We start from the raw sequence: 116,872 nt of genomic DNA, 5'->3' as shown, positions 1-116,872 counted from the left end.
TATATCACTGTTTTAACAAAAATGTTAAACAGCACAACTGTTTTCAACATTGATGATAATCATAATAATAATCAGCCTATTAGAATAATTTATGAAGGATCATGAGACACTGAAGACGAGTAATAATGCTGAAAATTCAGCTTTGCATCACAGGAATAAATTAAATTTTAAAATTGAAAAGAGTTCTTTTAAATTGCTGTATTATTTCACAATATTACAGTTTTTGCTGTATTTTTCATCAAATAAATCCAGCCTTGGTGCGCATTCTTTCAAAAACATTAAAGAAATCTTACTGAGCCCCAACTTTAAAATGGTATGTGTATACAATGCATATAACTTCTATAATATTTTACTTATAAATTATTCTTATAAATTAAACTTAAACATAAATTTCCGTCTGTGTGTGTATGTCCGCATCATTAACCCTTGATATCATGATAATTGCAGTACCACACACATTGTGGAGATTTGTTTAGCTTTTATGAAAATAGGCGATGAAAACAAACTCCGTCTACACACAAAACTGAGTCCAATTTAGATGTTTCTTCGTTCACACTTTAAATCCAGGCCAACAAATCAGCATTATGAAAACAGATGCTTAGTTCACACCCATTATTCAGCAGTAATGGAGGCAAATCAGTGTGAGTTTTCATACTGAGATTTTTTAGTGGGCCCAACCGCTCTGTTTTTCTCTGTCATCCTCACATATAAAACACTTTGACGTCTTTGAACTCTCTCTTTGTATTTCCCCTCACAGTTCATGAAGCGGATCACAGCTATGGGACGCCATTGCCGTTTGACCTTCCTGTACAGTCATTTATCTCTGAGGAAAACAAGATCATGCATAACTGCTTCTGCGTCTTCTGTAGGTTCTATTTTCCATAGGTGATGACATGACTGAGGAACTCTGGGACAGGCTGTCTGTAAACACTCTGAGGGCCTTGTAAAACTGGAACACGAGGTAAAATAAAAGTGGTACGAATACCGATCCCTGTGGAATACCAGTGAGTAGTTGGTGCCTGTCACCTTGACCTTCTGTTTCCAGTGTGACAAATGAATCGGAGGCAATATCTGCCACTTCTAAGACATTTTTATACTAGATTAAATGATATTATATTTAATTACACTTTTTAAAATTAATTAAATATAACAACATACATTAGGTACATAATAGATACATTAGTACCACTCAAAAGTTTGGGTCACATAAAAAGTCTCATGCTCACCAATGTTGCATTTATTTGATCAAAAATAACTTAAAAATTGTATTGTGAAATATTACAATATAAAATAACTGTTATTAATAATTCTGTTTTAATATGTTTTAAAATGCAATTTATCACTGTAATGGCAAATCTGAATTTTCAGCATCGTTACTCTAGTCTTAAGTGTCACACAATACTTTTCTTCAGAAATCATTTTAAATCATTTGATTTGCTGCTCAAAAAAACATGTATTATTATTATCGGTTTTAAAAACAATGCTATTAAGCCTTCCATCACACTGGAAATGAAAGGTCAAGTCTGGCGCATTGCATTGTGGGATACAGTATTCAATGCAGTGTGATCTGAAATATCATCCAACCAAAATGTACAGCATGCAACAAAGATAACCTGTCTCTTAAATGAAAAATCTGTTTCTTAGTTTAGGTAACAGTACTAATTCAGTTGTCAATTCTGCCAGTTGAAGCTTGCAAATCGGTTCCAAACATGCTTGACTGACCTCTTACCCACATTCCCACAGTCGGGCAACCGTCTGATTCTAACACTTTTTTTCCTCTCTACATTTCATGGTTAAATTATACTGATCCCTGTGAGAGCTTCTCAGTAATGGCCCGTGAAGGGAAGCTGTCTGAAGGACCAAGCCAACAACTGCGGCCAGTTCACCCTGTAGGCCAGTTATACAAACTTCATCAAAACATTGTTTCCAATAAGAAAAGAACAACTTAGGCTGTGAGTACTATGTAAAGGAATAAGACAATATTTTGATTTGACCAAGTTAAAAGATTAATATGAAAGTTTGGAGATGGCCAGTTTAAGTTTACATTACATTTTATTAAGGAATGAGGTATCACAAGAATTAGATGTGTGTTTTTTATGGTACTTGATCTCTTTTGCAAATTGTGAATGAAAAATAGATCCACATTACACAGTTTAATTGCAAAACCCCAAGGGTTAAATTAACACTGCCAATGTTTATTTAATCCAAACCAGATTATATACACTCTGGCAAACACTGGTAGTGTACATTTAACACTGAGAGTTGTATGCCATTTTATCTTACCATATATCTACAGTTTTCATAATTTATGATGCATGTATGTAACAAGGGCCTTTTATTTCCTTTGTGACATTTTTCACACATTTATTTGACATATTTTCAACATGTGTGTGTGTGTCTATATATATATATATATATATATATATATATATATAACATTTTAATAATAATCAATTATACATCATATGAGGAAGAATAATAATATAATACAAAAGGTTCGAAGCGAAAGGACAGCCAAGAATATTGCTGAAATAGTCTTTAGAAAGTGAAAATTCAGACTGGATTTAACCTAAACAGAAGAAGAAAAATAAATTTAAACTGCACTCTGACTTTATTTCTGTATGTTTTGCCATTTGAATCCTAAATTTATTCTTAAAGCTAGATAACCACTCTCATATAGCCTAATCATCACCATTATTCTCAGCCTGGAAGTATTTTATCTTATTTCATTTTATTTTATTTTCACTAGATGGCAGCAGGGGTGAATTTCAATGCTCTATCGCTGAATGCTGTGAGGTGGCTGTTCTCCACAAGATGGCAGCGAAAACTCATCTTCTGAATTTGTCCCGTCGTGTTAGGGTTCAGCAAATGATTATGACAAACCTTAAAATGAAAATCGGTGAAAAATTGTCTTTCTAATTTGTTGTGACACCGAGTAAAATGATCACTTCATTGTAAGACTGAACAGGTCACTGAATACCATTGTTCCTTGTCTTCATTTCCCGCGTCCTAATGAGATAATCATGTGGAGCGCGTGGTTAATCACAAAATGCCTTGCAAGTAGGCTACTTCACTCAATCAATTTAAACTAATAATAAATGTCCTGAAATGTATGTATTGTAAATAGACAATAGCTTAAATTAGTGTTTACTGCCTTTCGTGCCACTTTTCCAAACACGTTCAGTCTGGCTGAACTGTTTGTTTCCCTTAATTTGCTTGTAGGCTTAGATCTAAAAAAAAAAAAAAATGTAAAAAAAGCCACAGAGACAAGAAGCAATTGCTTAATAACTTTTGTTTTTTAAACTGCTCTTATTTCGATCTTTAGAGCTGGTGGTTACTTTGGATGGAGATAGGCTAGCTGACGTCGTAAACTCCCCCTTTCCATCTCAACCTGTTTGCGATTGTTTTTGGCACAACGAAGCTTATTAAGGACTGCGTTGGCTTGTAGGCCTATTCCGGGTCGCACAATCTCCAAAAGCAATCCATGTTCATATCTGGTCCCAATTATCTAATCTCAAAGTCCTAACACCCTTTCCATGTCTCTCTCTTGAAAGGTTTTACGCCCCAGTTCCCCAGGCTGTAATTAAAGTCCATCCCTGTTTATGTTTCCACTAATAATTATCCCATGTAGGTTTGACCTGCTTAAAATGCTGAACCAGACTAAGGTGGTTTGCTGGTCCTAGCTGGTTTAAATTGCTCCAACTGTGTTTAGCTCACTTAGCAGAGTTGTAGGCTACTATAAATACACTGTTCAAAAGTTTGGATTCAGTAATTTAATTTATTTAAGGAAATTAATCATTTTTTTCAGCAAGGATGTATTAAATTGATCAATGTGACATTTATCAATTGATCAATTTACATTGATAGAAATTATTTCTATTTCAAATAAATTAAGTTCTTTTAAACTTTCTATTTCTCAAAGAGTCCTGGGGGGGAGGGGGTCACAATTTCCACAAAAATGTTAAGCAGCACAACTGTTTTCAACATTAAAGGGATAGTTCACCCAAAAAAGAAAATTCTGTCAGTATTTACTCACCCTCATGTTGTTCCAACCCCGTAAGACCTTCGTTCATCTTCGGAACACGAATTAAGATATTTTTGATGAAATCTGAGAGCTGGATCACTCCTCCATAGGCTTCTTCAGGGACTGAAACTTGCCAGCCCCGAAAAGTTATGAGGCGTTGGAAAAATAGTTCCACAGTTTTACAACGAATGGTAAAACACCTGTTGGAAAGCATCTTTTGCAGCGATTTTGTGTGAGCATATCAGTGAACATCCCAGACGGTGAGTTTCACGTCTTTGTAAACTAAAGTTTAATGCGTTTTATGAATGATTCTTCCAGTGCCCCTATGAAACCATTGTTGAAGTGGGGGGGTGCTACCACAGAAACCGAAAATTCTCGGGACAGCAGCATTTGAAATGTAATTTGTGGTTGGACTGTCCCTTTAAGAATCGGAAATGTTGTGTTAAAGGACAAGTTCGGTATTTTACACATAAAGCCCTGTTTTAAGATCATTTCTAATGAAATAGAACGGTTAAGATTGAAATTTGGACAAATGCTGCTGTCCCGAGAATTTTCGGTTTCTGTGGTAGCACCCCCCCACTTCAACAATGGTTTCATAGGGGCACTGGAAGAATCATTCATAAAACGCATTAAACTTTAGTTTACAAAGACGTGAAACTCACCGTCTGGGATGTTCACTGATATGCTCACACAAAATCGCTGCAAAAGATGCTTTCCAACAGGTGTTTTACCATTTGTTGTAAAACTGTGGAACTATTTTTCCAACGCCTCACAACCGGACATTCTTCCGTTGAGAGCTTGAATAATAGACACTCCAGCCCAGTTGGTGGCGATAATGCACCTTTGCCAATGTTTGGATAGCGTAGCCTACAATACCGCGACTGCATAACTACAGAAAGAATACAAACAAACCCCTTTCCGTCTCCGGCGACAGAGTAATACCGTTACATCACAGAACATCCAATACAAGTCAATGGAGTTGGACAAAAACTACGATGAAACCTGTTGGAAAGCATCTTTTGCAGCGATTTTTGTGTGAGCATATCAGTGAAAAACCCCAGACCACTCGGTGAGTTTCACGTCTTTGTTAACTAAAGTTTAATGCGTTTTATGAATGATTCTTCCAGTGCCCCTATGAAACCATTATTGAAGTGGGGGGGGTGCTACCTCAGAAACCGAAAATTCTCGGGACAGGGGCATTTGTCCAAATTTCAATCTTAACCGTTCTATTTAATCAGAAATAATCTTAAAACAGGGCTTTAAGTGTAAAATACCGAACTTGTCCTTTAATAAAGTTATTAATGAATTTGTTCCTCTTGCCCAAAAAGTTAATTGTGGGCCAGTCACATTTAACACACCGGCATTGTTAACTAAAAAAAAGAAAAGCTGCGTGTAACAAACAATGTCTTAAAATTATAGAAAGAGTGGCTGGGCAGGGAGGAGGTGAACAGGACATTATTCTGCCAGAAATATTCCCTGAAATCCCATCTGGAAGTAATTAATGGACAGTGTACAAGAGCCAGTCTTAAAAGATTGCAAATATTTGCTGAAGTGCCCCCTTGTTCCTAATTATATCTCACTGGCGGCCTTCCTCATTATTTAGAACTGCCCACTATGAATGAAAAAACACAAGTGAAAGTGAATGCGGCCCCTCCCCGGGGCCCCCAGCCCGGGCCCGTTCAAACAGCATCAAGCTAATGCTTAATGGCAGATCCTGAATGAGTCGCTGAGCTAGAATAAAAGTCATTAATGAGGTAATTTTATTAACGGCGCTTGCTTGCCTGGCCTCGGTTGGGAAGAACGGGAAAGAAAACTTGCAGGCGAACAGCACCGATGACGGAGGAAATTAGGGTTTCACTCCGCGCTAATTAATGCCTTTAAGAGATTAAACGCAAGCACCAAATTAACTGCCCCAAAAACCTTCATTGAGGGGAAGAAATACATTGTTGCCCTCCCATGTAATTACAGGACAGTGCAAATTCAATTTTAATGAGGCGAAAGCCACTCCTTCAGCTCATTTTTTTCTCTCTCTTTTTTCCCCCCTCTCTTCACTCCCGGAAAAGAAAGAGAGTGCTAGTGAAAGCTTGCTCTTGTTGAAGCCTAAGTTAAAGGAAGCACCGGGAGGACAAAGGCCGATTGTGTGCAAGCCGAACGCTTTAGAAGCCGTAAACAGGTATAGGGGCTGAATAGCCCTCCTTCTGAGACTCCTGGGAGGCCTGGCTTCCCATCTCGACAACACTGGGCTCTTACAGAGGGAGAGGAGGAGAAACAAGGTGAGGAGGGTACCCTGGGTAAGGAAAGCTCGGCGTCGGGCCGCTCTCGTCGAGTTATCTTTATACAGGTTTTGTCTCTTCTAATTGGAGCTGATGGGTGACTAATTGGTAGTTTTTTTTTTTTTTTGCAAAGCGCACTACTTAAACCACAGCAGGCCGAGGGAGACAGCATGAGCGGAGTTAATGAGAGGTTTTACACAAATAAAGGTCTGAAACTAGGCCCTCCATCTCTGCGAGGGGGCCGCCGAGGAAAGTTGAGGATATCCTTTTGTCGTGAATTTCTCTTCTTATTCTTCTTGTTTTTTTCTTCTTCCGTGCAGGTATCTAAAAAGGGGGGACATTCAAAGGTGGAGGAGATGGCGAGCACTTGTGAGGATAAAGGAATCCTTTCCATATTGTTTGGAACCTTTCGTTTTTCGTGTGTCGGTAAATAAGAGCAGGGCACGGCCTCTACGGTGAATGCTCTTTAGTTTGGACAGATAATGAGAGAGCACTCCACACATACACACACACACACACACACACACACACATACATACACACACACACACACACACACACACACACAAGACCATGTTGAGCCACTTTAAGGTAATGTTTGAGTGCTCAAAACACCACACACAAAGGGCACTATTGCTTTATGTAGACACACACTCTCAAACACACTCAGGCATAAAATAGGTGCCATAAGACATCGAAGACTTCACTTCATTTAATTGACACATATTTTAAAAAACATTTAGAAAAAAATCTGATTTATGTATTATGTATATATATATTATATGTATTATTAATTCAAGCTCTGTATTTTTATATATATCACAATTGTCATATATAAATATATATATATATATATATATATATATATATATATATATATGCGTGTTAAATGTAATATTTATATTTAATATAAAATATAAGTATATAATGAATCTATATTATACATTAAATATAATATTATTGTTATACATACATATATATATATATATATATATATATACTGCCGTTCAAAAGTTTGGGGTCGGTAAGATTTTGAATGTTTTTAAAAGAAGTCTCTTCTGCTCACCAAGGCTGCATTTATTTGATTAAAAATACAAAACAAACCCAGTAATATTGTGAAATATTATTTCAATGTAAAACAGCTGTTTTCTATGTGAATATATAGTAAAGTATAATTTATTCCTGTGATGCAAAGCTGAATTTTCAGCATCATTACTCCTGTCTTCAGTGTCTCATGATCCTTCAGAAATCATTATATGATGATTTGATGCTCAAGAAACATTTATGATTATAATCAATGTTGAAAACAGTTGTGTACCTTTTTTTTAGGATTCTTTGATGAACAGATAGTTAAAAACAGAATCTTTTGTAACATTATAAATGTCTTTACTGTCACACTTGATCAATTTAATTCCTCCATGATGAATAAAATTATTGATTTATTTTATTTATTTCCCCCAAAAAATAAAGTAAAAATTCTTACCCCAAAGTTTTGAACAGTAGTGTTTAATGTTACAAAAGATTCTATTGTCTCATATATATATATATATATATATATATATATATATATATATATATAAGTCACTGGTTAACATTATCAATCTATTCATTACTCGATAAGCTTGTCGTCCAAAAGAGGTGAAATCTTAAAGTTGGGTCTATGATGTAATGAATAGGCCATCTAGGGCTGAAGTGCTCACCATAGTGATGTAAACTCCCTGCAGGTGAAAGATAATAACATGCTACATGCTGCTTTTCTTCCATGCCACTGTTATTTACTTAGGGTTTTGTTGTGGAAATACGTGTTGTTTTTTGTGTGTTTGCATTCGTTCGTGAATTCAATGCGGAAAAACACACTGAATACAGAAAAGGGAACCCAGCTGAGAGGTGAGAAGCCATGCTCAGCTGCTCTGTGTCCCTTATGAACCTGAAAAGACCTTTTTATACTGCACAAAGAACACACACAATGAACACTGTTAGGAGACACTCTGCCATAATTCACTTTTTCTTCTATATCAGCCGTCCATGTGACCCTTCTTGCCATGAGCGCCTTATTTGACATGTTAAAACTGTGGCCTATCCAAAAATAACAATTATGTGGCTGCATAATTAGCTGGCCAAATATTTGCGCTGACTAATTTGTAGAGGTATTCTCCTGATGCGTAATCCATTAGCTCCCATCAGGCTTCTTTGTCTCCAATCCAAATGAACTATTTGCATTTCTTTTGTTATTTAAATTGTGCATTTCCTCCAAACTGTGAGAATTAACTTCCTAATGAACTTCACACAAAAGAGAAGGGACCTCAATTACAACCTCTCTCCTCGGGCTAAACTAATGATGCGAACAAGAGAGACACTTGTCATGATTAGGGGAGTATCGTGAGCCGGAGAATAGGCCACAGGAAGAGATCAGCCCGAGTGATGCTGATGGATTACTCACTATTCAACAGCCTGCACGGAACAAGGCATGACATTTAGGGATGTCTTAGAATAGTTTTGGGAAATGCAACATGACGTGTTTTTCAGGCAAGAGATCAAAAACAAAATGTTTACGGGAGTTGACAGCATGTTCTCTTTTTTTTTTACGTCAATTTAATTAGAATTACACGTAAAGGTTAAAATTATATGAATGTATAAGGGAACATGTATATTGTTAGATTCTATTCTTAAATATTTTTACCCTATTTTTAATCATCAGCTTTTTTGTTGTTCATTAAAGTCATTTAAAAAGTTCACATTTGTTTGAATATGTAAGGAGAATGCATATTGTTAGATACTATTTAGCAATGATATTATTAATAATAAAAATATTTTTACCCTATTTTTAATCACCTATATCAGCATTTTTGGTGTTCATTTAATAGTCCTGCAAATTGCCTTTAAAGGTTAAAATTTCTATGAATATATGAGGGCAATGTATGTTGTTGTTATTATTATAACATTTTTACAGTTTATTAGCTTTTTTGAAGTTAATTTATTAGTCCTGCAATGTGTCCATTTTTTTAAATATTTATTCCATTCAAATAGTATATGTCTCTCAATTGTGAGGTTATTAAAACTGCATTTATAATAATAAATATGCAATAAATAATAAAGATTTTGAGGTATTGTGGATGGGTGTTTGGGGGTTGCTGTGCTCTGATTTCAAGGTTCTAAATTTGTCACATACATATTAAATATATATGTAAAATATGTTTAGTTCATTTTCCCACATAGTGCAACAACAAACAGAACCAGTAAGGATTTAAGGACATTCACACATTAAAAAAATAATATATATATATATATATATATATATATATATATATATATATATATATATATATATATATATATATATATATATATATATATATATATTATATAAGTATCAAAAGGAAGTAAATAAAACAGAAAAATTATATTGAAGATAAAAGAATACTATACAAAGTATACAGAATCGTACACTGTGCAATTTTTTAGCATGTTGACATGACATTGCTTGGTATTTACTAGTCAATTCAATGTTCTATTCTCATCCATGGTGATTCTGTCATCTCCCTCTTTCAATGTAAGGAGTTTATTTTATTTTTAATTTTCTACCTGTTAAAATTGTACATCAGATCTCATATAAAATCAATAGCTCAAAGCGATTTGAGGAACTCCATCATTCACATTTGTAGCACAAATGGTGCAGGACAAGTTGCATACAGAAGTTGAACACATGGTTTGGGATTTATTCAAATGTCTAATCCTTAAGTATGCACAATAATGAACAAAAGTACAACAAATTGTTTAAAAAAATGCAATTTAAAATAAGTTTAGCATATCATATTTTCATTGCAGTGACATTATTTCAAATAAATATCCACTTTTGATCACCATAAAAATTATTTTTGTACTCGCTTGTATAACAAATCACAAATGAAATTGCATGTCATCCATTGCAGACCCCTCAGTTTCTTTTAGCTGTGTCAGGGTCAGCTGATGTTAACCTTATAGTGAGGTCATCCATCCCATCATTAGCCCTGAGCTATTAGCATAGAAAGTGAATGGCGGGGGATTATAACAGACCGTCCCCTGCTGATGCAATGGGACTCCCCCATGAAAAAGACACCTCAGGAGCCCCTGCTCTCCATTGGGCGCTGATCCCTTCCACGCGGGGCTAGTGCTGTATTAGCACTGACCTGAGAGCAGGGGGTTGATCATTGGTCAGAATGTCCATCTACCTGTTGTCGCCCACTGGGAAAGGGCATGCCAACCTCACAATCTCATAAAGATATAGCACTCATTAAGGCCCTAATTACAGGTTCACTAGTTAAGAGGTTGTGCTGAGACATTTTGCTCTGTCAGTCAAGTTGTGTGTGAGAGGGAGGGAGAATGTTCTTATCACAAGCTTGAGCACATGACTTCATGTTCCTGTTGAATGCTTTGATATTTAGCACTGATACATTTCTCTTAATGTGTCAACTGTATAGCTACATGACACCTATGCCATATAATATATTATTTAATATGAATCACATTATGAAATAAATGTTTTTCTCCAAAACACGTAATTATTTGCACCATTTTATTAAATACTTTTTCAACGTACTTTTGCCAAGATAACACACAGCTCTGAGTCTTCTCCCATAATGCCCGATAAGTTTGGAGAACACTTGACAGGAGATCAGAGACCAGTCCTTGTTGTGCTGCTTCTCTTTAGTTCACCCCACTCTTTTTCTATAGGGTTCAGGTCAGGGGACTGGGACGGTGATCATGGCAGAAGCTTCATTTTGTGCTCAGTGACACATTTTTGTGCTGATTTTTATGTTTGTTTTCGATCGTTGTTCTGATGAAAGATCCGACCACGGCCCATTATAAGATTTCTAGCAGAGGCCGTCAGGTTTTGGTAGGCTATTTGTTAGAATCCATGATACCATGTATCTGAAAAAGAAGACCAGGACCTCCAGCAAAAAATAAAATAAAGAAATAGGCCCCTAACATTAAAGATCCAGCAGTATATTTAACGGTGGCCATGGGGTACGTTTTATTCCAGTTGGCACCAAATCAATCTGGTGGGTTTGGTGCCAAAAAACTATTTTTTTAGTTTCATCTGACCATATGTTCCGTTCTGTTTGAAGTTCCAGTCGTGTTTGCAACTGAATATGCTGGAGTTTGTTTTTGGATGAGCAAGGAGGATTTTCTTAAAACCCTCCCAAACAACTTGTGGTGATTGGGGTTATTTGAAATATTATTATTTATTTATTTATATTTTTTTGCTTCCTGACCCAAAGAGTCAGCTAATCTCTGAAATTCTCCATTTGTAATCCTTGGAGAGTCTTTGGCCACTCAAACTTTCCTCCTCACCGTACATTAAGACAATATAGAGTTACAGATTCTTTACATCTTTAGTTGATTGGAACTTCTTAATTATTGCCCTGATGGTGGAAATGGGAATTTTCAATGCTTTCACTATTCTTACAGCCACTTTCTATTTTGTGATGCTCAACAATCTTTTGATGCACATCAGAACTATATTATTTGGTTTTACCCACTGTGATGGATAATTAAGGGAATTTGGACTTTGTGTTTCCCCATATTTAAACTCCTGTGAAACAAGAAGTCATAGCTAGACAATTTCATGTTCCTAGTCAACCTGAAATGCTAAAATAAATTAAATAGAATATACTTCAGAGATATTTTACTCTTAAAAAAATTCCAGGGGTACCAATAATTGTGGCCAACGAGTTTTATAGACTTCAACTATTTTTTTTAATGAAAAATTAAAAAAATCAAAAGGATAAACAAAGCCGATTTATTTTTACAGCCATCTTTGATCATATTTACCAGGGGTGCCAATAAAGTTTTACCAATAAAGTTTGTGTGTGTGTGTGTGTGTGTGTGTGTGTGTGTGTGTGTGTGTGTGTGTGTGTGTGTGTGTGTGTGTGTGTGTGTGTGTGTGTGTGTGTGTGTGTGTGTGTGTGTGTGTGTGTGTGTGTGTGTGTGTCTTTGAGAAAAAGCTTCATATAGGCCTTTGTAAGCTGTATGTATGTATATACATGTATATGACTCATTCCAGAATTGCGGGACATTTCAAGTAGAGAAAGAAAACAAAAAATAGGATTTTTTTTCTGTTAAACTTTTTTATTTTCATAGAATGCACTTAAAGGGTTAGTTCACCCAAAAATGAAAATTATGTCATTAATGACTCACCCTCATGTCGTTCCAAGCCCGTAAGACCTCCGTTCATCTTCGGAACACAGTTTAAGTTATTTTAGATTCAGTCCGAGAGCTTTTTGTCCCTCCATTGAAAATCAATGTGCGGTATACTGTCCTTAGACATCATCAAAGTAGTCCACGTGACCTCAGTGGGTTAGTTAGGATTTTTTGAAGCATCGAAACCAAAAATAACAAAATCGATGACTTTATTCAGCATTGTATTCTCTTCCGGTTCTGTTGTAAATCCGCGTTCACAAGGCCAGTGACGCTGCTGACGTAAGACGCTGCTGACGTGTTATCTGCTGCGTCCGTGTATCCAGGTTCAAATAAATATGTCTGGTTAAAAAAAAATGCAAGTATTCCCCTGTGTCGAAATCCTTAGACATGTTTGCAAAGATTGTTTTGTTTACAGCGTGCGTCTCCCTCAGACTGTAAACGAAGCTCGGGCGCACCAGATAACACGTCAGCTCGTCTTACGTCAGCGGACTCATGAAAGCGGTTTGACGACAGAACCGGAAGAGAATACAATGCTGAATAAAGTCGTCGTTTTTGTTAGTTTTGGAACAAAATGTATTTTCAATGCTTCAAAAAATTCTAACTAACCCACTGAGGTCACGTAGACTACTTTGATGATGTCTTTATTGCCTTTCTGGACAAGGACAGTATACCGCACATAGATTTTCAATGGAGGGACAAAAAGCTCTCGGACTGAATCTAAAATATCTTAAACTGTGTTCCGAAGATGTACAGAGGTCTTACGGGCTTGGAACGACATGAGGGTGAGTCATTAATGACATAATTTTCATTTTTGGGTGAACTAACCGTTTAAATTCAACATTTTCATTATTTGCTGATCTTAAACTTGTAAGATTAAAATGTTAATACTAAACATCAATATACTAACAGAAAAATCTGTCAACTCTGTTATAAACAAATTGAGTTGACGATAACAGAGATGACATTTTCCACCATTTTGTGCTTTAGCTCAAAATGCTAACCTCAAACCAGATACCACATGGCATGTCTAAAAACAGAATTTTATGGGGTTTTGCCATATTATTTTTTTTTTAAAAGTGAATGAGAGATTCACTGCAATATCACAATAATAGATTTGACAAATAATTAATCTACTATTGGTGTATCCTAAACATTTTGTACAAATTAATGAGAGAAGAATAATGACTGACATCACTGCTTTCCAGAGTTTCCCGCCAGAGGAAGTGACATCACTTGGTGCAAGTCACATGCTTTTTCTACAAATGCTTTGGAGGTTTTTTTTTGTTTGTTTGTTTTATAACATAGATAACAGAGTTGACCAGAACGTAGGGACAGACACAAAATCTATTTTTTTATTAATCAAATTGCAAATAATAAAGGAAAATATATATTCTATGCAATTGTTTATATAACTTACTAGAGTAAACAAAAAATATTTGAAAATTAGACTTAATGGTTTCATTTAGTTCATATTTCACATTCATTTTTTTCACTAAATATACATTATTTTTAGTGATAGTGTGATATAATTTGTGTTATTATTCAAAACTGATTAAAAAAAGTTTTTTTAAATAAAAAAAGTTTTATCTGGGAGACTCGAAATGTACCCTCAATTCTAGAATGAGTCATATACATACTATTGACTAAGTATATTAAATATATAATCAGTTTATGTATATCTATAGCCTACATAAAATGGTAACGTGTGTGTTTAAGCGACAAAAAAGCTTCTTAGGCTATATGAAGCCTATGTATGTCTATATATGTAGGCCTATTTACTTACTATTGACTAATTAAATATAAATATATCAGTATCATATATATATATATATATATATATATATATATATATATATATATATATATATATAATTCTAATATGTGTGTGTATACAGTAGTATTATTAGTATTATTCTATATATTTTACAATTTTGTGTATTTTACAAGTACACTGTGTGTGTGTGTGTGAGTGTGTGTGTGTGAGTGTGTGTGTGTGTGTGTGTGTGTGTGTGTGTGTGTGTGTGTGTGTGTGTGTGTGTGTGTGTGTGTGTGTGTGTGTGTGTGTGTGTGTGTGTGAGAGAGAATCTGTTAGGCTATCATTTAATAAAAGGTCTGAAAAAAGCTCTCATGTTAATTCACTATAAATTTACAGTGGCAAAATAAACTCTATTTCTGTTACTGTGGTAACGTTTTTGTATGCTGCTATGACACGTTTAGTACGAAGCAGTGACGTCATGCCCATTCAAAGTGAGGGGGCACGTGCCCCCTCAGATTTTTCCTACCTGATAAATTTTTTGTCACAACTTTATTCCTATTATGCTCCATAATTACCAGAGCCTAGAACTACTCATATGTATTCTTCTGGATGTGTAATAAATCGGTCAGCATCAGCCCGCCCCTTGTAAATGCATGATTTAATTTAGAACTACAATAACCCTCGTGTTTACTCTGCACTTATTTCTCTCAACACGAGGACGGGAGAGGTGTAGATCAATAAATGGGAAATGATTTGACAAATTACTTAGAATCTGCTCTAGAATCTTTGTTGTGTATGTTCAAGCAACTCGCTCGTCTCGCACGTTGAGCTGGCAATGTTTTACAGAAGGTCTTGAAGTGGTAAGTGGGTAAAGCAGCAAATCGGCATTGAATTAGTTATCGGAGGATATTAAAAGGTAGTGGGATTACTAAAGTAATGTTACATATTAGGCTACATTTGATTTGATTACTTTTTTACATTTCTGACAAATATTAACCATTTTCAAATAAACGGGGTAGGGTTAACCTTATTCAGCACTGAAATCTGTCAAACTCCTTTCAAAGTTCTTCATCACATATTAATATTAAAATAACTTAATTTTGAGCACCACAAAGTCAGACCTCGCACCTTTATGTAGCTACCTTTAATGTAAGATCGTTCTTAGCACATACCAATTTAAAATCATAACATAAAAACTGCAATGGTACTGTTTTTAAAATCTAAGTGTACAGTAAGTGTGTGTGTAAAGATGCTTTAAAGAAGTAGACTTCAAAAGCTTTTGAATTTGAGCTTACAGTTCTTTAATCAACCTGTCTTTTACATAAACTTACAAAATAGATACTTTAACTTAGTCCTCAGATAGAGGAGGGTTGCTGCTAGCTCCGTTAAGGTAGTTCTGTCCCTCCCAAACTGCATTGAAATGGTATGTTTAGCAGCCATAATTTAAACATTTTCAGGGGGAGAAACCCCCTGACCCCTCCTAACTTGATCCATATCACCCGTCAGAACACAATTGTAATGTCTCAGATTGTGGCTTGAATTTTGGCTTGCATGACGACCCGAAGCTTTTACTGTCTATGTTACGAAGTCATCAGTGCCTGAAAACGAAGCTCAAGGCGGTTCGCCTAATATTTCCGCCGTGTGTCAATCTAGCTCTTCAGCCAATGGGAGAGCGCCCTGTTGGCCCTTCAGCATTTCCAGTCCTCCCGCCCCTCTCTGCGCTACGTCAGCATTCAGACTCAAACATGGCGGTGCCCATAGCTAAGTTCCTGGCAGCTTATGCCTATTTATTACTCATTTCTTTAATATTTCCGTACGTTTTCGCCGACAACGCTGCCGGGGACTTGCCGCACCGGCGTTTTGAGTATAAATACAGTTTCAAAGGGCCACATCTGACACAGAGTGATGGAAGAATCCCATTCTGGATTCATACTGGGAGTAAGTTTATAGATGAGTGTCTGTCTGATCTCTCTCATCCATCTGTATCTCTGTCTGTCGGTCAGCATGTTTACTCCATGTACGGACATGTGTAAATGCCCCGTGAAGTTTATGCGAGGTTGCATTAAAGTGAACTAAACCTGAGTGGTGCAAGTATTGCATTTTTGAATGAATGATTTTGGATTACATTGCTTGTGCATGAGGGGTTTCTTGTAATAATGCATATTATGATATTTGTAACACATCTTAAAGTTAAAATATGGCTGCATTTTAAAATCAATGCTCTACTTCTGTTCTGATATGTTTGGTGCATTGTTAGTTGCTTTTGTCCTATGATTAAATCAGATACTCTGTGTTAAAAAGTGTAATTATGATTAGTTATCAGATTCACATAGCCTAATAATTTTTTATGCATAATCGGGGTGACCTTGTTTTAAAAAAAAACTATGATTAATAAATATGTGCGTGCTGTTTAACAGCTGACATGGCACTAGTTTTCCTAAAGGGTTAAACAAATCTGTCTCGGCATGTGGGAAGAGCAAAGTTCTGTGTTACAACATTTCCCAAATCTTTCAAATACACCGCCACATATTAGCCGGCAGGATCAATCAGGGCTGTTTACTTGGTCCTCAAATTTAATATTGATTTTCTGTCATTTTGTTCTGTTTAAATAGATTTATGTCAACAGAGAAGTAGCCTATGCTGTCAGTCAAGTATACATACTCGTAGTATACTTGGTAGTGTGCCAGATATTACACATGGGCATGTGATAATGATGCAATTATGTAACATAAATCTTTTGTTGTCTCAGACTGCCTAATAAAACTTTCTGTATTCTCTTATATAAGATATTCTGATGGGTTTGGCTAACTGTGCAATGATTATTATAGTTTTATGGTTACACTTTATTCCGATGGTCCTCTTTAGGCATTCTACTAAATACTAACCTATATGTCAATGTTATTAGTAGAGTATTAGTAGATTGTCTGCTTAATATCTGCTGACACTTTATTTTGGCACTCCCCAACAGACATTCTACTGACTATAAGTATCTTTGCAACTACATGTCAGCTTATTCTACTTACCTGAACCCTAACACCTAACTCTAACCTGACAGTCTACTACAGTCTATCCTAATGAGATTTAAGTTACTTAGTAGAACAAACTATAAGTTCATTCATTTTCAAATTTCCATCTTCTTTCCAGATGCCATTCCTGGTGCGGATCAGATTCGAATCACCCCCTCTCTCCGGAGCCAGAAGGGTGGGGTATGGACAAAATCCCCTGTAAGTTTTCAACATTGGGAAGCTGAGGTGGCATTCCGTGTGTCCGGACGGGGACGAATGGGAGCAGATGGATTGGTAAGAGGGGGGAAAATAATCATTATTATATTGTGTATGTGAGTCTCATTTCTACATTTTAGGCTTTGGGCATTTGTAAACTTACAGAAGCACAAACACACATTGTTATTTTGACTCTGGAGGGTCATTTTGACCCATTTTAGGCACATAAAAGGCTTGAGCTAGTGTCACAGGTTGAATTCCAGATCTGAGTGAACCTTGTGGTGTCCTGCAAGTAGTCTACTAGAAATTGCTTTGGATGTACATTAAAATTTAAAAGTGTTGAGTCAGTAAGATTTTTTAAATGTTTTTAAAAGATTTCCATTTATTGATAAAAATACAAAAAACAATAATTTTGTAAAATATTATTAAAATTTCAAACAACTTTTATATGGAAGCTTGTTTTCGCCACATAAAAATAAAATAGCTAATTGTGACTATCTTAATTCTGACTTTTTACCTGCAATTGCAGGTTTATATCTCACAATTCTGACTTATAAACTTCCAATTTCTCAGAAATTGGAAGTTTATAAGTTAAAAATTCCGACTTTTTTCTCACAATTGCAAGTGTCTTGCAATTCAGATTTTTGAATTTCTTTCTGTGAATTGTAAGTTTATATCTCACAATTCAGACTTATAAACCTTAAATTTCTCGCAATTGGGAGAAATAACGTAGAAATTGGGAGAAATAACTTCGCATTTTTGAGAAAGTCGTAATTCTGACTTTTTTCTCAAAGTTACAAGTTTGTCTTGCAATTCAGAATTTTCGCAGTTGTGAGAAAGAAAGTGGCAGTTGTGAGAAATAAAGTCAGAATTGCGAGATGTAAACTTATAAAATGATATGTTGACTCACTGCCCTTGCTAATCTTTTTTCAAATCACTCCTGCTTTTTGATCATTTAAACAATGTCATTTAAAACTTGGGTGGACTACATTACTGTAGTGCACACAAAGGCGTTTACATAAATAAAACTTTATTAACTGATGTGTAAAAGACGCTGTATGCACCGTCATTAGAATCACTAAAACAGAAGGGCAGTGTGGGTACTTCCTGTGAAGTCATATCTAGAGATCAGAAGATCATAGAGATTTGGTGGCAGGATATTTTTACTTTGGCCCCGCAACTGTATAGAAATGCGCTAACAGCCACTCAGAACACCTGCATAGTCACGCCCGGGCAACCACCCAGAACACCCTAGCATTTTGGCGGCATGTTTGCATGGGCAAAAAATAGTCGCATTTTCTTCATAAGATGTAAAAAATCTACTTTTATGTTACTCTTATTGCTTTTAACAGACCATAAAAGTGTATGTTTCACTATGTTCAATATTTTGTGTTTTTTATACTTATTTTTGACCTTATTTTATAGTCATAAGGTTCAGTTTTTTTCGTCTTATCCCAGGTACTTCTTTTTGCACAGAATAAATAATTTTATCAGAAAAAGCATCCATAGGTCATCCTTGATAATTCATGAACTTTTGTTCAACATTCGCAGTATAGAGTGAGTAATTATATTGTAGTGTTTTACGAGTAACATTCATTGAATTCATTGAATTGTCCCACAGTCCAGTGGAGCAGACCACACTGATCTCAAGCACCACTTACCAAAGTGTGTGTGTGTGTGTGTGTGTGTGTGTGTGTGTGTGTGTGTGTGTGTGTGTGTGTGTGTGTGTGTGTGTGTGTGTGTGTGTGTGTGTGTGTGTGTGTGTGTGTGTGTGTGTGTGTGTGTGTGTGTGTGTGTGTGTGTGTGTGTGTGTGTGTGTGTGTGTGTGTGTGTGTGTGTGTGTGTGTGTGTGTGTGTGTGTGTGTGTGTGTGTGTGTTCTGTAGGCCATATGGTTCACGACTGGTCAAGGTCTGGATGGTCCTGTGTACGGGGCTGCTGATCAGTGGAACGGCGTGGGAATATTCTTTGACTCTTTTGATAATGATGGGAAGGTGATTGCACATTTTATTTTTAATAAACATAAGTTTGAAGTTATTATTTAAAACATATTTTTATGAAACATATATAATGTATGTTTGTATATATGTATGTATATGTATGTATTTACTCAATATGTATGTAAAGCTTTTAAAATCTTAATATTAGGGTTTTTCTTATAAAATATTAATATTCGCTAAATCAGCATATTGTGTAATAAATTTGATTGTTTTTAATTATTTGGCAGCACTGTAATTTATTATAATTAGTAGTTTATATATTTTATATATACTGATTATATAGTTTAAATATATTATATTATAATTAGTAGTTTGAAAAATGACTATTTTAACACTTGTTTGTGTCAGTAAAATGCACCAACAATGTTTGTTTTTTTACCGATGTGCATTTTTCAGTCAAAACATCTTAAGGTAGAGGTATATATATATATTATCAAAGGATTATGGTAATGTGCTTAGCTTTTGCCTCAGCAACAAACATTAAAGCACCTCAGTAGACTTGTTTTGTGTCTCCTGTGAACTAAATAAGGATTATGTCTCCGTCTTCTGTGACCTTGCTATTGTAGAAAAACAACCCTGCCGTCCTGGTGGTGGGTAACAATGGAAAACTTGTTTATGACCATCAAAAGTAAGTAAACATATCCTCCTTGCTGACATCAGCGCTCTCATTTTTACAACTCAAAGGAGATTAGGAAATATGATTATTTATGAGAGAGAGAGTCTAATCCTCTGTCTGTCTTAATCTGAGTGCAGTAACAGTGAAAGCATTAAATTAGATCTGTGAGCCAGTGGGGGAGAGTTGTCAGCAGCATATGTACTAGCTAGAATGTGCTAACACATAAGCCTTCGCATTATCAGTTCAATATTTCATGACATTTTAAAGAGAAACCTTGGCCAAACTTGTTGACATGGAAAGGAAACTTGTTGTCGTTCTGTTTATATATGTATGTATTTAATAAATAATATTTTTCCTCCAGTGATGGCTCAACACAGGCTCTGGGTACATGTCTTAGAGACTTCAGAAACAAACCTTACCCTGTACGAGCCAAAATCATTTACTACAAGCAAACTTTATCGGTAGGTCAAGTTTATATCATTATATAACAAATAATAAGTTTCATGATTAATACTAAAGAACCGACTGTAATTAAACCTTTTGACCCTGATAATTTAACAATAGCTTTTGTGATTAAATGTGTCTTTCGGTGAATCTTGCTTTGTAAATATACATCAAAACAATAGATCCATGTACAACTGGCAATACTAGTAGTATTTTGTGGGATGTTTTCAGGTAAATTTAATCAGACTATTTAATCTATTCATCTCAATATGATCTCATTTGTTTTTTAAAAAGGAGCGACTTACCTAAATTTATCTTAAAGATTCTTAGAGAAATTGAAATGAAATCTGAAATTCCCCAGCTATAATAACATCTGAATATATTCTCAATGGTTTCAGGTTTTCATCAATAACGGCTTCACTCCTGATAAAGACGATTTTGAGTTCTGCGCCAAAGTTGAAAACATGGTTATTCCTGAGTCTGGTTATTTTGGCATCTCTGCAGCCACCGGAGGACTTGCAGGTATTTTTACATATCCAAATCCACATTTTCTCTCTTCCGGTTGAAGGACTAATGTTGTTTTTGTTACTATTCAACTGGATCAAAATTGAACCAACAAAGAAAAATGGTTTGCATTCAAACATTAAGTAGTCTAATTTATGGTTTATGTCCATTTCTATAGCAGGTTCTTTGGAAGAAGCGGTTTGAAACTTCAAAACGTGTTTAGTGTTGCTAGTGGCACTAAAATTATACTCTGCAGCTTTAAAAATGTCTAAATTTCTTTCAACAGATGACCATGATGTGCTGTCATTTTTGCTGTTCAGACTTACAGAGCCTGGGCAGAATCTGGTACGCATTTTCCTCCCCACACATTCGCATACACACATTTAAGTATGAATAAGTACGAAGAATCGGCCATACTTATTTCATAAGTGTCTACCTCTTACTCCGTTCCTCTTGTTCATTATAATTGGAGTATGCGTAAGTGTGTCTATGTGCGTGATTGTGTTTGAATGTGTGTTTTGTCTTTCTATAAAGCCTCCCCCAGAAAAAGAGATTCCCAAAGAGGAGAAGGACAAGTACCAAGAGGAATTTGAGAATTTCCAACAAGAGCTGGACAAAAGGAAAGAGGAGTTTCAGAAAGAGCACCCTGATGTCCAGGGGCAGCCCAGTGAGTTGCTCTCATTCTGTCTGAAGTTTTGACCTCAGATTCACATTCAGCTTTGAGTTTTCATCATGTTTATAGTCAAGAGAGAAATGGCCTGGAAACATTAAGAGAAATTCTCATAAAAACACAGAAATCTTGAATGGTAAAATGCATCCATTCCCAAATCACTTTTTATGAATCCTGTTCTGATCTTAGATCTATGGAAGCTTTTTTCCGTCATGGAGTAAAAAAATATAAAATGTATCTGCGACTTTTTTTTTCTCACAATTTTTACTTTTATCACAATTTGAGTTTATATCTCTCAATTCTAAGAAAATATTCAGAATATATTGGTGCTGGTAAGGTCACCCAGTGCACGGAATAATAGTGACACCAGAATAAAAATATTAATGATTCTTAAACTGAAAATACAGAATTATTTTAGATGAATGCTCTTGCACTCTGTCACTAACTAAATATATTTAAAATAATGTAGGCCACTTTTTTCTGGTAAGATAATTGATATTATCAGGACCCACAAATATTCCCACATTTTATTATTATACATTTACTGTATATATAGTAGTTTAATGTAGTACTGACACTAAAACTTGAATTTTTTTCTCACACAGTAATTTTTATTTTGGGTGAACTATTCGCGATACATATTGTCACTATCGATGATACATATTGTTGCATTTTTATATTGTGACACAGTATGTTACAACCCTAGAATTTTGAGATATAAATTGTCAATTCTCTCAATTCTGACTTTACAACTCACTGAGAAATTAAATAAAACCTTGCAATTCTGTGAAAATAGAATTTGTGAGGAAATTGCGAGGGGAAATGTCAGAATTGTACTACTGGTCACAGTAATTGCAAGAATTGCGAATGAATCTTTTTTTTATTTTTTTCTGAATGTTGAGATATGAACTCTCAATTGCAAGTTCTAAAGTCCCAATTGTGAGGTATAAACCCGCAATTGCGAGAAAAAAAGTTAGTATTTTGAAAGTCGCAACTACCTTATTTATTTTTACTGCATTGCAGAAACGAGCTTCCATATAGATCAAGTCCAATTTTGTTGTTAAACTTTTATTTTAAGAAAATATTATTTTATATAAAATTATTTATATATATATATATATATATAATTCTTTTAATTTTTTTGTAAAAATAATTGTATCTAGATTTTTATTTTAACCGTGTTTAAGGGCATTTTAGGCGCAACATTTTTCCCTAAACCATGCAGTCTCTGTGTTTATTCACAGATGTATTTACAACAGATTTTGTTTCTTATTCATTTAAAATGCCTGGTTGAAAAATGAAAATCTATATTTGTAGAAAAACATCCGTTGAGTGTTTCTCTTCTGGCAGTTGAGGACCTGTTTGAAAGCGTTAACGACTGGGAAATCCGTCAGGTGTTTGAGGGGCAGAATCGAATCCACCTGGAAATCAAGCAGTTGAACAGGCAGCTGGCCATGATTCTGGATGAACAACGCCGTTATGTGTCAGTCATCACAGAGGAGATCTCCAAACGCGCACAGTCAGGACAGGTAGGACATGACAAATGCATTGGATTTATGGCAATTAACAGCACTGGACACTCTTACGTTGACCAGATTTTTATGTTGAATGCCATGGTGTCATCTCAGATCCAGTCAAAATCCTTCATGAGATGTAGTGACTTTAAATTGTTCAGTTTGTAAAGAACCAAAATTATATGGTTGATATACATTCTTACATTGATTAATCAAATTTATGCTCTAACCTGTCTTTGAGCCTGACTAATAGTTTACTTGCTTTATTTAGGCTCCCACTCATGAAATGGACACCATTATTAACACACAACAGGAGGTTTTGAGAAACCTTAATGAAGTAAGGTAAGTCGCCAAGAAAAATATTGTCCTCCTGTCACAAAACCTGACTGGAATATTACTGTATTTTTGTTAAAATAAGTCACACTTGACTATAAGTTGCACTGGGTCGAAATTGCATTTTGAGAGAGTGAAATAGAAAAAAAGATATGTTTCAGAAATAATGTAATAAAATCAAACATTTACAAATATTATAAACTTAAATTAATTTTTTTTATAGTAAAACTGAAACCAGCGGCTGCTACACAAATAAACTTGCAAACACAAATGCAAGTTTTGTTTGCATGATGTTAATTGCATGAGGTAAACCTCTTCTGCAAATACAAGTCTCAGCACGTTTCAGATTTTAAAAAAGATGAAAATACGGTATACTCCAGAAAATCCCTTGCCAATAAAGTGCATACAATCTCTCAGCAGAGTAAAACAACTACTTAGAGGCCTTAGCGCATTACATGCCTTTGCAAAAAACTGAACAACGCAACAAATTAGGTTTCATCTGTTAACTTTTGTTTGTTGTGTCTTTACATAAAGATCTAAAGATGTTCGTTGTTTAATCCAGATTAAATACATTTGTTTGTTATTCTGTTTTGGCCTCTGTCATGTCAGCATTGTTTTTTGTTTTGTTAGCGGACAGTTGTTTGTTTTCTTCCAGGTGTTTCTTTAAGCGAGGTGTGGACGAACAAGGATTAAAGCACAAAGACAAAATCGAACAATAAGGCTTTAGGATTAGATGCCAAAATACAGCATTTAAAACTCTTTAGCCGTGCAAGTAGAGGATTAGCCCACAAAAGACTGTTTTTACAACTCTTTAACTCGGATGTGACCAAACTATAATGATTTTTAAACCGACTTTTAGCACAACACTTACCGATGGTTTTGTTGTTTGGGATTTAACCAAGAGATTTGTTTGTAACGGATGCATTTAGATTTAGATTAAGATTTTCATAATAACCCAATTACATCATGTACTTTTGTTAAAACAGAATTTTTCTACAACAAAGTTTCTTTATCTTTTCCTTATCTACACAATCTTAAATATTTGACACCATCTTTTCTGTTTGAACCAATCTGTCATTTTTCAAGGCATGAATTTTTATAGGTTTATAAAAAGGTATTCGTTCGCTGTTTAGTGCATATGCAAATATTGTTACTTATATTTTTGCTATTAGCAAAGACATAATATAGCAGTCTTCATCAAAAGGACAGCGTTGAGGCCACGTTGTCATCCTGTTGTTGGGAAGATGTTGAAAAGAACAGTAATCTGTGTCGATTGTTCATTTAGGCTAATCCTGTTGGCGCGCATTTAAACAGCATTTGGTCCGCAACAAGCAAATGCTCAGTTGATCAAATTCATTTTATAGATTATGCACATATTAAGATCTTGACCTTTTCTTTTTTTTATCATAATTTAATTTTACTCATCTTATCCCAACAAAATTACTCATCTGAGAGGGGGGAAAAACGGCTTCCTCCGACATATAGGTCATTTGAAGTGGATAAAGATTACTGGGAGATTCTAAATGTTCACTTTTTGCCTCAAGGGAGATTTATGTCTTTCTCCCCCTTAAGAAACAAATTTGATTTTGTTTAGGCCCCTTATGGGCCTCTGTTTGATGGATTATATGCGAATCTTTAAATATGTCCATCATACACCAGTGAATACATGGTCTGCTTCTGATTGCTTTCTTGTCTCTGTAATTCCCCAAGGAGTCTGTACTTATGACTTACCAAACGTTTTCATTTTGTCCATCCCCTCATGTATTTATTTATTTATTTTATCCTAGTAATCATCTTAGAATTTTGAAGACGATATCCGAAGAAATGGGGTTCAGGCACAGGATAATACGTGATCAGTAAAAAATGCAAGTTAAGCAGAGAAATTATGTTAAACTAGAAGATGTGTTCCTGATTAAAAGGTTAAACCCTACGCTGCTCTTTTTTTTAATGTGCAGACCTCAGGTTTGACCTTGTTTTGATTAAACATTACACTAATATTATAAGAAATCATTTTAAATGTAATTGAATTCCCTTTTTTTTCATAAACATTATAAGAAACAAAACATTTCTTTCATTTCTTTAGGGTTTTATCTTTAATCATACAGTACTGAAGTATTTCTAGATTGTTTATTTGTTTATCATCCAATGTATCATCTTTTTTATATATTCATCTAATATATAGTACTACATCTTTAATGACCATTTATAGCTGAATGAAAGTGTCGCCCTGAGGAAAGCTCTGGCATGGCCCAAATGGGTATTTCTTAATCATCTGAAATATGTTTAAGAAAGGGGCCATGTTTTTTTAGGAAGATTAATTTAGCAATCATTCCTGCTTGCGCTGCATGGTAATTTCATTTTTTCTATGAGGCTGAAGGATAAATGGCCTTTTGGGAGAGTTAAGATGAGGCTTAAAAGATTAGATTGGGACAATTCACTGTAATATTAAGATTTTCTTGGCCGAAGACCTTGGGCACAGAAGTCATTTGCCAGTGTAATCAGGGATTTTTCACCAGCGTTTTTTGCATGCAGTGCTCTGAAGATACCACTAGAGGTGAGAACTTTTTTACCAGCCAGAGCTGCACAGTAAGTGTAGATGGCAGAGTTTGATTTGTTGCTCGTTGAGACATGGAGTTCAGGAGATCCGTATTTGACTGTCCTTTCTTGCATGTCTACAGTTTTAAATTTGGAAATATAAACCAGGTACAAATCATTTGTATTTTTATTTTGTTTCAAAAGTTATTTTACAACCGTTTTGTTGGTGAATATTTGTCCTATGGTCATGTGAAACTTGGAAATATCTGGTAATCTATTCAAATCGTATTTTCCATGCCTGGAAAAGTTACTGAAATGTGATCAAGCTTAAGTCATATGGAAATAATTGTGAATATATAATGTTTCTTTACAGGAAAAATAATCATCTATTGAAGCGCATTCAAATTTCAGAATGTTGTTTGTCTTTTATATACCAATAAGTATAATCATTTAAGTCTAATAGCCTTAATGATTGGTGCATGAAATGCTGCAAATTTATTGTAATACTTTGAGTGAAGACAGGAAGTGCAAATCATATTTTTGCATGCTCATACAATAGAACAATAATGTCATGAAATCCAGAAAACATGAGCTTTGTCTTAAGAATCAGATCAGGTATTCAAAGCTTAAAGCTGTTTTATGCATTTAAAACTCAGATTAAATCTTGTGACACTGTGTCTCAGAGGAATTGATTGTTTGATACGATCCTCTTGAATGACATACTGTTTCCTTGTATGTAAACAGGCAGAAAATGAGTTAGCCTTCCTTTTAAAGCCTTAATGTTGAACCATCTAGCATGAAAAATCTCTGACAATGTTCAACTTTTTTATTTTTATTGTTGAATAATTATTTCATATTGTGTCTGACTCGATCCTTACCCGATTCATGAATGTTTTTCGAAACATGAGGGCAAATGAAGCGTTGCACTAATGTTGTGGTTTGTAGGGACTCGTTGTCAGGCTCACTGAAGCAGTTGGCAATGGGTCAACAGCAGGGTAACCAAGGCGGACTCGGATCATATGAGACAATCCAGCACTTCAATGACATTAAGGAGCATTTGCATGTCGTCAAGAGAAACATCGAACACATCATTCAGAAAAATGTGGTGAGTTCCCAAAAAAGCAGCATTTCTGATATGGACAATATATCTTATAGCAATGGCATATGTGTGGCTTAGCTGACAAATAGTGCACAGTTGGATTTCTGGTCATAGTCATAGTTTATATTTCTGTTCAGATTTTGACTAAAAATTGTCTGCTGAATGTATAAATGGAAATGTTTTTGGTACGATTTATTGGTATACTCGTCAGGCTTATAACCATCTAAACTAACCAACTAAGCCATACACAGTATGTTACTGAAATAAAAAAAGTTTAACTGAAATAAAACAACGTAAGCTTGTTTATTTGAACTATTTGCAAGGCATCATTCTCATTGTTATTTAGTTTAACCTGATGATTTAACTTGTACTAAAATAACTACAACAGAAACTGAAAAAAAATAAACTTCATAGACATGTTTTTTTTTTAAATACTAGAACTTTAAAATTAAAACTGTTCTGTTGTGGTTTTTGTCTCTTCCTAAATTGGCTATGTTAAAATTCATTAACAAGTGCAAAAAAAGAGGCAACAATCAAATGTATAAAACATTTTGGACATATTCCTTAGAATCCTGCAGAAAAGGCACAATGTCCTGAACTTCCTTCCTTACCCTCCTGCCTCTCTACCACACACTTCCTGGTCTTCATCGTCATTCAGTCCCTCCTCTTCTTCGGCTACGTTATGTACAAGTGAGTGAATGTTTATGTTGCAGTGTCCATAGAAAGCTCTTTAAGAGCTGTGAGTAAAAGAGTTCTATTCCTATCTGGGTGCTTCTTACAATAACTTCCTCAGATGTTTTGGTAGTTAAAACTCTGAAATCTCTCTCGGTGTCTTCGACAAAAATGAATAAAGACAGATTTTGTATGCAAGGAACGAAAATTAGGCCCAGTTTGTGCATTTAAATGTAGGGTAGGTAATTTTCCGAGCGGCTAGCAATAACAATGCAGACAGCAGATTCTGCAAAGCTTCACGAGAGACGGCGTTAAACTACCTCATGTCTCAAAGCACATAACATTACAATAATAATAAACATAACTTTAAGAGCTCTGACCTGTACCAACTGTCTGTTGCAGATTTATTTTGGCATGATAGTGTTGACATTAGAACGCATACATTTGAGTCACAAACCACTCCAAGTATAACGTCACGGGCTTCCATCCCTTCCAAATTACTGTAGTTATGGCGTGAACTCGGCAAAACCTTGTTGTTTTGGTTCAGGAGGAACTGTAAAAGGTGGCTTCTGTTTCGTTTGTGGCGCTCAATGACTGACGTCTGTCTAACTCTGCAATAGCATGAAAAGCGCTGATGATGTGTGTCTGTGCGAGCAGCAGCGCAGAGGTATGAAAATGCATATTTTGACAGGCAGGTAGGACATCGTATCGCTGCATTCGGACCGACATTTTATTTATATCCATTATAAATACATTTAAACCACTTAGCTTAATGATTGCTATCAGGATGTGAAGAGACTTTCAACCAGCATAACAAAGATTGTTTCTGGAACAAATCACCTACCCTGCCTTTAATGATTGCTCTCTCTCTCTCTCTCTCTCTCTCTCTCTCTCTCTCTCTCTGTCTCTGTCTCTGTCTCTGTCTCTGTCTGTCTCTCTCTGTCTCTCTATCTCTATCTCTCTCTCTCTCTCTCTCTCTCTCTCTCTCTCTCTTTTTGTTTCTCTCATCTACTTCCAGGAGTCAACAGGAAGCAGCAGCTAAGAAGTTTTTTTGATGATTCGTAGCTCTTTGTCAACACAACATGTAAATTGTCCATTTTTGTTAATTTCCAGTTTGTTTGTTTTCTGTTTGCAAACTGTAAATTATGGTACTTGAAAACTGAAGTATTTTGTTTGAGATTTTTTTTTAATTCTTAATTTTTAATTAGATCAGATTTGTACAGGGTTTGAATGACTGCTCTTTTCCAAGTGTGTGTGACATTTTCAATGGAAGATTCCTAAATATGATGTAATATATTCTTTAGAGGTCTGACATTGTATTTACTATTCACTACTGGTCCAGGAATCATTTCAAGATCTCAATCGCTGTCCCAGGAACGTTCTGAACTGTGGTAACTGAAGTAATTACAATAAGATAGAGTATTTTAACACATTCACTGGTATTACCTTTACAATAAGGCAAATTTTTTCCTCCACAAGTGTTAAAGCTTTATTGTATTGGTGAAAGCAAGAACCCAAAGGTTGAGAATGTGTTCTTTGAATCTTTAAAAAACTAAAATGTTTTTCTTCTCAAACAATTTACATAAAACAAATCAAATGACCTTGGTGTTGTCACATTTTGTCAACTTAACATGCATGAGTGTTTTTATTTTATTATTATAAATTATATGTATGCATATAATGGGGGGAGGTGCAAACTTTTATTTTAGATTTATTAAATTGCGATTAATCGTTTTGACAGCACTAGTCATTTCTATAAAATAATAATAAAGTTAATTATATCGGTAGTAAGTCATACATAGCTCACAAAATATTTTTTTTACTTTTTATGCAAAAATCTAATAAAATTCATAAGGATTTAGTCATAAACCAAAGATTATACGTTCTTGAAAGTTTTCATAGATAATTTATGCCTGTTACAATAATACATTGTAATATAATTCACAGCTCATAGTGTCTAAATGAGTACAGAAGTGCGGAAGTTTTGAGCTCCTGGATGCAGATGTAACTCTCTCTGACAGGGACGGCCTCATGCCAGGGATTATGTAAGGAACCCAGCCGTGATCCATAGTGCTTCTCTATAGAAGCTTCTGTGACCCGGGCCATCGTTAGGGATTAGATCAGAGACAGAGGGCTTTAACACACTTTCTCCACCTTCATTCAGCTCCAATCATCACAAACAACTGATTGCATGTTGGTTTAAAGGCTTTCTATCAATAGTGAGGAAAAGGAACAATTACAATCCAGAATGTTTTGAAAAAACAGGCCGATAAGTATTTTGTAATGGGAAATATTAGAAATGTAGCTTACTAGTTTATTAGGCTATATTATATTGTGTTAAATTACATAATATTTTTAAATGTATTGTTTTATATTTTTTTAATTTAAATTATATTTTATTTTTCATATTATTTTGTTCTTATTTTACAGTATATTATATTTGACTTTTTATTTTTTGTTTTTATATTATATTTTATGTTTTGATAATATTTTATTTATATTATATTATTATGATTGTTTTTTTGCTATATTTTATAAATTATATTAATTTGTTTGTTTTTGTTTTATTTTTATATTATTATTATTATTATTTAGTTTTTGTGGTGCTATCAAATCATTGTTTTGTTTTTTTAGCATCCTGCCTAGCCAGCAGATAATCACTGACGTTAAATACACCATATATAAAGTTAGTGTTTGCGTAATTGCTTTTTAAAATGTTATGCAATATTAATAAATAATTATGCTCAGGATGTTACTGAATCACTGTGTGGATGATACAGGCTTTACAAGTCCTCTTTACTAGCGTCCTTTTGTGACATTCGAGTATTGCACGGGGATATGCCAATGACTCTTAGTGCTGATAATCCAACAGCCGTTCCCTCCCTCTGTCTCTCTTCACTCTCAATCACTGCTCTATGCTTCAGCTTGGTCACGTACTCGCTCTCTTCCCCACCCCCTCCTCTCTCTTTTCAGAGGATTACATGGAGAGATGGCGTGTACGTTTACCACATCTGTCACTACATCCCACCATGCTGTGAAATCTCTCCAGCACAAGCTCACTGGAACTATAGGAGCACAAGCGGTCTCAATTGCCAACAAATTCAAATGGTCTCCAATACGTTTTAAGTTCACCTAGTTAGTTTAGGACACTTTGGATTAATTTATTATTAGTACTAAGTGATGTACAGGTTACATTTGCATTTTACCTTCATACTTCCTGTGTGAATAGTAGTTGTCTTCCAAGGCAACCGTATTGTCACCTCATGAACATTAAAATTTTAAGACCTTTGTGCACAACAATCCACTCTTTAAATGACCTTTCCTTCAGGAATAATTTGTTTTCACCGTGTTTATGCTTCCAATAGACTCATAATGGAACAGTTATTGGACTGTGGGGATACAATGGTGTCCTTATTGCATTAAGTGCCTTCACCTTGGACAGGCAATCTCAGCTTCAGTTGTGACTGTGTCAGAGCTTTAATAGGAGATAATCACCGCACAAAACATTAGTTGTTTTGTGTATAAGGTCAATTCATGTTGCAATTTGACTATTGTCCCACAAAAGAGGGACAATAATCGAAATGCAACATGAATTGACCTGATTCTTTGAATTTATCAACTGTGAATTGTTAATTTACAAAGGTCATAGGAGTTCAAAGAATCGAAGATGCTTACTGTGTATTGTCTCAATACCTGATAACTTAGCTGTTTCTTGATTAAACCATGCAAAATCTAACAAGTTATGCTTGTCGTGTGGTAGAAACAGCTTAAATCAGTCTGAGGTACACCACCTTAGACTGTTAAGCTGTTTTTACACAGGACAATCAATGTGTCAGGGCTTTAAGAGCTATTTAACTCTCAAAATGAGAGCACAACATTCAACATAAATTGACCTGAGATATACTGTCAACTGCAAATGATCAAATTAAACAAGACCTTTCTGTAGTTCCTTTCAATTTATGCTGCTCCATGTGTGAATGCTATGCTATATGCTACTTGGCAAATTTAATGCCTGAAATGAGCTGTTCTTTGTTTAAACCGTGCAAAATTTAACAGCTGAACAGTTTAAAGTTGTGTGCTTATCTATCTTGCCACCAGGTTGGTCAAGTTTAAAATATTTAAAAAAGTTTGTTATAGTCAGTCTGGAATATCAGCTCAGTTAAATTAGCTGAACTCCACCCTTGAAGAACTAGACCACCATAAGACCATCTTGGTCTGGATGACCAGATAGAACACTGAAGACCAGTTTGGTCACATTGGGAGACAAACTAAACCACCAGAAATCCATGGTAAGTCTTTTTTTTTTACTTTTTAATGGTATTTCATGTCATGTTTAATAGCCTTTTTCTATTTTCTTGAAACATCTCAACAGACAAGCATTGAAGAACGGATGAACCACTTGGATGATTGCTAGTAAATATGGTGTATACATTTGCAGCTTCTCGTCTTCATCCACATCCTGTGAAACAGATAAACAGGTTTGTAATCCTGTAGCTGTGCTGCTTTGGGCTCAGAAGGGGTATAAATGGAAAATCTGGGAACTAGCTGCATTGGTCAGTCCCTCATTAAGTAATGTGATTAGCAGTCAGTGGGTGGATACACCAAATGTGATGTCAATGGCGGACGCCAACCTAATCTCCAAAACACAAAATACATCGTTTTCTCTCTGATCGGTGACTACTACTGATATTTTTTTCCTAGTTACAGTTTATGATAGATAAATGCATTGGGTTCTTTCACTTTTATTGTGTGGAAAAGAGAAAGCACACAGCCATCTGCCTCTCAGAGTAGACGGCCGTATCCTAATCCAGATTATGGCTACACCATAAACGTTTTTTTTTTTTTTTTGGTCCCTCTGGCCGCCATTTCTTGTCAACAGTGTGTCCTTGATAACAGACAGGCAGGTCGGTTAGCCTAGCTCCAATTAGACCACCAACAATCCATCTGAGGGACGTCTCTACTGGAAGCTATAAGGAGTTTAACCAAAAGAGTTCAAGGAATCACAATTTGACGTCATACTAGAGATTCCAACGGGTAAATAATGGCTTTTTTAATCAAAAGTATGGTTGGGAACCCACTGAAGGGAATGGGACTTGGAGGAGGAGAGGAAAAGGCTGAGGAGGCGACCCCTAAGGACCCCGCAGCGGCCGCCGGCATGACTAGAGAAGAATATGAAGAGTACCAGAAACAAGTAGTGGAGGAAAAGTAAGTTCGGGCATTTCTGTGGCCCTATTTATCCTTTAATGACCTTGACAAAGTAAGTGCGAAAAACATGCATATGGCATCTTGTATATTATGTTTTTAAATTTGTTTTTTAAATATTTTTTGGAGATTGTTAGTGGGATTAATGTATTATTTATCCCAATGACAACTGTTATAGCCAGTCAGTTTTTGATCCTTCCATTCATAAAGGTGTTGATGCATTACAGAAACACTTTTAGGCTGTTTAAATTAAAAGTTGCAGTGATTGGACATGCATTAACATGCATGGAGCAACATGAGCAGTGATTCAAGCTCATAAATCTGTTATTCTCCATAGTGATGTATTCATGCTAAAACCTGCACCTGAACTATCTCTGGGTGTGAAGGTGATAACGTCAATGATTAAAGACGAACAGACTCCATGTTGGTATCAGAGAGGAAGCGTCAGATGCTAGCTGCTAATCAGTCCTGAGAGCAGAGCTTAGCGTGGGTTATCCTGGCCTTGTTGAGCTGGATAATGCTATTTTTAGAAACAATCATGGTAGGAAGGGAGTATTGGAGAATTATGAACCTCTGTGTATTTCAGATCTTCCTTCCTTACTTTTGCTTTTTGTTAAAAAGACATGGCTGATATTTATTTATGGCTTTTTCACTGTTAAAGTGCAACAGTTATCTTAAAAAAAAAAAATCTTTGTGATACTGAAATTCAGTGTTTATCATTCAGTGCTGCTCATATGGGAATGTGGTTAAATAACCATATTAATACATGGAATGATGCTGCACATTCTGGTTATGAAAAACATTTGCTTTTTGGTACCAATCATGATTTAATTTTTTTTTACATAAAAAGTATATATGCAAACCAAATACATTTAGAAGAAAACAACTTATTTTTTACTCATTTTGTGAAACTCAGATTTAACACTTGTATACACTGTATGTGGTTCAAATATTTATATTTAAGTTTATTGAGGCTCTTGCCTTTCGTATTGGGACAATAAGGAGATTTTTGAATCTTACGGATAAAAAAAAAACTATTGCCAGTTTAATCCTAAGATTTGATATTATTCATGTTCAAGTGAGATGAGATAACAACTAGCATCAGCAGGCTTACTTAAGTAGAAATATGACCAGGTTAGAAACAGATGATTCGTACAATAAACATACATGTCTGCTGTGAGATTACATCTAAACATCTGAAGATCATTGTGTAGCTTCAGATCAAACATCCAAAGGATTTTATTATCTAGATGTTGCTAGTAAACTAGCTTTGCTTCAAGTGTTGTCGTCGCACTGCCTGAACAGTGCCATAAGCATCCTGAAGCTCTTTATCTAGAGTTAAGCTGCAAGCTAAACCCCAGGGGTCATTTCATTCTACCGCTAGTGTTCTGTCACGCACAGATTTTTAAACAAACTGTTTGTGCAATGCATGTTTTCCAGTGAATTATACATGTTTACCAGTGGTATGTTTTTTAACATGAAAATCACAAGATTAGTATCCACTGTATTACATGGTGTAATCATTTTTATTAATTTTTTTTATTCTGTGTTCTTAGCACGTGATAATGTGTTTTTAAAACATTTCCACAGAATGGAACGAGATGCAGATTTCTTGCACAAGAAAGCAGAGAGGGCGACTCTGAGGGTTTGTCTACGAGAAAAATACCGGCTTCCTAAAGTAAGAGTCACTTTGCTACCCCCCTTTTCTCAAATACTAAGTCGTCATTTTTAATAAATGTTTCTCAGTTGACAACTGATTTTAACTTTTTTCATCATCAGTTTGTAAGATGATTTATATAAAGTTGTACAGTTTTGAGATTGTCTTTGAAGAGTGTATTATACTCATCAAGACTGCATTTATTTAATCAAAAATATTATATATATATATATATATATTTATATATATATTGTGAAATGTTATTAGTTTAAAATAACTGTTTTCTATTTGAATATATTTTAAAATGTAATTTATTCCTGTGATGTAAAGCTGAATGTTCAGCATCATTACATCATGACTAGCATTCTTCAGTCACATGGCCCTTCTGAAATCATTCTAATATGCTGATTTGCCAATCAAGAAACATTTATTTGTATTATCAATGTTAAGAACAGATGTGCTGCGCAATATTTTTGTGAAAACTGCAAAAAAAAAATTCAGAATTCTTTGAATAAAATGTTCTAAAGAACAGCATTTATTTAAAAAAAATATTTTGTAACATTATAAATGTCTTTTACGGTCACTTTTGATCAATTTCCTTGCTGAATAAAAATGTATTAAATGTGTTACAATAAATCAATTAAAACTGATCCCAAACATTTGAAATGTATGTAAAATGGAAAGTCTATGTTTTAGATGCTGATCACCAAGTTTTCAGCATTTAGAATAACCTAAAAACATTTTACAGTGCACATAAATGGTCCTCCAGTGTTACATGTATTTTATAGTAACTTACAGATAACAAATATTTATTGGGTTAAAAATAATTAATCTCTAGAATTACTAATTTGCATTTGGCTCACACACATGCACATACACACAAATGTATTTTTTCCCATATGGATGCTTTGTGTGGCTCTGAGCTCTGGGCACTTCCAATAAATAAGCTAACCAGATTATGAGAGTGAACTGAGGTCTGCGCAAGCAATATTGGCTTTCCACAACATCTGTTTGTCTTTGTACAGCTTCCTTTTCTCTCTTAATTCTTCAATATGTGATGCATTAATGTGAAAAGGCTAACATTCAAGATGCTAGATGCTAAAATGTTTGATACACTCCTCTGGTACTCTTTGGTAATTTTTGACTGAAATTTGTTTTACTTCATCGGAATGCTACGAAACTTGGTAAATGTTTTGGCACTTGCTATGTGAATGAAAAAAAATCATGGACATGATTCGAAAATGTAAACAAAACAAACAAAAAAACAATCACACTTGTACTCTTTGTGGTCAAAATGACGGCATTGGAAAAGTTTGGTATTTCGCCCAAACAAAATCTTACCGAAAGCTCATTTTTTGAGATGATTGCCTAAAATTTGGAACACAGCCTTTTTAGATTTATGGCTTTGATTTTCTCACAGTTTTTTTGAGTGCAAGGAACAACTGAGGGTTAAAAATAAAGGTTCTTTATATCTGTGGTTCCACGAAGAACCTTTAACATCCATGGAACCTTTCCATTACACAATGTTCTTTACACTAAGAAAAAAATGTCTCTTTTAAGGAACTGTCCAAGGTTCTTCTATGGCACAAAAATTGTTATTCTGTGGCTATTATGTGAAAACCCTCTTTTGGAACCTTTATTTTTATTTTTTTAAATGTATTAATTATAATTGTGTATAACAGACGAATCTTGAAATTCGTTGGTTTAGCCAATGTAAGGCTGGTCGAGATTCAAAAAAAGAAAAACTGTAAAAATTTGCAACTCATCCACATTGTTTATTTTTTGCATTTTTGGACACTAATGTAAATGTCCTAAAAAGTAACAACATGACTTCTGTGTGTTTGACTCCCTGTGTGTATTTCCCCGTCAGAGTGAGCAGGACGATAACATGCTCCAGATGGCAGGAGATGATGTGGATGTTCCCGAGGAGCTGCTGAAGATGGTGGATGAGGACGCCACAGAGGAGGAGGAGAAGGACTCCATCCTGGGGCAGATGCAGAACTTACAGAACATGGATATGGATCAGTTAAAAGAGAAAGCCAGCGCTACACTGACAGAGATGAAGTCCAAGGCTGAGGAGAAGTGTTCTGTCATGTAATGATTTAGCAAATTCACACATTTACAATCCAGGTTTGTTTCCCAAAAGCATTGTAATTCTCCAATTGCCACCAGAGGTCTCTATGATCAACTTGGCTCACAATGCTTTTGAGAAACTCAGCCCAGGTCTCTTTTGAAAAAAAAAAAAAACATAAAACAAAATCAGTATCTTAATTTTCCCTCCGCATTGATATATTATGTTCAAGTTTTGGTGACACTTTACAATAAGGTTTCATTTGTTAAAGGGATAGTTCACTCAAAAATGAAAATGATGTCATTAATTACTCACCCTAATGTCGTAAAGAGGCTTTTATTCACATTTAAACATTGTTCAGCAGGTTCAGTTGAGCTTCTGTTTATGTTCGCTGATCAATGTATAAATGTAAATAAAAGCCTCTTTATGAACTTCTTACTTGTTTTGCTGTCTATGGAGGGACAGAAATCTCTCAGATTTGATCAGAAATATCTTCATTTGTGTTCCAAAGATGAACAAAATCTTATGGGTTTATAAAGATATGAGGGTGAGTAATTAATGACAGAACTTTCATTTTTGGGTAAACTATCCTTTTAAAATGAACCTTAATTCCAACAAATGCAAATACATTTTTAAAATCCCAAACGAGAAAAATCTAAACAAAATCTAAAATCAAATGAGACTTTGTCTTCAAATGAAACTTTGGTAACAATTTACAATAAAGTCATCCAAGTTTTTATTTTCCGAAGCTGCAACATCTGATCTGCTTTTCAGCTTCTCTGAATATCATTGGCTTGGCCCCATATTTTGCTGTTTTGACTTTTTTTTCTCTTGTATGTTTTGTTAATAAATTATGTTGTAGTATCTTTTCTCTTTCCCTTTCTTTTGTGCATATGTTGCAATATTTACCTGTAAATATATCGAACAAACATATAATGACTTGAACCAGAGGTGGAGGAGAAGCTGTTTAATTCTCCCTCCTGCTTTTTTGCACAAGGGTTGAGATGAATGTGATGCTGTTATTTCTTCTTTTCTTGACAGCAGATCTAGCATTGGCGCATATTGTATTGTAATGTTTATTAGGATTCTTTAGTCTTATGTATTAAGTTACTTGTGTAACTTTTTAATGTGAGGTAAATAGGCATGAATATGATTGATGTCTCATGTATAAACGGATTAAACCGATGAATAAACAGACGATTGACAAACTGTGCGTTTGTGATCAAAATAAGTCATTGTCTGACATTGTTTTGGCCATAACGTCATACTGTCAATGTTTTATAGCGTTACATGCACAAGAAAACAGTCAAATCCAATAAAAAGGGCCTGAAAATGTTGGTTTGTTTAGGAATACCAGATGACAAGATGGGAGAAAATAAATATTAAATTATTATAAGCTCATGGTTATTAAAAAAGAGCATGTATTTGGAGTTTTAAGATTACCGGTTAATAGGATTACAAGGTCTAAGACAACTCCTTCACTAGACTGTAGACATATAACACAGTAATCTTGTATCTTGTATTATATGACCTTATTATTAGTAGAAATTTCCACTTTAAAAATGTTCATGCCATTTATAATAAGATAAAGACAAACCAAACGGGTATAAAAAAACAACATGCTTAAAATTGCCTACTTAAAAATATTTACTCTTTCTGTATATTATTTTATTAAAATCCTAATCAGAAAATAATATGAAATGCTAGATAGATCGATAGATAGATAGATAGATAGATAGTCATTTTTTAGTTCATAAACATGTATTTTGTGGTGTTTGATTTTCCGTGTGTGTGTGTATCTTTGAATAAATCTCGGAATACCAACATTATCTGTTGTAATTAGGGAAAAGCCAAGCGGTTGAAAGGATTCGGGCTGTTTTGGATAGAGGGGGGAAAGTGTGTAATCCCCTCAAACCAGCGTGTGTCCTGCGGATTATCAGACTGCTGTCAATCTTTGTTCGGAGCTAATTACACGTATCCATTCAATATTGAGGAAGTTTGCAAATTCTTCCAATTAACTGCACCTCAATTGTAGGCCAGCTCTCAGGGGTCGCGCGCTTGCTGCTTGAGATCGCGTTTTGTTCATGTAACAAAATCTCCTAATGGCCGAAACCACTCCATGCTCGAAGTGTAGGCGTAAAGTAGTTATTGGCGGTGTTTTATCGGTTTAGGCTGGTAATTAGGCTTTTTAAATGTTTGATCACCAAAATTTATGATAGTTATACTAGATAGGCTATAGGCTAATAGTTAAATCCTATTTATCAAATATTCTGAATAGGCTTATTCCATTCCGGTTTAAAGGATTTCAGTATTTTGCTGTTCACAAACAGACTTTAAATAACGTTTACATTTTCTTCTAGAACTTGTATGAATTGCCAACTTTGTTATTTGTGTTACTATTTTATTTTTATAGCATATACTATTATCGCCTTTACAGTAGCCTAATTAGGCTACAATCTGCCAAGAAAGTCAGAGTTTTAAATGTAAATGTTTTACATTTTTAAATGTCTGCTCTTTGTTTTATTTTTATTTTATTATTTGTTAAGGCTATTTATACCCATTTTTAAATATATGTAAGTCTTTGTTTTATATATTGTTCATTAATACAAATTCCATTATTATTATAATGTCATGTAGAAAGAATCTACTAATTAACATTTTATAAAGGTATCGTTTGAATTCAAAACATCAATCAGATAAAATTAGAAACAATTATAAAATATCTCTCAATAGAGATATCCTCTTTTCAGCTGTCATCTCATAGCTGTGATTTTCACATGATAACTTACATGGCATCTCTTTTAGCCTAAACTGTGTAAGCTTTTTATGACGCTGGTGCCTACTATACAACTATTTCGGTGCACGTGGTTAGTTACCAGGGAGAATTTTTGTAAACTGACGTTTTTAATGTTATTTTGCGCGTGCAGAGATCTTGTAATTATGATCTGTTTCGGCCTTAAATATGTAATCCAGCCCCAGTTCCTCTCATTTCTACAGCCCATCCTGGTCAAGACATCTGGAGTGGGAAAAGATTATTTAAGATTTATGTAAGGCGGTTTATAAAGCTGCCATTATGCAGAAGAATCTCTGGGAGGAGTTAAATGCTCCTCTCAGGGACAATACTACATCCCTCACTCCGGACAATCTGACGTTTCTTGACGTGTAAAAGGGGATGTCACTCACACAATAGAATCCCGGTCTAGGGGAATCCATATAAGGCCCCTGGGGGCCACTGCATCCTCAGTGTGTGCAGGACCACTACTGGAGAAAGTTGCATGACTTGCTTCTGCTGGGACAGTCTGGACTATTGGAAATTGATGTGCTGCTGAGTGTATTGAATAGGAAATATAGCTGAGTTTTCCATACTTTGTTTTGTTTTTTCAATATCAAAACGTTCGATGAGGCTTGTTGGATCCCAGTCCCAAGACATGGAAGAGCGTCTCTCCCCATCCGCGCGCTTGGTTCGCAGTCCTGGATCCCAAACGAGGATCCACAGCATTGAATCCATTTTGGGATTTAAAGGAGAGAATTTGTTCCACCCGGCGTTTTCCTATGGATCAGGAAAGACCGTCAAAGACACTGAGCACTTGCTGTCCCCCAAAAAGGACTCAAATAACTCCAAAAACTTTGAAGGTGAGTAAACCGATGCGTAAAGTTTCATTTTCAGGGTTTAAAACTGGCCATTTTGGCAGAACTTTATATCAAAATAACTTATACTTTTTCAAGTTATTAATAATCTACATGCAGGCTACATCTGATGCACATTTAAATGGGCTATTAATATAAACTGAACGGTTTATTGAAAAGTTTTAGGCGTGTTAAGATATTTTTAAATTAATTTTTTCAATTTAAATTGTAAATGAAATAGACGTTAAAATTGAAAGAAAGAAAGAAAGAAAGAAAGTTACAATATTTAAAGAATTATGGGCTATAAAATATAATTACCTAAATGACAATGTTAGCAAACGGAATACGAATAAAAGTTTAATGACTTTTAAAAAATGTTTTCACGTGTAGTTAAAAAGGTAAATAATTAAAATGCCTGATTTTTAACTAGAATATGAACACGTCACACCATCTCAAGGAAAACTTTACATTATTTTTCTACAGGTGTCTGTAGATCTGCTGTCATGGTCAGTCCGGATCCAGATGCGGATGGCAGTAAATTATCGGATGATGAAAATCCCAAGAAAAAGCACCGGCGGAACCGGACCACGTTCACCACATTTCAGCTGCACGAGCTCGAGAGGGCGTTCGAGAAGTCGCATTACCCTGACGTGTACAGCAGAGAGGAGCTCGCGCTCAAAGTTAACCTTCCAGAGGTTCGAGTACAGGTGAGCACAGCGCCTGCGCCATACAGATGTTGGGCTTCATGAGCTCTGTATTTTGAGAGTAAGATAATGATACATATTAGAAATAGGATTTCACCTTATTTATGTGACCTTTCTTTTTACATGTTCATCATTGGTTCCTTCAGTTAGCCTACTTAAAAATATATTCAAAAATATATATATTAAAAAAAACATTTTTGTTAAAAAAGAATATATATATATATATATATATATATATATATATTTAAAAACGTTTAAAAATATCTAATAATATATATATATATATATATATATATATATATATATGTGTGTGTGTGTGTGTGTGTGGAAAAATAACAAAAAATGAAATACAATTCTTGTAATCAACTAATTAAAAGTAAAGTTCAGCAAAAATAAGAGATTTCACATCAGTCATTTTTTCTTGTGTTGTTTGGGAGAAAAGTTGGCCTTCTCTTTGATTTCATTGGAATTTTATGTTCTGATTGAAAATGAGTAAATATTAGAAAATAAGTTTAGTTACAGCTAATTAACCTTTATCTGGGGGGGGGGGGTCAAATTGAATTGGGTTTCAAATAACAAGTCAAGTAAATTAGGATTCGACCATAAACAATTGCTATAGCCTACAATTTAACAAATATCAAATAAACATCAATTATGGAAACAGATTCATCTATTTTTGCAAGGGTACACTGTGAATTGTTACCTTAAAGAGCTATTTCTTGTTAACCCATAAAAAGTTTTAAATTGATGTATATATTAAGTCATGTTATATAATATTTTTCGTCGAAAGAGCAGTTAATTTAGATATTTCCATTTTTAGGTTACCATGTTTTTTTTTCAGTGTATTTGAAGGGTTTTTACATATTAAGAGCGTTGGAATTTTCAATATGTGCAATGTCTGCATTATAAACTAAATCCTTTCTTATGTCACATTTCAGGTATGGTTCCAAAACCGCCGTGCAAAGTGGCGACGTCAAGAGAAACTGGAGGTGAGCTCCATCAAGCTGCAGGAGTCCTCCATGCTGTCCATCCCCAGATCAGGGCCACTGTCTCTGGGTAGCGGTCTGCCGTTGGAGCCCTGGCTTACCGGACCCATCTCTTCCTCCAGCTCTCCCCTGCAGTCCCTGCCCAGCTTCATCACCCCTCAGCAGGGTGTTCCAGCCAGCTACACCCCTCCACAGTTCCTCAGCTCGTCCACGTTCAACCACCCTCTGCCCCATATCGGGGCGGTGTGCCCCCCTCCGACGGCGTATCAGTGCTCGGGGTTTATGGATACATTTTCATTAGAAGAGGCAGACCCACGAAACACAAGTATCGCCTCGCTAAGAATGAAAGCTAAGGAACACATCCAGTCTATAGGGAAGACGTGGTAGACTGAGATTGATGCTGGACTGACTGAGACACTCAGAGACTTGTTTGCATCTCCTTTAACTTTCCAAATCAGACTCTGTTTGGTCCTGAAAGTGGTTTTCACACCTGTTTGTCATTCATAAACCTCCCCGAGTTGTTCAATGTACATGTTGTACTGTTTTTTTTTTTCTTTGGTTTTTTTTATCAAGAGTTCAGTTAAGCTTCCATGCTAATTCGCACATATATGAATTATAATTCAACCATTTTGGACCAAAAAAAGCATTTAAAGATAGAAATAAATATCGATTATATAATGTTTGCATTATAAATGCATGCATTTAAATTCACAGAATCACATTTGTCAAATTTAAAATAGCCATGCAGTGCTATGGTGTTTGTTCATTGTCCAAAGCAGCTGGCCAATTTCCACGTTTTGTTGTATGTTTTCTCTGTACAGATTAATTTTGTATTTTATAATAAAAACAAGATCATAAAAATATCAAATTGCAATTTGTCTCCAATAGTTCTTAATGCTTTTTTCAATTGTTGAGGTTGTCATGCTATATCATACTATAACCTGAGTCAATTTTTATTGCATATTTATCATAAATTGATTTTAATTTCTACAGGCTATAAACTATCATTGCATATTTAGGGTATATTCTAATATAATCCTAGATCTTTGTAATGAATTGTTTATTATGTCCTCCTCGGACCCAGGAATAGACTTTTGTCCTCTGTAGTGGACATTATATTTTAGTGAATTTCTCTGACACTATACATGTCACAGTTTTAAGTCTGGATGTCCTGTAAAGAGCACATCCAGGGCTTTACAGATACAAATGATGTGAGATTTCACCATGACAATAACTTCTCCTTGGTCTTTAAAAATTACTGACATTACCTTAGTGATAAAATGTAGCACTCTTATGAAAAATTATAATATTTTGTAATTATCATTTAAATCTGATTAATTTTCAAATAGTTTGTCTTAAATCAACATCTCAGGAACATGTATGGGGTTTATAATCAAAATATGGCGCTCGCGGCTTTCTGTTATACAAAACAGGGCATTGATTTCAGACATGTCCATGGAAGAGGACACCAGAACATTTTGGGAGACACAACAAGTGAATAGAGAAATAAATTATATATCAATATTCCTATGAAATATTACATATTATTATGAAAATGTTGCCAATTATTACTCCCATTATCATACTTCTTTTTTCAAGAACATATTAATATGCAAATTAAATACATATGCATTGTAGGATATTGAATGGGACTACCTATTTATGGCCATTTTACCCACATATTGCATAAAATAAAATTGTATATAAAGTAATTCTATCATATCTTGCAAAACATAGTTGAGCATCATCTTTATACAAAGTTTGGTTATACTAAAATTGATAGGTGAATAAAAAAGAAAAATCCCATTGTTTTTTCCTATACATGTCATTTCAAAACATAGCATAACATATGAATCGAATTTAATAAAATAAAAAAAATCCCATTTGTTTCTTATGCTCTAACAATGTTATGACATTTTAATTGACTAAATTCTGAAAACTTTTTTTCTGTTCTGAGGAGGATATAAACTGTTATTTATAATTGTAAAAGATCATTTTTACTTTTCAGTTGACAGGAGAACAGAGCGTCACCGCACAGTGAGTCTCAGAGCGGCAGAGGCCTCGCTCACTGTGGCGCTTCTCCTTCATTATGCCGCCATCTAGTGGTTGCGTTTGGAACATTCTTCTCCGCCCACACTGTGGTAATAGACTAATGTCTTTACAATCAGTGCTGGGTGGGTTGTAATTGATTACATGTAATCTGGATTACGTAATCAGATTACAAAATTAAGTACTTGTAATTAGATTATATTATATATTTTTAAATACTCGTAATCAGACTACAGTCACTTTTTTATTGATTGCATGATTACATGATATTTTCATAATGGCAGTAAATTATTCATAATTTTTGTTATGTTTTATTTTGATTGTTATTTTATTTTTTAATGGTTTTATTACTTGATAGCTTTTTATTAAAAGGATAGTTCACCCAAAAATTTTAATTCTGTCATAATTTACTCACCCTCATGTTGTTCCAAACCTGTATGAGTTTCCTTCTGAACACAAAAGAAGATATTTTGAAGAATGTTGTTAACCAGACAGTTGACGGCACCCATTGGCTTCCATAGTGGGGGTGGGGGGATACTAAGGAAGTCAATAGGTGCCGTCAACTGTCTGGTTAACAACATTCTTCAAAACTCATGCAGGTTTGGAAAAACATGAGGGTGAGTAAATGATGACAGAATTTTCCTTTTTGGGTGAACTAACCCTTTACAAACCCCTGCAGTTCCATCATGAACACCAGTCTGAGAAACCTTGACGTTTGTCTAATATAGTTTAGTCCCCAATTTTTTTTATTAAAAAAAGTCCCCAAATACACTCCTCAAATACAACAAGTTGTAATTTTTGTAATTTATTTATTTATACTTATACGATTTATACTTATACTTATACGGTGTAAAATTCAAATGTTTTTGATGTATAATTATTTCTCGACTAAGATGTGTAAACCTTTAAAATAAATAATAAATAATAAAATTGAGGTTTGTTTTAAACAATACAAGTAGATACATATGTCCTCCAGTTAAGCAAAGTTTCACAAATGTATATAGTCAATATAGTTGTTTGCATTACCATATTCAAGACACCCGTACCAAACCCATGTACATCTGCATAAACACACATCACGACTATCATCACCAAATCTAACATTTGGCATTTTTGCAGCAACTTTATCAATGATGCATTAGATTCTGATTGATGCTGAATTTCTATTAGTGGTCGTTCATCTGTGACAAATGAGAAAAGCACACATCCCTGTGAACTAGATGAACTTAACCAAATGAAAGTGGCTCCAATTGACATTTTCCATTGTTAGAAACACTGGTGTGAATAATTGGAGCCATTATTGCACACAGACAGCTGAGAGCGGGCGAGACAGACCATCAACAATTTCCTGCCAGTTCGCACAGACAATGCAGAGGTTGTGATTTAGATATTCAGATGGACATTAGTGTGTGGTGAAGAGCTCTCCTGTCACCTGCCTGCCTCTGTTAAGTGAATGCTTGACTAAAAGGCGGTTTATGGCCAGTCACCTCAATAGATCAATCATAACCAATAATACATTTACTTTCAGAATGAGAAATTCAGTTTTTTTACTCTTCTGTGACACGTACTAGCGCATTCAGCTTAGTACATTTACTGTTTAATCATAATGCACGGAAAGCAATGTATTTGCAGTATATGTAGCATATGTATATAGGACCTGTCATTTTTATAAATCGCAGATAGCTCAATAAGTTAAAATTTATTATATATTATTCAGCTGAACTATGACTACAATGCTTACTATATGGTGTCAGTTGCCAAGAAGATGAATTCATTTATAAAATAATAGCATAAAATATACAGAATGATGACACTCAGTTTATGTGTATTTCATTGAGATAGTGACATACAAAAATATAACATGCTTATGGATATGTTGTGGAATAAAGTGTTTGTATTTGATAGAGTCAGTTGACAAGTGAACTTCAAACCAGTCTTTCATCCAGTTTGTCCTCAGCTTTGCTTGTCATCCTGCATTCTCAAAGCCTTTAACAAGAAGTCCTCAACCTGTATGTCAAATATATAAAAAATAAACATTCAGTATATAAGAAACAAAGGACAAAGAACAAAGTAATTAATTAAGCTATTAATTTCATTTTCAATAGTGCAATTGGATTACTGTACTAATTACTCTCTATTGCATTACTTTTAATATTCGATGTTAAATTTTGGTGTAAGAGAAAAGTAAAATTAAATTACAGTAATTAAGTAAAGCATTTCATCCACTGATCATCATTATTTTGTCAAATAAAAACTCCAGCCTGTTAACTGTCAGTGTCCTGGTAGATGGACACTTTTTTATAGCTTTCTTTCTCTAACAAATATTATAGTAATCATCATAAATATATCATTCGAAAACTTAAACACTAGGAATTCATGCTGTGACAACCATTTCTATGCTTCACAGTTAATAATAATAATAATTAACAATAAATGTTTGATTTTTGTTCATTATATACTGTACATTGCAGACCAATTATGTCATTAAAAAAATAACACTCCATTATGATCAGAACCTCACAAATAATCAGAACTGACATTATGCACTTTACATTCGTTTTGCACGCATTTATGCATGAACATAATGATCTTGTTAAGTGTTTAGTTCCTTGTTCTCACCAGTTTGACTTGTCTGTCTCTCTCGTGATCTTCCTCCCACTGACGTCTCTTCGTCAGCATGCGCTGGAGCAGTTTCGAAACATCGATCTCCTCTGTGCCATCCGGCATGCTCTCCGCTCCTTTCCGTCCTCTCATGAGCGCATGCAGGAGTGGAGGCAGATGTTTGTTGAATCTTTCCAGCAGCAGATCCTGGTCTGGGGTCCTCATTAATGTCTTTTCATCACCTTCTGATTCCTCTGGTCTGACCTGCTCATCTGTGCTTTTCTTGCCCATTAAGTGCCCTAAAACAAAAATAGGCTGATTGCTGCTCTGATTTTAAGTAAAATTCATGCTCTTAATATAAATATGACTAAACGTACATGGATTTCATGTGGTTGCAAGTGTGACTGGTCCTATTCCTACCCACTCTGAGCAGGATTCGAACATGCATTCCCTCTAGAATCAGTCGCTAGTGTGCATCTTGAGGCCGGGGAAGCGAGTTTTACTTGAACAGCTCTTTTACTAACTGGCCTCTGTTACACTCACCCCTCTAAACCTCACTCCCTCTCGGGTCACGGCACCAATGTGACTGGTCCTACTCTTACAGCTCAGAGCGGGATTCAAACCAGAGTCACCATCTTAGATGGCGGGCGCACTAACAAGGACACTAAAAACCACACCCTCTAGAATCAGTCGCTAGTGTGCCTCTTGAGGCCGGGGAAGCGAGTTTTACTTGAACAGCTCTTTTACTAACTGGCCTTTGTTACACTCACCCCCCTAAACCTCACTCCCATCCGGGTCACGGCACCAATGTTACTGGTCCTACTCTTACAGCTCAGAGCGGGATTCAAACCAGAGTCACCATCTTAGGAGGCGAGTGCAATAATAAGGACACTAAAAACTGCAGCCTCTAGTGGCAGTCGCTAGTGCGCCTTCTGAGGCTGGGGGAGTGAGGTTTACACACACATCTACTCGATGGCCTCCATTACACAAGCAAAAAGCATAACAATGCAGAATATGAATATCTTGAAAACACAGATATTGAATATAGACTGGTATTAATGTGCAAACAAAATGTAATTTAAGCCAAAATAATTTATAATTCCTTTTATTCATCATGTCAAGATAGACAACATGAGTTCAGTAGCACAGAATGCAGTACATCTCAACAGAATGAATTCAGACTCAAAAACAGAATCAAAAGAACATGTCATATTATACCTGCTTATCTCTTTATTTTTTAACAAATTCATCACACAAACATACAAAAAGCCAGTTGCACACCTCCTATTTTCATCCAATTAAGATACATCTGTTAGTCTGCTCTTGCCATCCCCATGGATCCACTTTCACTCATCAGTCTCAAAGCTTAAGGGACACTTGAGTGTTTTGCAATCACTCCAGATATACATAATACATGCACTTAATAAACTACCACTGGTATGTTTAATCAAGTGGTTTCTATTGTTATGATTGCCTATAGTGGTATTGATTTCATTTACTGTAAATGTAGGCTATACGTTTTTATGGAGATCAAAAGTTCTAGATGTTACATTATAGGTCCTCTAGATCAGCATATTTGTTTCTAAAAAAATACTTATCATTTATTTATTCCACTTTAAAGTTGATATTTTACAGTTTTATTAAATTTTATTTGTTTTAATTTTATTGAAATTTTATTTAATATCTTATATTTTATTACAGCCTGTTATTGTACACATCTTACAACTTATGTGTATACAAAAATACACTTCTTTTTTCAACAAGTACTGTTGTTGCTCATTTGACAAATACTTTGACTTCAATTCTCAACATTCAGTGTTTAAGCACAACAGTGTCTCTAAGCATTTAACAGAATTGTGTATTTAAAAAAGTAACAAATGTAAATGCAGAGTAGGCTTTCTTGTTTCAGATTATTAAAATATGCAGGATAGCTGTTGCGTTATGTAATGTAACATCAATTTAAATGCATTTACTCGGCTCCAAACCATATCCTATAGCTATATATGACCCACACTAATAGGCTATTATTGTTTTGGGTTTGGGGAAAATAAACATAAGATTTTCACTCACCTACAGCCCAGTGATTTCCGCGTGGATAAACTTTTCCAATTGGTTGTGCGTCTGATGCAAACACACCACAGAGTACAAAAACCAGAATCATGGACACCGTTAATCTGTATCTCCACACGAGACACATAACGCCCATATAAGATTCAAGTCCCTTCACCTTTCTTGATAAGTACTCCTGTAACTGCTCCTACAGTTATTGCTAGTAGAGGCCCCAGTAATGGTGAATTTACATAATCAGCTCATTTATATACTCCCGTGACGACGACCACTTACAAAGTGAAAGAAAATGATGCGATAATTTCCTGCGCTATAGAGAGAAATTGTCGTGCCAATGTCTGGATGGTTCGTGTAGGTGTTACGCTGAAAGTTTAATGCCCCCTCCCAGGGGTTCTGCGTCAGAATATTGGTGGGTTAGGCTACTTTATATATAAAACACACACAGAATGTCATGTTGAGCTAACCTGTCATTAACTCAGCCACGGGCTATTATGCTCCCCAACTCCAAGACAGATTAAATGTGAAGTGTCATCGGTATTTCATTAGATGTGGGATAAAAATAACTTGTAAATGCCTCCTTATTGTTTTCTCCTGCAGTTGCTTTATGTCATAGGAAAATGGTGATTAAAAAACAACAACAACAACAACAATAGTTGGCTAATTTAACTGGTCTCCCATTCTGACCAGCTAAATAGTGCCCAAAACTCATGTAAAACCAGCCAACAGTCCAGATAAGGGCAGTGTTGTTTTTATGAATATTGAATTTCCTGGTAATGGACACTGCAGCCTAAATCTGTCAACAGATCTCCAGTTACAAATTTTTTTGTATTATAATACAGATGAATTTAAGACATTATACCAATATTAAGCAGTTTAAGGCAATACATAAAACACTGGTTGGTTCTGCAGAAAGATGAAAAATGAACATATTTTTCTTCACCGTCATCTTCTTCTTGTGTGTGTGTGTGTGTGTGTGTGTGTGTGTGTGTATGTGTGTGTGTGTGTGTGTGTGTGTGTGTGTGTGTGTGTGTGTGTGTGTGTGTGTGTGTGTGTGTGTGTGTGTGTGTGTGTGTGTGTGTGTGTGTGTGTGTGTGTGTGTGTGTGTGTGTGTGTGTGGACCTAAACCCTACATAATGGGGACCTACAAAGATAGGGATTTTCGGGACATTTTTTGTCCCCATGAGGAAAACAGTCATAAATCAAATGTGTTTTTGAATACGTAAAAATGCAGAAAGTCTTCTGTAAGGGTTGTGTTTAGGAGTAGGATAGGAGATATGTAATATACAGTTTGAACAGTATTAAATTAGTATGTCTGTGCGTGGAAAGTGCTCATATACAACGTGAAAAAAAAAATGTGTGCGTGTGTGTGTGTGTGTCTGTGTTTATAATGTATCCCATTGTGGGAAAACCCCATTTAGTGGCATACAAAGGACTGCACACAATTATGAGATAAGGAGTTATGCAAACAGCTACTGTAAAAAAAGGCATTATAGTGAAGAAGGTACATACAACCCTGTCCATCCATGTAAAGTGCTTGGTGCAGATGTATAGTTGGGAGAAGAATTAAGAATTGTTTTGGGCAATAAGCGTGATGAAATTACTTGGCACTTTTCAATAATATCCGCTGTTAATTTCACATCTCTCACCCAGCAAACAATGGCAGAATGGAAGTTCCTGCAAAGCCCACAAGCATGTCATGCCATGGATATAGGACAAGCCTCAATACAATTTAAATAGTGTTAATTACATGGCAAAAACTGTTCATGCCTGCATTCAATGGCACTGAAGGAGAACAAAACCTCCCTAAAAACCTGTATTGTTCTGTAAATCAGAAAGAACAGATGCGCTTTGATGCTTGTGGTTTCACTTGCATGGAAAAACCAACAAGTGAACAATAAGTACATGCAGATGAGGCAATGTGCGTGCTTTTCTGTTAGTTATCATATTGGGATAATATTGAGGGATGTATTTAAAGATATAATATTTCAGGATAATGTGACCCAGATAGCAAAGCCTAAAAGTATGGATAAGACCTCAAAGGCACTGTCAGTTTTGCAAACAGTCCAGCAAAAAGCAGGACGGGCAAGGTGGATTTCTCATGCTGTCGTTTACGTCATCATAATGGCTAACTCATGAAATGAAGTTGAATGTCAAAAGAGAAATGTTAGGTTATAGAATTGAGTGGAATTAATTATTTGAAAAATCTTGAAAATCAAAGTATGTTGCATTAAATGTTTTTTCTTAATGAACTAAAATATTTGCAAGATATAATAGACCAATGTGTCACAATTGGTCTAAAACACACACACACACACACACAAACACACACACACACACATATATATATATATATATATATATATATATATATATATATATATATATATATATATTACCCTGCAACCAATAAAATGTAATTCATGCAAATAAACACAGCATCACTTTCACCACTAGATGGAACTATTTCACTATTTGGTTTCATTCGAAGGTTACCAACCATATTACACTAACTAGTCTGGCCTTTCTGTTGATGAGAGGACTTAGTTTGAGGACAAAAACTTCCATATGGCACTTATAGAATAATAATAATAAAAACGATAATAATAAAAGCCCAGTCACAGCTGATCATGGTAATGTTGATAATAATCTGATTATTTGATTTCATAATGTAAAAAACTGCATTTATTTGCAATATTGCAAATTGCTAGGCCTATATAGACTACATTTAAAATCACAATTAAAAGGACAATTATTAATCAAGATATTACTTGACTAAGCGTATTGCCTCAGGCCTTATAAGCAAACTGAGTAGGCTAACTTTTTCAGATCAGATTAAAGATGAAAAGGTCATGATGTCAACATAACTCTACCCTATAAGACATCCAGGTTAAGTGTCCCTGCATTCGCCATTCTGTTTTGTGTTTTTTCTGCAAATGTTTCTGCATGATTGTGTCCACAAACGGGCTATACACAATTACTTACATAGGCTACATACAGTGTTGGGTAAATTACTCTAAAAAAAGAAATGATTTGCTACTAATTACCCCTTCAAAAGTGTAATTAGATTACTGTACTAATTACTCTCTCTAAAAAGTATTTAATTACTTTTAATTACTAATTACTTTCTAAATCCCATAAAAACATACAAGGATAGACATGAAACTGTTTTAACTCTTCCAAACAAATAGGCTACTATAAAATTGCATGAATTATCCTTAAACTGACCAAACAATTTAAAGGGAGAAGGTTACATAATAAACACTTTTTAACATCAGACAATACATGTTTATGTTAAACCCACTATTAATTTATATAGAATTGTTCTAGTTAATACCAGTCTGATCTCATGACATTTTATAGGCTAGCCTACTTATTTTACAAGGTGGCTAATTCGTACGAATTTGTACGAGTGAGGTAGTAGCCTACGATTTATTCACCTCATAAAATCCATACGAACTGCCGTGAGATCAGATTGGTCTATACACAGTATTTAGCTCAATTACATCAGAAGTAGCCTACCTTTAATTAAATTACAGAAAAATTAAGAGTAATCCATTACTTTACTTTTTCGAAGGAAAAGTCATTAAATTACAGTAACTATTTACTTAGTAATTAGTTACACCTATATTACCTATATATAGTCTATATTAATGTATTTCAATTGCTTACTAGAGACTCCTGTTTACCACACATTGCTGATGTGTCCAGCAAAGACTTCTGGGCATCAGGTTTGATCATGAGCTGAACTGGGTGACTGCACTCAACACAGCAAGTACGGAAATGCATGCTGTCAAGCATTTCAACAGCTGAATATTATAATAAAACTCTTATTCAGTAGGAGCATCTTTAAAAATTAAGACAGGTCTTGAAGATTAACGTTATGAGGAGCGCATAGGTATCACCGCAGGGATTGATGGGTATGTGTCGCACAAACACAATCCACTAAATGTTCCAGGATTTCCCCACTCGCCATAATAAAGTAATTTTAATACGTGGTCGGTGGTCTTGTTTCGATATATGATCTCAGGTCATTAACCAATCGTAGATTTTCTTTATCCAAGTGCGGTAAATGAATTGTTCTTATGAGTCGGATCTTTTCAATGAATCCGTTAAACCGGTTCACATAACCGATCTTTCATCGGACTGGACTCAACCGTCTGAACGAATGTTTCACGATCCAGAGGTCAGAGAATTTCTCGAGTCAGCTCGTCAAAACAAAACCTCAAGTCCCACATTCAAAAAGGATCCGGATTAAGCGAAAAAATACTTTTTGCCAAACACCATAAAAGTTACAAAAAAGATTAGGAAATAGGTTATTCAGCTTGATAGTGTTGCCTTCTGTGAATAGGTTCTAAAATAAATACTTCTGAATCTGAATCAAGGCTGCAACAAACGGCACCAGGACACATAAAATAACACTTTATTTAAAAACGTAATAACCTGTGTCAGAGCATTTAATTTTGCTACGCCGGAAGTACGTATATCACGACGCAATTGCGTCATGACGTAAAAGATTCCCTGAATCATTTTTGTAAATGATCTGTTCAAAAGAGCCGATTTGTTGAATCGTGGCGCTGTGAAAATCGCAAGGGCCTGTGGGATTGACGGTCACAAAAAGCTCAGCTCACTATATTAAAGAAGTGTGAAGTACAAAAAAAGAGATTATATAACGCAAATGTTCGTTCCATACCGAAACCTTTTAGAGACGCGCAACAATATATGGGCAAGCTTCGAGAGAACACTTCCCAATTATTATTTTTTCTGTTAAAAAGAGCGAAGAAATACTCCGCGGTGGGCGAGATATTCGTGGTGGCATCATAGTACGTTCTGGAACTCATATGTTCAATGTTGCACCTTGCAGTATTATTACACGATTTGAGGAATCAATAGCACAGGCGGTCATGTGACTGCGCTTACATCTCGGGGGGGTGGGCAGCAACCTCTCCATGTTACTGCTGTATTCGGCTGGGGGAAAGCCATGCATTCTCGATCATTTTAGAGCAGTGCTGTCATGAGGGCTTCTTGCACCTATGAGCAACGTTTTGCAATGCTTTTTGACAGCACTGCAATGTATTCCTGAGTCCCTCTTTCATGCATACTGATGATGTCTGTCATTCTAGGTTGTGCTGTGCATAGCAGCATTTGGTGGTGCAACAGCAAGAATCATGGCTGGCCTTCTAGCTTTTGATATCTGCCTTTGCTGCCCTGCTGAGAAGAAGAGCCCTCACATGCAAGCTTTTAATTGAGACAAAGCTCTTTCTTACAAAACCCCACAGGTAGGTCGGCATCTGTTCTTTGCTCTTTGAATTGATACTTCTGATAGCTGTCATTGTGGAAGGCCAAGAGGGTTGCTGATAATGGGGTGTAGTGTGGAGACTGGAGAGTATACATTGCATCCATTTATTTACCATAGCATTGCTGCCGTCATGGTTTTCTGGTATGATTGGAGGTTTTCGTTCGCTGGAGTTTGAATCTGTTTTTTTTTTTATGCAATAGCTACATGCATTCATATTTTTCTCATTCCAGAAATCATCAGAAGTGAACCTGCCTGTAAATGATTCAGGGTCCATGGCTAAAGAATCCTCTGGTAGGCCACAACGAACAGCCACCAATGTTTTCTTTATATAACACAAGAAATGATCATCATTTTCTTTGAATATTATTTTTCTAATATTCTATTACAGTAGAAATATCTCCATTTATATTTAAAGTCAACATTAAATCAATATGGACCCAATTTACTTTATTGGTAATAATCCTTTGAGAAAATGCCAATATGTAATAAAAATGTACTAATATATTTATATAAAGTAAATATATTTAAATGATTTTATATCTAATATTTAATCGAAATGATGTAACTTGCTCATCCTGTGAAACGATTTCACTGCTGATGTCATCACTTAGGCCGAGCAAAGCTTTAAAAATAATTTTTTAGGCATTGTGTTTTTATAAACTCGCTTTCGGATTGGCTGCATACTGGTACGTAACGCCCACTTTTCACAATACAGTCGGATATGGATATATATTACAGTACAGTATAAGTATAATACAGTACAGTATAATACAGTACAGTATAATACACAATACAGCCCCAAATTGATAAAATTGAGTCCCGTCCTGGATTTCTTTCTAATGGAATATTGAATATTCAGTCAACAATATTGTTTGTAATAATTAATTATAGTTGGAATATAACTTTATCCATTTTTATTTAAAGTCAACAGGAAATCAAAATGGACCCCATTTACTTTCTTCATGCATGTCTTGCTCATGTTATGATTTTTGGACAAAAACTTCTTTGTACCGTATTTTCCGGACTATAAGTCGCACTGGACTATAAGTCGCATTTATTTAGAAATTTATTTAACAAAATCCAAGACAAAGAAAAAGTTATTTAAACAGACTTTAATTCATTAAAACAGAAGGCATTTAAGTTATTCAGCTACACACAATAGCACAAAGAACAACAGGCTGAATATGTGTCCGGTATGTTGTTAACGTAACACATCAACAGTTAGCTACACAATAGCATATACCTGAGAGTCTGAATAGGATCAAATAAAATAAAAAAAACATAACAAGACAGCGAGTCCAACAGTTATCGGTAAAGCAATTTCACCAAGCTCCCGCGATCTTATTCCACATCACTGAAGAGAGATTTTTTCAGTGGTAAAACTAGCTGTAGTCTAGAGCGCATAGAGCGCTCTCTCGTGGCTGTAGACGGTAATGTCACCCCCAATTTCGGCAAATGATGCATTCACGTCATACCACAAATACATCAAAAACCCGCAAATAATAATCTGGGGCCGTCAGCGATCCTGTGACGAGTAAATCTTGGTAATTTTGATATATAAGTCGCACCTGACTATAAGTCGCAGGACCAGTCAAGGTATGAAAAAAAGTGCGACTTATAGTCCGGAAAATACGGTAATATTAAAGGTGCATAATATTAAGGAGGATCTGTTGACAGAAATGCAATATTATATACATAACCATGTTTTGAGTGGTGTATAAAGACCTTACATAATGAACCGTTATGTTTTTATTACCTTAGAACGAGCCATTTCTATCTACAAACACCGCGGGTCCCCTTACATGTTAAGTCGCCATTTTGCGTCACTATGATTCTACTGTAGCCCTAAATGGACAAACTACTACAGAGCGCGTTTCGTCACTATGTTGTTCTTCGTGCAAAGAAGCTAGCTAAAGTCAGCGAATAAAACAATGACGCAATTATGAACAAGTATCAATCATATTTGCAAAAACATATCGTTTTACTGAAAAATTAAGTAAACATACGTAATTTCTTAATTTATCTTTGAAAAGAAACCTCATTGCTTAACTGGCTAGTCTCTGCTGTCTCATCTCTTCCTGCCGGCCTCCGTAACTTCTGTTGGTTGTAATTCATAACCTCACCACTAGATTCCGCTAAAATGAACACACTGCACCTTTAAATCAAAATGCTGTAACTTGCTTATACTGTGAAATTACTTTACTGCCGATGTCATCACATAGGCTGTGCAACGCTATTGGATAATGCTAACCTATAGCCAAACATTTTGTATTATTAAACTATTTTGTGGCATTGTGTTTTTGTAAACTCTCATTTGGTTTGACTGCATACTGGTACGTATGAATGAATGAAATCTTAATGAATATTGTTTTACATGGATATACATCAGATTAGGGAAGTGCAATAGGTTGCAAATGGAAACTAATTTTGACTTTGAAGAAAAATAACAAAACGGACTTTGCTTTGTGATTCATGAGTTCATAATTTCATGGGCTAGTCTTTCTAGTGTTGGTAATAGCATTTGGTTGGTTTTGACTTTAGTATTTTCTGCTTTGTTACGTGTCTCACTAAAGAGGTTCTTTTTTTATTCTTAATTTCATCATTATTTTTGGGGGATTCTTCAAATATGCCTGAGCCAATAGGATTGAATGTTTCTGTATGCACATGCATGAAAAAAACAACATGCATACATGATTCGACTGCATTCTATCTTCAATCTAGCCAACTCCATCATGGGCCTTTGTTCTCTCAGCAAACGTCCCTCCAGAAGAGCTTCCCTTCTCCCCTTACACCCCTCCTTCCAGTCCCGTCTCATATTCCCTCATTATTACTCCACCTCTCCACTGCCTATTTCTCTCGTCACTCTGTCTTTCTCCTCAAATCTGTTTGTCTTCTTTGGCTGCAGCAGCTGGTTGCAGTCTTGAGCCAGAGTCTCATCCCGCATCCCCCTCCCCCCCACAAGTGCACGCAAAGACAAAAGGCCAGGGCTGCTTGTCAGAACACTGCCCCCTTCCTCCCTGTGCTGCCGTGCATCTGCAGAGGAGAGAGTGACCTATAGAACAGGAACCAGCAGGCTCATAGTGAAGAAAAAAATCACACACATACAGAATGGGGCCTGGCTGGACTGACGTCTTGCATAAGCCTTTCCACGAAGATTCCCGGTAGTAGGGCCGAGGAGAAGCGGGGTAGGGCGAGAGCCTACTTTTTCCCTGTTTGTGTGTCTCTGTGTGTGTGTGTTTTTATACGTGTCACGGCCTTTGTTTTTTCTCTCGTTGGGCAGAGGCTGAACACGGTTGCCCAGGGCTGGAGGATTAGGGGACGAGCAGCTGATTTTAATTGAAAAAGATCCGTGTTTCTCACTGGTTTTCTTGGAAAACACCAGAGGAGGAAGCAGGGACACTGGCTAGAAGAGAGGAACAGGGACCATGGAGAGAGTGAGGGAGAGAGAGAGAGAGGGAGAGGGGAGGCAGAGAAGGAAGTAGAAACAGTCCAGTGCTGCAGAATGGGGTAAAAGCGAGAGGCACAATCAAAAAGAGGTCAGGTACCGAGCCTGTTTAAATTCTACTTGCTGTCTCTGTGTCTTGTTTTCTTCTGTCAGGAAACGGTGCTCATCTTGTGGTTTTGGTTTACACAGTGCTTTTGGTTTTCCTTTGGAATGTGCATCTGCTTTTCAGCTTTTCATTTTTCCTTCTCTCATCCATCTATCCATCCATCCATCCATATAAACCAGCTCTGAGCCTCTGGTGTGCATGTATTTTTCATAAACGTCCTCCATAGTCTGTGTTTCTCAGGCCTAGCGTTTGATTCAGCTCGGCAACATGAATTGCACACGCATTCTGAACACAAACCTGTTCGATAATATTAACACACACTCTAAGCAGGAATATTTTGCAGGAATATTGAAGATTTGATGAAGAAACTGGCAGCTCCTGTGTCTCCTGTGTGGCTGCACTGCAGCACACACATTATGCAGGGTGACCGGAACCGGCTGAAACCGGTTTGAGGCAGACGAGGAGGCTAGGAAACAATACAGTCACTGTGCTACAGGCAGATAGCCGACTGCTTCATGGCAGCCAAAATGGCTAAGGGGTCTTCAGGAGTGATACAGCCCCGAGCAGGGATGTTAGAAAGACAGTCTTTACACACCTTGAGACGATTATGCACGTCAGGGTCGGGAGGCACCCATGAGAACTGAGCAGATATGGTGACCGTGTGTCACTATGTGCTGTTATTCATAGTGGTCACCATCCAGAATGGTCTTTGGCGTGCCGTCCCGTGTCCCTCCTGGTGGATTGTTTCTCGATGGGCCCTGTCTAGTGCAAAAAGTGGATTTTTTTTCCCTCTGCTGTCAGGGAGAAAGGAGGAGGGTGGTGGTGTTTTGTTGTGGAGGTGGTGGAAGGAAGGAAGGAAGGAAGGAAGAAGAGAAGCAAAGCAAGATTGTTTGCTGTAGTTGTCGGAACAACGAGGGTGAGGAGTGGCTCATTTGCATGTTTCCACTTCTATATGTTTGCATGTGTATGTGTGTGTCCACTTTTATTATGTGTGATATTCTCTTTTGTTCAAATAATTGAACTACTGCGTCGTACAGTGGCCTGATTTTAAAGGCCTCAGATAGAAAACAGAGAATCACAGTTGTTTTCCTCTGAGCGGCATCCTCATTTGAAATCAGGCTGCTCAGCTGTTAATGTGTTTAGGCCCCATACTGGCTTTAACAGCTTAATGTCTTTCATTAAATTACTCTTGTCCTTGTGTTATATCTTTTTCTGTCTTTTGTCTGCTGCTCCTCTGCTTACATGCCTTACCACATCGGCTCCATTGTGTGTGGGGAAGGCCGTCTTGGCCCTGCATACCCTGTGCGTGCAGATGTTATTAACTGTAATGGAGGCAGGGCTGCAGTGCTCTTTTCCATTTCAATAAAAGCAGCAGTAGCAGGAGTAATGGGGGGTTGCTAACCCTAGTAGCACAACACCCGTTTATTTTCCCCTTTTTTTCTCTTACCACTTTAAATATGCCAAAATGTTGATGTTCATATGTTGGTTGATTTTTAGTTAGTGCTGGTATTTTAGAATCAACCTTATGGAGGACCAAATCTGTTTTTATTGTTTGTTTTTAGCAAAGTGTATTATTCTGACAATGTGGTCTTCCTAAAATTCTAATTCTTTTTTTAATTTGAAATATTCCTTATTTTATAATTTATGTATTTTAGTCCTTCGTTTATTTTAGTTGTTTTTGTATTATACTAAAATATTTAATTTATCATTAATATCTCTTTTATTTATTGCTTTTATTTTTGCAGATTTGGTCCTGCATACCTAGTACGTTTGCAATAAATGCTTAGCTTTAATAAACAGTGTTCTGTTTTTTTTTTTTTTTTTTTTATGTTCAGATTATCTTTTACATGTTGTATTTGGGGCTTTCTTAATATTTTTCAGTACCTTTATTTACTGGTAGAAAAACTCCTATACAGAATGTCATGTCCAAATAATTCACATATCCTTTCTTATTTACATGTATTTAACTAAATTGGTATCTCAGCAAGAGTTGCTTTTTATGGTATCAACGGATATTAGCATGATAATATAATGATTGTAATGTGCATATATTTTAAATAGTTTTAATGCCTTGAAAAGACATTTTGCACTAGTTGTGGTCATTTTATATATTGCATAGTTCAACACAAGAATATAACGTTAAAGACAAGAATACTGGCATTTTTTTAAATATTTGTAATACAGAGTGTAATATAAAATGACTTTCCCCTTTTTTTTCAAAGGTGTTTAGCTCATTCTTTTAAGACCATGGGCGACATGAAAACCCCAGACTTTGATGATCTACTTGCAGCCTTTGACATTCCTGACATGGTTGATCCCAAGGCTGCCATTGAGTCCGGCCATGATGATCATGAAGGACAACTCAAACACCATGCCCACCATGAAGAGGATTCCCATGTCTCCTCTGGTCCAGATGTTGGGGTTAGTGTTATTGTTAAGAACGTCCGGAATTTTGATACCACTGAACATCTCTCAGAGAAGGATGTACATCCTACTGTCGAAAATGGACTGCACAACGGTTTCTTGCCTGTTTCACCCAACAATAGATACATCAAAGAGAGTGACAAGCTTCAAAAAAGTGAAATCCATGGGATGGCAGGAAATATCTCCACATTCAACCAGTTTAGTCCCATCTCTAGTGCCGAGGAGTTTGATGATGAAGACAAGATTGAAGTAGATGACCCTTCTGACAAACAAAGTAATTCACTATTTAGACCGAACCCTCTAACCAGTCTGAGCACAAAGGCTAAAGAGCCTCGTTCTCAACTCACTAAACCAGATGGTCCATCTAGACCAAGAACAAATGGCAACTACAATCATATGAAAGTTGAGAATAGTAGCACTAATGGCACAGTGGAACACTCAAACCTTTATGACTCTCGAAAACCAAGAAAACCTGAGGAGCCCTCCAAAGAAACCTCCAGATCCCATGAAGCAAATGAGCCTGGAGAACCAGTTGTTGAGTTGAGTGCGACCAACCTCTCCCAAGCCAAGGCCAAATCATCTGCAAAGCTCTCATCCTGCATCGCTGCAATTGCAGCACTCAGTGCAAAGAAAGCTAACACAGAAGCAATGTCTCCAGAATCCCTTGCCACACCTCAAGACTCACCCAGAGAGGCTAAAGAGATCCCTAAGGTTAAAGATAAATCACCAGAGCAGGAGTCAGCTCTGGAGCTTGGCAAGAAGATGCTCTCAAAACAACCTGAGAGTCCTTGCAGTGTTACCAGTGAAAGCAGCAGCAAAGGGTCTCCGGCATCTCCAGCAGGATCCATACCAGTCATTCCCAAAGTCCGCATCAAAACGATCAAGACATCATCAGGGCAGATTAAGAGGACAGTTACCAGAGTCCTGCCCGAGTTTGATCCTGACGTCTTGAAGAAAGGTATTGATTCTTCATCCAATGTTGTCTCTTCTCTGCAGTCCACTCCAATCTCGAATTCTGTTTTCTCATCTCCCACCAGAACAACTTTGCCAACCACAGTATTAGCTACTTCTGGTGGCTCTGCCATTGAGGTAACTAAACAAATGACCATCAAACCCGTGGCCACTGCCTTCTTACCGGTCTCAGCTGTCAAGACGGCAGGCTCCCAAGTAATTAATCTGAAACTTGCCAACAATACAACTGTAAAAGCCACTGTCATACCGGCGGCATCCGTTCAGAGTGCCAGCAGTGCCATCCTCAAAGCTGCTAATGCCATTCAGCAACAAACTGTCATGGTGCCTGCTACCAGCCTAACAAACACCAAACTTGTGCCAAAGACAGTCCACCTAACTAACTTAAATCTCTTGCCTCAAAATCCATCAGCAGCTGAGCTCCACCAGGTCCTTACCAAGTCTCAACAACCCATCAAACAAGCCATTTTGGCCCAACAACAACAACAGAAGAAAGTGTCTCGGGTCCAGGTCCTAACTAGCTCCCAGAGCTCAGTGGTAGAGGCCTTCAATAAGGTTTTGAGTAGCATTAACCCTGTGCCAGTTTATGTACCCAATCTCAGCCCTCCGACTTCTGCCTGTATATCTTTACCAACTCGTGGCTACAAGTGCTTGGAATGCGGGGATTCCTTTGCCCTAGAAAAAAGCCTAACTCAGCATTATGACCGTAGAAGTGTTCGCATTGAGGTCACTTGCAATCACTGCGGCAAAAACCTGGTCTTCTACAACAAGTGTAGCCTTCTGTCACATGCTAGAGGACACAAAGACAAAGGGGTTGTCATGCAGTGTTCACATCTTATCTTAAAGCCAATTCCAGCTGACCAGATGATCCTAGCGCCATCAATTACCTCCACCGCTCCCACCTCTTCAGCCAATCTTGGATCCTCCATTGTGGGAAGTCAAGGGAAGGGAAACCCAACCACAGTGATCTCTGCACCCTCTTCAGCCCCCGTTGTTGCTGCCATGCCACTGGATAAGGACACCTCCAAGGTCTGCAAATCGAATTTGAAGTGCTTGGAGTGTAGTGAGACATTTCAGGAAGAGTCATCTCTTGCAATGCACTACCAGCAGGCTCCCGAGTCAGGTGGACAGGTGGGTGTATGTATTATTTGTGAAGAGTTTTGAGTCTGAGTCCAGGCCAAAACCAGAAGAGGGTAGAGTTCAGTCTTGAGTATTACAACACTGACTTCCTCTTTTATTTACAGAAGTAGTTAAAAGTTGTGTTTAGGAATAGTTCACCCAAAAATAAATTATTTCATTAATTACTCACCCTCATGTCTATACAATCCGTCAGACTTTTGTTCATCTTCGGAACACACATAAACATCTTTTTAATGAAATCTGAGAGCTTTTTGTCCCTCCATAGACAGCTATGCAACTACCACTTTGACGATTTAAAGGGTTCATAAAGATATCGTAAAAGGAATCCATATGAATTGAGCGGTTTAGTCAACATTTTCTGAAGAGACACGATCGCTTTATATGATGAACAGATTGAATTTAGGCTTTTATTCACATAAATATTCATCAACTCACACATCAGTTGTGGTAAACGGAAGCTCAAACATGTTTGCTAGACGTACAAGAACCAATGGGGTTCATTCAAGTGTTTTTCAGCACGTTTGAGCTTCTGCAGGAGGTTTGTTCTCACATATCAAGCATGTTCGGTTGAGCTTCTGTTTATGTTTGCTGATCAATGTTTAAATGTGAATAAAAGCCTACATTTAATCTGTTCATCATATAACCCCTTGAGCCGCAGGGATCCCTGGTGATCCCGAATTTTACATTCAAAAAAATTGTGCATTGTTTTTGAGCTGCTTTATCTCTCTATTAGTAATTGCTAGAGCAATTCTGAGTTTTTCACAGTAAACTGTCAAGTGTTAGCTTTTAAATGATACCTTGGTTTTGTGTATAGTCAGAAGGACTCCTTAGCAACAACCATTTTATTATGGGTATGTCATTTTGCACTCGATTGCCAAAAAGGGGGGCGACTGGTAAGGGGATAAAGTGATGGAGTCTCTTCAGAAAATTTTGATTAAACCACTCAATTCAATTGGAAGTTGCGTTGCTGTCTACGGAGGGACCGAAAGATATTAGATTTAATCAAAAAGATCTTTGTTTGTGTGCCGAAGATGAACGAAACTCTTACGCGTTTGAAACGACATGAGGGTAAGTAATCAATGACAGAATTTTAATTTTTGGGTGAACTTTCCCTTTAAAAGACTTTTTGAACAATTTTATAATTTTAACAATAATAACTTTTCCTTCAACTTAAACAGAAAACCTGCACCATTTGCCAAATGCTACTGCCAAACCAGTGTAGCTTTGCTTCCCATCTGCGGATCCATCAGCACAAGTCTCCATATATCTGCCCTGAATGTGGAGCTATCTGTCGGTCTGTCCATTTTCAGTCCCATGTGACCAAGAACTGCCTGCACTACACACGCAGAGTGGGCTATCGGTTAGTACTGCATTACTGTCTATAACTGTCAAGGCCAAAAACAAGCTCCATGATTCCTTGAAATGGCTTCATTTTTTTGTAAAAGATTGTTTGTTAATTTATTTATGCAAAGCAAATGAATACAAAATGGGTGATTTTTAACCTCAGCCGGAGATCAGCAAAACTGTGTAGTTATTTTCACTGACTACTAGGGGTGTAGCAATGAAGGATGCCACAATATATCACAATTAAAAAATGCAGCAACATACACTTAGGATATGAAAAATTGATTGCAATAAATCATGCATTCTTTTACAAGAAAAAAGTATAATGGGAGTATCGAGTCACAACTTCAATGTCGTGTATTGAACCAAATTGTGAGATGAGTGTATCCACCCCTACTGACCTCATTTTATTCTTATTTCTGAGTTGACTTAAAAGCTCCTATTTATCCATAAAACATGTATTGAAATAAAAAATAAAAAAAGCTGCCTAAGTGTTTAATTGGTTTTGAGTGGAACATGAAATGAGGGCTCGTCATGCTTTCAAAATGGCAATCACAGAGCTATTCACTGTTATTATTCTGCCATTCACCCATTAATGATGCCGCATTAAAGGTGACTGGCATCGATTATTGAAACAAAAAAGACGGTTAGGTTATATTCAAGAGTAACACTTTCTTTTTTTCTTCTTTGGCCATAGCTGTGTTCACTGTAGCATCATCTTCGCTGACGTTGCTGCTCTCAAGTCACACATTCAAGGGTCCCACTGTGAAATCTTCTACAAATGCTCCATCTGCCCCATGGCTTTTAAATCGGCCCCCAGTACACATTCCCACGCCTACACCCAGCATCCAGGAGTTAAAATTGGAGAGCCTAAGTGAGTCATTTCTCTATAAATTTACAGAATTTATAAAATAGTGTGTCCACAATACTTTGTCCAGTTTCTATTTTTCTTTCTTATTGTTTTGAAGGTGGAAACTGTTCTGTTTTTGTTTGTTTTTTGTTTTGTTTTTGAGAAACCACATGGTTAATTAAAGGACAATGTATAAATAGCCAGTCAATATTCCTAAATAAACCCAAATGGGTCATCTGATTTTATATTCTATATATTACTTGACAAATGAGTAAATAATAGACATGAAATAATGATTTGAGTTGAAGTAATTGTATTATGTGAGAAGAAACACTGTGACGTGAAACCCACACAGCTAAGTTTTTCTGGGATAATGGGCTGTTATACAGTTTGAGCAGTCATTATACAACAATATTTGACCTCAGAGTGCTACGATATACCAATCAGAAACAAGTATTTCATAGATCTGTATAATATTGTTTATCGCGGATGATACTATTGGATATTTATGCTTTGTAGATTTGTAGATTGTATTTTCCTATCGTGCAAATGCACGCATGCACTAAACACTGCCATCATTCTGACAAAACAAGCTTGCAGTCTTTTTTAGTAGTAGTAGAGTGGAGAGAAACTCAATAGGTGTGTCAAATCGCTTCGTTTAGAACCCATACACCACTGACCTTTTCAGGTGCAGAAAGAAATTATGCACGGTGGCTTTAATTACTGTGCCCTCTCTTTGAACTCGACCCCCCCCCCCCCCAAATGGCCTGTCAGCACTTTTAATGAAAAGGCCAGATGGTTTGTTTGCACTTCCTGTGTTACCTGTATCTATGTTGGAAACATGATCAGCTGGTTTATTGACAACATGAGTGTTTAATGCAGATGTCAGACACATAAATGACCTGACAAGTTTCCGTATTGCATAATTCCTTCAACACAGCATTTACGCTTTAGACAGAGAATGTTGTTTGTTTTGTTCGGCCTGAGCTATTTAACCTTGTAATGAGAAGTAGAAGTAGTGTACACCTACACTAGTAGGAACAGGCAACCAAATATTTTAGAAAGTACTCTTTTCACTGGTAATGTATTATGTTTTGTTTTGCAGGCTGATCTACAAGTGTTCCATGTGTGACACCGTTTTTACCCAGCAGACTTTGCTCTACACGCACTTTGACCAGCATATATCTAATCAGAAGGTGTCTGTCTTCAAGTGTCCAGATTGTTCGGTGCACTACGCCCAAAAGCAGCTCATGTTGGATCATATTAAAGTAAGGGGGGTAAAATCACATTTTTTTATTAATTGTCATTTGCCATAATAAATTGTATTAACAGGTCATTAAAATATATTTAAATTATATATATATATATATATATATATATATATATATATATATATTATACACATACATACATTTTTAATAAAGTAAATTCATTTAAATTAAAATCTTGAAATTCATTTAAATTTTTTAACAGTTGGCATTTTATTATTATTTAATATTTAATATGAACAATTATAATTTTAAAATATTCATATTAATAAAAAAATATATATAATATTACACTTTTTTTTTCAAGTCCCTGCATGGCACCTTAAAGACCATCGAGGGCCCTCCAAACCTTGGCATCAATCTCCCTCTCAGCTCCAAACCTACTAATTCCATGAGCCTAAATAACAACAACAAGAAGGAGAGTGGCTCTATCAACAGCCTCGAAAAGGGAGAGAAGAATCCAACATCCTCAACAAAGAAGAAAAGTAATGGGACAGACCTTCCCAAAAAAGTCCCATCGTCCGCCTCCTGCCCTGGCTGGACTTGCATGGAGTGCGACCGCTTGTTTACACAGAGAGAAGTCTACATCGCACACATGAAAAGAGAGCATGGGAAGGTAAAATATAATGAGAAACAACTCTAGTAATTATTACAAACTCAGCTCAGAGAGATCCAGGGCTATAGGAACAATCTGAAAAATCTGGAAGACACATTATGAGCTCTAATTGAATGCATGTACATTATTGCACACGTATAGGCATGATTATGATCAATCTTTTTCTTTCTGCTACACCAGCAACTGAAAAAGCATCCATGTCGACAGTGTGAAAAGTCCTTCAGTTCCTCTCACAGTTTATGTAGACACAACCGAATTAAACACAAGGGCCTACGGAAGGTCTACTCATGTCTGTGAGTATCATGTGCTTCTGGACCATCCATTCTTGTTTACACAGTTCTAGGTCCCTCATGCCTGGAGGGGTCCCTCACTTCTGATGCTTAAAACACTTCATTTGACTCTAAAGCTAATTTATGAGTTTTACAAACATTTATGAGTGTCAAACTGATCTCTCTTGGGTTTTCGCAGACATTGTCCAGAACCTAGTCGCACTTTCACCAAAAGACTGCTGCTGGAGAAACACATTCAGTTGATGCATGGCATCAAAGAGACAGAGGCCAAGCTTCCGGCAGATTCCAGCAGCACAGAGGCCACCGTGGGCAAAGAGCAGGTAACCAACAGACAGACTAGCACATTTGCATCTGTATTGCCTGGGAATTTTGCAAGAGCATTAGACAAATGTACACTACTGTTCAAAAGTTTGGAATCAGTAAGATGTTTGTAGTGTTGTCGAAAGAATGTGCTCATCTAGGCTGCATTTGATCAAAAATACAGTAAAAACAGTAATGTTGAACTTGTGAAGTATTATTACAATTTAAAAGAACTGTTTTCTATTTTAGCATATTTTCAAATGTAATCTATTCCTGTGATGGCAAACCTGAATTTTCAGCATCATTAATCCAGGCTTCAGTGTCACATGATTTGCTGCTCAAGAATCATTTATTTTTTAATGTTAAACACATTTATGCTGCTTTATTTTTTAAGCTATGGAAACTGATACATTCTTTGATGAATAGAAGGTTCAAAACAATCACATTTATTTGAAAATGAAATATTTTGATCAATGTAATGCATGCTTGCTAAATAAAAGTATTAATTTCTTTAAAAAAAACTTTGAAACTATAGTGTATATGAACATGTAAATGACCTTATGAAGTCGTAGTCTTTAATGAGAGATGCACAATATATTGGTACCATATTGTATGTTAGATTCTTCTATTTATTTATGATATAGGTCAAAATTGCATATTTAATTGTGCACGCTAATTTTGAGATTCATTAAAATGCTGTGATGCGTTAAAAAACCATTGATTTTAGATTTAAATGTTTTTAAAAAAAAATAATGACTGTCTTAACAAAATACTATATGTATATATTTATATATATGCACACAGTTGTGGTCAGAATTAATGGCACCCCTGGTAAATATGATCAAAGATGGCTGTAAAAAATAAATCTGTATTGTTTATCCTTTTGATCTTTCATTCAAAAATTATGCAAAAATCTAACCTTTCATTGAAGTAAAAGAATTGAAAATGGGGGGAGGGGGATTATTAAATAAATGTTTTTCTCCAAAACACATTGACCACAATTATTGGCACCCCTAGAATTTTTTTACGAGTAAAACATCTCTGAAGTATATTCCCATTAATATTTCCCTTTTTTTAGCACACCAGGTTGACTAGGAAACTGTCTAGCTATGACTTCTTGTTTCACAGGAGTTTAAATATGAGGAAACACAAAGTCCAAAGTCCCTTAATCATCCATTACAATGAGTAAAACCAAAGAATATAGTTCTGATGTGCATCAAAAGATCGTTGAGCATCACAAAATAGAAAGTGGCTGTAAGAAAATAGCTAAAGAATTGAAAATACCCATTTTGACCATCAGGGCAATAATTAAGAAGTTCCAATAAACTAAAGATGTTACGAACCTGCCGTGTGTCTATATTGCACGGTGAGGAGGAAAGTTAGTGGCCAAAGACTCTCCAAGGATCACAGTTACAGAGATTACAGAGTCTTGGGGGTCAGAAGCCTACCAAAAAAAAATCAAACAACCCCTACATCACCACATGTTGTTTGGGATGGATTCAAGTAAAATCCTCCTCGCTCCTCCAAAAATAAACTCCAGCATATTCAGTTGTCAGACACGACTGGAACTTCAAACGGCACAGGGTTCTGTGGTCAGATGAAACTAAAAAAAGAGCTTTTTGGCACCAAACACGTTAGATGGGTTTGGTGCACACAAGGATAAAAAGTACCCCATGTGTACAATTTAATACACCGTTGGATCTTTAATGTTGTGGGCATATTTTTTGCTGGAGGTCCTGGACATCTTGTACATGGCATTGTGGATTCTATCAAATATCAACAAATAAAAAATCAAAACCTGATGGCTTCTGTTAGAAATCTTATAATGGGCCGTGGTTGGATCTTCCATCAGGACAACGATCCAAAACAAACATCAAAATCAACACAAAAATGTGTAACAGCACAAAATGAAGCTTCTGCCATGACCGTCCCAGTTCCCTAACCTGATGAGTGCAGTGAACTGAAGAGAAGAAGCACCAACATGGATCTGGGAATCTGGAGGATCTGGAGAGATTCTGAATGGAGGAATGATCTCTGATCTCTTGTCAGGTGTTCTCCAAACTCATCAGGCATTATTGTAGAAAACTCAGAGCTGTTATCTTGGCAAAAGGAGGTTGCAAAAAGTATTTAATAACAGGGAGCCAGTAATTACGGCCAGCTTTGTTTTGGAGAAAAACATTTATTTCATGTGATTTACCCCCCACTTTTAATTATTTTACTTTTAGCAAATTTTTTGAATGAAAGATCCAAAGGATAAACAATGCAGATTTATTTTTTACAGCCATTTTTGATCATATTTAACAGGGGTGCCAATAATTCTGACCACAACTGTGTGTGTGTGTATATATATATATATAAAGCATCTGCTAAAGGATTAAATGTAAATGTGTGTTTGTGTGTGTGTGTATATATATATATATATATATATATATATATATATATATATATATATAAGCTGGCATCCATCTGGATGAAACTAACATGAACATGAAATTATTATCAGCTTATCATTATCAACTATTAATTAAATGATCAATCATTATCAGTGCATTCTAAATATTTTAGCATTGCATTAAGCATTATTGTTATTTTGTATCCTCAGTTACCCAGTCCTAAACGAAAGCACCACTCTGAAGATGAGGATGCCGAGAGGGAAGAGGAACTGGAGGAGGCCGGAGGGGCCGTGACTCCTGGTAAGAGGTCCAAGAGCTCGTCCTCACAACCTCTAAAGAAGCTAAAGATCAATGTCTTCAAAACACACAAATGCGCCGTGTGTAGCTTCACCACCGAGGACATCGTGAGTTTCCACGAGCACATTCCTCAGCACAAGACCGACGTCTCGTCCTTCCAGTGCCGTGAATGCGGCCTGTGCTACACCTCGCACCACTCCCTGTCCCGACACCTGTTCATCGTGCACAAGATGAAGGAAGCCCAAGGACTCGGACGCCACAACGGTCAGCAGGAGAACACGCCCAACCCAGAGGCCAACGACGGCATCCCAGATACTCAATGTAAAGTATGTTCCAAAACCTTTGAAACGGAGGGAGCCTTAAACACACACATGAGGACACACGGAATGGCCTTCATTAAGTCCAAACGGCTGAGCGCAGCTGAGAAGTAAGAGTGAGGTAGTGCCCCCTAGTGGATGGATGATGGTTTGCAAGGAATTATTTGTTTGTATGTTGTCATAGAGAACGTGTTGTATTCCTTCACTCTGGCCTATTTGTATGCTCATTTGTTGTGCATACGTATACATATATATAAATATACATATATATACAAAATGTATAAATCTATACACACAGAATGTGTGTTTAAAGATGTGTAATATATTAAAAACTGATTTATGTGTATTTAATTATCTATGAGAACACATTTTGTATACTTTATGATAGATGTTTGTATGCGTGTTGGATAGAACTTTTTTATAGATTTTTATTTTATTTTCTATTTTAGACGGTTCTCGTTGTCTTGTGGGAACAGATACTGTCCAAAACAGCTGTGTCAGTCTTGGGATGCACTTTCGGTCCTAATTCCCAAACTGCTGCTAAAAAAAAAGAATGCACAGAATGTCACAGTTACACTTCTCAATGAGACATTTTGCACTCCATAAGGACAATCAGTCCACAACTTACAACACAAGCAGGAAAAGCCGAAAATGGCATTTGACTGAAGATTTGGTCATGGAATTGAGCCTGAAAGCTTCAGTTCTGTCAATTAGTTCTTTAGTTCCATTTAAAGCTACTATAATTTAGCACTACGGAAGAACAAGACATGAAAGTAGTTCTTTAAATTTATATATCTCAGCCACTGCCAAGAGGTTGTGTTGAATCAATATGTGCTTTTTTAACTTTAAAGTGTCGTCACACCTGGACGATTCTCCACACTTAATTTCTTCTCAGGCAGCTTGTTCCAAATCATAACTTAGTACTTGGTTATGATGAGTTATTTTTGGTTGCATTTGCATTTTGTATTATTCACATACTACAGTGGGTCAGCTTTGGTCTGTTATCAAGAACCATATTTCGAATTAATGCCCATTTAATTTTGAGGTTCTTTGGGAAGCTTTTATTTGTCATTTGAATCCAAACCACTTTGCTCTGCAGATATGTGAAAGTATAAATGAAACAAATTCTGAATATGTTCATTTATAAGTTCCTTCCTAGTACGTGACACCCCACTTGTAGTTGTCTCATTCATGGAAACAGTAAATCATAAGTGCTTATATTCTACACATTGTGGTCAAGTGCCTCTGGCGCTCAAAAGCCAAATGTAGATTTGACATTAACGTACTAATGTTTTTTTTTGTTTTGTTTTTTTTAGAGCTGCATGTTATGGAAAATTCTCAAGTATAATGTTCCACTCACTCACATGCTTAGTGTGATAAAAGTGGGGGCGGGGGGAGCAACAAATGCTGCCTTCACTATAAATGAATGTTTTGGTCGAATGTGAATGAGCTGTACAATTTTATTTTGCTTTTTTTTTTACCCCTCCAACTCAACTGTAGCATTTCATTTCAACGTTTCACTTCATGATGAGCTCATTCGTTCTTTTTTTAATTTGTCCTTGATTCCATCTCAAAACGCTGTATTTTTCTCTCATTTTCCTTTAGATATACGAGGATGCATATGTGCATGAGAGAAGCCATTCACAGTGGTTGTTCTGTTTTATAGAAGTTCTTGCTGATGTTCGGTAGACCTTGTTCTATGTTTGTGCAAAAAAACTGTTATCATTAATAAATGATACATAAACAGGAATATTCAGTTCACATTTATTTGTATAGCGCTTTTCACAATACAAATTGTTTTAAAGCAGTTTAGCTTTACAGAAAATGCATGCGTCTTCTACATTACAATTTAGAGTGATCTGTTATCAGAAGGGACTGTGTCCAAGTTATGTATTTCAGAAATGTACATATAAAAAATCACACCGTTAGCTAAAAATCTATTAATTTAAACATTTAATTAATTTAAGGCAGAAACAATGAGCTCATTGAAGTAATGAATACAAGTTTGTAAACGAATGATTAGAATATATAGAAAATGTAGCATTGATGCATGTTGATTTTAGAATATCTTACATGTTTAAAGTGGTATGGAGTTTGTATACTTCAGAAATTCATTCAATCTCATTTGGGCCTATTTTAATTAGCTTGAAAGCATTTTCTTGTTAGCCGCTGGTCTATGTCACCATTGTTACAAGGGAATTAAAAGTCCAGATTCTCAGAATAAGGGACCAGTGTGAAACGTTACGGTTTGATTAATGCGTTCATGTTGGCAGGGGTGACATTGACTATAATGTGACTATAATAAATCACACTGTATCCTAACTCTCAAAATAATGAATTGGTTTGAGTAGGGCAAACTTATATTAAACAAATTAGTTCAATTAAATTAACTTTTCTGAGTTTTTAGAACTTTCTTTTACTTTTGAGTTCACAAAACTAAAACATTTGAAGAAATCTGAATGTTTCATTGTTTTGAGTTTTATGAACTTGTTTCTTTTAATTTAGACTAACTTAAATATAACTGAAACTGGGCTGGGATTTATATTTCCCAGGATGCTTTGCCATGGTACTCGAAAGGAAGAGTAAATGCTAGAAATTAAATGTTATAATATTTTTTTGCAAGATTAATGTTAAGTGGGAGGTTTAGTAGTTTTTTAATGCTTTGCTAATTAAGAAGAGTTTATGTTACAGTATGTTAAATTTTCTATATTGCAGTATTCATTCAGCAATTGTTATGCTATCAAAGCAATAGTATTACCAACAAGTTAGCATTTGCTGAATTAGCTAATTAAAGCTAGACACGTTTCCTGTAATGAAAACTTTTAAGTTGAGATCATAGAATGATTTTAAGTTAAATAAATGAATGAATGAGCTTACTCCGATATTTCAAGTTAAGAGAAAATAAAATGTCAGAGTAAAAAATAAAAATATGCAAGTTCTGCTTACTTTGAATTTTCTAACTTAAAAATATTGATGTAACTTATTAACTCTTAGTTTTGCCAACTGCAGGTTTATAGTGCACTGTAGTGTAAATCCAAGGCATTTGAGAAAATATCATTTTATAAAATTTATCATGTCTTGTTAAACGTGCTACATGTACATCTTAAGATTCATTAATCTTTCTGCCTTAAATATTTGTGAACATAATAAATTTTTCTGCCAAATGTGTCTCTTAGACTGAATGGAGTTCTCATTTAGGTGTCATTGTATCATTGTTCTGTCTTTTGTTTCTCTTTACATAAGACAATGATATTCAGTAAGAGTATCGCAATATGACGTGGACTGCATAGCTCAGATGATTTGGCCTTGGAAGAATCTTATCAGAAATATTTAAAAACATTATCAGATTTTGTTCTTCAGAGCAGAGAACTAATCATGACCACAATATCAAAACAAACATTGTGTTGTCGAATTGTTCATTGGCCTCCCGGTGGTAAAGGGCTGATTATGTCTGGTTTGGGTGTGATGGCCAGACTCCAACCGTGCCGATTTGATTTCCATGGTCCTTTTGAATGACGGGTCACATGCCCACCTCTTCTCCCATCATGTGTTCAGGTCTCTCATTATTTAAACCACTGAAACGGCCAAAATGAATCACTGTACAAGATGCCACGGTTAACATGGAGTGCTGTCACTCTGATGTACTTGTTCGTTTTTCACGACGCATGTGCCTGGAACGTGTCACAAAAATGCACGGGGGACACAAAAGCGTTCCTTTCGGAATTACAGAAAGAAACTCCAAGAAAATACGCTGTTTTGAGTAAGTAATAATGCCAGACTGAAGCATATTTTTAAACCTCTACTTGAATGGGGGTCATTTTTTTCTGGTTGAGCTTTGCTTTTTATTTTACTCCCAGAATCATGAACGTAATTATTGACTGACTTTGACACATTTTTGTGCTCATGGAACTCTGTTATCAGACATTTTACTTTAACAATATTAATAATATTTGAAACATGGTGTAGGATATATTAGAGGTGTTTATATGTTAATTTTAGATTTTATGTATAATATTTTTAAATAATTTCATATAAAATGTTTGTCTTTTTTATAAAATATATATATAAATATATACATACAAACATACAGCACACACACACACACACACACATATATATATATATATATATATACAAAATATTATGTATTGTACATTTATAGTATTTTTAATTTATATTATATTTATATCTATTTATTTTTGCATTATTATTATTATTATATTAGTATTATTAATGGATTATTATATCCATTATTGTTCATACATTATTGATTGATAATATTTAAATTGAGCTATTTATTTTTCATGTTATTTGTCTATAAGTATAAGTTTTTATACTTAATTTAAATTTTTTCTCTTTATTTATCAATCTATTCTTTTTAATTTTACCCATACGTTATATATATATATATATATATATATATATATAGCATGGTGTGATGTATATAAAAAACATAGCATGGTGTGATAGTTTTTCATTTCCTCTGTCTCCACTTGTTGTAGTGTACGATGCGTTTGGTAAGATAGGCAGTGATGTTGAGGGAGGGAACGTGAACAGACCCGGATCTCAGAGAGAATGTCTGTCCGTGGAGGGCCCCGAGTTCAGGGGACAGTACTGCCAGGTGTTCCTCAAACAGGTACACCTCAATCCACAACTAAAAAAATATTTTATAATATTGCATATTTTTACAATAAGTGTGTCATCTATCATGCTTGTGTGTGATACAAATATTGCAATGTGATTAACACTGTCTGGAATGGAGATGAAAGAGTGATTGTTGGTGATATTTGTCTGTTGTGCAGGACAGGGTTGAGTACTTTGTAGGTGTTTGTGTTCCAGACTCTTGTTCAGAATCAGACGTCCAGACGCTAGTGGTTTATGGTGAGTGAAATCATTATGTCTGATGTACACAAAACAATTATGCCACCCTTAAAATGTATTTTTTTCATTGCATTAGACAAACAGTGAATCATGTGTCATTTATTTGAAAGCAAGTCACAAAAATGATAGATTTACTATGGTTCTTTATCATTTTTGTGTGTGGCATACATTATGTACATCACCTGTCTACATTTGTGTGTTTGTTTCTGCAGAGGCATTTGAACAGAAACATATCTCTTTGCTTCCTTCTGTGCCTTCAATCTTGATGTCGGATTCCACATTGGGCATATTTATGACTCAATGCCTCAGTGATTCCCCCAGTGCTGACCTGTCTGCTGTAGTCTGCCTGTGAGTAACACACACACACACACACACACACACACACACACACACACACACACACACACACACACACACACACACACACACACACACACACACACACACACACACACACACACACACACACACACACACACACACACACTGTATGCAACCAAATGTGCACAATGTGTGGGTTCAAGCTTAGAATGGGTGTTTTTTTTGAACAGCCACACTACATTATGTTATTCCTAGTTTGCTCCCTTTAGTCTTTTAGTCTTTTATTTTACTTTTTAGAAGTAGCTTTTTCATTTGACTTATGATACTTGCACATGTACGGAGCTGCTAAAGGGAAAAACATATTATACATATATAAACATATTATACATATGAAACATAGCAAGAAACTTGGCATTCTCTTTAAAAAAATTGTGCGTTCCCAAAAAACATTGCAAAGTTTTGCAAAGACTGCAAAATATTTGCGACAGAATGCAAAAGCATTGATGCATTCCTTTTCCTCCCATCTCATATTTTTTCCACCACCATGTCCCTTTTAGAGGCTCTGCACATGTGCCCCATATGCTAGAGTGTTGTGTCTGTGATTTTCAGGGCGTTGCTATGCAGCTGCTAAGGTATTTTACTTTTATTTTTTTACGATTGTTAGGGTGTTCTTGGTGGTTGTTTGGAATTTACTATGCAGTTTCTAAGGCATTTTGAGACTTTTATGCAGTTGCTAGGGTATTTTGGGCAGTTGCCAGGGCATTGCTATGAAGTTGCTAAGATGTTTTGAGACTTTATTCAGCTGCCTGGGTTTTATGGGTGGTTGCTAGGGCATCACAATGCAGTTGCTAAGGTGTTTTTGAGACTTTAGACATTTGCTAGGTTGTTCTGGGTGGTTGCAATGGCATTGCTAGGTAGATGAGGGTGTTCTGGGTGGTTGTTATGGAATTGCTATGTAGAGACTAAGGTATTTTGAGACTTGATGCGGTTGTAAGGTTGTTCTGGGTGGTTGCTAGGGCATAGCTAGATAGATGATAGGTATTGTTGGTGATTGCTATGCAATTGCTAAGGTGTTTTGAGACTTTATATAGTTGTTCTGTGTGGTTGATAGGGTGTTGCTATGCAGTTGCTAAGGTGTTTTGAGAGTTCATGCGGTTGTTTGGTTGTTCTGGGTGTTTGACAGGGTGTTGATAGTTATGGGTATTTGCTATGGTGTTGCTTGATAGATGCTAGGTTGTTCTGGGTGGTTCATAGAGCACTGTTATAAAGTAGCTAATGTGTTTTGATAGGGTTGCCAGGTTGTTATGGGTAGTTGCTTGGGCATTGCTAGGTAAATGCTAGGTTCCAGTTGGTAAGGTGTTTTTGAGACAATACAGTTGCTACGTTGATCTGGTTTTTGGTAGGGTGTTGCTAGGTAGATCATAGGGAATTCTGGGTGGTTACTAGGTACATTGCTGCAGTTACTTAGGTGTTTTGAGACTTTTGATGCAGTTGTTCTGGGTGGTTGCTAGGCATGTTGTTCTGGGTGAATGCGAATGCTAATAAGGATGTTTTTCTTGGAGCAAAAACATTAACAAGTGTGTAAATGTTTTTTTTGTATGTGTCTCAGGTTTGTTTGCTGTTCATTATTGGCACTTCCTCTCATAGCTTCCATCTATGTGGCGTTAATAAAAAGGAAGAGAATGAGAGAGTTGAGGCCAGCGGCGGGTTTTGCTCAAACCTCAAACACCAAACAATATGGCGCTGTCTTGACTAATGGCTCGGCCAATCAGAGTAAAGCATGCAGTGATGCCCCTGATGCCTCACAAACGAGGAATCAAAATGCAGAAAATGACCAGCAGGGCAAGTACATTCACAGAGACATACAGATACCCTTTTTAGCATCTATAGCATGTGTGACTGTACCGATTCTACCCATTTTAATGGATTATTTTTTCACATTTCATGCCCTTTCATCGCATTATTTCCCCCTCCTCTACTTTCTTTTCTCAGTGGTGTTATCATGCCTTCAGGCGCTCTCTGTTCAGAACAGCAGTCGGGGGGTGCTCGCCATGGAAAGCTCTGGAAGCAGTTATTCCTCTCTGAATGGTATCCGTATCCTCAGTCTACTCTGGATCATCTCAGGCCACACCGTGCAGCTCAGTGCCTGGAGTAACCTGGGTGAGAGTGAGGGGGAGATATCCGTATCCATGCACTACTTTGACTATGAATTGAGAGAAAAGTGTTATTCGTGTCTTTCGCCTGATTTCATCAGTTTCACTTGATTTGTTTCCATGTAGATAATGATAAGAGGTGGAAGGACATGGTAGAGAAGAACCCCTTTTATGTCTTGGCCTTCAGTGGGCCAGTGTATCTTGCGGTTGACTCTTTTCTGCTGCTGGGGTAAGACCATCTTAGCAATAGAGCGCAACAGTCGGGATCCAGAAGTAAAAACTCCATTCATTTGATTTTTAATGATAACTTATAAACCTTTAAAGACAGCCTTACTGTGAGCTACAAGGTTGTTGATCGATGGTATTTGCTTCTGTTGAAGCCATTAGATTGCACTATATACTTTTTTGAAATTCCTATGGGAGAAATGAAAAATACTTCCGGAACCAAAGCTGCTGAATAAAGGGGTTGTTGAACTGGCTCATATGTCATATTAGACAAAAATATGAAACATTGTCAAGTGTCAAGTCTTAGCCAGGAGAAATTAAAGCAATCAGGATCAAAAGCAATCTATGATCATCACAGTACTGTCATTTGCCTTCACCTGTTGGCTATTCATAAAAATATAAATAAATGGCTCTGTTTAAAATAAAGTGGCAATAAAGTGGCACTAACAATATGCTATTTTTAAGCCACATTAATTTAACGATATTTAAGTGGTTTTTAAGATTCATAAACTTGGTCTAACGTTTTATGGGGTCGTTTACACTACACCATTTTCAAAAAACACAAACTTTGAAAACGGGTTTCAGAGTGCAAGTTTCTGAAAATTATACCGTTATTGTCTCCATGTAAACTACAAAAACACAAATTTGTGAAAACGGTGACTTCATATACATGCATATTATGTGTTCAGTCTTTAGGCGTGTAGTGTTTCTTTACATAGTGACATTGCCAACTACTGGGATGGCAACATAATATAGCGTTTTTAGTAGTTTTTGCAGATCCGTGTACAGGGGTCGTTTTGACAACATTGTCATCTGTACATGAAAAACGCAAAGGAAAAACTTTTCTTTTTTTAGTACATCGTTGTCGTGTAAACACACCTTAAGGCTTTTTTATACAATTACTAGCGTGTTCTGGGTGGTTGCTGGGGCGTTGCTATGCAGTTGCTAAAATGTTTAGAGACTTTTTATGTGGCTGCTTGTGTGTTTTGAGTGGTAGCTAGGATGTTGGTAGGTAAATACTAGGTTGTTCTGAGTCAGTGCTAAGATTTTGCTATGCAGTTACTGAGGTGTCAAACAGTTTTACCTAATTGAGAAAAGTTGTTGCCATATGTCAATTCTTTAATGTATTTTCTCATTGGATATTCATTCAATTTAATGACATCAATATTTATTTATTTGGATTTGTTTTAAATAATATGCTTGTATTTATTCATAAATAATAGTTGTGATTTATGTTTCAGAAAAATAAATGCTTTTATATTGTACAGGAATGCCCAGAAGAATTGTGTACATTTTACTTTTAACAGTTAGGATGGTCAGCAGAGGATTTATAACTTACTTAATTATGCCTAATTACAAGCAACTAACCATAAACCAAACCCTATATAGAAAGTAAATGGAGTTAAGTAATATTACTCATTACTTATTTGTGTAATAAAGTGTAACCAAAACATTGTTTAACCATGTTGCATGACATAATCTCCAACTGAGAATAACTGGCTTATTAATATTGACAGCGTGTTGTTTGTTTGGTTGTGTTAGTGGTCTACTGAGTGCCAAATCACTGCTAAACTCCATCCAGAGGTCAGATGACACTCTTAGCTTCAGTCTGGTGGCTCATTTCCTCTTTAGGCGGTTCAAGCGGTTAGTTTTATCTTCATAGCTTCCAGTCAAGACATATGTTAGTTCTACATCAATTTTTCCGGGTTGATTTTCTGATAATTATCTGACTTTTGTATCTCATCTAATTCTTTCCAGGATTCAACCTCTCCACCTCTTCATCGTGTGCCTAACCATTGGACTCTTCTCTGTCGTTCAGAGAGGGGTCTTCTGGTTCATACCAGAGGGTGAGGTCTTCAGTTGTAAGAAATACTGGTGGTCAAACCTGCTCCTCATCAACAACCTCTTCACCATCACAGACATTGTACGTCTGGGGACCTTTTGATTGATCTAATCACTTTACTTGTGTAATTGCAGCATATGGTTAAAAGTAAATGACATTATTGCAATAAAAAATAACTTTTTTTTTTTAAAGTGTGCACCCTGGACGTGGTATCTCTCCATTGACTTCCAGTTCTATGCAACAACACCTTTTCTGATCTTCTTATACAGAATGTAAGTTCAGTCCTTTTGCCTCTATCATAAATACAGAATTTATTACAACACCACCCTTTATATCTCATGTTAGACATGTGGGAGAATTTGATGAAATACGTCAGGGTCATATTTAACCCTATAATTGTTTTTAAAAAAAACATTTTTAATAAATGGTGATTTTCACTAGATCCTAACGAGTAAAAGCACTGAAATAAAAGTAATCTATAAAGTAATCTGATTAAATAAATGCTTACAGCAAAAAGTAGTTGCAAATTATTGTAAATAGTGTAAAATTAGGATTTTTTCCCACATACTATCGTTCAAAGGCTTGGGGACATTACGATTAAAATAAGTCTCATATGACAGAAATAAGTCTCATATGTTCACCTAGGCTGCATTTATTTGGTCACAAATACAGTAAAACTGTAATATTGTTAAGTTAAATATTACTACAATTACAAAAACTGTTTTCTATTTTTAAATACTTTAAAATGTTATTTATTCCTGTGATGCAAAGCTGTATTGTCAGCATCCTCACTCCAGTCTTCAGTCACATGATACTTCAGAAATCATTCTAATATTTGTACTCGTAAAACTTTTCTTATTATCAGTTGTGCAATTTGAGAATGAGAGTAAAGAGAATGCAGTGCAAAAAAATTGGCTTTGTTTCTTTAAACAAATCATGATTTCTCATTTCTTTCTTTGGGGTAAAATATGAAATGTTCTCGACAGCTTTTGAGAGATTCACCCATGTAAAGGCTGCCAGTTGTTTCCAGGTCATAATCAACACCTCTTGCTTATGTACAGAAACAAAAGTGTGCTTGTCGTTGTGTCGTCGGTTCTCCTAATGCTCTCCAGTGTAACAGGAGCCCTGATCACCGGTCTCCTGCAACTCCCTGTGCACCAGCCAACCACACTGTAAGAGAACTTTTTTTTTATATTGCATCACTAAGAACACACTCCCAATGAGACGAAATCACACAGACAAAGCGGGCATTTATAAAGCATTGGTTAAGGCCTCTAGCTGCTGCCAATGCAATACAGAGGCAGTTTTAATACCAAGAGTCTGATTTTTGTTCCCTTAAGAGATAGTTCACCCAAAAAATTCCCAATTACTCTCCCTCATGTCTATCAAACCCGTAAGACTTAAATCTTCGAAACACAAATGAAGATATTTTAAATAAAATCTTGAGAGATTTCTGTTCCACCATTGACAGCCTACTCAACTACCACGTTGACGCTTCAAAAAGGTCATAAAGAGATTGTAAAACTAATCCATATGAATTGACCGGTTTAGTCCAATTTTTTCTGAAGAGTCCGCTTCAATTTATAAGATGAACCGATTGAATTTATTCACATACATTCACAACAGTGATCAGCGAACAGAAACAGAAACTTAATAACCTACTTGACACACGAGTATGAACCTCATTGTTTTTTTCTGAAGCTCAAACGTTCTGCGTAACACGAGTATGAACCTCATTGCTTCATTCATGTCAACTGAACATGCTTTAGCTTCTTTTTGCCTTAACTGATGTGTGTTGATGAATGTTTATATGTAAAAAAAAGCCTAAATTCAATCTGTTCAACATATAAAGTGACCGTGCCTCTTCAGAAAATCAATTCATATGGATTAGTTTTGCAAACTCTTTATGAACGTTTGAAGCGCCAAAGTGGTAGTGCGTAGACTGTCAATGGAGGAACAAAAGATTTCATTAAAATATCTTAATTTGTGTTCCAAACATGAACAAAAGTCTTACGGGTTCGGAATGACATTTTCAGGTGAACTAACCCTTTAAATGCTACCTATGTTTTAAACTGCTATTTAAATGTAAATCATTGATATTCTGTACTGGTTGACTTGTTTTCAGGGCCTATGAAAGCTATTTTCAGTATTATTACAACAAACCCTACACAAGATATGGACCATATCTGCTGGGAATTCTTGCTGGAATATACATGACAACCAAGAAAGAGACACTTATAAAACAACAGGCAATGTGTTTAATACTTATTACTTAGTCACAGTATTCGTTTTTACATAAAAAATGAGTTTTCAGTCACATAAATAATTTTTGTTATGTGACAGTGGCAGGTAGTCATAGGTTGGCTCTGCTCCCTGTCAATCATGGCCTTGTTGGTGGGATTGTCCTATGTGCTGAGAGACGTCCCGCCCTATCCGTCCCTTCCCCATGCTGTTTATCAGGGGATACACCGTTCGCTCTGGGCCCTGGCTCTGGTCTGGATCATCCTGGCCTGTGAGGAAGGACACGGGGGTAACAAAAAGAGCTTTGAAAACTCAAATTGTAGTAAAAAAGTATAATTAAGGCGTAAGGTACAGTCAGTTAATCATTATTGCAAAAATAAATCCATAACAGGAGTGGATTTGCATCACCTATTTCTGTGGTAAAGAGTAGCTGATATTACATCTTGCCCATTATTACAAGGATGCTACTAAATAAATGAACATGAACATTGATTTGAATTCAAATGAAATGATTTTATTTAGTAAGAAGAAAGAGACTACGTAGCAATATGGGGCATGAAACCAGCTGTATAATAATAACAGATCATTTTATAAGCACCTTTCAACCATAATTAATTCACTGCCAGCCAAATAAAAATGCATGTAAGTTTTGTCTGTTAAAACATGCCTAAATATTTATCTCTCTGCACAGGGTTTGTGGATAAAATTCTGTCTTTAGGCCTGTGGGCTCCCCTGTCTAACATCAGCTTTGCCTGTTATCTGATCCATCCCATTATTATTATACTGTACAATGGCAAACAAGAGACAACCATGCACTACACAGACTACAACTTTGTAAGTATTCTCTTCAAATAAATGCAAATGAGAGCATGCAGGACATTAATAATAAAATCTTGATGTTTATATATATATACATATATATATATATATGTGTATGCTACATTTAGCCCCTTTAAAAAATTGTAACACTTTACTATAAGGTTTTAGTTGTTAACATTAGCTAACTACATTAGTTAACATGAACAATATGTTAGCATTTATTAATGAATATATATATATATATATATATATATATATAAAATAAAATATTGATGTTAAAATAATATATATATAAAATAAAATATTGATGTTAATATATATATATATATATATATATATATATATATATATATATATTCATTAGTTAACATGAACAATATGTTAGCATTTATTAATGTAGTTAGCTAATATTAACAAATAAAACCTTATAGTAAAGTGTTTAAATTTTTTAAAGGGGCTAAATGTAGAATTCAGAAACCCCTTGTTCTTAGCGACACCGGTGGCTGTTAAATTAACTGCACCCAGCAACTTATTGCTTGTACTCACTGAAGGCGATTCATCGGCATAATTTTGACAGATGAGCTTAATTAAAATTACACTGTTCCCTTTCGAGAACGTTCATTTCCTATTGCGTAGCTGGCCCACAAGGGAGAGCAAGTGCTCAGTCCTCCTCATAGCTACACAATACGAAGTGAACGTTCTCGAAAGGGAACGTACTCGGTAACTAACGTAACCTCAGTTCCCTGAGAGTAGGGAGCGAGTATTGCGTAGCCTGCCGTGCTATTACGCTTGGCTCAGGTGCTGTCGCTTCAGGCGATTTAACCTTATTCTATGGCAAAATGCTCTGCTTATAAGCATAAGCCATGCCCATTCTGGCGGGTTCTGACGTGCCCAGGGCGCGAAGCTACCCGATTGGTTTGCACGTCTCAGCCTCCTCGCCATAGGTTTTTGCAGTTGCTGCAGCACAGCCAATGAGAGAGCTAGACGCTCTGCTCTGTGCTTGCTGTGCAGCTGCACTGCGTTTTAAAATAATGGCTTCAATGTTCTCGAGAAAAGGAGTTTTTCCACTGCGTATAGCTACAGTACGCAATACTCGTTCCCTACTCTCAGGGAACCGAGGTTACGTTATGTTAGTTTCGTTTTTATTTTCCCATGCAAACCCTCCACGAGTCCTTTACATAAAAATCAGTCTACAGGGTTTCATTGAAGCCTAGGAAGTCAGGGAAGGTCTTGTGTTTTTAAGTTTCATCACAAGCTGTTCCCACATTGGCATAAAAAAAGCTATTAATAGCCAACATGAAAATTCTTACATAAAGCCGCTTTAATGTTTTTGAAAGTTGTCTCTTCTGCTCACCAAGGCTTTATTTATGTGATCAAAAATACAGTCAAAACAGTAATATTGTGAAATATCATTACAATTTAAAATAACCGCTTTCTATTTTAAAATGCAATTTATTCCTTTGATGGCAAAGCTGAATTTTCAGCATCATTACTTCTGACTTCAGTGTCTCATGATCCTCTAGAAAACATTTTAGTATGCTGATTTGCTGCTCCACAAACTTTTTTATTATTATTATTACCCATGCCATGTTAAAAAATGTTGTTCTGCTCGATGGTTTGGTGGAAATTGTGATAAAAAAATGCAGGATTCTTTGATAAATAGAAAGTTCAAAAGAAATTGGTTTGGAATGGAAATCTTTTGCAGCACTGTAGGCTAAATGTCTTTACTGCCACTTTTGATCAAGTCAAATCATGGTGAACTGTTCATTCTCCTTCCAGATCCCATTTTTAATTAGCATTTTGTCTTCTTTTCTCTCGTTTTCTGTCCTCAGTTCTACCTGTTTCTGGGTCACCTGCTGTTGTCAGTCTCTTTAGGTTACGTGTTAACTGTGCTAATTGAAAAACCGTATCTCTTCCTGTTGAAATGATAAGTCCTGCTTCATTCCCTCAAAACTGGAAGGTGAAGAGAAGATTTACATATATTTACGAGAAAAGAGAATTAATTACAGTATATTCATTCATTTATTACCCTTGTACCTCATTTTATTCTGTGAAAGCTGTAGATTACTGTTTATGAACAGTGTTAGAAAGCTTTGGTGTTGTTAATTGAATGCACAAAATAAATGATAGTCTATATTGATGTACAGAATTGAAAAGTTCAATGTTATAGTGTTGTCATATAGTGACAATGCTTGCTTTTTTTTAAATGTAAGTCTTACAGGGAGTAAAAATTTACTGTGATGGTACTATGGTATAATGATTACATCAGAGCATTAAATATTACAACAGCCATTTTTTGAGGTACTTTTTTGTATGCATATTATACAGGAAATGTCTCCTCTGCATAATGGAATGATGTCATGCATGAAATGAGCTGATGTCGTATGACAAACACGAGTACCTCAAGTGTGAGCAACTCAAGACAATACAACTCTGAACAGACGTCACAATTTGAAGTGCAGTCGAGGTGACCAGTGATCACTTAATAGCAGGAAGTGAAAGATGATTCATTTAACAATCTATCATTGTAAAAAAAAAAAAAATACAAATCAGCCCATTAGTCACTTTAGAAAAGAAGGCTTGCAAGACAAAATACTGCATAGCATACCCACCTAAATGCCTGCTGTAATCTGTCAAGCCACAACATCTGAATCATATGAAGACAATCAACATCAAGTGGTCAATCAACTCTTCAAGAGGCAAATTACTGTAGCTATTTCACAACTTAGAAATTACAGAACTACTTTAATACTTCATGCAACTCATTTAGACTGTTGTGTAACAAGTTCAAACTCAAATTAACCTATTGCAATAACCCTAACTTAACACAAGCTTCTAACTGCACAGTATACACTATATAGCCTACTGCATAGTAGGCTACAATTTAAAAAAATAGCAAGTGAAGAAGTAAACCTCATTTCACTGAAAACGTCTAATTTTTTCAAATCGAATTAATATTCTGTACAGAAAATTCTCTCTGTCCACAGTATGCATATGCTGTAGCTGTACACTGTATAAAGTACTATACTATGTAGCAAACTTATTTGTAGTATGTCAGAATCAGAATCAGAAAGAGCTTTATTGCTTGCACACACAAGGAATTTTCCTTGATACTGAGGCTTCCAGTGCACATATACAAATACAGATACAACAGGTAGTAGTAATACAAATAGTAATACAAATTCTACAAATTTTTTTTATAAAAAATATGAAAATACTATAAAATTATATGGTCACAGTTGGGTTTTGTCAGAATAAACATTTACAGATAATGAACATATTTACAGTATTTTGTATAGTATGAATAAATATAAATATAAATATCACCTGAATTTTTAAGATATTGCACTAAACAGTGGGAGTATTACACTTACAGGCATATGCCTTGGGAGATATGTTAACTGTTCAGGAGGGAGATGGCCTGTGGGAAGAAACTGTTCCTGTGCCGAGATGTTCTAGTGGCCAGTGATCTGAGTCGCCGTCTTGACGGTAACAGTTCAAACAGGAGGTATCCAGGGTGAGTAGAGTCTGTGATGATTTAACCTGCTCTCTTCCTCACTCTGGAAGAGTACAGGTCCTGGAGGTTTGGCAGGGGGGCACCAATAATCCTCTCCGCAGTCCGGACTATCCGTTGTAGTCTCCTGATGTCTGATTTGGTAGCTGAACTAAACCAGACAGGGATGGAAGTGCATAAAACAGACTCAATAACGGCTGAGTAGAACTGAATCAGCAGCTCCTGTGGCAGGTTGAACTTCCTCAGCTGGCGAAGGAAGTACAGTCTCTGCTGGGCCTTTGTCACAGTGGAGTCAATGTGATTGTCCCACTTCAGGTCCTGAGAGATGATAGTGCCCAGGAACCTGAATGACTCCACTGCTTCCACAGTACTGTTCATGATGGTGAGTGGGGGGAGTGCTGAGCTGTTCCTCCTGAAGTCTACGACATCTCCACTGTTTTGAGCGTGTTCAGCTCAAGGTTGTTATAACTGCACCAGACAGCCAGCTGTTCAACCTCCAGTCTGTATGCAGACTCGTCACCGTTTTGGATGAGACCGATGACAGTGGTGTCGTCTGCAAATTTCAGGAGCTTGACAGTGGGGTCTTTAGAAGTGCAGTCATTAGTGTACAGGGAGAAGAGCAGTGGGGAGAGAACGCACCCTTGGGGGGCGCCAGTGCTGGTGGTGAGAGTCCTGGATGTGTGTTTCCCCAGTCTCACTCGCTGCTGCCGGTCCGTCAGGAAGCTGGTGATCCACTGACAGATCGAGGATGGCATGGAGAGCTGGGTCAGTTTGGCTGTGAGAAGACCAGGCATGATGGTATTGAAGGCCGAACTGAAGTCCACAAAGAGGATCCCTGCATAAGTCCCAGGTCTGTCGAGATGTTGCAGGATATAATGCAGTCCCATGTTGACTGCATCATCCACAGACCTGTTTCCTCTGTAAGCAAACTGAAAGGGATCCAGCAGGGGTCCGGTGATGTCCTTTAGGTGGGCCAGCACCAGTCTTTCAAACGACTTCATGACCACAGACGTGAGAGCGACAGGTCTGTAGTCATTAAGTCCAGTGATTTTGTTTTTTTTGGGGACAAGAATGATAGTGGAGCGCTTGAAGCAGCAGGGAACTTCACACTGCTCCAATGATCTGTTGAAGATCTGCGTGAAGACCGGGGCCAGTTGGTCAGCGCAGGCTTTTAAACAAGCAGATGAGATGCCTTCTGGGCCTGAGGCTTTCCTAGTCTTCTGTTTTTTGAACAGACTGATGATGGGTCATTGGATGAAAACTTGTTTTTCAGTTTATCAGAGTAGTTCCTTTTAGCAACTCTGATCTCCTTTGTCAATCTGTTTCTGGCCTGGTTATACAAGATTTTATCCCAACTTCTGTAGGCATCCTCTTTGGCATGACAAAGGTGTTTGAGTTTCCCAGTAAACCATGGTTTATCATTAGTGAATGATAAGAATGCCCTGGTAGGAATGCATGTATCCTCACAGAAACTTATATATGATGTTACAGTATCTGTGAGCTCATCCAGATCGTTGGTAGCAGCTTCAAAAACAGTTCAATCAGTGCAATCAAAGCAGGCCTGTAGATTCTGCTCTGATTCATTAGTCCATCTTTTTACAGTCCTTATTACAGGTTTAGCTGATTTCAGTTTCTGCCTGTAGGTCGGTATGAGATGAACCAAACAGTGATCAGAGAGCTGCCTGTGGGACCGAGTGATACGCATTTCTTATTGTGGTGTAACAGTGGTCAAGTATATTACTGTCTCTGGTGGGACATGTAACGTGCTGTCTGTATTTTGGTAGTTCACGGGAAAGATTTGCTTTGTTAAAATCCCCAAGAATGATTAAAAGAGGGTCTGGGTACCAGTGGCGTAGCCACGGGTGTGCCAGGGTGTGCCGGTGCCACCTACAGTGGCAGCTGGCACACTTAAAAATGAATGCAGAATTATTTTTTATAGTCTTAATAAAAAATGTTTTACTAAACTTGGGCTATTGTTGATTACTTACAATATTTTTTTAAATCAACACTTTCAAGCGCAAGTTAAAAATATTTAAACTGACCCCTTGTTTCCATGGCGACGCATCATGATTATCACGTGACACAGCGCAGCCCAATAACTGACAGATGTATCGCTATTCGCTTTTATTTAGTTTTTCCTTTTTTATTCAAAATATTCACAAACTTTCTTACCATGTCAACTATCTGATATTCCAATTCTTCGTTTAAAAACCTTTATAAATGATCTTGATATAACAAGATGAGCGCCGCAGTTCAGAGAGTCCTGTCAGCCGGAATTACAGCACCTGAATTCATCAGTTTCTCCCGAAATACACGAAAGTAAGTGGCCGTTGAACTGGGAGAAGAATAGAGTAAACTTTATAGTTCCACTATGTGTGTCTGATATATTAAATAAAACACATCGGCAAATTACATTTGAATAGATTGTTATTGCTGCTTCCATAGACATCAGTGTATAATTCAAACTCCAAATGTATTGCTTTACTAGTGCTTATGTGTATTTATTTAAATGTCAAACCTAAAATAAACATCATGTGGTTGAAAACAATGCATATTAGTTGTGATATCCGTCTTTGGCTCAGCGCCAGCCAACGCACGAAAGCAGTTTGAATCTGGTAGTTCTGTGACGTCACTGAACATTCTACATCATACTCTCAGGGGCACAGAAATAAAAATCGAATATACCGTGCCATAATGCTCAAAAGGTTCAAATGTAATTTACATTTTAAATTATTTTCGTTAAAAAAAATATCTGCCGACATTCAGACTGCCAACCAATCAGCAAACAGCAGCTGACTGTGACCCCAGCATCTACCCAGAGATGTTTGCCACGCATATAAACAACAGAGAATGTTTGGCTACACATTGCTTGCTAGCAATATGTCGCAGAGCTTCCTACTTAATTTCTTTAGCAAAAAACCAAGGCTTGATGGACAGCCGGACACAAGGACTAACGTTACACCTGATGAGGATGTTTCTCCCTCCCCGGGCCCAACATCAACAGGTTTGACTCCACCTGCACTGCTGGCTACGGAAAAAAATGTTAAATCAGAAGACACCGAAATGGCCTCCATCTCAGAGCTTAAAGGAGAACTCCGGCAATTTTTAAGTTAATCTTGATCGTTAGACCTTTGTGAGTACTGACTATAGAAAAAAAAAAAAAAAACGGATTGGTGCTTGCTACTCGGAGCTGCGACCGCGAATGCCCAGAGCTCCCACCCAGCTAAAACGGCAGCTATGGGGGCATGGACATAAAGAGCGTTATTGAGCCTCTTAACAGACACAAAATGCAATTAAAATGTCTGTCCAACATGAACAGGGACCCTACATGTAAACAAGATAAGTTTAGCAACTTAGCCATTGTTTCAACTCACCTAAATAGTCTTTTAGACGGCAAGCTGTAGTCTCGCGCTGCAGGTCCGTGCTGTAGCCGGAAAAGGTTTACAATGTCCAGGTGGGAGGAGCGTTGATCATGTGCGACGAGTTTACTAAGATTACTATGGGGGTAATCTTTAGCGCGTAGTACTTCTACGGGAGTTAGCACTTCAAGTTGAAGTACAACTAGCCACAGCTGCAGAATCTTGAGGTCATGATAAGGAAGACGATGAAAATTTAAGCTCTTATATTTTCGCATTCTGTTGCCACAATTCCGAAAGGCACAAACACAAACCATTTCTTCTTCACTTGTAAGCAACTCTGATCTTAACTCGTCGCACATGATCAACGCTCCTCCCACCTGGACATTGTAAACCTTTTCCGGCTACAGCACGGGACTGCAGCACGAGACTACAGCCTGCCGTCTAAAAGACTATTTAGGTGAGTTGAAACAATGGCTAAGTTGCTAAACGCATCTTGTTCACATGTAGGGTCCCTGTTCATGTTGGACGGACATTTTAATTACATTTTGTGTCTGTTAAGAGGCTCAAAAACGCTCTTTATGTCCATGCCCCCATAGCTGCCGTTTTAGCTGGGTGGGAGCTCTGGGCATTCGTGGTCGCAGCTCCGAGTAGCAAGCACCAATCCGGTTCGTTTTTTTTTCTATAGTCAGTACTCACAAAGGTCTAACGATCAAGATTAACTTAAAAATTGCCCGGAGTTCTCCTTTAAGCCTACAAACCTTTCCGCAGTAGATGAGCCTGCATGTCTGCCAAAACTGTGTGCTTTTCCAGTCACGCAAACAGTCAGTGGAAAGAGGAGGAATTTTTCTGCTAAGTGGTATGACCGGTACACTTGGTTAGAGTACAGTATCACAATGGATGCTGTTTTTTGCCATTCCTGTCGCCACTTTAACACTGATGCCAAGGAGGACAGATTCAGCAAAGCAGGACTGAGAGACTGGGGGCATCTTGGTCAGTTTTGTATAAAACATGAAGCCAGTAAAGCCCATGCTGCTGCTGTGGCCCGACACAAATGTTTCATGGAGATAAAAAGGGCTGGAAAAGGTGACATCATGCATCAGGTAACAAAAGACACACAGGGGCATTTTACTGACCTGATTGAAAGAAACCGGGCACATGTCAGTTATCATTGACATTTTGCTTTTCTGTGCGAAACAAGGTATTGCAGTGCGTGGTCACAAGGAAGACACAGAAAGCCTGAACAGAGGAAACTTTTTTGAGTTGTTTAAAGTGCTTTGTCAATATGACCCCGAGATAAAACGACGCCTTGATGAGCTTCCAGCTAATGCAAAAATGATGAGCCCAGATATTCAAAACGACCTCCTTGAAACTGCAGCATCACTTCTCCGACGAAAAATCAGAGCAGAATTGCATGCACAGGCTGACACCTATTATGCCGTTTTAGCTGATGAGTATAAGGACGTCTCGAAGAAGGAACTAATTGCTGTCTGTGTGAGGTATATATTGGATGGCAATCTAAGAGAGAGAGCTGTCGGATTTGTGGCAACAGATGATATGACATCCTCTGGTATCGCTAGCAAAATTTTGGAAGTACTGGAACCGCTGCAGCTGGATCCTGAATTGTGTGTGGGTTTCAGTTTTGGCGGAGCGGCAGTCATGTCAGGTGGGAGAGCAGGGGTGCAGATGCTCCTCAAAAAAACGTTCCCCCATGCAGTGTATGGTCACTGCCACTCACACCGCCTGAATCTTGTTCTTTCAACAGCCTCAAAAGTGTCTCCAACTGTGGTCACTTTTTTTGATGTTATAAATTCACTGCATCATTTCATGACCGGAGCCAACAGACACTGTTACGTTCCTGTATGGTGTGTGTGTGTTCTTTTGTGTTTCTCTTCCCGCTCTCTCGGTTACTTTCGCTTTGGCAGGCACCCGTGATTGGCCAAGTGACCTGTCAATCATTGCTAGCACTGACGTCATCACTTCTCGCTGTCGCCAATGGGAACAGGCCACCTGGGGAATAAAAGGGCACGCCAGATATCTCCATCCAGGCTTTCTGTTTTGCGATTTCGTATACCCTGTTAAGACTATTGTCCCTGTTCGATCTGTGTGATATTGAATCAATGTATGAGTGAACTCTTCCTGTGTTCGTTCCTCTGGTTTTATGTAACTGCTATACAGCAGACCGCTGAAAGTTACTAGTGCGGAGAGAGAGATAGACAGGTAAGCATGTCACGTGACATACACTGCAACACGCAGGGGTTTTCGTTCTGTCTAAATACATTAGGTTAGGGGCGAGTGCCACTCCCTGTATTTTTGTTTTCTGATAGTTAGTGGAGATTAGGTAGGGCGTCTTGGACGCCGAAGATTATTGTTTTCTTCTTTATTTTCTCAGTTAGGATTAGAGGTTATTTAACAGCTAGACTTCGTTTGGTTTTGTTACTTTCTTTTCTTTGGCGCCGTCTACGTCTATCTTTTTCTCTTTTTGATGATCCATTTATCTTACAGAAATTCTGTATCCCTTATGTATATATCTATTAATCTATGTTTGTCATAGATTGGTTCATTTCACTTTTGCCATTGACCTTGTTATACTGAATAAAGGTGTTGGCTTTTTGCACAGTAAGTTGGATTCTTGGGTCTTTTGTACAAACCATGGCTTATATATATGTCCCTCTTTAATGTCGCATTTAAATGTTGGACTCCCTAACCCCTAGGCTAATTCGGGGGTCGTAACAGACACGCACGGTTTCTACAGATTCAAAAAGATCTACATCCCGACAAACCCTGTCTGGACCTTGTGTGCTCCACGGATATTAGATGGAGTTCAAAATCTGAGTCTGTGAGTCGAGTCTTGACTTTGTACGACGTCATATTGGAAACACTGAGTGAGTTTGCAGAAGGCTCAGGCCAGACCAAAATAGATGCAGAGTCTCTTTTACAACAAATACAGACCAAGAGGTTCATCTTTCTCCTTGTTGCATTTTCTAAGCTTTTCAGTGCAAGTGAATTTGCGACAAAAGGCCTACAGTCCCCATTTGTTTCTGTTACTGACTGTGTCCACTTGATTGCGGGCTTAAAATAAACTTTTACTACATTTAGGAATAACTCAGACGGGGCATTTGAGAGAATCATTGGGCTTACTGATGACGTCATGAAAAAAAATGATGTGCACAACTGGGACATAGTGGGTGCACGTAAAAAAAAATTACCTGCCAGGCTTTCCTACTCGCATGTGACCTCTACAGTGGGCAGGTGTGTGCCCATTAGGAGGGACTTGAATTTGCAATCATTGTGGATTTCCATTCTTGACAGACAGCTAATGGAACTTAACAACCGTTTTGAGAGTGACTCCTATTGTTTAATGAAGACTGCTTCCTCCTTGCTGCCCGGATCTGACAGGTTTGGTCAGATGGAAATATTACAGGTACCGAGTAAGCACTATGGACTTGGAGTGGAAGGTCCTGAATTTGCAGTATTTGTGCAATTCCTCAAACGAAAGGTGGATGGGGGTCACCTGTACCCATCCTTAATTGAAGTATTAGACTCATGTGACAAGGACATTTTCCCCAACATGAACAGTTTACTGCGTGTTTTGATCACATTGCCTGTTACAAGCTGTTCTGTAGAGCGCTTGTTTTCAGCAGTGAACCGAATCAAATTCAGCAACAGATCAACCATGCTCCCAGAAAGACTAAATAGCCTCTCGTTGCTGACATTTGAACGAGAACTCGCAGAGACACTGGACCTAGATGATATAATTGATGCATTCAAGGCCAGGCCACGCCGTCTCTCCCTTTAACCAGCTAACAGGCACTATGTTATGACTATGTTGTTGGCAAACCTGAGTGTAATGTATAGTTATATTTTATATAGTTTTATGGTTATGTGGGGCATGGTTATATGGTTATGGTTAATAATTTTGCACAGTAATCTGACAATAAATGTGGCACACCCAGTTTTTCAGATGCACACCCAGTCTCTCTTTTCTGGCTACGCTCCTGCTGGGTACCTTTGTTCCGTTTCAGCTATTTGTTCAGCCAGCTGTTGTAGCGCCGCGCTCACGCGGGCGTCTGGAGGGATGTAAACATTCACGAGAATGAAAGAGGAAAATTCCCGAGGCGAGTAGAAGGGTTTACAGTTTATGAAATGTGCCTCTAAATTAGGAGAGCACATCATCTTCAGTGTTGTTACATCTGAACTCCAACTTTCGTTAATGTAGAAACACAATCCACCACCTCTCGTTTTTCCCGTTAGCTCCGCGATGCGATCCGCTCAACAGCTGGAAGCCCGGCAGATGTATTGCGTTGTCCTGTATGGCTTCACTCAGCCAGGTTTCAGTGAAGCACAAAGCAGCAGAGTTTAAAAAATCCTTGTTAGTGTGGGTGAGGAGAAGAAGTTCATCCGTTTTGTTAGGAAGGGATCGGATATTCGCGAGATGAATGCAGTGCGCAGGCCGCGCTCGCGGAGTTTAACCAGCGCGCCGGCATGCTTCCCGCGTTTGCGTCTGAACGCGCGTTTGAACAACACCGCTGCCCCTTCGACGAGAATGTCCAGCAAAACGTCTGAATAATCAAAACTGTAGAAAAGGTTTCTGATGTGTGTTTCCTAATGTCCAGTAGTTCGTCTTTGGTGAAACTGATAGGAAAAGAATGACTAAACGCAGAACAAACGAACAAAAACAACACATTAGCTGGAGAGCTCCACACCGAGGCAGCCATCCGCGGTGCCATCTTGAATCGACCTTGTAGTACTACATATGTAGTACTTAATATGAAGTAGGCTATACTATAGGCCTAGTACTATGGCTGCATCCGACATAAATCTGTCCCCCAGCCTCACTTTGGGAAATCAGATCATTCTTCTGTAGGCTACTGCTGCTCCCTGTGAACAAGCAGGACATAAAGAGGGAGAAACCCATTGTGAGGACAGTAGCCTACATCGCTGGACTGCTGAGCTTATGGTGAGCGTATGTTGCAAGATTGTTTTGAATCTACTGACTGGTCAGTTTTTAGTGTGCTTCTGCTACCTTGCTTGAGTATACTGAGGCAGTTAGGCCTACTGATTATGTTAAATTCTTTCAGGACAGCTGTATTTCCACGCGTACATTTCACGTTTACCCCAACCTTTTTTTACAGTCTATGATACACACAGCTGGGGATGTGTTCAGCAGGTCACAGTCACTGACACATGTAAAGTTTTTAAATCTGTGAATATAGGGAAGGCTGCTGGGTCTGATGGCATCCGTGAGTCTCAAGCATTTTACATACTGTGAAGGCTTTACATACTGTGCTCCAGCATCTAACGTTAGAGGGCAGGGATACGCGTGTGCCTTCAATACTATACAATACTACAGACCTTCTATTTTAAAGGAGTGGTTCAGGATTTTGAACATTGGATCTCATCTCCAAGTCCTTCTGGTTGCATAGTAGTTCACCGGTGCTAGGCTAGCGCGAGTCAAGCGCGAGTATCTGCTATCCTGCCATTAAAAACCGTTTTACCCACTCCACAGTACACAAAAAGCAAATAAATGATAACGCCAGACTATCGATGTAAATGTCTGTTGAGAGAATTATGTTAGAAATCAAACTACTCTTTGATCCCATCTCAATGATTCCATTACATTTACAGGATCTAGTTTCTCAGCAGCGGCGGAATTTTACTTTGCTCCGGTTAGTAGTACTGCGCCGAAAAGAAAACACAGAACAGAAGCACACTACAGTGGGGACGTCTAGCTAGCTACTAGTAGTAGCCTTGAACAACGGTATTGCAACATTCGATTGTAAATGAAGGAATTGGCATCATGGTGATATACTCTGCTTCTGTAGTGATGAGTGTCAGCGGCAGGTAAATACCAAGGGTAATCCATCAGCCGGAAACTGAAGCCTCGCGGGGGCCGCGATTGTAGCAGAACTTCACCTGCTGTTAGCATTCCATTGACTCCCATTCATTTTGGCGTCACTTTGATAGCGAATAACTTTAGATCTGAGGCGTCCAAAGACTTAATTTGTCAATTATTTATTTCTAAAGAAACACGACAATGTATAAAAGGCTCCATTACTTTGTATCTTACGTTACTGCCCCGTAGAAGCCATTTTGTAAAAATAGGCTACCGATTGCCTCATAACCACGCGACTTTCTGTTGCACAATAGAAACATTACCGTATAGACAGCTGATAGACAGGAGTAGAAGCGCGCAGGGAATCTTTTACTGTCTATGAGGCAATCGGGGGGACATAGAGGCATAAAGTCCATAAAAGCAACAGGACAAAATATTTCAACAACGTTTTTGAGGAATTAGGTGATTCAGATTTGTCTTGGCACAGCTACTTGAAGATTTACAACTGTCAGACTGTCGTTAACATAGACATCATATAGATATCTATGGTCGTCAAGCTCAGTTTGAGTCTGCGCAGTCGCTCAGCCATCAGGAAGTGATGTCTAATTGTGCTTCAGTTTTCTCCGTTGAAATCAAGTGGGTCAATGTGTCCATTTCTTTTACCGTCTATGGTAAATACCTTCTTATACTGTCTATGGTAAATACACTCGCGTGATTGTCATGTGGACCGACTCTCTCGGTTGCCTAGGTAACTTAATATCACCCCGTAGCTACTGTAGACTGTGCTAATAATTACAGGGAACAAAGTATACCGGTAACTATTGCAATGTGATGAAAGGGTAGTTTGATTTCTAACATTATTCTCTCAACAGACATTAACATCGATAGTCTGGCATTATAATTTATTTGCTTTTGGTGTACTATGGAGTGGGTAAAACTGTTTTTAATGGAAGGCTAGCATATACCATTGACTCACACTAGCCTAGCTCCGGCGAACTATGAGACTGGAAGGACTGGATGAAAATTTTTGAAAACTGTCTCCACTGGTAAATAACACCCAGGCAAACTTGGAAATGAGGTCCAATGTCCAAAATCCTGAACCACCCCTTTAATGCCTAAGCTGTTAGACCTGGGCCTCCGCAATTCCATCTGCAGGATACAGGACTTTCTAACACACCGCCCCCAGACAGTTAGAGTTGGCACTACATACTCAGCCTCTATTGTGTTAAACACCGGAGCACCTCAAGGCTGTGTGCTCAGTCCTCTATTATATAGTCTGTATACATATGACTGTATTTCAAAACATCCACCTAATCGTATTGTGAAATTCGCAGACGATACTACTGTGGTGGGACTCATTGACGGTAATAACGATGCCTATAGGGATGAGGTGAGTAATTTGATCATGTGGTGCCGCAGAAACATTCTGTCCCTCAATGTGGGGAAAACTAAAGAGATCATCATAGATTTCAGAAGGAACAAACCCACACATATACCTGTACATATTGACAACTCTCCAGTTGAAATTGTCAACACCTTTAAGTTCTTAGGCATCCATATTTCAAACTCCCTCTTATGGTCCTTCCATATCAGCTGTGCCATTAAGAAGGCACATCAGAGGCTTTATTTCTTGAGGTGTCTCAAGAAATATGGTATGTCCCTTAACATTCTACAGAACTTTTACCACTGTACAATTGAGAATATATTGACCGGTAACATTGTAGTTTGGTTTGGCAGGGCTGCTTCATGTGACCATAATCTTCTGATAAAGGTGGTTACAACTGCATCTAAAATTATTGGGGTTCCACTTGAACCGCTTCAAAACATTTACTGGAAACGTAGCACTAAGAAAGCACTAGGTATTATGCAGGATTCTAGTCGTCCTGACTCAATCTCTTCTCTCACCTTCCACCAGGGAGACGTTTGCAGAGCATCCCAACGTGCACATCACGTTTCATGCATAGTTTTTATCCTCAGGTAATAAGGCTGCTGAATTATAGTACAAAAGGAAGGAGGTTTGAGCTTATGGCGCTTTTCCACTACACAGTACCAGCTCGCCTTGGCTCGGCTCGACTCGACTCGACTCGCCTTTGTTTGGTTTTCCACTGTGTAAAAGTTGTACCTGTACCTGCTTTCGGGTACTTTTTTTCGTACCACCTCCGGCGAGGTTCTAAGCGAGCTGAGGCGAGCTAAGGCGATACTAAAATGTGACGTGAAAACAATGCCGACTGCTGATTGGTCAGAGAGAATCGTCACTATTCAATGCGTCATCATTGCACGCGCCAGATGGAGTATCCAGAATAACCCCGCCTTTTTTAAATAGTTTAGCCAGAGATAGTTACTAAACTTACTACTATTATTATGGCAACTCGGAAGAATACGCCGTGGTCAAACGAGGAGGTGCAGACATTCCTTTGTTTGGTTGCCGAACTAGAGAGGATCCAGCGAGAGCTTGATGGGGCAACGAGGAACGAAAGGCGTCGCTATGACGACCGGGTACTATTTGTGGCGATACTTTCTGCAATGGAAAACGGAACGAAAAGCGAGCCGAGTCGAGGCGAGCCAAGGCGAGTCGAGTCGAGTCGAGCTGGTACTGGTAATGGAAAAGCGCCATTAGTTACTATGTTTACTGTGCTTGGATGTTTTTAATTTATAATTGTTATTATTATTGACTGGTGCTGAGAGAGTGCCATGGCACATTGTATTTCATTACTGTGGTTCTCTGTACTAATATGCATATGACAATACATGACAATACGAACTGAACATCGCATACTTCCCTATATAGGCAAAAAACAGTATATTGCAAAAGAAGTACCCTATGTCCGAATTTACAGTGATTATAAAAGTACCCAGATGACATAGGCTACTACTTCCAGAGAGATTTTGAAGTGTGAATTTCGAGCAACCACTTGATATAAAGAATTTGACTTTGCAAATTTAAAAGGTACTTGAAAGGTAATTTGCGACTTTTGACGACGATATATGACATCTACAGTCAGTGAAGGTTTATTAATGTTAGTAGTTGGCAGAGGTGGAAAGTCCAGGGGTCAGAAAGTAAAAGTCCTTCCATAAGTTTATTCCATCCATGAACTCAGCCAGCTGATGTCACTAATTAGTTCTACCTACTGGCTGAATAAAACGCGTGATTTTTTTTCCCAAACCACTTCAGCGGAAATCCCGCCCTGCAGCCGATTTCATTGGTTTAGGTTACAGTGACGGGTAGGTTTAGGGATCAGTGTTTGGTGTAGGCAATCAGTACAGTGATTGACATGACCAATGAAAACTTTTAAATCGGCTGCAGGGCGGGATTTCCACTGAAGCGGTTTGGGAAAAAAATCACGCGAATAAAACGCTAATTAGCAAAACCAGGTGATTAACAAACTACTGAGGAGGACTTATACTTTCTGAACCTGGACTTTCCACCTCTGCTAGTTGTAGAGTTGTGACGTTCGCGAACGAACCGATTCTTTTGAACGGCTCATAAACATGAACGATGGGAGCCGAGTCGCGGCTGGAGGGGAGCCGTTCTTTTTTTCCTATGCGTGTTTCACACAGATGCACACAAATTAGCTCCTCAGTTTAGTGGTGGGCAGATCGAGGCTTCGTGAAGCAATGAAACAGTTGAACCAAATGTGCCATATTGTGTCGAGGCTTCGAATCAATCCGACACCCGTCTCAACAGTGACACCTAGTGGTCACTTGCAGGTGTTGATCTGTAACAACCTTGACAACGAGCCATTAAAAAATTTGTTTTTTGATTATTGTAGCTATTTTTCTAATATGTGAAGCTTGTAACCTGTAGGCTCCTCACTGTGCAGAATGTTATTTTGGTCCTGAAAAATGAATATTAATAAAATACATCAAGCCACAATGTCTCACTTTTTTAGAGATTCTTATGAAAAATATTAATTTCACTTCTTTGGAAGGACTTAGCCTACTTTTAGATAATTTCTCCAGTCTTTGAAAAAATCCTCTCACAAAAACCCACGAGGTCAAGATGAGTTGACTTTTTATAGACTTTTTATACAGATGTACGATTGTGTGGTCTGTTCCCGACCCTGTCAATCAAACGCTGAATCGGCGGAGCACGCCACCTGTCGAAACACTCAGAAGCTTCATTTAGCCGTAGTCACGTGACGTGGGTGTTTTGAATCACGCTTCGGATCAGTGTTTCGAAACATCTGCGCTTCGGGATCTCGCAAAACTTCGGAACGACTGTCTCGCGTCAGCCATCCCTACCTCAGTTATAGGGGCAGGGCCGGCCCGTGGCATAGGCAGTATAGGCAAATGCTAAGGGCGCCGGCGCCTTATACCCTAGGGGGGGCGCCAGAGCCGCGTAAGGAACTTTCCGCTTTTATTGTAGGCTACTTCATTAACACTGCAACGAGTGGAGCAATTACATAAGCCTGCCAGTGGCGCAAAAAGTGGGTATACCGGTATGTGTAGCGGAGTAGGCGCCCTCATAAGATTTCATCATAGAATTTTGACAGGGGACCCCCCTCCAATAATATCGCGAGCGGGCGCGGGCGCCGTGAGCGCTGAGCGAACAGGCACGAGTAGTGAGTTGTCGTCGAAAAAGATGGATAAAGCAAAAAAGCGGCCGGGGGCTAAAATAGAAATAGCCCAATCGTTTTCTTTTGTTTTGCTTAATCGGCGGCGCTGGGTTAGTGCTGGTGTAATGCATTGGTCAAAAAAAAGTCAAAAAAGTTTTTTCTGACACCGCATGAAACGCGTAGATCAGCGGCCCATTGGTTGTTTTCTTGATTGACACTGGGCTGGCCCAATCACATCTTTAATGTGAAGTATAGAAAAATACTCTTTCTATTAGTATAGAAATTAGTACAAAACTTATGAAAGTTTCCTTTATTTGTCAGTGCATTGTTTTACAATATATGAGTATTATCATGGGATTAATATTATAACTATTATTATGTAATGTAGACAGACACTAACTAAAAGAGGTTTGAATTTTTCTTTGTTTAATTTGAACACTGAATATGGGTTGGAGCTTTTAATTTTGAACTCTCAAAGTGCACCAGATTGATGAATTTAACATTAAAATGCACAAAATTTTGTTACGGGGGAGCATGCCCCCGAACCCCCCTAGCCTTGTAGCAGCCTAATAGATTAGTAATAATAGTAGTGGTGGTAGTAATTGTCATTTATCTACTACAAGTTACATGGTCCGATAAAATGTATTTGTACAATGCAACTATGTAGGATGATTGAAATATCCTTGAACGTTCTTTGTAGCATTTGTATAAACAATTTACTACAGTTCAAGTCATAATTTGCTTGTTGAAGTTTTGGAGTGACTATAAGAGCATTTTTGTTTAGTTAAATAAATACTCATTATTTTAAAAGGAGGGGGGGGGGCGCAAAAATCAATCTCGCCTAGGGCAACCAAAGGGCTAGAGCCGGCCCTGTATAGGGGAAGGGGCGCACCCAGCGCAGGATGCTACTGCCTAACAGCATGATGATAGTAGTTGTGCACGCGCGCGCATCCTTTACGTGAGTACTCCAGTGGGAAAAAAACCCTACGTGCCTCTGTCATTGGGTAGGAGCGGAGCCAATGACTTGTTCGTGTTCATGTTATTGTATCTACAGTATATATTTACAACTTTAAATATTTTTTGTTTTTTATCAAAATGTTATTGTGTGATAACAATGTTCTTGTGTGGAAGTGTTAGTGTTTGTAGTAAAAGCTGTTTTGCACAGAAATTCATTGCAGCCGGCTTTGTTTTTGATGTTTATTTGTGAGTAGGTATTGTATGAATAACATAAGTCAACATAGCTTTACACATACACACACTTTGTACTAAAGGTAAATCCAAAATAGTGATGTCACTTTCTAAGCAGAGGGATGTTGTGCAACCCTATGGAATATAGTCCACACATGACAAATGAGGTAATAATATTTCAGAATAATTCAAACTCAGATATTGGTGTGTGATATCTGAGTTTTAATTATTTGACTACAAATCTCACCTCATCATTCCTCCCAGTGATTATTTCCAGGATAAACTGAGATGCCCCCAAGCTGGCTTCTTAAAACTGACTAAATATTTAAAAAGAGCCAAAAGAGCCGTTCTTTTGAACGGCTCTTTGAAAGGAACGGATCGCCAAGATCCGGATCCCCTCAAAGAGCCATAAATCCCATCACTAGCTAGTTGGGGAAAAAAGTGCCCGAAGCCTGACATACATCTTTAAAAGAGTAGGCTAATCCATTTATTTAGAACACCATGTTTACATTTAGCATTCTGTTTTAAGGTTTTAATATAATGTAAAAAATGACACGATAATTAACATGTCTACAGCGCCACCTTGTGGTTACAATGAGAAGCATCGTCAGGATCGCTTACCACTTTTGGTCATGAGTATAACATGACTCCAACATTAAAGTATGCTTTACTGGCACTGTTCGTATGACGTCAGTCTTAATCGTTAGCTATTTGAGAGCCGTGAAGCTGTTTTAGCAGGTGGTCTTATACGCGGAAAGTTATAAATGCATGGTGAATTTATTTGTCAGAATGTTGATGGATGCTTCTTAGATCAGTCTTCCTATTCAATTTCATGGATGAATTAACATGTGACAAATTCAAATCAAAGTCATTTAGCCCCTCTGAGTCACTTTGTCCTGACATTTTTTTTTCATTAAAGAGTGCCTTTTTGGGGGCTTGCTGGAGCGTAGTCCTAAGAATGAAGTCAAAGGCTGTCCGACTTTCTGTTTTCTGCACCTCTCGGCCTCCTTTAATACCCCACCGTACACGTATATCGTGTATACAGGGATTTATGGTGTAGCAAGATGCCCTGCCTGTGCAACAACACGTACTAGTGAAGTTATTTTTAACTGAATTTAGAAAGCTGACACTCTGGACGTTTTCCATATCTCCACTCAAGAATGCTTCAGGTTCTGTGCCAGAAGAAGACTAGATCTGTAAGCATGTGTCTGGATTGGGAATAACAACACAATTAAACACTTAACAAGCTTATTTTCATGACTGATTAAGTGATTGCACAGAGATTTGTGATTTAGGACCTAAGAGGGCATGAGTCATTCTGTATATGAATTTTTTTTTTTTCTGTATATGAATTTTGTTTAAATTAGCCTATTTTTTCAATGATGATCTCACAACACATAGGCCTTCACTATTGTTCAAATGTTTGGGGTCAGTATTTTTTATGTTTTTGAAAGAAGTCTCATTTTCCCCAAGGCACATATTATTGAGATGTAATTTATTCCTGTGATGGTAAAGCTGAATTTTCAGCATCATTAGCTTCAGTCTTCAGTGTCACATGATCCCTCAGCAACCATTCTAATATAGGCTACTTAGGCTATTTGCTCAAGAAACATTTTTATATTATTACGAATTTTGAAAACAGTTGCACTGCTTAATATTTTTGATGAAAACAATGAAACATTTTCTTTGATGAACAAAATGTTTAAAAAGCATTTATTTGAAATACTTTTTTTAATTTTAACATAAACATAAAGTCTTTACTCACTTTTGATCAATGAAAAGCATTAATAAAAACTGTGTAAATATGAAACGCATCCATGAATTAAGAGACTAATAAATCAGATTTATTTATCAGACCTCTTAAATAATTTCTTCTTTTTTATATACTTTTGTCAATATTTTGTATTTGAAAAGTTTTTTTTTTTTTAATACTAGTGTGGGATGTTTTGTGGGGAAAGGAAGCAAGAACAATTTAATTTTATTGTTAATCGTAAGTTGGTTTACTAATATTTATTCTCTATGATTCAGAATCCAGACAGTATTGAATGGAGCTGAAAAATTTAAATGACTAAAGCTGTATTGTATTTTTTTTATCATTCTTAAATGGATGATGTGAGACTAACCTTCATTTAATACTTACTGTAATACATCAACACTCAAGCTCTGTGCAATCTGTTATCAAAATTGTTTAACAAGCATGTGTCTGAAGTGCTTTGAGTGTGTAGTGATACCCTGTTCTTTAAATACAAGAGCCCGACATCAGTACTACGTGGTGGTCATTACAATATATATATATATATATATATATATATATATATATAGAGTGGTGGCCAAAACTATTAGAACAGTAAGATTTCTTTAATGTTTTAAAAGAAGTCTCTTCTGCTCACCAAGGCTTCATTTATTTGATCTAAAAATACAGCAAAAACAGTAATATTGTGAAATATTTTTACAATTTAAAATAACTGTTTTCTATTTGAATATATTTTAAAATGCAATTTATTTCTGTGTTGGTAAAGCTGAATTGTCGGCATCATTACTCCAGTCTTCAGTGTCACACGATCCTTCAGAAATAATTCTAATATGATGATTTGATGATCAAGAAACATTTATTATTATTATCAATGTTTAAAGCAGTTGTGTACTTTTTTCAGGATTATTTGATGAATAGAAAGTTCAAAAGAACAGCATTTATCTGAAATAGCATTTCAGTAGGCTAACATTATCACTAACGTTCAAAGGTTTGGGGTTAGTAAGAGTTTTATTCAGCAAGGATGCATTGAATTAATCAAAAGTGACAGTATAGACATTTATTATGTTGCAAAAAGCAAAATTTTGGCCACCACTGTACATGCATATATGATAATGTATCAGTACCCATAGTAAGTTTCAAAGTACCATGTTTCTCCATCTAATACCATCAGTATACCATGCTGCTGTCAGAAAACGGTTTTATTTGACCTATAACATTATATTTTGAAGTGACTGCGAAGACATTGAGGCCTCCAAGAAAACAAATTAAAGATGTCCAAGTCCTCATATCTCTCTCTCTCTCTCTGTGTGTGTGTGTGTGTGTGCGTGTGTGTGTCCCTTATGAAAAAGAAGTTTATTCAAGTGTGCTATTAAACTAAAAATAAGGAAGTATACTTTAAGTCTACTTATCTCAGAAATATATTTTTTATGTAGCCTTGGCCTACTTCTCAGAGATATACTTAACATTTCACTTAAGTATAGCTACTTAACGTATACTGACAGAAAGGTCTAAGTATATTTGGCCTACTTGTACCTATTTTTGATCGAGATATACTTTAAAGTACAGTATAATTAAGTATTCTAAGTTTGGAATTGGTTTGGTTTTCTAATGTTCCTTATTCTGAGTATCTGAATTTGGTATCTCCACTGGTAGTGTAGGCCTACTTCAAATCTACTTCACTGTTATACAGTAGGGGGCGCTATTACACATCTTCTGAAAAAGTCTCCAGATCAAAACAAACACGGTTGAAGAAGCAGCTGAAACAAGTGATTGAAGATTGCTCAAACAAATGTAACGTGATCATCAACATTAAACTGCATACAGGTCCTTCTCAAAAAATTAGCATATTGTGATAAAATTCATTATTTTCCATAATGTAATGATAAAAATTAAACTTTCATATATTTTAGATTCATTGCACACCAACTGAAATATTTCAGGTCTTTTATTGTTTTAATACTGATGATTTTGGCATACAGCTCATGAAAACCCAAAATTCCAAAATCTCAAAAAATTAGCATATTTCATCCGACCAATAAAATAAGTGTTTTTAATACAAAAAAAGTCAACCTTCAAATCATTATGTTCAGTTATGCACTCAATACTTGGTCGGGAATCCTTTTTCAGAAATGACTGCTTCAATGCGGCGTGGCATGGAGGCAATCAGCCTGTGGCACTGCTGAGGTGTTATGGAGGCCCAGGATGCTTCGATAGCGGCCTTAAGCTCATCCAGAGTGTTGGGTCTTGCGTCTCTCAACTTTCTCTTCTCAATATCCTACAGATTCTCTATGGGGTTCAGGTCAGGAGAGTTGGCAGGCCAATTGAGCACAGTAATACCATGGTCAGTAAACCATTTACCAGTGGTTTTGCCACTGTGAGCAGGTGCCAGGTTGTGCTGAAAAATGAAATCAGATGGAAGCATGAAGTGCTCCAAAATCTCCTGATAGCTAGCTGCATTGACCCTGCCCTTGATAAAACACAGTGGACCAACACCAGCAGCTGACATGGCACCCCAGACCATCACTGACTGTGGGTACTTGACACTGGACTTCAGGCATTTTGGCATTTCCTTCTCCCCAGTCATCCTCCAGACTCTGGCACCTTGATTTCCGAATGACATGCAAAATTTGCTTTCATCCGAAAAAAGTACTTTGGACCACTGAGCAACAGTCAAGTGCTGCTTCTCTGTAGTCCAGGTCAGACGATTCTGCCGCTGTTTCTGGTTCAAAAGTGGCTTGACCTGGGGAATGCGGCACCTGTAGCCCATTTCCTGCGCACGCCTGTGCACGGTGGCTCTGGATGTTTCTACTCCAGACTCAGTCCACTGCTTCCGCAGGTCCCCCAAGGTCTGGAATTGGTCCTTCTCCACAATCTTCCTCAGGGTCCGGTCACCTCTTCTCGTTGTGCAGCGTTTTTTGCCACACTTTTTCCTTCCCACAGACTTCCCACTGAGGTGCCTTGATACAGCACTCTGGGAACAGCCTATTTGTTCAGAAATTTCTTTCTGTCTTACCCTCTTGCTTGAGGGTGTCAATGATGGCCTTCTGGACAGCAGTCAGGTCGGCAGTCTTACCCATGATTGCGGTTTTGAGTAATGAAACAGGCTGGGAGTTTTTAAAAGCCTCAGGAATCTTTTGCAGGTGTTTAGAGTTAATTAGTTGATTCAGATGATTAGGTTAATAGCTCGTTTAGAGACCCTTTTCATGATATGCTAATTTTTTGAGATAGGAATTTGGGGTTTTCATGAGCTGTATGCCAAAATCATCAGTATTAAAACAATAAAAGACCTAAAATATTTCAGTTGGTGTGCAATGAATCTAAAATATATGAAAGTTTAATTTTTATCATTACATTATGGAAAATAATGAACTTTATCACAATATGCAAATTTTTTTAGAAGGACCTGTATATATCAAAACTGCCAAATGTAACTGAATGAAATGTCAACCCAGGACGAGCTGTAGGACTCTGAAGCTTTGGGGTTTTGATTGACTCGACCTAATCTGTTTTGATCATTATTCAGAATCCCATCCGGACGAAGTCTTTGACCAAAATAAAAAATGTAATTTTCACAGCTTTTTGTGAGAAGTGTTGACTTATAAATAAATTAAAAAGAAACGCCCACATCGAAGTGTTGATAAAAAAAAAGGATGCATGAAGATAAATTACTAGATACGTTTTTAAAGGGCAGTTAAAGGTATATTTCAAGTGTAAAAAAATATACCTAAATAGGAACATAGTAGTTTACTTATAGTTTACCATTAGGGATGGCCCGATACCATTTTTTTTAAACCGATACGAGTACGAGTATTTAAATTTGTGTACTTGCCGATACCGAGTACCGATACCGATATTTCTACCGCAAAAGTAACTATAGGCTCCCAGAAAAGAAGACAGAAGACTATTTTAGAACACAGGTTAGAAGACTGTTTTTATTTTCTTCTCTGCTTGTTTTAACAAGTCTAAAAATAAATAATAATGAGTAAAATAATAAATTTATTAACACACAAACCACTGTTAATTTAACATAAAAGCAAGCAGGCTACTGCGTGCATGGTCTGTCATGACTGAATGCGTGCAAAGTGCGCTCCCTTAGCCTAATTCCTAAAAAGCTGACAGTTCATAGCGATCTCACACATCTCTGTTATTATCAACTAAGCTGGCTGCACAATGAGTCTTTCATAATATATACACTTTGTTTGTTATAATCAGAGGATTTGCCAGCATACAGAATTCAGCACTGAACAAAAAAGTTTTGAGCAGTGAGGAGAGACTATCTTAAATGCTTCTGATTCGCCATTGCGTTCAACAAATCAACACATATGACTTAATATTAAGCAGTATAAATTAACTGCTTAATATTTTTCAATGCAGTTTGGGAGGGACAGAAATACCTTAACGGAGCTTGCAGCAACCCTCCTCTATCTGAGGACTAAGTTAAAGTATCTATTTTGTAAGTTTAAGTAAAAGACAGGTTGATGAAAGAACTGTAAGCTCAAAATCAAAAGCTTTTGAAGTCTACTAAAGCATGTTTACACACACACTTACTGTACACTTAGGCCTACTACACATGATTTTAAAAACAGCACCATTGCAGTTTTTATGTTATGATTTTGAATTGGTATGTGACCTAAGAACGATCTTACATTAAAGGTACATAAAGGTGTTGAGGTCTGACTTTGTGGTGCTCTGAAATTAAGTTATTTTAATATGTGATGAAGGACTTTGAAAGAAGTTTGACAGATTTCAGTACTGAATAAGGTTAACACTACCCCGTTTATTTGAAAATGGTTAATATTTGACAGAAATGCAAAAAAAGTAATCAAATCAAATGTAATATGTAACATTACTTTAGTAAAATCATTGAAATACTGTAGTTACACTGCTCATTAATATTTTAAATAAGGAACTTGTAAAGAGTAATTTATGAGCTAACAGAAAAGCTAGTAACTTGTAACTTGTACATTTAACCTACTATGGCTTATTGGCTTTGTATTGCAGGCAGTAACGTTAGCCAACTAGTTTACGGTTAGACTAGGCTAGCTATCAATAACGTTACACTGACACAAATTAAGTAAATGCCCTGAATTCGCAGCTAATATCAAATCCATAACTTTTTGATCAAGTTAAAATTTCCAGGTCAACCACAAATAATCCCACTACTTTTTAATATCATCCGATAACTAATTCAATGCCGATTTGTTGCTTTGCCCACTTACCACTTCAAGACCATCTGTAAAACATTGCCAGCTCAACGTGCCAGACGAGTGAGTGTGAGTTGCTTGAACATACACAGCAAAGATTCTACGCGCGTAGTGCTCTAGATTTGATATACACAGACACCATATTAGGGAAAAAGGGGCGGGCTGATGCTGACCGATTTATTACACATCCAGGAGAATACATTTGAGTCGTTATAGGCTCTGGTAATTATGGAGCATAATAGGAATAAAGTTGTGACAAAAAAATTATCAGGGAGGAAAAATCTGACTCTTATTTATTGATATGGCCCAGGTCTGGCCAAGGCCCTGTATGACAGATCTGGCTGAGAGTCGGCTGGGTCCCCGGGCTAGATGTGGCCCAGAAACTGAGAGACAGTGAAACACAAATTCAACCATTTAAGGGTTTTTATTATAAAATTAACAAATACACTTTAATAGAAACATGTATTAACAATGAACAAAATACACTATATATTAACATTTATTAACAACACAATTTTTAAACCACAAAATAACAAGTAAATTATTTACTGTATATGATTAAAAGAAAAACATAATTATCTTTCACACACAAACTTTTTCACTCTCTTTAACACTAAATTAATTACTTTTGCAAATGTCAAGTCACCATTAAATATATATACAGTAATGACTGTTTCAAAGCAGCTTTACAGGGTTAAACAGGAAAATGATCAATGATGCAAACGGAGTTCAATTTGGCTGTAAAGCTGCTCTAAAAAGAAAATAGTGTCATTGTTCAGCTGAATTCAGTTCAGTGTTGATTCAGTTCTGTTCAACAACTGTATAAAGTATATAAATTATAAAAAGAGTTAATTTTTTTATTATTAAGCAGGATAATAAATCTCTGGAGAAAACAGTGATGTCATCGTCCAGCTCAGTTCAGTTCTGATATAATGGTGTCAATGCAGGCAGATCAATAATAGAATAAGTGTCCCCAACTAAGCAAGCCAGAGGCGACAGTGGCAAGAACCCAAATTCCATCAGTGACCGAATGAAGAAAGAAAACCAGGCTCAGTCAGGGTACCAGTTCTCCTCTGAACTGAGAACTGAGAGTATACTTCAAAGTATACTTTCATAAACTAAAGAGTACAACTAGTATAAAAATAGTCAACAACTAGGCAATAGGTTCACTTGTAGAACAGATGCAGTAAATGAGAAACGTAGATGTGAAATAGTTAAGTTTATTACAGTTAGACTTACAGTAACGTATACTTTTTATATAGACTACTAAAAGTGGGGAAATTTATACCCAAGCAGTATTGAAATAGGACACTTACAAGTTTACTACTAGTAGGCTATATTGACATTAGTATACTTACTACGTAAAGTAGTAAAATATACTCGAACATTGCTTAAGTATACTTCATAAAATGAACTTTGAGTATACTTCGTTTTTGTAAGGGTTGTTATTCTGTCTGAGCCGTATCTGCCCGGCAACTGTTCAGACACACATACTAACACACACTCAAAACATCAACATGGCTTGTTAAACAAACAGGAATGGCCATGCTGAGTTTAAGCCTGTCCACACCTCTTCTGTATACAGCACAATGCTGTCATTGACCAGCTCATAAATTATCAGAAAATAATACACCACACACATGATGTAACATGAATGATGTAACAGTCTGTTGTGTGTTTCATTACAGTTTCAAAACCCGGGACTGTATGCAGTCAACCTCTCTAGATGAGCTATGAGCTATGAGTTGTTCTCCTCTGGACTGAAGGTGAGAAGTAATGTCTCTTTCTGTTAAAAATGTGACCGTTCCAATAATTGCAATGATAGCAATGTGAATTTTTTTTTTGTGCATCTACTTTTTTCATTTAAAAATGACCCATCAATAAAAATATTAAATGCTGAACCCATGTTTGCACAACATCACAAATCTATTTTTACAGAAAGATATGTTGTGATGTTTTGTGTAATGTAATGCCACTCCTCTGCTCGGCTGTTTATGAGAGACGTCTGCATTTATAGACGTGTGTGTTTGTTTTAAGAGGTGTCCAAGTGAGGCTCAATGAGGAACAAAGGTCACACCACTTGACCTGTAGATGTGTGTGTGTGCATGTGTCTGTGCGTGTGTACGTGTGTACGTGTGTGTGTACATTTCTTTGTGTGGTCCAAATGATTATGAATGGCGAGCAGCAAGAATTGCTTGGATTTCCAAATACCCGCAGTACTCAGACTTTGCGTACGTCCGCTTAGATCCTGACATGGTGCTAAGTACTTTTTCACATCAAAGACTGGTTTTATGAAATAAGATTGTTGGCGTGGATTTTAGCGATCAAATCTGTGCGTATGCATGTTTTATAAATGAGGCCCCCCATGTCTATGGAAAGTCCCCATAAAACATGGAAACCCAATGTGTGTCTGTGTATTGTTCATGACCCTGTCTCAGGACACAGACTGGAGTCAAGTTTTTTTTTTTGGGTTTGCAGTAGGACACTGAAGGATTAAAGACTGTATGTCTTTATATCCCACAGAGATAAATCGCAACACATTCTGAAGACTGAAACCTCAGCATGATTTTAACAGCCTGCAAAGCTTAAAGGTTTCTTGACCTGTGCCAGCCCTAAGCTGGAGTTTGTGGGATAAATTTGTGGCATTCAGAGACACACTTGTAAATTGAGGGAGATAGTAAACATGACACTGAAACCAGAAAAAAAATAATTATCATTTCAAGTGAACCTCACTCTGAACCCCAATTTTGCAAGAAGATTTGCATAAAAAATGTATAATCCATGCACCACATAACAGCTTTATATGAATAGTTAGTTTCTCATAAAATTACGTTGTATGAATTCAAAAGACTTCGAATACAGTAAACAAGTTGTATGGTATGGATTACATTTATTGTACTTTATGGTATGCTTTTGCATTAAATGATTTTTATAACGCTTTATGCAGATTTTTTCAAAGCAGCCTTACTGTGATAAACAGGAAAATAGTGATCAATGACGCAAACAGAATTCAATTTCGACTGTTAACCAATTCTTTAATAAAAAAGATTAGAAAAAAAAGCATGCAGCTTGTTGACAGCTTCTTGAATCAGTTCACGTAGGTGTTGAGACAGAGAAAGAAAGTTTCCATAACTGTGTTCCTCCTATCAAATGCACCTGTTGGAAAGGCCACCTCACATTACAGATGTGTGTGCTGGAGAGAGAGAGAGCATTTGAATTGTAGGATAAGGTGATGGATATTAGGGTGTCCAAGGAAAGAACGAAGCACTTCTGAGAACCACGCAATCTTCTTCCTCTGCGTCAGAGCTCGTAGATCAGATCCTCCCTGTGGAGCTTTAAACATTTCTAACATAGAATCCCTCTATCTGCGCCTGCAACACTTATGCAGGATAAAGACTCGGCCAAACACCTCTTAAAGGCATTAAAATACCTTTCAATGTCAAATTCCCCTCCTCTGTTCTGACAGTAATAATCTCATTCTGGCTCCACAGATGAAAACACCTCAGAGATCTTCTTCATGATGTTTGTCAACTCTGATTATCGCAAGGCAGGTAAATATAGCAGTGAAGTGATAAATCATCTGGCATGGCACATGCTCTGCTATCAGGTAACCAACTTTGAACTAAGGGGGATGTTGACTAAAAATAAACCCTCTCCCCAAACCCCAAAGACCTTTCAGCTTTACGTGAACCTCATATTCTCCAGACCAACATCACTGTTGAGTATAATTGGCCATTTCTTTTTTTTTAAAGGTAGTGGGATTTTGTCACTGGGATTTTCTGTTAGGACAAACAGTTTCAGTTGTGAATGCAGGGAACTGATGCCGAGAGCTGTCTGCTTTAAGAGTGAGATTTTTGGATGGTCTCTCATGACTAATGTGTCCTAATTAAGGTAATGAACTCTCAAAGCTTGTGAGCTTTTATGACTTTAACTTTTAATATCAAATATTTTTTGTATTTTTATTTATTTATTATAATTAATTACATTCATTTGTTTATAGTTATGTTTTCTGTCACTGTGCATTTTTCATATTCTAACAAGAAATTTGTTTTTAAAGGTCACTTATTTATTATTATCATGCCTCTGTTTTGAATACGTACACAAAACGTTTTGTTGTTGTTTTGCATGCACAATAAATGAGTCAGGTGTGTATATAAATAATAATTGACCTTATTTATTTATGTTTTGAGTTACTTCATAAGTTATGTATGAAGTCTTGCATCTGATTGAAGTGCATGATGACAGTTTAAGAGTAGCTTTAGAAAATCATGCGAGTAGGAAATACAGGGCTGAGTCATATTCATCTGATAGCTCTGACGTAGGAATCACGTATGGAATTACGCACACAAGGTTTGATACAAATCTAAATGGAAAATCATTTGACCAATCAGTCAGTCATTTTCCAGTGTAGCCCAACACCATCGGGCAACAATACAGGTTGTTTGTAATGGAAATATATATACATATATATATATATATATATATATATATATATATATATGTTGCGTGATTTTGCCCATGATGTATTATAAAACAAACTGTGGTTGTACAATGGTGTATTGATAGTATCAGATACTGAAAAACATATTTGTGTATTATAGTATTACCCCGTATTTACCCAAGTTTCTGAAAAGAATACCATGTCTAAAACCACAGTAGTGCTTTTTTGCTGAAACTTGCTTTTTTAAATGATCTTCAGCTCTCAATTTCTATTCGTCTAATTGTTTTCTTTTTCCTCTTTTTCCATTTCCTCTCTTGCAGTGACGTGTGTGCAGTAATCCAGAGAGAGGAGATGACAGCTGAGCGAGTTGACAATCTGCTGCTCTTGGACACAGATGCGGTCAACTCTTCCCTCGCTTCAGTGCACATTGAGCAAGATGAGCCGACCCATGCCTCGGAGAACCAGACGGACAACAGCTTCAGTCCAGTCCCTGATCAACAGCTGGATCCAGCTTCAGAAAGCTCAGGATTAATGCCAGTTCTGTACCAGGGCAGGACCATGGAGATCCATAGTGCAAACATTCACGGGGCAAGATACAATGAGAATGGTTTAGTCTTAACGCAGCCTATGGATCAAACTGCACTGATTGAAATGAAAATAAATCAACCAAATTATGATAAAGGCAATAATTGTGACTTCGATACTGGTGTTGTAATGGAGACTGACAATATTTCGAACAGCATTAACAACCCTGACCTAATTAAACTTATGGACGTGGACAATATGATAGACAGAAATCAAAATAACAAACACTGTGAATTAAACACTATAGAGGATCCAAATGATGCTCATGGGACTGTAATGAGTCCCGAAGTTCCATCATTAACAGAACACAACAGACAAGAAGAAATGGGCCAATACACCATTTTAAACCAATATTCCTCCTCTGAAAGTATTGGACTTAAGGTTAGCCAAATGGCTAATGATGACGATCCCTTTTTCTCTGATGTAACGAATATTGAGCAACACCTTGACCAACAGTTTTTGATAGGAAACAATGAGATTGTTGTAACTTCCTTTGAATCGTTCATCCAGACCTGGCAGGATACAACTGAATGTATTGATGTAGCTGTCGAAGGAGCAACTTTCTATAAAACTCACCCAGAGATGCATGCCATTGCAGAAGGCTTGACGTGTGGCGGCTTCACAACCTCCCGGACACCAAAGATGGACAATCCTATAACTGACGTCCCTATATGCTTTGGCGATTCGCACGAAGCAGACACTCTAAAAATCTTAACACATGCCTCCACATTATTAGATTCTTTGGGAATGAACAACATCTTGGAAACAGCTGACATGCCTATCAATGACAGTGACATCAGTCACACTGTAAATAAAGACTTGGCTTCCTCAAATGTTGGGTTTTGCACTGCCGTTTTAACTCAGACGGGTCAGAATCGTCATCAAGTTTCAGAACATGACGTAACAGAATTGGAATCCAACAGAACTGATGATTCCATGCTTGATAGAATGATTGATACAAAATTTTCATTGGAAGACAGTAGAGTGCAACCATTGGTGACTTGTAGCCATGAACCAAGTGCAACAATGGGTATTTCGGAGTCAATTTTCCCCCAATCCATTCTTGAAACCCCACAGATTGGTGAGAAACATGAGAAGGATCTCTCACAAGTGGTCCTCTGCCCAACAACAGTCACAAATGGAGAGTTAGGTAAACGTTCTGAGGAGATTGAGTGCGCTTGCTTAAAGTTCACAGGAACAGAACGTGATGTTGAGGCTGGTAGTGAGTTGTGGCTGGACACTTTCCAGTTCTTGGCAGGTGAAGAGGATGAGGGTGCTATTTTTGACAAATGGTGTCGTTCGTGCTCTCCCAGCCCCCTTACGACCCATCCAGACAACACAAAAGCCGCAGATCACACTAGGAGAGAGAACATTTCAATTGACCACCATGCTGAGGACTGGGAGCTGAAGTTTCCACCTGTTGAGAGGTGGTCGTCCGCAGACAGCTGGGCTAGCGCTCTTTCAGACTGGTTCCAGGCTGTTAACACCTATCCGGAAGACTCTTTCACCAGCGCTAACACTTCAAGTACTGGTTCTAAGCACAGTATGGCAATCCACGACAACATTTTGGAGCATAGGACGGGTCCACATTATGCAAACAACAATGGACAGACTGGTCTGTCCCTGAACCCCCTAGAACCAGAAGAACCAGGTCAAGCCTCAAGTAGAGGACAAGTTGAGTCTGATAACACTAATGGAACTTTTTTTAAACAAGGAGATAAGGACGGGCTTCCTTCTCATTTTGACGCAAGCAATCGGGACAATGCAATGATGGAGACTTTGGTTAAGTCTGAATCCCTTAAACCAGATAATAATACAGCCATGGATATGTTTAATGCATCAAAGTCATGTATGTCTTCTGCAAATGAATTCAATGCCAAACTAAATGGAAGTCAGCACATCTCTGGAGACCTCTGGAGTGGAAAGGTGAGATGACTAGCACATTTCAAATACAATTAGCAAAGACAGATTTAGACTCTGGTGTTTTGACTGAGTATTCTTTAGATCTTTTGCGATTTGCGTTGAGAGATTTATACTTCAGAGTTTTCAATTTCACCTAAAGGTTAGTTTTGGTTATCTGTACTGAAATAACCTCATAATAACCTCAATAACCTTTGTACCCTTAGTTCAGTTATGGGATCATATCACATACACTATGTTACTGAATGATTTCTGTATTCGTATATCGTGGAATTTACAAGCTACTGAACTTCAAAGAATACACTGTACATCTCCAAAAACATGCTATTACTGTCACACAAAAAATGCCAATCCCGCGTTATTTTTTTACATTGTTTTGTTAGTGACCATTTCCATTATGTAAAGACTTCTACATTTTGCTGTGACAGTATGTGATCTTAAATACCCTGTCACCTTTAACATTTCCTTTAATAGATCTTACATGTGTTGAAAACTTTCATTACTTATTATGACACTCTGTGTGCTGGAAGAGCCCAGTCATTCCATACAGGAATTTCACTTCATAATGTACACACAGTCTCTCTAGCTCTCATACACACATATAAAAACAGATTAACCTCATCTAATTTAATAATCTAATTATAATAATTAGAGACTAACCAAAAATAAATCCCTACAATTTTTCTGCAATTCATTTTTTTTATTCTACTTTACTTTACTATACTTTACTTTTTCTACCCAAAAGGAAGTTGTGTTATTTATCTAACTTCTAGCCATTTTTGACAAATTCCTCCCCAAAGCATGGCTCAAACACAATCACTAATACTTAAACATTCACCATCCCCGTCATTCATGACAGATAGCTGTGGCTGCTGAGGAAATGTGAGGTGCAGAGAAAAATACTGATAAACAGAAATGCAGACTAATTATAGAGAGTGGCAGATGATAATAGACCAGAAAGCAAAAGAGGAACTGGAGAGGCAGGGGGTTGAGGGGCACGAGCACAGCTGAGGGCCGAAATACGACCCCTGCCCGCAACTTCAGTGTCGTACTGTACGGCAGATTCTCCAATCCCACAGACCCCTGAGCCAGTGGGAGAGCTGTGATTGGTCCAACTGTGTTACTCAGCGGCTGTGATCACTATAATAGAGATGATCCCTTCCATTACCAACCACATGTGGCATTAGACTGCTGCATGAAAGCATAATGATTTTAGCATTAGGCAGACCATCGCCTCAGTGAGGTATGTAAACAAACACTGACATGCAGTATGGACGAGGATAGGCCTAAATTGTGAATTGTTAAATGATTCTAATTCTTCAATTCCTGTGTTGACTTTATTGTCTCCAGATAGGCCTTTCTGTTTTCTCCATGACATTTAATGTTTTTGTCCATCTTTTTGTGTTTCAGTCAGAGGGAAATACGCTGGTGGAGGTGACTGAAGACAAAGTCACAACATCAAGACAGGAACGTCAAAGCAGTTTTTCTTCTCAGAAGATCTCAGCTTACACCAGCAACAAGAATTTAACTGGCTGTGTGAGTGGCGATGAGCGGCGTCACAGCTCCAATGTGAATCTCCACACATGTCCCACTCAATCGGACATTCACTTGTCTTCTGAGGCGGGACGTGCTGAAGGAAATGGATTGTTTGTGCATTCTAACTCTGAGGACTGTACCGTGAAGTCAAGAGAAGAGGAAAGAAATGCACCTCCAGAGTTTATTATGCCGTTTGCTCCACTCTGTACTGGAAATAATTTCATTAATCATAGTTTATTGAGAAAAGACAGTCCACAAGCTGATCTAAATCTTCCTCTTAAAAAGATTATTAATGAGATACATCTTAAGAGTGATCAAAATTCAGTCAGTAGTGACAATTCTTCTGAAGACCGCTTTCATACATGCCCTGACCAGTCTTCATCTTCATCCGTTGTAGATTCAGATGATCCTTCCATCAAGTATACGCTTTCTAAGTTACTTTTACTGACAGGAGAGCATTTTATGGTGTCTGAGAACAAACGTGTTGCATATGTTACTCTAGACTTGGAGGAACCCAGAAGTTTGAGTCTTTTCTCCTTGTCAAACTGTGAGGAACTACCTAAAACAGACACTATGCCTCAAAAGACCTCAGATGGTAAAACACGCTCTAAACATAAGGAGAAACCAGCTGAGAAGCAGCAA

At 37.0% G+C, this 116,872-nt stretch overlaps 7 protein-coding genes across 13 annotated transcripts in view; 6 read left to right on the top strand and 1 right to left on the bottom strand.

The window, feature by feature from the left end:
• The first annotated feature begins 15,948 nt into the window (after window positions 1-15,948).
• lman1 (lectin, mannose-binding, 1) lies at window positions 15,949-29,440 on the top strand. Its single transcript, XM_077193994.1, has 13 exons — window positions 15,949-16,171; window positions 17,378-17,532; window positions 19,339-19,446; window positions 20,019-20,080; window positions 20,430-20,529; window positions 20,911-21,034; window positions 21,303-21,361; window positions 21,551-21,683; window positions 23,037-23,215; window positions 23,472-23,542; window positions 27,014-27,173; window positions 27,736-27,857; window positions 28,858-29,440. The coding sequence occupies exons 1-13, from the start codon at window positions 15,979-15,981 to the stop codon at window positions 28,892-28,894; spliced, it is 1,503 nt and encodes a 500-aa protein (XP_077050109.1). The 5' UTR covers window positions 15,949-15,978; the 3' UTR covers window positions 28,895-29,440.
• A 1,678-nt stretch (window positions 29,441-31,118) lies between these two features.
• On the top strand, window positions 31,119-36,956 carry cplx4a (complexin 4a). The gene is made up of 3 exons (XM_077194144.1): window positions 31,119-33,044; window positions 34,632-34,719; window positions 36,569-36,956. The coding sequence occupies exons 1-3, from the start codon at window positions 32,881-32,883 to the stop codon at window positions 36,794-36,796; spliced, it is 480 nt and encodes a 159-aa protein (XP_077050259.1). The 5' UTR covers window positions 31,119-32,880; the 3' UTR covers window positions 36,797-36,956.
• A 3,020-nt stretch (window positions 36,957-39,976) lies between these two features.
• On the top strand, window positions 39,977-42,954 carry rx3 (retinal homeobox gene 3). The gene is made up of 3 exons (XM_077248101.1): window positions 39,977-40,402; window positions 40,880-41,103; window positions 42,039-42,954. The coding sequence occupies exons 1-3, from the start codon at window positions 40,168-40,170 to the stop codon at window positions 42,471-42,473; spliced, it is 894 nt and encodes a 297-aa protein (XP_077104216.1). The 5' UTR covers window positions 39,977-40,167; the 3' UTR covers window positions 42,474-42,954.
• A 1,976-nt stretch (window positions 42,955-44,930) lies between these two features.
• grp (gastrin-releasing peptide) lies at window positions 44,931-49,203 on the bottom strand. Its single transcript, XM_077194143.1, has 3 exons — window positions 48,807-49,203; window positions 46,755-47,035; window positions 44,931-46,142 (listed from the first exon to the last, which is right to left on the bottom strand). Exons 1-3 carry the CDS (start codon window positions 48,940-48,942, stop codon window positions 46,089-46,091), a joined length of 471 nt encoding a protein of 156 aa, XP_077050258.1. The 5' UTR covers window positions 48,943-49,203; the 3' UTR covers window positions 44,931-46,088.
• Window positions 49,204-53,762: 4,559 nt separating this feature from the next.
• znf532 (zinc finger protein 532) lies at window positions 53,763-71,608 on the top strand. 6 transcript variants are annotated; one of them, XM_077194123.1, is made up of 10 exons: window positions 53,763-54,079; window positions 54,330-54,390; window positions 59,873-62,174; window positions 63,362-63,543; window positions 64,225-64,401; window positions 65,483-65,645; window positions 65,953-66,261; window positions 66,442-66,554; window positions 66,730-66,871; window positions 69,454-71,608. In XM_077194123.1, the coding sequence occupies exons 3-10, from the start codon at window positions 59,898-59,900 to the stop codon at window positions 69,970-69,972; spliced, it is 3,882 nt and encodes a 1,293-aa protein (XP_077050238.1). In that variant the 5' UTR covers window positions 53,763-54,079; window positions 54,330-54,390; window positions 59,873-59,897; the 3' UTR covers window positions 69,973-71,608. The 6 variants fall into 6 exon arrangements, with proteins under 6 accessions (XP_077050238.1, XP_077050244.1, XP_077050242.1 ...); XM_077194129.1 differs by lacking the exons at window positions 53,763-54,079; window positions 54,330-54,390 and adding an exon at window positions 57,119-57,284 and having other exon boundaries at window positions 59,873-60,071; window positions 60,197-62,174; XM_077194128.1 differs by lacking the exons at window positions 53,763-54,079; window positions 54,330-54,390 and adding an exon at window positions 57,371-57,635 and having other exon boundaries at window positions 59,873-60,071; window positions 60,197-62,174.
• A 1,496-nt stretch (window positions 71,609-73,104) lies between these two features.
• Window positions 73,105-84,631, top strand: oacyl (O-acyltransferase like). Its single transcript, XM_077197444.1, has 15 exons — window positions 73,105-73,114; window positions 74,361-74,494; window positions 74,661-74,739; window positions 74,952-75,087; window positions 76,670-76,903; window positions 77,042-77,220; window positions 77,340-77,442; window positions 78,981-79,082; window positions 79,197-79,362; window positions 79,474-79,553; window positions 80,343-80,453; window positions 81,407-81,530; window positions 81,625-81,811; window positions 82,214-82,356; window positions 84,174-84,631. The coding sequence occupies exons 1-15, from the start codon at window positions 73,105-73,107 to the stop codon at window positions 84,267-84,269; spliced, it is 1,884 nt and encodes a 627-aa protein (XP_077053559.1). The 3' UTR covers window positions 84,270-84,631.
• Window positions 84,632-111,416: 26,785 nt separating this feature from the next.
• The window catches only part of alpk2 (alpha-kinase 2), a 15,201-nt gene continuing 9,745 nt past the window's right edge, over window positions 111,417-116,872 (top strand). Inside the window, exons 1-3 of one of the 2 annotated variants that reach the window (XM_077194029.1) lie at window positions 111,417-111,639; window positions 112,510-114,700; window positions 116,105-116,872. The exon at window positions 116,105-116,872 is cut by the window's right edge and continues 703 nt beyond it. In XM_077194029.1, the coding sequence (XP_077050144.1) occupies window positions 112,541-114,700; window positions 116,105-116,872 (2,928 nt within the window). In that variant the 5' untranslated portion in view covers window positions 111,417-111,639; window positions 112,510-112,540. The remainder of the gene's footprint in view (window positions 111,640-112,509; window positions 114,701-116,104) is intronic. The other variant, XM_077194034.1, reaches the window with a different exon arrangement.

Source organism: Siphateles boraxobius, unplaced genomic scaffold, assembly GCF_051911475.1.
Source record: "Siphateles boraxobius isolate OS27281-9 unplaced genomic scaffold, OSU_SipBor_1 11, whole genome shotgun sequence".
Classification (NCBI taxonomy): domain Eukaryota; kingdom Metazoa; phylum Chordata; class Actinopteri; order Cypriniformes; family Leuciscidae; genus Siphateles; species Siphateles boraxobius.
Note: the sequence above shows the minus strand (reverse complement) of the source record. Positions and strands in the feature narration are given on the sequence as shown.

Bases quoted from the DNA above. Each gene is read 5' to 3' on its own strand.
- lman1 (XM_077193994.1), top strand. From the start codon at position 15,979: ATGGCGGTGCCCATAGCTAAGTTCCTGGCAGCTTATGCCTATTTATTA. The intron at 16,172-17,377 runs GTAAGTTTATAG...TCTTCTTTCCAG, and splicing joins ATTCTGGATTCATACTGGGA to ATGCCATTCCTGGTGCGGAT. The intron at 20,530-20,910 runs GTAGGTCAAGTT...CAATGGTTTCAG, and splicing joins ACTACAAGCAAACTTTATCG to GTTTTCATCAATAACGGCTT.
- cplx4a (XM_077194144.1), top strand. From the start codon at position 32,881: ATGGCTTTTTTAATCAAAAGTATGGTTGGGAACCCACTGAAGGGAATG. The intron at 33,045-34,631 runs GTAAGTTCGGGC...ACATTTCCACAG, and splicing joins AAACAAGTAGTGGAGGAAAA to AATGGAACGAGATGCAGATT. The intron at 34,720-36,568 runs GTAAGAGTCACT...TTTCCCCGTCAG, and splicing joins AAAAATACCGGCTTCCTAAA to AGTGAGCAGGACGATAACAT.
- rx3 (XM_077248101.1), top strand. From the start codon at position 40,168: ATGAGGCTTGTTGGATCCCAGTCCCAAGACATGGAAGAGCGTCTCTCC. The intron at 40,403-40,879 runs GTGAGTAAACCG...ATTTTTCTACAG, and splicing joins TAACTCCAAAAACTTTGAAG to GTGTCTGTAGATCTGCTGTC. The intron at 41,104-42,038 runs GTGAGCACAGCG...GTCACATTTCAG, and splicing joins TTCCAGAGGTTCGAGTACAG to GTATGGTTCCAAAACCGCCG.
- grp (XM_077194143.1), bottom strand. From the start codon at position 48,942: ATGGGCGTTATGTGTCTCGTGTGGAGATACAGATTAACGGTGTCCATG. The intron at 47,036-48,806 runs GTGAGTGAAAAT...TTTTTGTTTTAG, and splicing joins CGGAAATCACTGGGCTGTAG to GGCACTTAATGGGCAAGAAA. The intron at 46,143-46,754 runs GTGAGAACAAGG...TTTGACATACAG, and splicing joins GAGACAGACAAGTCAAACTG to GTTGAGGACTTCTTGTTAAA.
- znf532 (XM_077194123.1), top strand. From the start codon at position 59,898: ATGGGCGACATGAAAACCCCAGACTTTGATGATCTACTTGCAGCCTTT. The intron at 65,646-65,952 runs GTAAGGGGGGTA...TTTTTTTTCAAG, and splicing joins TCATGTTGGATCATATTAAA to TCCCTGCATGGCACCTTAAA. The intron at 66,872-69,453 runs GTAACCAACAGA...TTGTATCCTCAG, and splicing joins CCACCGTGGGCAAAGAGCAG to TTACCCAGTCCTAAACGAAA.
- oacyl (XM_077197444.1), top strand. The intron at 74,495-74,660 runs GTACACCTCAAT...TCTGTTGTGCAG, and splicing joins GCCAGGTGTTCCTCAAACAG to GACAGGGTTGAGTACTTTGT. The intron at 77,221-77,339 runs GTGAGAGTGAGG...GTTTCCATGTAG, and splicing joins CAGTGCCTGGAGTAACCTGG to ATAATGATAAGAGGTGGAAG.